Source organism: Diadema antillarum, unplaced genomic scaffold, assembly GCF_040938485.1.
Source record: "Diadema antillarum isolate AM-2024a unplaced genomic scaffold, OU_Dant_1.0 seq00000217_RagTag, whole genome shotgun sequence".
In the NCBI taxonomy this organism is placed as follows: Eukaryota; Metazoa; Echinodermata; class Echinoidea; order Diadematoida; family Diadematidae; genus Diadema; species Diadema antillarum.
In genome coordinates this window covers 1,209,562-1,345,033 of record NW_027271272.1, presented here as the reverse complement: position 1 = coordinate 1,345,033, position 135,472 = coordinate 1,209,562, and the positions used below count along the sequence as shown (strand labels likewise).

The following is a 135,472-nucleotide window of genomic DNA, read 5'->3' as shown; positions in this document are numbered from 1 at the left end:
ATAAAAATCCAAGCTCGAGATATTTTCCAATTTCCCAAGTCAGAAAATAGCGCGCTATTTCGAAACATTGGGCTGATGTGAAAACGCGTATTCACATCAGCCCGAACATTATCAAATAGCACGCTAGTTCGCATTAGCTATCCTGCTATTTCGGAAATTTCCTGAGTTGGACTCGAGAAATTTTCTTGATCAATTAGCGAGCTAATTTGTATTCACATTATCAAATAGTGCGCTATTTCGTGATCGGCTTAATTTCCCAAGTCAGAAAATAGCGCGCTATTTTGAAACATCGGGCTGATGTGAAAACGCTTACTGTGATTTGATACAAATTTCAAAAACATTCTTATTCCTCATCACAATTACTATAGATTCTGAAACACTGTACGTAGTATAACCAAGTATCCATGACTGACTACAGACTTCCTTTCTTTCCCTGCCTTTCTTTCTCTCATCTCTTATTGTCTGTCTACTTAGGATGGATGTGTGTGCGTATGTGTGTGCGTATGTGTGTGTGTGTGCCAACAAATTAAACCAATAAGGTATATCTTTGTTTTTGCTAACTGATGAATTATGCACACATGTTGTGTTATTTCAATTTGGACTAATCCTGCGTATGCATTGGTCCATGTCACAACAAGTGTCGGTGGATTGTATTTCACCTTTTTTGTTTGAGAGCTCCAGCTACAAGCACGTAATTGCTTCATAGTAGTCCTGGCATGTATTTCATTTCTTCGTGATGACTAAGTAAGCTGTATATTGTTTTATATTTTGCCGAAATGGATAGTTGTTCAAATGTATAAAAGTCTGAAAATCATCCGCAATTCTCCTTTACAGTGCTATTACACTTTGCAAGACCCTATGACATGATTACCGTTGTGGATTTGCCAATATAAGTCGTTGAGTTTTATTTACATATTTTTTGCTGAGTCATGTCGCGATAGCATGTCATTATTATTTCTATGATAAGTTTCTTGAACCTGTCCTAACTTACGACATCATGCCATTGCCTTTAGTGTTGCATTGCTGCAATGCAACAGGAACTGTGAGTCAATAATGTAGGACTACATGGGATTGTGTACTCAATAAACATGATTCAAGTGCATGATTTTAATAATGAATTAGTGTAATGCTCAAAGTCCGTATTTGAGTCTTACCAGTAGGAACTGTTATCCGCATATCCATATGTCTATTTACACAACAATTCAACGCTACTCAAATATTGTCCGTATGGTTCGAGTGATGGGAAAATATTGATCAAACAGAGTAAAACTATTACACCCGTGTCTTTTGAAGACAGGTCTGGGAAGAATAAATGCAGGCTTATCTGAAAATAAATGTTTCATTTCTACGCGAACCTACGAGCGTCTGTATAACAATACGATATATAGAGTTGAGGCCAGGGGCTTCTTGAAAGGTCTTGTGACCTTTCGGCCGTCGAAGTCTGTCTTCTTATGAGGTTACGCGACCTTTCTGAGACCACTGTATTAAGAACATAAATATGGATAACGACACAACATGTTTTGAAGTGGTAAGAATACCAGTCGTTGCGTCATTCCCCTCACATGATCCAATGTGAAGCGTAATGCCACATTATCAACATTGTGAAATCGGCAAAGATTAATTTCGTAAAAACAGTTCCAATCATTTTATGTTAACACAAATTATGTAAAAGTGATACGTATTGATAGTTTTAGTTGCAAATGTCGGGTTAATGTGTTGTGTTGTTATAGTGTTTATGTTATTTTGTGTTATGAGTCAGTTTCAATCGCACTTTGTGATAATATGTCTGTGGTGTACCTGTGATGTATTCAATGTTTATTTTGTTGTGATACCCAATGTACAAAGAATGTCCATAGTGGACAATAAAGAAATCAATCAATCAATCAATTAATCAATAAGAGTCACATTACGGTAAAAAAAAAAATAGATGTGATTCATTATGATTCATTAAGATAAATGAAACTGATATCATAAGCTTTAAGCATAGTTCTCTGTATACCTTGATAATGTATATGATATTATGTTAACACCCTGCTGGAAAGAATACAGTGTCCCAAGGTGTGAAATACAATGTGGAACATAGTGCTTGTGAACATGTCCAATCGAGTCATTTTGATTTTTATTTCAGGAAATTTGCGCAATTTCTATTCGCTTGATTTTGCTATTAACACTTTCCTGAAAATAGTCCAAATTATTTCCATTAATTTTTTTTTTTTTTTGGGGGGGGGTGGGGGGGGGGGGGGGTTGGGGGAGCTAGAAAAAATTCCAAGTATTGCACCAAAAGTTTGCACCAGATCGCTGAATTTCAGGTCTGAAAATGTAAACTCACCTTCGTGTGGGAGGAGAAATATCCCTTTTGTACAACCTCGTGTGCATGCCTTTTCTGTTTGATTGCTTAACAGACAACGTTCATGAAATTCATAACAATAATAATACAAGAAGTTTATTTAAATGCTACCACTTTATAGGCAAACTGTTCAATAATAATCCACTTCAAAATATCCTGCTACCTTAAACAAGTGGGGCCGTTTCAAGTCGATAAAAGACACAAAAAGATGAATCAAATTGCACCATTTACAACATCAAAATGCAAAAAGTTTTTCAGGATAGGTCCAGAAAAATGTATAGAATAACATACTAAAAGTCCTCATAAATCCTCTTTGAGCGTTTTCCGCAATCCAAGATGGCGTCCAAAATGGCCGCCATATCCAGAAATTCTTATAACTTTTCAACCAGAGAACCAAAATGCAAAATTTAAATGTCTAAATGTTTTTAAGCATGAAGAACTCAATAAAACACATATTAACAGATGTTGATGCACGCAAGTACCGTAATCCAAGATGGCGTCCAAAATGGCCGCCATATCCAGAATTCTTATAACTTTTCAATCAGAGAACCAAAATGCAAAATTTAAATGTCTAGATATATGTTTTGAAGGATGAAGAACTCAATAAAATACATATGAAGAGATGTTGAATCACGCAAGCACCGTAATCCAAGATGGCGTCCAAAATGGCCGCCATTTCCTGATTTTTAGATTTCAACTGTACACACTTGGAATGTCGAAATATACGTTTTGAGTCACAGGGAACCAAATGTAATACTTACTCGGAAATTTTGAAACACAAATGAAGCACGTAAACACTTTCAGAAATCCAAAATGGTGTCCAAAATGGCTGCCGTTTCCTGTTTTTCTCATAAGCCTGCAACTAGGTAACCGCGATGAGCACTTAAATGTATAAATATATATTTTGAGACATAAGGAACCCAACAAAATACTTATTCAGTGATCATGAAGCACGTAAGTACAAATAAACCACGTGAGTTCTTCGCAAAAACCAAATGTTGCCCAAAATGGCCGCCGTTTGTTGATCAAGAGACAAAGATATTCAACAAAATGTTCGAGATTCAAAAACTCAGAAGGTCCAGTGGAATCTTTCCCTTAAATGTGCACAACACGGGTAAAGGTTCGCTTGGATGCATCCCCCCCCCCCCTCCCCTTGTGGAAAGGGATGGCCTGTACTACAATCATTATTTTCCAAATATTCATCCTGAAGTATATGCACTTTGTCATTGAATTGCAATCATAAAAATGCAAAACGTCCCTGGCTCGGCCCCTTTCCATAGACTTTGTACACTTTTGAGATTAACAAATTTCCGAATACGTCATTAAAAAGTGTGCACTAGATCTTTCACTTACAAAATGCAAAAGTAAGGATAATCTGTCCTTCCTACAAAACCCTCCCACCGCTCACTTCCCCAATATAAATTAAATAACCCCTTTGATTAACAATTCCCAGATATTCTATCAAATGTGTGTAAATGATGTAATTAATTTCATTTCACTTCAAGTGTAAAAGCTCCCTGGGGTTGGAGGGGATGGGGATACTGAGACTATGAATTATCTACTCCTTGAGGATGGACAATCAAAGGTGCACTAGGCCGGTTAATGATCAAAGAAATGCAAAACTCCCTCCAGTCGAAAGGGATTTCCCCCCCCCCCCCCACATCCTCTACTAGCTCACTGCCTTGGATATACTAGTCTTTATTCTTTAGTCTACTTACAATTTTTTATGGTGCACAATTTTGATGACATACTAGAGGAAGAATTTGTTCTCAAAAACCGATAAGTCCATATTTGCAAAATGGAGATATTTGCGATTAAAGGTCAAGAAAAATAAGGAGATAATAAGAAAATTTTTGCTTCTTTTGACCATAACTTCAAAAATGTACCTCTATATGTAGTGACCAATATATCATTTAAAAGATATTATTTTGTACTTTATGACAGAGGCCGTACTTCAAAGTCTTCAAAAATGGACTTATCGGTTTTTGCGAACAAACTCTTCCTCTATAGTATGTCATCAACATTGTGCACCATAAAACCCGTAACCGGAAAAAAATCCATTTTGTGGGAGGGTGCATCACCCCATACACCTCCCCTGCATATTTCCATGAATACACTGTATATATTTTATATATATATATATATATATATATATATATATATATATATGTATATATTATATACGCTCAAAGAGGATTTATGAGGACTTTTAGTATGTTATTCTAGACATTTTTCTGGACCTATCCTGAAAAAAAAAATCAGCTTGTTACCAAAAATGTCCAGGTTTAAGCCTTTTTTGACCTAATGCTCTTGGATTTATAACCCATAACAGAACGAATATTGGGGGCAGCATCACCAAAAACCCAGGGGATTCTTCCCATTCATGCACCTGAGTACGAAAATTCAACAGAGCAACAAATGGAAACGTTGGCCGAGGAAAAGATACCACAATCCCTTGCAAACTGCGCGAATCGACAATGCATTATTATTTTGATTTCCGGTGCTTTCCTCTTTATCTATTACAGACGCAGCGAAGTGTCTGCACACGGCGCTCTTTACATTTTGTTCATTTTAATCCCGTGATTCATAAAAAAGAAGAAAAAACTGTCAAAAAGTGTGGCCATAAGAGTGTGTTCAAGTCAGAAACCTGAATTATGACTTCTGACCTTGCAAAAGATGGAACACGTATAAATATTATAACTGAGGGCAGCATTACTATAAAAAAAAAAAACAAATCAGGAGTCTATGTTTGATCATGCTCCTAAGTAGGGCTTTTATACAGAATACAAAATTTCAACGATATCCGTGAAACGCCACCGGTATAGGGCAAACAACGCACCCACCAAAGCATGACCTTTTTTTTAACTTTAAAAATAAGAAGGAACATTGTCATGGAAGCCCCAAGACGAGAAGGGGTCAACATTTCACCACGATTCAGGTCCACTTGATTTTTGATTGGAGAGGGGGGGGGGGGTGGGGAGAAATCCATGAAGAAATGTGGACAGAAATATAGCGTGGTGGCGGCCTTTGACGAGATAAAGGGTGGAAAACAGGCGATGACATTACCAAAGCAAAACTAGCACGCAGGTTACTCATGATAGATGCGTAACAATGGCACAAAATTAGAACGAAAATCCATCAAGAAATGTTGTCAGTACTATAGGGTTTACAGAGTGCAGACAACTAGAACCTCTGTGGTGTGGTAACAAAGACGGAACAAGAGGGGGCGCTACCACCTAAAGTTACAAGCGGCCAGATTATTAGATTAGACACACTTTCATATCGAATTTGAATGAAATCGGTCGTGAAATGCAACCATTATTGGCCACACCACGACCAAATATGACTATTGACCTTACGGAGGAACGCTTGCTCGTGGAGGGATGGGTGAAGGGGGAGGCAGTATCACCAAACATTAGAACGGTTCATATTTTGACAAGCACAAACCTCTGTACAAAGCCTGAACAAAATAAAAAAATGAGGCCGGCATTGTCAGTGGAAAACGGTATCTCAGGAGTGCCGTCATAGGTTCCATGATTATTTGCTCGATCCCTCCGACCACGAAATACGAACTAGCATCTGCACGCTAAGCTAGATATGAATTCTACCCGCAAACACATCTATTACCCGAACCCTATCCTCAAACCAAAGTAAACCTGATGCTGAAACCCTATCACAACCCTAACTGTAAACTCCAATGTCTTTGGAGAAAATAAGACCGGAGCGATTGTCACAGGAGCATGATGTTGTATCACCGCCTTGGTGATCTTTTCATTGTACATGGAGTAAATCATTATGCCATAGCAATGTAAGACAGGATTACATCAGACTATTCGCAAATGCAGACAAGAAGAATATCATAACAGAGCGATTAACAAAGAAACAACACGCGCGGAACAGATACTGAAACTCTTTCTGGTTTGCATGCCGTAACTGTTGATCAGAGCAATTTTGTAAACTCCTTGGCAGTTTTTGGTTCTCTATTACGAACAGCAATCCTGTGTGAAAACAGAAGGTCTCTAGCAGAGAGAGGAATAGATAATGCTAACAATCACCGAGGAAAAAGATCACGCATGCAAAATAACGCGAACCAACAATGCATTGTGATGAACAATGTCTCGTTAGGCTGATTTCAGGGCTTTTTTCCCCTTTATCTATCCAGACGCCGCGAAGCGTCTGCACCCCCTTTGCTATTATTATGCATTCATTCTAATCCATTCCAAAGGCGTTATCCGAACTGAAACTATTTTTTTTTCTTCTTTTCGCGACTGACTTTGGAGTGACTTCTTCATATTACGTAATCAGACTCCTTTTATTGATATCAAGGAATATCTTTTTTAAAGAGATAAGAAGGAGAAGGAGAAGGAGAAGAAAGGAAAATCGTAAAGTGCATGCGGAGAATAGGAGGGCTGATAATTCGGTAGAAAGACTGGCAAAATCCCCATTCATTGTTGTTCAGCAGTCAGGCGCTTCATTATACCACTGCAGCAAAACATTGTTATTGCCGCATTTTGCATATAGGATTTGTTGTATTCGCGTTCTACAGGGAAGGAATGTCACAACCTAATTTTGCAATTACGCACATGTGAGATATCATGAAATGGCTCAGGTATTATCATACAATGTACCAAAAAAAAAAAAAAAACAAGTCACACGCCTGTAGGGTTCGTCATTGCTAGGTTATTCACATGATATAACAGCGAATTGATACAGCAGTGATTTAATATGAATATCAATATTGATCGACACAGGTCTTTTCTGCCATGGTTTATTTTATGCAGGGTGAGAACATCATCGTCAGTTAGCAATGGTTAGTTGTATTTTGTGGTAATGACTATTATTATGACCACGGTTTCGTGTAAGAGACGATAAATTCCAGAATTTCAGAACTTTGTCTTTTATGACCTAATTTGAAGAAACTTCCACTATTCTGTGTTTCTTTCTTTTTCTTTTTCTTTTTCTACTTTTTTTGTCTTCTCTTTTCATACCTTTTACTTAAAATCAAATTAAGCTGGGAGTGAAGTTCCCTTTAAAGGTTTTATTGGAAATAAATATTAATTTGTGTTGATTCTTGATACCCTCGACATCACTTTTACGGTGAAACGAATATCTAGAAACACTATATATATATATATATATATATATATATATATATATATATATATATATATATAATATTTTTTTTTATAATTATTTTTCTTCCATATTTCTTCAGATTATACTTAGATACGCGCGAAAAAAAAAAAAACCCTTCCAAACCAAGATTCTGGTTGTGACATCATCTGTCAGTTATTGCTTAAGTACTGATATGTTTAACAAAAGACATTTGAATGCACCTCTCCCTCGACTCAGCACAACTTGCATGTTTCTGTGACATTAATGTGACTAACAAAAGATTTGGCGAGGGTACATTATGCAAGTTATGCTCCGTCTCGGAGAGGGTGCATTCCAATGTCTTTTGTTTCATTTCCTCAGGTATGTGTCCGTTCTATCTCCATGGTTCGAGGGTCGCGGACTCTGCAATATTTAATGTAGCCTTGTAAGTTTACTGCATATGTTGTTATTGTCACGATTATCAATATTTTTTGTAGCACTGGCGGATGGTTACGGGAGTAAAAGGAGTATTATACGGCTGATGCTTGGGCCCTGTTTCTTAACCCTATGTGTGATTTGAATGCCGATTAGCATAGAAAACCTTGCAGCTGTGTATACACACTGTCCAAAGTACCTGGCACAGACAGGGTTAAAGGTCATGACTGGTCATTGTATGGGGAGAAATGTGGAGCCTTTGTACGGAAGATTATAGGTGCTACCCAGAAAACAGCATTTTATACCTTTTGTTGTCTCGACTATTTTGACTTCGAGAATTTAAAAAGGCCAGACACGAGCGACTAACTAGATCTCGTATTTTTGCCTTCTCGAACCCGAGAAGTCTAGGAAACCAGCAATTTATTTCATCTGAAAAACGGGTGAAGGCCTGCATTTTAAATAAACTAATTCTGTGCAAAACGATCGGAAGTATAGAAGAAATCATTTAATTCCACATGCGTATTGGGTTGGCAGCGACTAACATCACTGCCAGGTGAAAACGTTCACCTACCTTCACCTTTCTCCCTACAGGTCCCATCGGACAATACTATATAATAATTTTTTTCTGAGTTTTTGTTTACCTGTCTGTTTGTTTGCTTGGTATGTTGCAGTTTGTTAGTTAGTTTGTCTGGTTACCGAGGTTACATTATGCATGGCTCATCACTAACAACTTTTATTTCGATTGCAAGGTCTAAGTTATGATACAAATATTTCTCGAATGTGAAAGGCGCGAGTCTTTTATCACCGAGGTTCCACTAATGTCACACAAAACATCTCCTGCAAAAATGAATTAGCGCCCTCTATTGGGAAGGACTACTGACTAACAAAAGACGGCACAGGCACCGTTTTGGGTGCTGAAGAGTGAATTAAAGTTGTGGACTTCCTTTAAACTTGGTAAAATCTACAACGGAACCGAACTTGTTCGGGGACTCTGCAAGATTTCTCTGTTTTCGGCATTTACATTATTATTCTTTATCTGCTGACATAATTTCAATAACCACATTTTATGAGAGTATACCCGTTATTGGACTACAGTGTTTATAGTTCTTTGTCTTTCTGAAAGTTGCACTAGTGTTTAAACACATTAACTCTTTCTTTGTAATTGAGTATATGAATATAAGAACGACCCAAGTCCATGGAAGACCATTTCGAGTAAACTAAAAAAAAATTCATATCTTTTTTGTTTGTCCAATGATATTCTATTTAACTGTGATGGGAAGGCAACATTGTATATACAAATTAGAACATATATAATTATGACAATTAACATTAACATTAATTGTGGGGAGGCCATTTTGTGTGATGGACTTGGGTCGTTCTATGATTCATATGGACTTGGGTCGTTCTTTGATTCATTACATGATATTCTGCTATAGAGATGAGAGAAGGACGAGAGAGGGAGCTATAATATGAATGTAAGAATGACCCAAGTCCTTCATTCTTACATTCATATAAGATTTAACTCATTTATTTCAGGTACTTCCGGGGGTAATTAGGATTTATCATTTATACACAAGATGAGTCCATGCATAAGCTACAATTTCCCATGTCAAACTGAATTTGGCCAAAAATTGGACTTGGGTCATTCTTATATTCATATACTCAATTTTGCAGTGGTTTCTAAAATAACAGTTTAGAAACTTCGGAACAAAGAAAATTATCAGGAACTCGATGAATTGTCCTTCTTCTAGCATGATTGCTGAAAGAGCACATGGCTGACCTCTTTCAGATGACGGGCGGAAATTATGGAAAACATACATGTCAGTAACAAGTCTAAGGAATGTGCACTTTTCTTTTTTTTTTGTTCTTCTTTTTTTAAAAATGAGTTTGTGGAATTCTCGCGGCATCTTCTTCATATCGTCACTAATTGCTGGGGTCTCTTTATAGCGATGACGGCACATGTATTTAACTAAAACGATCATGAGATTGTGTAGGCCTATGTTTCGTACTCTTAAGATGATATCCCTTTCAGAGGTAGCTTTATTGGAGGGAGAGCAGCACAGGATATAAAAATCTCTAGGAGAGCAGCAGAGAATAACTCAACCCAGATCGATGAACAGTCCCTGTCCTATACACCATGTGTGAGTTCAGGAAACGTGAAGTGGAGTAAGTAAAACTTCACACATTTACAGCTTTTGAAGAGATTAAAGGGGCTGTACAGTATAGTGGTGGAGGTGGGGATTCATGTTTTGAATATTCATATAAGTGAGATAATGAGAAACCTCTTATGAAATATGAAAGAGCATGTAATTTTAAGAAGGATTCAACGTTTATTTGATGAAAATTGGTTTTGAAATGGCTGAGATATCCAAAAAAGTGATGATAATAAAAGGCGACAGGCCACAACTTTATTAGGATCTCTTTGTTTCACCTTGTTTTTGGATATCTCAGCCATTTCGAAACCGATTTTCATCAAATAAACTTTTGATACCCTTTAGAATTGCATGCTCTTTGACATCTCATAGAGTGGTTTCTATCTCGCAAAACGTTAAAAGCTAAATCCTCACCTCGACCAGAACTGTACACACCCTTTCATTTTATATGATTTTCCCCAAACTTCTTCAATAATGTGTACTCCTAAAATTCCTTAATTGACTGAATCTGCGTGTATTATCAGGTCTTGAATTTATCAATTTAAGTGCTTACGTGAAGGGAGTACAGCCCTCTTCCATAAATAGCATATTGCGCCAGTAACTGAAACTGCTATTTGCGTCTCCGCCGGTCTACCTGTAGGGTGTATAGCCACTACAGGTAAACCTACTTGAGTAAATAGTGCGAAATCGGCACATGACGGGTTCAGTGTTCAAGTAGATCTAGGCGTGTGTAGTATACACTGTACTATAAAGCAACCGTGCACTCTTGCACGAAAAGTCTGAAATGCATTTCCTTTTTTGTGTGATAGAGCACGTGGGTTTGGATCGAACTCGTATACCATGTGACACACTAGCTCGAAATTACAGACTGACTACTAAGTAAACTATCGAGCAGACAACTAACACTACGACGTGAACTTTATAAGCCTATCTGTCGGCTAAATAAAACCGAATCATCCATGGACGAAATGATATTATGAATACAGTATACTTTCTTTCTTTCTTTTCTTTATTTATCTATCTATCTATCCATCCATCTATCTATCTACCTACCTACCTACGTATCTATTTTTGCTTACTAGTATGTGAATTTATGAAGTATTCCTACCAAAGAAATTCTATCATGGTTTCAGAAATATACTATACTCGAAAAAGAGTTACAGACCACCAAGGGTCTTTTTCTTTTGTGTACATTGTATAACTTTTTGTACGAGGTACATGCATTTTATTTCTGGAAATACCCCAATACAACAGTTACTGTCCTGGGGTCCGTTCCATGAAAGTCTTATGACAGACTTATTATTGCTCATAAGACAATAGATTTTACTTCTCTCTGAAAAGCCTCTCACAGGTACATTAATCTGAGCGACTGGTCATTTTGAGATATACATGTATGTGAAGACTTTTGTGTGATCACTGCACGAAACGGACCCCCGGCCTGAAGTCTGGTAGGTTTCAGTTGTTGCATACTGTCTCCTGCATCATAAGGACCCTACACTTCATGGAATGTGGCTTTTAGGGGTAACAGCTGACCACATGAAGTGGTACTTACGTTAAGAAAAAAAGTGGCCCTTAATTTTTGTTTATTTTTTATTTATAGTAGTGGAGGGCCTACATACTAGAATTTGGAACTACCAAGGCCTCGTATGAACTTGAAGAAACGAAACCTATCCTTCGGGGAGGCGATGGAATCAGTTTCTTTCAGCTTGAACTTGTACAGTATGTATAGTCATTTGATATAGATTTCTGTGTGTGGGTTTGAAATGGCATCCAATTACTTATTTTTCAAAAAAAAAACTCATGCGAATCATGTATTTAAAGATTAAGAGTATGCTTTGAATGGACGGGGGGGGGGGTGGCAGATGTCTTCAGTGTTTTCGTTTTTGTTTTCGTAACAATGTAGTGCATGTTGTATATTCTTTGTTTTGTTATAATTTGTACATATCCTGGTATTAATGTATAACGTTCTGCATGGCATTCATTGCTGTTCATGTACGTATGTGGTTTTCAGACCTACTGAATCAAGAACCACTGTCTAGAGCAGGTCCCGTGCTAAAATAAAACAAACCACTGAACTGAACTGAACTGAGAATTCAAGCTGACCTTGTCGTCAAATGGTCTCGTTTGTAGTAATTTACAGGGCACCATCACCACAGAAATGTTGAGTAGCATGGAACATCAATATTTATGACGGAAAGACTTAACTCGAAGGGAGGTCATTTTGCTGTCAAATCATGCAAAGTATTCTGTTCAGATACTGATGTGTGCTTTCATAAAGACAAAGTATAACAACTCAGCAAAAATCTATCAAGGGCCATCACATCAATGTTCATATCCTCAAGCCACATTGATAAATTGTTATAATATATATATATATATATATATATATATATATATATATATATATATATTATAACAATTCTTATTCTTATTATATTATAACAATTATTATCATTCTTATTCTTATTATAACAATTCTTATTCTTTATATATATATATATAAATATATATATATATATATATAAAGAAGAATGAGTCTCAAATACGCCATCTGTAGATCCAACAAGAAGGTTTTTATTCACAAAATTTTCAGCCTGCCCTATAAAGACCTATAAAGGCAGGCTGAAAATTTTGTGAATAAAAACCTTCTTGTTGGATATATTAATAATAACATTCAAAGTCCAACACGTGGAAAACTCCAAGATGTATATACATATATATATATATATATATATACATGTATATATATATATATACACATGTATATACAAATGTATATAAATATATAGAAAAGATGATGAAGTAGGGTGATAATGCATATCAGTCCAACAGTGCTATTTATTCAGACCAAATTTTCGACGAATACATACGTCTTCATCAGGGTCGACAGTGACAATTAATTGTCATTGTTAATTGTCATTGTCGACCCTGAGGAACATTTTCCATCAAAAAGTAATACACGTACCATCACTCATAAACACACTCATACACTACTTTGTAAAGCACACTTTCACCACTCCAACATAGATATTCAAGCTCTGCAAACTCTTGATAAGAGAGAGAGAGAGAAAAAAATGCGTCCACCAAACAGAATTTGAAGTTTAACATCACGCAATTTATTCCGTATCTCACATCAAGAACAGCCGCAAGTGACAAGAGTGAATTATCGCAACAAAGCAAGCATCATGCACAGGGACCACGGACACTTTTGTTGATTTGTTTTTACCTGTTTTCTCGCAGTGATCTTGATTCACTGTTGCATAATGACACAACAGTTGTGAGCACTGCTCTAAACTGTCATACACAAGGGTGGCTCCCATGAAACTGTTCCTACTCTCGCCAACAGAGGGAGTGAGAGCTGCAGCGATATACTCTTTACACATATTATGTATTACTAGTGTACCATGCATGGATAACTTGGGAACACCTAGGAGAAATTTGGCCGAGGTGCATGTGTAGCTTCATTGGTTGCTTTGTGAGGCTTTTCTTGTCCATAAGTACACTGCCCTCGAAACTGCTCAGACATAATGAACATGCCAACACCGTACATGAGACAGTGGCTCATGTGGCAAACCTAGTGTGTTATTTTAAGCATCCCCCTTAAAATCTCAACAGCTACAAGAGTCTATGAACACAGGAAACCATTCTATCAGTGTGTATGGGGGAGGGTAATATCTGTTACACAAGATAAAAATAACATTAGAAAGCAAAAGCATGCAGGAGTAAGGTAGTGATTTCATAACACAATTCCTTGAATATGTCACCGTACATAAGGTTTTGTATCTATTCTCTTGTCAAGTTTGGATGTAAAAGCTGGAACACAATTCAAAGAGGAGCGCAGCCAATCAAAATTCACTTGGGTGGATGCTGCAATTTGGGGGATGTCATACACTTGAAGCCTTAACGCCAGCAACTACAGTGTACAACAATCAAGGCACAAATGCTGTATCTTCATGCCCCCATTCCTTTCTTTTGGATCTCGAATGCTGCGAGAAGCTGCGGATCGGAAATATGTTGCAAACAGAAGCTACAAGAGACAAAAATTCAGTGCATTTACGGAGTGACATGCAGGTGTAAAGAAACACATTGAAGTGTACCGCTGTTTGCTCTGATGTAATATGACAAGCTTTTCAAGACAGGCAACATTCTCAGAGCACTGGCTGCTCCCTGGATGCCATCTGTAACCAACGGTCAAGTGGTCATTCCTGGGGGACATCTCCACAGCTCTTGATTCCTTCATGCTTGCACACCTCACTATGGGCATGAGCAACTGGTCAGCAGCAGCAGCATTGGCCAGCAAATTTTCTTCTTCTTTTTCTTCTTCCTCTTCTTTTGCTGGTGCACGCTGAAGGTGAGGTGGTTACACACTTGTCACTACAACATCATCAATTTTAATGCTTCACTGCATATGTATTAGTTTTTTTTTTGTACATGCGTGGGTGACACATCTTGGCAATGCTGCATGAGTATGACTAATGGGAGTTACATGAGAGTGGAGGAGGGTTTGTACAGATTAATGTGTTAGCATGTACACAGCGGCAGGAAACAAAGTAAGAAGTGAGAACCAAAGAAAATCTCATAGAATTCTAAATTATACTCTGATATTCTGCACTGAAAAACAAAACACAATTAAAGAAAAAAAAAATCAAACAATCAATATTTCACATGCTATCAAAATATAGAACTCTTGTGGCAGTGATATCACATTGTTTCAGAGTATGACAAAACTGCAACAGGTCTTCCGGCATCTCCTGGATCGGAAATATTGCCTCTTACCACCACTTGGTAGTTATCGAAAATCATACGATAATCACGACAATAACAACTCATTTTTCTTTTTCCACACTGAACTCCTAAAGCTTATCAGTCAAAGCACCATTGAGTGTTCTAACAATGCTTCCTGAAATCAGTTAATGCAGCAATTCGAATTTAAATCATTGCATCTAGATTTCAATTCAAGAATAGCTATCAATCATGTCTGACATTTATGTAAGAGATGTATTCTCTAATTACAAAACAAAATATAAACCAAAACAAAGATTTAAAAAGAAGAAAAATTCCAAGAATTCCATCTTGTATAAAGACTAGATCAAAGGGACACAAGACCAGATGTGACATACCATTAAATAATCGGTTACAATCAGTTTGAAATAAATTTATCGGAGGGCATTTTCTCGCCCACAAATGGTCCTGAAACGAAGGATAAACTTTTTGACTTTTTCCCCATTCGGCTATTGGTGGTAGGGACACTGAATTGATTACATGTACTTTGGGTAATGCAGAGCAGATGGGACTACTACATGTTTGTTCAGAACCTGCCTGACAATAACTATCAATGAGAACAATTCACCAACCTTTGGAATATTAACTATATCTGACTCTTCTCCCTTGTATTAAATATATTATGCCTTCCTCAAATGTGGGATAAAACTCTTTCTACAAATCACTGTTCCACAAATATTTTTTTTTCTCAATGTCACAGAGAGAAAGAGAAAGTGTGTGTGTGTGTGTGTGTGTGTGAGATAGACTGCAAGAGAGCACTTACTTTACCAACACCAACTAAAACAAATAACAGCAAATTTTTGAACACTCTACACCTGCCTGAAAATTATTCACATATGACCATTCTTTACAATCTCTTTAGCTGTCACTGCTACTCTGGCTACACTCTTTTGACATAATACTGATGAAAAGAACCATACAACAGCCCGCCCACATTTCTGAATCTCGCAATATCATCTTCTCACACTCAGCACGTATGTTTTTTAGACTGCGATACGTGTCCACAAGCTACAGACGGCCTTTTTAAACAAGACAATCCAACTTGTCATGGTGACTATGCATGCAGATGTGGCTGACTTACAGGTACGACTAATTCCTAGCTTTGGACAATCATTCTGCACTACCTCAACTTGTGCACTGAAACCATGACATGCACACACGGAGATGCAATTTTTATTGCCGACTCTTGTTTGCCTGTGTCCCTGCAATGAAACCGGGCTGGTGCTGTCTACTCCGTGCTGGTTTGTCATGATCTAACCAGTCAACCAGGGTTGTGTCAACATGGGAAGGAAACCTGCTGCCACAAATGACAGTTTTTGCATGCCAGCCACCAGGGCCAATAAACGACACCATCAAATCCGTCACTCGTAGGAACTCGGGTCAAAAGTATATCATTCCAGCAGTTGCTACACGTCTGTCTCATCTGCTTCCGCTGATCAATTGCTATGGAAGGTTTCTGGGAGTGACAACCATGGGGGAGACATACCCAGTCAGGCAAACTGCATTTGCTTCATATGTTTGCAAGTAGTCTTTCTTGACCAGGCACCAAATGCTATCTTAGTCTGCATGGATATACAGCCTAATTTCTGTGCCAGCAGTTTTGTCAATACAATGTCTGTATATCTAAATTTTCTCGCCCCATAAACTTCTGCTATTGAACTAGTCGACTAGCCTACTTACAAAATTGAAGTTTAGAGGTGGACATGCACATGCTGTGCCTTGCATGAGGTCTAGTAACGGATGTTACCTGTATCACGTGGCCAAGGGGCTTGCTATTTTGCTAATGAAGTAGGATCTTGTTTGACGCCTCTACAGGACTGCTTGACAGCCTTTTAGCGATGATTCCTCTTCAAATAAGTCTTTGTCGTCACTGTGAATAGGGCAATGCCTTGTTTTAATTCCGAAGGTTGCACACTCTATATGAATATATGACAGCACCACAACCATGATGCAACATTCAATTTTCAAAGAAGAAAACAAACCTACGACTGAACAATCAATTAAAAGAATATTATGGTGATAATTGAACTCGTATGTAAAATGCTATGCAATCCCCTCCTCAGCAATGAAAAAGTCGGGAACGAGTTGATCGGGAATCTTAGAGTCCGCCCGGCGGGAGGAGCGGTGCGGCAAGCTGGCGTTGCGAAACCAGGGATGTTGCAGGATCTCTTCGGCAGTCAGGCGCTCACTGGGGTCCACGCGCATCAGACTGTGAATTACCGACTTGGCCTGGGTGGACATGGAATCTGGGAGCTGGTACTGTCCCAGGCGGATCTTGGTGAAGAGGGCGGCGGGGTCCGAGTCGTGGAAGGGGTAGCGGCCCACCAGCATGGTGTAGAGGATCACCCCCAGGCTCCACACGTCCGCCGCCTTTCCCGAGTAGCTGCCATTGGTGAGGAGGATCTCAGGACTGACGTAGGCTGGGCAGCCATGCTTGTCACTCAGACTGTCGTTGTCAGGGGACTCCAGGATGTGGGCATCTTCGACACCTTCTAGAACTACCTCAGTCCTTCAAAGAGAGACAGAAAGAATGCAAGAGAAAGAGAAGAGGGACACATTCACATTTAAAATCAAAGCCAGATAAAGCAAGGGCTTACTTTGCAAAACAACAACACTTGTCAGGATCTACATGTAATTAGACCTTTTACCGTCAGTGGAAGCTCCAAAATATAAACAAAGGCCCATAACCTACACTGTGGCATTTCTTCTTCTTCTTCTTCTTTTTGCACTTCCGCATATAGAGCAGCTATCTCATAGCGGTCATATCCTCATCTTACACCTTTAAGGATGGCAAGAAGTACCGCAGATCACATGACAGGTTATTAGTCATGTGATTTGGATAACCCACTTTGCGTGGTGGTTACAAAGCCCCAGACGGGCGGATGACAGATAGCAACCCTGGGTTGAACTCTCACTCCAGCTTTCGAGCACTGGGCTGTGGAAAGCCATTGAGGGCTGCTGACAACGTGAGAGGAAGCGTTTCTAGGCAATGAGCAGTCATGTGGTTTCTTTAAGTGGCAAGTGCTGCTATAAAAAGGGGGAAACTTGACTGATTGAGCAGCAACTACACAGGCCCCTATCGCAGAAAACTGTTTTAGTTTCAAGACCGAAGAATGGTGCTGTGCACGCAAGCCACGATCAGATGTTCTCTTTGTTTATACTTTTTCAAGTTGTTCAAAACTCCTACAGAATCACTTCACACTTTGTATGTTAGGGTCTGTGATCTAACTATTTCTGACACCAAATTCATCATGGCAACCAATACAAATTCAACATGGCAATTAATACAAATTTATCATGGCGATCGATAATATATTACCAATTGTCAAATCAAAGCATAGTACCTTGCAAGCGTATGTTATGATGCAGTGAACATGCATGCATACTGTGGCAAAGAAATTACTGAAGACATACATTGTAGCAACATTTCCAATAAAAAAAAAAGGCACTATTGATAATTCATTTAGTGTATATCATGTAGGAATCCCATTCCTGTGAATGCGTCTAAGGTGAAACATCGGCCATTAAAGGTTAAACCCATCCCCTGCCATAATACTTTATTTCTTAATCAACCCATTTTAGTCTTAAACCAAAGTCTGTAGTTTGGTGCTACAGCTTGTTGCCATATCTTTGTATCGTAATTATTCATTATTCATTGAGTATTTGAAATGGCAGAATCAAGACTTTCATTAAACCTTTATCTTTCATCTGTGTTAATTTTAGTTGCAGAATTATCAAAATCCTCTTAATCACTAAATCAATTTATAAAAATCTTGAACATATCAGCACATTTAACAGGTTTAAAACTGAGGAAATATAAAGGTGTCTTTCTTTCCTTTCTTTACTGACTTTGTGCAGATTTAAGGGATTAACCAGTTTCATCTAATCTTTATGCAATACAAGATACAATTTGTCCATAATAAGATTCAGATTACTTGTTCAGGACAAGATGATAGAAGTAATATATGCAGCAAATTTAATACAGGAGTTGATGGGTTAAACTACAGTAAGAAAAGGCTTGGTGATGTTATCATTATGGGGGATATGGCTACGTGAGATTTCATTCAAAAGCTACGATTTACAGCTGGTTTTTCTCAGACTGGTCTTCTTAACATGGTCGGCACAAACTCCCACTAGGACAGAAAAGGGAGCAAACCCAGTGAAGACGAGTGACGAAAAAATTATATTTTGCAGAGGCCATGTCTCAAGTACATTCTACAAATATAGCAAACATAACAATCGGGGCGTTGGTACACTTTTAAGGATGGCAAGAACTGCCGCAGATCACATGACAGATTATAAGTCATGTGATCTTGACAACCCACTTGCGTGGTGGTTACAACGCTCCAGACGGGTGAACAAAAAGTCAAAATCAATCCCCTTCCAAATTGACAATGAAGAAAACACTGTATACAATGTACCTTTCTTCATTTTTGAAGACAAACTTCCGCAGCTTGAGGTCTCGAAGTACCACTCCGTGAGCATGGCAGTGAGCTACAGCCTCCACCATCTGGCGAAACAGGGGCGCGGCCTCCCGCTCTCGAAGCTTGCGCTTCCGGCGCACAAACGTGTGCATGTCCCCGTAGGTTGCAGGGAACATGACGTAGGCTTGAGTTTCTCCCAGCAGTACCTCCTCGACATTGCTGATGTGGGGGTGGGGTCCCAATTGGAAAGTTGGAGCAAATGTCTCACGGTACTGCTGTATCTGTGTTACCTGTGATGCAGAATGAATAAATGATCAATGTTTAATAGTGAACACTGACAGACATTTAAAAGGACATCAAATACACAGTGTACAGTACATACTGGACATGTATGTGCACATACTGTACTGTACACATTGTTCATTGTATAATACATGTATGTACAATGTATGAATATACTATGTACAGAGTCGTACATGTAGCCTTGAGTAACTTTTAAAATAATAGAACACAGTAGAAAAAACAACAACATTATCTGGTGAATATTGCCCCTTTCAAAATACTGTACAATATTGTACTTGCTGTCATCAAAATAACACTGAAACATGGCAGGGCATAACAAAACAAAGATACATGTACATATACTGTATGTACAGCTTGTATTTCTCTCTTTTGGCCAACTCCATAGGCAATCAACCAAAAGGCCCTACTCTTTGACAGCCAAGTCAATTACCATGGTGCTTGTCTGACAGTAAGTTCTAGTTGCCCAAAGAAAGAGGGCAAGTGGAGTTGTTAAAGACGATGCTCAGAATTTTTCACTTTTATAAACCTGCATAATTTTAGTGTCGATCGTGTGACTGCTAGTACAGAAGGTTTGACTTACAGGGCACTGTGCAATCAAGTGCAGACAGGACAAGTAACTGTAACATACTGGTACCGGTACTAGTACATGTACCACACATCTGCTACACATTGTACTATTGCCCTCGGTTTTTGCAAAGATGGAGTCATATCTGACCAATAGTCACTGTATAATATGACACATACTGTAGGATTGATTGGCTGCCTAATCAGCATTTCATACTGACTATCAATAGCATGGTTGAGTTGGCCAGCCAGATTAACCTCCTTGGACCGGTGATTCACCAAATATCAGTCGGAAGTGACACAGAGAACAACACTCACATGAGCAATGGCAAGTGGTCTACTGGCTTCCACCCCCAGCAATTGCGCAATATGCTCTTTACCACCCACAACCATTGGCACATGTGCATACACTGTGTGTACTGTACCACAAACCTTAGCACTTTCAGGAGCATCCCATCCCCCCCCCCCAAAAAAAAAAAAATAAATAAATAATAATAATAATAATTATAACAACAATCCTGTAACTTTGATGTCTACATTTGGTGCCAATGGGACTAGAAGAGATACAGTACATTCCTTCCACTTATACTGCACACGTGTGCCATTGATTGAAATTGTCAATTCCGTTCAGGTTATGTACAATACAATTGTACATGTCGTTTGTATGACAGTGTACAGTCGTGAGTAGAAGTTGGCTGAGGAGAGTTCTCTTCAGTTTGTCTCCCTCTGCAAATGAAATTTGTAAGATCACAACGGCTGATCTGTAATTTAACAAACATGTCGGAGAAAAGTAACCACAGGATTTGAACCTGTCATCTACTGCTTTCCGGGCAGCGACACTACCACTAGGCTATCCCTGGTTACCGGCAGTGACATGATGAACATGGAACAAATACTAAAGCTCCTGAATTCCGACATTGTTATGTTAAGTACATGTAGTCCAAAGCAGACAAAGCTTTTAGGAATACAGTAATGAAAGCAGCATGTGCAACATGCACGTATGTATAGACAGGGTATGCAAAAATGTCTATAAATACTTTTTGTACTCCATACAAAATTAGAAACTGATGGCCACAAGAAACTTGAAAATTTAGAGCAATTTATCTATTTATTTCATTTTTTGTTTTTGTAATGGTGACCGATCAAGGTCACCTTGGCTCATTACTTTTGCTACTGTTACAGTACCACACTACTGTGTGAGAGGTTCACAAACTTGCAGTGAACTAGATAACAGCGTATACTATGTACACTCTGTGTACACCGCAGATATTATGATATCATGGACATCATCTACCCATCTCAAGCTTTAGAAGAAAACAAACAGGAAATTGGCAGCCTCAGTAAAACCACCTACACACAATTCAAGGTGATGCTACAATTATCATTCTTTACTAGAAAGTACACTCATCAGTATCAGGCAGAAAAGCAGTGACTTCCGTTGCCTCAATGAGCAGCATCGGTCTACACGGTGAAGTTGCACGAGATGCAATAAATACTGACCACAATTTGCTGTATACTTGTGAGTGATGTACAAGTGTAGATGGTGGCTTCGTGTCTGTGTGAATACACTGTATGCTTGCAGTTGCAGGTTTTAGCATTGTACACTTGGGTATCTGTGAGCAAAGTTCAGCTGGGGTTGCTACGAGTCACAAAACCAGCTACTCTGGCAATATTTGACTTAGGCGGTGAACACGTACGTCACAAGTGAATGTGTCACTATGCACGTATACACTGAAATCATCAGATCTCGACAGATACAGAGAGAATGATTTAACAAGAAAGAATCCCTTCATACGATCACTTGTTTCATCATGGACTGTCTGATAACAGAATCATACACACAAATACACGTGTACATGGATTTTATCTCCTCACAACTTGAATAATGTTGAATTCTCATGGCTTCCACAAATCTGGTTGTGCCAAACAAATTTTATTCTGCTATCATTTATCATACACTTGGAAGATGGCCTCTCTATTAGAAAATTATCGCATGCAACTACACATGTACAACTGTATGCATACCTTTGATTGGAGCATCATCAACAAGGTAAAGAAATCCCACTGACCATTGTACAAACATGCACAAAATGTACTATTCAATGTTTTCAAATTTTGTACTCTGGAATTCTATGTCTAGATACAATTATGGCCTAACTTTAAACCTCTTACAATGTGTATTACCGTGGGCCAAATATTTGTGCACATAGTCCACGGCACTACTGAGTTGTGGTGTTCTGAAGCAGGCAAAACACAGTACTAAGCAATTTTTGATGGCTACGTGCAGTACACCAAGATACATTTTAGGAGCACTGCTTTCATTTTAAAACCTGCATTACCCTGCCAAATGTTATCTTCACAACTTCTCAAATACACGCAAAGTTGCCAACAGTTCTTAAAGCCTATAAGTCATATATATTGATATATTAATATGATCGAAAAAGAAAATACTCAAATTTGAATCGTTTTCCGTTTTCGTTTGTTTGTTTGGATGTGTGTGTTTTGTCTCTTCTTCTTTTTTTTTGGGGGGGGGGGGTGAAAGGGGCAGCGCTTTTGCAGTGAGAAGTACAATTTTGTACACAGAAAGGCAGAATCATAAACATTGATGTGCACATGCACTTGTACACGATGTATGTGTACAATGTGGTACACTGTATGTAATTACCATTCAGAGGCAATGGGGTGCCTATTTGTACTGGACATGGGGTGCGACTCACATATGAAACGGGTTGCTTCGTGAACACTAATAAAGCACAGCCTACGGAGAGATACTGATCAGTTCTGGTTCATGACAAGGCACGCATTGACTACAGATGTGTCTCACAATTGCCAGGGCTTGGCTGATAAATCACAAGTGAAACTATGTCACTGTGGACTTCCTCTTCCCGACACATCTTTTAATAGTAATAAACAAAAGGCAGACAAAGCAGGGGTCACTACAGTTGTCCCATTGTCTCACTCTGGCTGCAGTTGTACATGTTGTATGTGGTTGCTCAAAAAAACATACTGATCTGGGGGATGTTATGAAGTGTTTTGTTCAATTTTTTTTTTTCTGACAAACTGAAATAAGCTACTGAAATCGGATCCTTGCATATGATTACAACTGTGAGCTTAACATTTCAGAAAAAAATATCCAACAAAATACTTCATGAAATGCTGCCCCCCCCCCCCCCCCCCCCCCCCCCCCAAGGTTGTACAATTATTACAGTTTCGATAAACCCATCAAATCCTCAAGGGGAATTATGCTGCAAAAGTTATCATAAATAAATTTTGTCATCACTACATGGTCTCTGAATTTATCATAAGAACTGCTTAACTTCATTAAATTTGCGCAATAGGAGAGAGAGAAACAGGAACTTTCATCTTCACAAATATGTTGCCAATTTGAGAATTGGTTACTTTTCCAACAATGCAGAGGCTTTTGCCAAAATTTTTCTACTGAAATGAACAATTTTATCCTAAAGGGCTCACATGAAAGATATGTTTCATTTATAAGAACGATAGTGATGGAAAAAAGAAGGTACAAAGTGTACAGCACCATGCAAACAAATGTGGTTTTGAAGATTTTCTGAATTACAAAAAAAAAATAATAAATTTGTTGTATTCACAATGTGCATATTTACACATGTACAATGTACATGTACAATGTACATTTTGTAGCAAAATTAATTTGTTGTATTCACATTGAGCATGTGCACACTAATACATACAAACTTCGTGTAGTTGTAGCAAAATTAATAAATAATAATTCTGTGTAACTGATGAAAGTAGCTGTACATTTTGAACACTCCAGAGATACATACAGTACTACAATAATTGTATGTCCACTGCAATCGCACTGAAATGCTTATCTTTCATGAATAGTGCAATACCACTGTTTACAAAGTACAGTATGTACACTAGATTGTACAACTTCCAATTGTACTGCACATCAATATAAAACTAAAGACTTCTGATGATTTTATACATCTAGTGTTGGGGTTCAAATCTAGTGTCTCATACTGTATGTAACAATGAAACTGACCTTTCATTTCAGTTCACAACTTTACCAATGCACAGTGTCTGGTCAGGAAGCACTTCGATTACTGATTACTGTAGGTTTTACTTCTAGGTGCTTACTGTATGTCAGTGCTACTGATAACAATTTTCATCCCCACAAGTTTTGATATTTTTTATAGAATGACTCTCATACAAAGTAATCTAAAATAATCAAATCACATACAACTGTAAGGAAGTGTTGTAAGTTGTACAATGGACGTGTACAGTTGTAGGTGGTATCGAAAGAACAGTGCACAAAAGATCAATTACAGCATACCCTGGCTGTAACTTTAGACTGTAACAACTTCCTGCAGCATCAAAAGAAAAACAGTGAATGTTTTCCCAGGATGATCACCTGCTAAGGTGCAACAGTTCCACACACAATTGTAGTAAGTACAGCTGTATATCTGCATACTGTGTAATGAAAAGGTAGAAAGAAAAAAATATACATATTTTCTTTAACCGCAGGAAACTCCCGCTTTGATTCAGTTCCTGTTTGTTTCCAGCGTTTGTTTGGTATTCCACAGAAACATGATGCAACACCATGATCACCGACCTACGGTTTCCGAATACCGGTGCTTCAGATTCAAGTGTACTTTGAATATCGATGTGTACTCGTTCAAGTGTACCTGTTCACTCATGCATACAGCATCATAGTAGTTCCTGTGTGTGTGTGTGTGTGTGTGTGTGATGACACAACAGTTTGCACAGTGAGTTTGCATGGTCGTCGAACATTCAGCATTTAGTATTATGTATATACGTATGCATTGCCACCGTTTAAAGGGGGAGTTCCCAACGATTTTCATAATTTCACATTGTGTACATTGTAGTACATAAACAAACAGCTCCACATAGAGATCTGTGGAATTTATAGTAGCACTACAATGTAGATTGGAGAAACCAATACTATGCAAAACCCAAAACAAATTGCATTGAATGATGATGACGTACAATTGTAGGAGGCTCATGTATATCAGAAATGTTTTTCCATTACAATACACTATACAGCTTGCTTGAAATAACAAGTTTACCTGCAGGTGTAGAATTTATGCATGCTTTTTCCTTTTGTTCTACTTCCTTGAGCCCCCACTCATGCATACAATGTACGTACCTACACTTTTTGTACAGTGAGGCTTCACCATGTCATGAAATGATCATCCTTGTTCATTGTGATTTGTTTAATAAATCTTGAAAACCTTCATATTCCTCATCCCAATCATAATATAAATTCTGAAACTCTAGACCCAGTAGGCCTATAACCAATTTATAGCTAATCAAATCAAAAAGTCTGAAAATCATCCAGAGGTCTCCTTTAAATCACTCTACATTGTAGCAAAGGAACATCTCTTATAAACACATTGTATGTGTATTACCATTTGCAACGGAATTCTTCTTCGATTACAATGTAGTTGCTTGCTAACAAGTTAGCAAATGAGCATGCAATGTACAGTTGTACACACGTACCTGTGTACATCGTGTATGTATTGTACTGTATACACAGCCCTGTCACTGTACACAAGTGTAAGTCGCTAGCGCACGGTGTCTGGTCGGCTAATTGTACTACTGCTGTACAATATAGTGTACAGGTAGGCCTACAGGGTGTACTACTCGACTGTATTTCCCGCTGAAATGTGGAGAGCACCAGATACAAACTATATGCTGGATAAACAAACATTCATGCGATTGTGGTGATGTTGAGGTGCTACGATGAGTCAATGTACATTTACAGTACAGTACATTGGCACTGGTCTACAGTAAATACTACTGTACATCACACAACAATTGGTGTCCTGCCAAACCAGAGTCATACTCGCACACTGTACCACTTTCTACATCCTGGCTAACAATGATGAATTGATGATGCAACAATTCATAAACTGTAATGGGCAACTATGACAAGTGTCTACACAAATACGAAGTGCGCTCAGATTGGTGTATATACTGAACCCTTTGACAGATTATTACATACATGTACACATGTACAAAGGCGGATCCAGAGGGGTGCGTACCAGGCGCACGTCCCCTCTTTATTTTTTGTTTAATCAAAAGAAATAAAAAGAAAAAAATGGGGGCTGCTGGCACCCCCTCTAATTTATGTAAAGGTGCCTCCCCTTTATGGAATTTCTGGACCTGCCCCTGCTACATGTATCCTGTTGCTGAAAAAAAATGAACAATAGGACTAGAGTAGAAATAGCTGAAACCAGGTAGTATATAGTAGGGCATCTAGATTGGGGCCCCCTCTGCCCTAGATTGTATTCAATCAGTTCAATGAAAGAGAGAGATATTTAATCAACCAAGATTAAACCTGAGGGTAACCAGATGATGAGTGTTTGGACTATGAAAGAACATAGACGTCTCTTCTATAATGTAGACTTTCCAGAAATTCTAGGTCAATATAAAAATGAATAAACATGAACTCCCATGAAGTAGAGAGTCCATTATTAATTAAGTACAAAAATGTCATGACACAAAAACAAACAAATAACAAGGAAGCTGTTTAGTGTTGCTCAACAAGTCTGTCGGAACGCAAAACACTTACCTTACAGATGCACTCATGATGATTGAAAGTATTGATACTCTTGAATACTTTGGGGCCTACTTCCTCCAGAAGAACATGGTTTCCAATTCTTGATATCACATGCTCCTCTTGGGGGATAAAGTCGGGTGGGCTTGGGGATAACTGAGGTTGCGGGCTTAACGCCCCACTGCTGCTATTCAAATTGGATGATGAGTCCTGAAAAATTTGAACTTTACTCCGACCATGATGGATCGGAATAGGAGCAGTAGGCGAAAGGTTCATGTAGGATTGGTACAAAAGGTACGGCGTCCTTCAACTTTCTCCCTTTTGTTTAATCTCTCAGTTGAATATGCTGCGAACTTCTCTGGATATTTGTTAAGGGGTTTCGAACAAAAAGCAGCAGACAGGTCTTTTCCTTGCTACAATAGTAGCAAGAACACTCACTAGTCCCTAAATCTCTATTTCAGTTCTGATCACATGAAACTTTTGCAATTCCACAGCAAGCAAGGCAATGCAATTACAATGTCATAGTACACTAGACGCCTTTGTTTGTGGTTTAACTTGGTATGGGATGCGCAACAAGCGCGTAGAGAAATGCGTCTTTGTTATACAAAACTTTAAGGTTCAAATTGTCCTCGCAGCGCAGATCTTTGTCGTGCGATGAACCTTCGTCCTTACTTCCAACAGTTAGTCATAACACTTTTACAAAATGAAATATAAAATTCAATACTGCTTTGGTACATTCCCTGAGATTCTCAGAACGGTTAGGCGGTAAATCAAGACATAAAGAAATATTCCACCGTTAGATCACCACTAAGAAAACTGACAGCTAACAACGATAGAATTTCGTTCAGTTGCGATGCGTTGACTCCACACGTATACACACACACGTCACTCGATTTTTGTGGATAGAAATTGGTCCGGCCAAAAGTCCACCTTCAAAATCGCTGGAATGAAACTAGTTCTAGTCCAGCTAGAAAAATGTCAGGAACTCCCAAGTATAACTGCCCAGCTCTGTACTTTCTTCAAAAAATCGCGAGATAATAAACACTGGCATAATCATTTTACGCTAAGGTGACGCAATTACCAATCAATGAAGATTCTGGAGTTCGTTGGGTGGCCGTTGCGTTGTGGCAGTCGGTTGTGTCACCGCAAGATTGCAGTTGCACAATAACTACAAGTCCATGTGAAAGATGATGTTTGCAAAGCGTATTTTTTAACTTTTGGTTGAGCGATGATCACAAAAACTGACAGGCATATCCAGGGAGATTTCAATCAGGCACACAGCATGTTATTTGGTGCGATTGATGCCCTGTACAGCGTCAATCTCGCTCAGAGGCTACCGCAGTATTCCTTTCCTTTACACCAAGCCATCTTTGCAACGAATGGGGTAGTCTGAGATCCGTGCAGAACCGCGGCGACCGATCTATCGTGCGAATTACGTGTGGGCCGGGTTGGTGCGAGTGTGCGCGTGTTGCTTTTGTGCCCCACGACCACACCATCTCGCACTTATTGCTACGTAACTGCAAAGGGTCGGTGGCTAAGGCAGCGTCAGGATTCGCATACACACATACACACACTGGGCACACAAATACACACACATACACACAGTACATAATGCAGAATGCCCGATAGAATTACGATCATGACCGATTGCCACGATCGATTGTCACAAGGTGACTACTAGTAGTAAGGAATTCATTGAGTTGAGTTTGGAGTTTATTTGATTGCTTTGTTCTCTTTAGTTTTGCTCAACGTGAAGAACAAAAATAAGTTACAAAAACACATAAATACTATTTTTTACATGCTAGTTACGCATCTCGAGAATGATTCTACAGTGGGACACTCAAAACATTTTTTCCTGACTGAAGGGATCGTACCTAAAAAAAGGAAAAAAAAAAGAAAACTGCCTGCTATAGCTCAGCAACTCCATCTGAAATGCAAAACTCCTTAGTAAAATTTAAATAAAACAAAAAAATAAATACACTGTATAAAGAGATAGATGAGTAGATTGTAAAATGCACAATTTCGACCACTATTTGGTAGGGCCACGACCTATTAAGCCATGACATTCAGATCTAATTTCAATTTATTTTTGCAATTCAATTTATTGAAAACGAAACCAAACGTAGATATAGGGCTACATCCAGGATTACTTCTTTCTGCTCTAATGGAGACACACACACTCCACATGCATAGGCCTTGTCACATGTAATATTATAACCTGCATGGTAATATCAAAGATTTTAAAAAAAATCTGTTGTATTACAAATACATAATTCATATCAACTATCAATGCCATTATATAGATATGCTTGTCACAAACTATTGATAGTGAAATGAAATTATTCTGTTTTGCATCTTAGCTCTACTAGGAGTGAAGAAACCAATTCAAAAAGAATTGACCAAATTCTTTCACCGAATAAAAATACAATCATTCAACTGTATCACAAGAGGAAGCAATTGGTTCATATGTAAACAGATATCAGCTCTGTTTTTTTATTTAAATAAAAATCTTTGTTTTGTTACTGTTACAAGAGAAAATCTATATCAAGCGTTTATACTGTGCTTTCCTAGTTAATATCTCAATTCAAATTCAATTCAAATGAGATTTTATTTCCAATATCACATTTTTTTGTTGGTACAAGTTCTAGGGAAAAATACAATGTAAATCATACAACAATACTAGATATACACATATACAGGTGAATAATGATGTTCCAAATAATGATGTAGTGAAATTAGTAGTGAAACGAATTGTAGTGAAACGAATCAGGATTAGTTGAGTTGTGAACATCGTGTTGAAGGTCAATCGAAAAAAGATATATTTTAGGTTTTTTTAATATAGTTCTTATACATTTTGCAGTGTATAATGACTACTTGTATAAGGCTTATATTGTCAATGTGTATTTTTAAAAAAAATCTCATAACAGTTACGCTTGAAAGTTTTCACATACAGTCAAAATAAGGACAAGACGGGGGGTGTTTCATCAACGTTTGTCAGCGCTGACAAGTTGTCAAGGCTGACAATTTCAGCAAAATCCTTGGTTTTGATTGGCTGAGACGCTCTGGTCACTGACTGTTACTATGGTGATTCAAGTTGTCAGCGCTGACAAACGTTGATGAAACACTCCCCTGAAGCCAAGAGTTTGAGTCAGAGTTTCGATAATAAGTTACTCGGTGTTACCTTACTTTACAAATAAAATGCGCAATCGTGTTTTTTTTTTCATCTTTAGTCAATAATAGCCTACAACGATTTGCAACATATCGACTTCAGCAAAAGATGCAGCAGAATATACAAAAGTTTTGAAAATTAATGCTGTACATTTATTATTACGTAAAGTTTATCATCCTGTGTATAAAAATATTAAGTTGATTTTATTTGAATAAAGAAAAAAAAAGATACACGTGGTGGAACACAAGCTGAAAGGACAGATTGTATAGTTTAGGTCCCACATTCGTTAAAACGATGGCCAATCTTTTAAAATTTTCTAGTAATATGATCTTCACCAAAAATACATGAAGTTTTTGTGCTTAGATGATTGTAGTGCAGGGTCCAGGGGCTGCAACAGTTGTTGTAGACACGATATATCGATATTGATAATATTGGGATATCGTATGTCTATCGCAATCGGAATTGGTGTTTGTGTACGTGGTGGTGGCTTCGCGGCCGCGGATACGGCGTGCGATTGCGACATAAACTGAGATGACGCAACGCACACTGAATAGCATAGGCATGAGCTGTCACTACTTCATACCATATTTGGAAATCAGTTAGCTTTATAAGGAAGCAGCAATTGACGTGTACCATGTGACGTAGCCAGTTCCACCGATAGTCTTCCAATGAAAATCTTCCAACAAAGCGCTGGTTCCACGATTGCTCACGAAAACTATTCGCCGTCTCGCTATGTTCATGGTACTTCTTCGAACCTCTTTCAACTCTTTTCAAAGAAGTAAACTGACAGAACAATGGTATCAAGGCCTTGCGTGCTGACATCTTGACAGAGCTATTGGCCGACAATGCACGCATTGAAGGCCTGAAATGTCATATTGTCATCTCTGGTCTCGCAGCTATGACAGGGTATATAGTGGGGTGGCTTAGTGACAAATATACTGATAATCGTGACACGCCGGACAAAAGTGTCATTTTTTCCTCAGACATTGGTATATATATGAGGATCAAAATTAGGGGGTGCTCCAAGAAATCCGCTAACAGAAAAAATGAGAAAATGCCCTTAATTTGTACATAACAATAATGTCTGAATTCAAAGACTATACACAGGGCATTCGCCAGGTTTCTGTACAATGCAATGCAATGTACATGGTTGCTAGTCTTAAAATTCAGACCCATAATACGACATATTATGTGCATGTTTACAGTAATACACCATTTTTACTGGTTTTCCTATGGTAACAGGTGGTTAGTCTGTGTTGCAGACCTGAGGGAGGTGTGTTGGAATAGTCCAGTTTTCTTAAGCACCTTTTCATTGAATAATTTCATATAATTTCTTGTAAAGGATTTTTTTAGTACTGTCTACCTCCTGTAGAGAAATGGCAAAGAGTGACATGTGACTCTGGCTCAGATACTTTAAATCTTGGGCAATGACTGAGCCAGGTGTAGGACTATGTCACAGTTCATTTTTTCTCCCAGAACTACTAGTTTACCAGTAGAAGAGCTGCATATTCCATTGAGAACTTAAGGTTTTGGGTATTGCCCTACATATTTCCTAACAAATTTAACCCGTTTCCTCCAAGATTGTGTGAATTCCATAGGTTTAGCGCAGGGATTACCTGGTTCCCGTAAGCAATTTTTATAGTCCGCACCTCCCCTCTTTATATGTTTCTTATTTCTTATGGGGGTTATTCAAATGTTTAAAAAAGTTAAAAGTCTGCTTTCATAGATAAAGTTGAATTTAGACAATTTGAATATTTTTAAAGATATATTGATATTTGTAATTTCACTCATAAAGACTTAAAGCGGTTTGAATATTTTTGGTCTGATAGCTATGTATAGACATGTTATTAAAAAGTAAAAGCAATGTTTGATTGGTTCACATTATCCAAAGAGGGTGGGATGTAGTTGGCTGGTGAACAAAGTCTATGGGGAAGTTTAAAAAGTTGATAGAAATAAAACAAAATCGGCATAGAGCAGAATCTAAATCACAATATGATATGACAAAATTCCCGACCCCAAAGGCGGTTGATTCTATGATGCTTTATGTCAAAATACATTCCACCCAAAAATACATGTGATTGATAGGAGGAAAAAGTATAGCACATTAAAAACAATATAGTTCAACTAACCCCATTAGTCCAGCAGCATAATGAAATGATTGTTAAGTTTTATCGCCTTGTCAATTGAAGATGATGTTACATAATGACAATTATCAAAGTCAGGTAGATCTACTAGTATATCAAGAAACCAAAAAGAAGGGGTGGGGTGGGGAGAGAAGAATGAAGTAAGTTATTAGTATCTGTAGTTTTGGTTTTCAGTATATTCATTTTAATTTCCTTAATTTCCGTTAGGTCATCATGGATTGGAGCATTTGTGTACTAGTAATCTGCCAGGAACAAACACAAGAAAAACTTAAAGGTCCTATATATACACTTTTGGGAGAGTGACTTGAAAAAAATGTTCAGGATATCACATTTTATGCATAATATGTGTAGGTCTGGGGGCATTTCATGAAGCATTTTGTCCGACAAGTTGTCGGACAAATTTGCTCTCTGCCAATCAGATGCAAGGATTTCTGTAGTTTGTAACAGTTTGTCAGAAAAATATCTGACCAAACTGCTTCATGAAATGCCCCCCTGTTGTATCACAAGACATCCTACCATATACAGTTTTTGCAATCAAAGCAAACATATAAAGAGATATCAGTATTTTTCTCATTAAAGCATAAATGCGGACGGTTTAGTCTGGAAACATGTTATCATAGAAATATTGTTCACATTTTGTGTTATTAACAATACTTAACATTGATTATACAGATTCATTTTTTTTTTACAGAGGTTCTTTCTATCCGTAACTCACACTTAAGAATAATTTTCAAGCACTAATTTTGGGTTTTTGCCTTTAATTATCCACAAAAAGGAGGACTCAATGCATAAAAGGTGTATGCTTTATTTTTGGAAAATGTTGAGGAGATCAGGAAAATAATATATATTGATGTAGATTTTGGACCTGAAGGAGCAGTTGAAGCATTTTTAAGAAACAATGCCTTGTGGCATCGTTCTTATCATCAAAAATTAATAATGACAAACTCAAATGAAAATTGGAGGGGGGAAGAAAAGATGAACATAATGACATGAGACAGCTTGGTAAAGATTAAACGCTAAAATAGACAATGCAGCCTCTTTTCTCAGTTCATACTTATCCAGAGTGTGTGCTTTCTTTCCAGTACCGGTATTATTATTTAGATAGGTTAGGGGAATCCCTTTGAATTGTGTGATACATCATTTTAAAGCTTACAGTCTGCTCTTTCAGAATCTGTCCTTAAAGGACAAGTCCACCTTCATGCGCACGTGGATTCAGTGAATACAACAATATTAGTAGGACACATCACAGAAAGCTTGGAAAAAATCGTACAATCCGTTCAAAAGTTATGATTTTTTAAGGTATCTGCACAGTCGCGGCTGGATGAAAAGACTACCACAGTGTATGATGTCACATGCGCACATTCTAAGGAAAATGAAATGAGAATTTCACAAAACCATACTTTTTGAATAAAGTTCACATAGTTTCTTTGACTTGCTAGTGACGTATGTCAAGGGTAATATTATTCCCCCTGCCTTCTGAAAGAGAAGTCGAGTATCCTTTTGTAAGCGAAAATAATTTATGTTGAATTTTCTTTATTCATTCTTTATATCGTTGTACACATGTGATATTACAAGGTATAGTAGTCTTCTCATCCAGCCTCGACTGCATGAGCAGAAACTTCAAAAATTCATAACTTTAGAACGGATTGTCCAATTTTCCTCAAACTCTCACTGATGTGTTCTACTATCGTTGCTGCATTCACTCAACCCACATGCTATAAAGGTGACAAATCTTTGTCTGGCGACTTTTTTGTTGATCAATAATACCAACCCTGATGGAAATCTCTTCAAATTCATAAGTTCTGAAGTCTCCTTTAAGTTTAACCAAAATCTATATATGTAGTTGCCATGGCAACATACCACTTAACACTAATGAAAAGTATTTCAAACCTCTATACATCCCGTTGATCAGTTGTACCTATTCAAATGGAATCTCTTCCAAACTGGAAAATAGCCTCCTGTAACTAACTTCAATTAAAAACCCTAGTTTTGGGTTGCCATGGCAACGCACAAATCAACAATTATATTTGACCCCTGGTTTATACTCTTGGTACCTTCTATACAACGTTCATATCAAATTTTGTGAAAATTGAATCTTCCTACCTGGAGAAATAAACAAAAACATGATTTTTAGAAAAAGTTCATTGACCTTTGACCTTTGGAAATTTCACCCCAAATTCAATCAAAATATTTTACTTGTTCTCAATATTCTTCCTGCCAAGTTTTATCCAGATTGGATATTCCTGACCTGAGAAATAGCCAAAAAACCTATTTCACAAATAAAGGTCATTGACCTTTGACCTCTAACCTCCTTCCCAGCATCAATTTTCTTGGAGCACCCTATTTTTTGAGAAGGTACATCATGAAGTACCTTTGGTGAAAAAATCATGCTTTTGTCCGCCGTGTCACGATAATTTCACTAAGCCACCCCACTAATATGTCTAGTGCGATATAGTAAACATCGTAAAGTTATGTCAAAATCCAGCAAGAAGTTGTCGGTATTAACCAGGCGCTCGGATATTTGAAGGAGTATATATCTCTAAAGTTTTGGCTGGTTTATTGGTAATAAGTGATAAGAGAGAGAAAAAAACCCGGAAAGCACATAAAATGGCCGTATAATATAAGACAGATAATAAGCAAACATGATTACGTAAGAAAGCCAAAGTTTCGCATTAAATTTGTGTGTATTATTAATACAGTTGTTTCATTGATTATGTATTTCATTTGGGGGAAATGAACAAAGTGGAAATACACTTAACTAAACTCAATCAAGACAGCCTACACTCTTCAGAATTAGGCCAGAGGAATTGAAATGTATTTAGGTTAAAACCTCATTCTTTTTCCATCACTTTGCTATCTCCCCCCCCCCCCCTCTCTCTCTCTCTCTCCCTCTCTCCCCCTCTAGTCTCAATTGAACAACGTCGGAACAAAATTTACATATCACAGATAAGATACGAAAAATAATTTAATGTCATTAAATATCATAAAACGTAACAACAGACCACCTTTCGGAAATTCATCATACTGACCAACTGGACTCGCAGAGCAATTACAAAGTTCAAAGGATATTCGCAGTGGGCATAATTATTCTACTATATGTGTGTGTTTAAGATATATAAATGTGAATACAGCAGTATCACACTATACGCACACACACACACATAAGGAAATTATATGAATACCACGTGATCATTGTATAATTTTCACATTGAAGAATTATTTTCTACGCCACGTACAATTTGTATTGTCATGGAGCTGATAATAACTCGAACCAAGATGGTTCAAGAGATGAAATTCCAACTGACTTTTTATTCAACAGCTTTCAAGTTCTATGGATGGACAAAAGATTTCCTTTAGGAACATTTTATGCCTTTGATGATCGGGGTTCGCGAATGCCACTTTCTATAATTTCTGAGCAATCTTAAGATTTATTTGAACGCTAATTAATGTCAGCTATATTTTACTTGCTTATCTGTTGAATGCGACATTTCACCTCATGATTAGTAAGCAAAATAAATCGCGTCCAGAAAATTAATGAGTAAAAGCGAAAATCTTATTTAGCTGTACATTGTGAAATTATTTTAAACTGTATATATACCTTCACTTGAAAGCCGATTTTATCATTTTTCTGATCACTTCCAACAAATGAAACTGAAGTTTTATGATCTTCAAGTATAGTTCTCTATAGACTTTATTTTGTTCTATATGGCTGTGTGAAGTTATTCTATTTTGCCTATAGCAAACAAAATATGCTGTAAAAGAATTGCAATGAAATATCTAGTTGATGGTTGTCATATGGTACTGTATAGATGTCTCAATAAATGGGAAAATGAAAAAATTATGATGATGATAATAATAGCAGTAATAATAATGATAATAATAATGACAAAAATAATGATGTCAAAATAATGATAATATAATATTATGATATAGGCCTAATGATAAGATTATTTAGTTGGTACATGGTTGTCCCATTATCTTGCATTGCTCAAAATTAAAACATTTCCAGGAAAAATGGTAACAAGAAAAGAATTCGGGACATTGTCATAATGATTTGATTATTATGAGTTAAATGGAGACTGAATGTTGCTCGGATGCAATACATATTATTGTTGCTATATGACAGGATTCTTGTTCATGAATGCACCTGTGCAAATTCCGTATGTGTGTATAAACTTTCGTTTGTGATCTTCCTTGAAAGAATACAGGCATCTTAAGCATATATTGACAAAAACAAAATGGCTATTTCTTATCATGACAACAGCCCCTTTTTAACGTGTAACCCTCATTGCATTCTGTGTTTATGCATGTGTTTACATCCTCCATCACAAAAAAAAAGTCTCATGGATGAAAAATGAATGGTTGTTGTTGTTGTTGTTGTTGTTGTTGTTGTTGTTGTTTCTACACGTGATGAAATGATAAAGTTGTATGGGATTTCAAGGTCCTGCAAGTTTTTGGGAAACAACAATATCTCTTGGGGGAAAAGTATCACTGTATCACTGATAACAATTACACAGTGTATTATGCAAATTCGCCGTCACAGCTTATCTCCACTGATATGGTTTGTGCCTAAATTTACATCACAAAAATTGTTCTCTTTCAAAACACGATCAAAATACAACCCCTCAATTTTATAAATCAAGTCGTCATTGCCAAATCATAACTATCCCTTAGAACAGGATATAAATATTGCTTGATAAACAAGAAAACTTATGGAAATTATTTTGTGTGTGTGTCCAAGAGAACACGAGACCTGAAAAGCCACAACACGTCATTGCCTTGTCCTATTTGCTTTGTTGCACGTGTCCCCGATATCATCACTGATAAAATCTCTGATAAAACACGTAAAATCAAGAAATCAAATTATTTTCTTGCATTTTTTTTTTCTTTTGTATATATTCTACTGCAACTCTTGGTGAGCCTATACATCCCTTTTCATGTTACTTTTATTGAGTATTATAGTTTATTATAGTCAAATGGAAAATGGTGGGTGTTTTTACTTTCCTTAATAACAGTGCAATTTTTCTTATCCGCATCTGAAGTATTTTTATTCCGAATATCGGGAGTAAAGGGAAATTGATACAAATAAAAACACCGAACACCACATGGTGACCTGTACTTTATCGAAAGAAGAAGAAATGCGAGGTGCATGAAGCTACATGAATGAAATGCGATGCACATATCAGTTATACGGATGTAATCATTTCGACAGACTTAGAATGTTATTACAGAAAACCATTTCCTTTCAAGCATAAATATTATTATCCAAGGATTTTTGCGTATCTCGTGATTTGGGTGATGCAAGCCCTGAGAGCTGTTGAATAGACCTACACCATGACACACACGCATGCAACGCACACACACACACGCACACACCAACACACACACACACACACACACACACACACACACACACACACACACACACACACACACATACAAACATGCACAAACAAGGAACAGACCATCACTTATTCCAAAGGACAGACGCTGCATAAGACTTTTGTTTTTCATTATATATATATATATATATATATATATATATATATATATATATAATTATATACACATATACATACATATCAAAATATTACACCGTGGTGTCACCACGTAACTGACGCCACGAAACCACTCCGCACCGGCCGCATTCACATTGCGCAGCAGTTGCGCCATTAGGGTCGTCACGTGAAAGCGAATGGCGTTAATCCAACGTTGCGGCTTGTGTAAGCAATAACCTATGCGGGTTGGCCTGATCAACCTCCTTGGCCTGATATTGGGCAAAAGGTTGCAAATTGCGCAACACCAGTAATCCGAGTGAATCGGCTTATCTGGCGATCAATGTCCGCGATTTATGTCACGTCATCATGGCCCGATTATGTAGACTACCAGTAACTATCCAATCACAATTTGAGTACAGACTTGTGGAAGTCATAATATCGGGCCTAATCATTTTACATTATAAATGGCGCCGAGGTCAAAAACTAATCGTTAGTGTACTAAACACTGACAATGGATCCGAGTTTTGGGACATCCACGACGATTTAACAGAATCCCTGTGCTCTTAATAGAAAGGAAATACGCCCGGTTTAATTCGTTATTTGACGGAGTCATTTTACACATTAAAAAAAAAAAAATAATAAAAATGAAGAAGACATTCGAAATCCTTCAAATCATGTTCATGGGAATGGAAAGAAATCCCAGCAATGTATTTCGTATTGTGAATACACGGTCGAAGTTGATACTATCATAATCATAATCCTCCGCAAAATGTTCCACAAAATAATAACAATAGCTATACAGATTGCATAAAGAATTTCTTTTGTGGAATGGGGAAGGAAACTCATTTAGACTTAATCGTATCATACGCGTATATATACTGAAACATTACAAAATCGTTCAACACTGATCCATAAATCACACACACCGAAGAAATAACAAGGGGAAAGTGCATGATTTTGTAACGTATTGAAAGGCTGCACATTCATAACAGGCTCTTACACATTATTACGAATTATAATGATTTCTGCGTTGGTATAATGATGAACCCTTGCATAATCGCAAGTAACTTAAGAATTTTCTATTTTCGGAGTGAGAGATATATATACGAGATAAGCATAATTTATGTTGCTTTCTTGCCTTCCCCTCTCTTTTGGATCTGTAATTTGTAGAGTTTGATATTATAGGAGGTATAGCATTGCGAGTTAATCGGCTGATGGATTTTATAGAATTTACCTTCCCGTTTGCGGGCGGTTTAGTTCGCCAGTACAAATTTGAATTGCGTATACACATGTATTTTGTGCTAGGCGGAAGCTCAGTATGGTGGATATGACGCATATCTACATAGGGCAATCATAAGTTCGTGGAATCAAGTCCTACCGAGGTATAGTGTTCATGATTTGTTACGGTTGTCGTTATTATTATTTTTGTTATCATTATTGTTATTACTACTACTACTACTGCTGCTGCTACTACTACACTACTACTATCATTATTATGATCATTATCATTGTTGTTGTTATTGTTCTTGTTTTTGTCTTAGCATTATTTATTATTAGGAGGGGCTGAGGGCAAATGGGGTAGTGGGGGGGGGGGGGGAGGGGGCGGGGAAGGGTCAAGAACAATGTACACCCTCCCCTGTGCGATGTAAGGTATAATCATAAGTTTTGCACTGTGTGATGTGTGAAAGTTACCGGTATATAATTTTTAAATGTTTCTAAAACATGAGAACAAAATGTTTTCTCGATATGAAAAAGTACATGACATGGAAATAGGTCTACATAGGGCCTACTTTTGGATTCTGACAATGTCTGAGGACAAATTTTACACTGACATTCTTGTTATCATACACACACACACACACACACACACACACACACACACACAAACACACAACATTCTACACATCTGCCACGGATATCTCACAGATCGAACTTCGAGTTGTTGCGTTTTTAATGAATTTTATACATAAAATGTACATGTTCACATAGTAAAATATCAAATTAACTGTATCAGATAAAACACCTTCTTTGTCAACCCCACTCAGCAGTCTCAACGTACTATTTTCATAATCATCTATTTGTCTAGATTTTTTTTTTTCTTTCTAACAGGATTAGCGACTTATAAATACGAATGCATCAACTTAACATGTGGTTCAGAATCAAAATAGTTGGGCTGTTAATGTTACTATAAAGGAAGCATGTAAAAACGATGTTTGCTCAACTGAAGTCTGATAATGTTGGCATCATACTCTTCATTGCAATTCGAAAAGACGAATATTGTGACAAAGATGCAAGTAATTACATAATAACTACCACCATACCGAAGATAGATGAATTGGAAAATATACATCCACAATTAGACATAAATTGACGAAATGATAACATAAATCAACGAAAGAAATATAGCTAGTTCACAGTTAGCAATGGTGTTCAATGAGCTCTGAACAAAATGCTTTTTTTTTAAACACGGGTTGGTCTTTTAATCAGGAGAACATGCATGATTGAAAACAGCCAGGCAGAACATGGTAATCTACTTGAAGTAAGTGCTCTATGAATGGCCCTGGGTACTTCGGTTGAAATGAATACACTTTCACCTCATATGCACCTAAAAAGCTAATTCGTTTGATATTTATAACATACACGTAGTTTTCATGAAGACTTAGCCAGTTTTTCAAATAGTTCAGTTGTTAAAAGTCAGGTTCAAGAAAAGTTTGCACTGACCTTTATCCGCACATGCACAGAATATAATTGTGAACTGGCTAATTGTAAACTGGAATCGTTTGACAGCTGTAATGTGACTATGGTCATGCATGTACATAAAATTGCAATGTGGAAAAAACATCCTTGACGGGTGAACTGAATTCCACCAACAAGTACGCAGTTCTCTTTCGGATGAACATTTCTAAAGACTTCTGACTAATGAAACGGTAACATAAATGCTTAAAATGATGACGCGATGGGCAGTTTTACCCAAATAACGGAAATGTTTGGCTTTGTTTGGAGCAGAAACGAAATTGAATAAAGGAAGAATGCTGCATAATCTAAAATATGAAAACAGTGACAAAGAGAAATGGAAAGGTAAAACAGATATATGCATCATAAAATATTCAAGTAACTATATACACTCTGAAAGATTAATTTGAATATAGAAATCGTTTCAAAGGGGGAGGTACAAGATTTCTGCTCAAATTTTAGTTAGATTCCATTCAAATATCGCAGAATCTATAGACAGACATGAAAAGAATCCATTTTTTTTTCATTGTAAACAGAAGCCTTGTAATTCTCCTTCTAAAATGATTCCTCTTCAAAACTGCTTTTACAGCGTACAATGTCTCCGCATCCGCCCTAAAAACAAAACGAAACGAAACGGAAAATCATTTCTTTGTTTTTGTTCCTGCTGATGATATCGGAATGTCGTCAATTTCATGAGCAATCATTTGCGATAGTGTATTTGCCAATTATTAAACGAATCGTATTTTCCATGATTTTCAAGCTGCCATATACTTTACGTTCGCATAAGACTCGATTTGCAATACAAGTAGGTAGCACTTGGTCAAAGTTTAGTTTGGTACAATTGTAGTACAGATTTCGTGCGACGAACACATTTACATTTACATTTACATTTATCCAATTTCATCAACCCTTTCACTTTTTTTTCATCAACCCTTTCACTTTTTTTCATCGATTTTCTTTTGTAACTTGTTCAGTGCTTGTCATTTATTGTGTAACATTGTATAATTATGTTTGCATTTTCGCCGTGTGTATGTACGTTTTGTTATTCGATGTAAAACACGGCCTTCCTGAAAAACAGCTGTCCAGCTGAAAGCAGGCTTTTATTTCCGTGTATACTAGTAAATAAAATAAACTCAACTCAACTCAAACTTCAGCCACTTTAGTATCCTTCGTTTCGGTCAAGGTTGTAGAACAGTCTTCACATGGTTAACTGATGTTAAAACTTAAATATTGTTCGGAGATACATTTGTGTACACTATTCAATTACAGTGCCGGCATAACCATGATGGAATAAGCAAAAGTTATTCATAATTCTTAGGATGAAGGTTACTTCCAAGAGGTATATTTATAATCATGGTAACATTATTTTCTTTGACAATGTGTTCTGCTAAGATAACCAGCTGACTGGGCAGAACCTCCTCATTTTGGTGAATGTCAGCATGGTAACACGTCCCCTTTTTTCCGGCGGCATGCACCTTTTGCCGCTAATGAACAACTTTCCCCGTACTGTTACGAGAAGATGCGATTGTCGATATGCACTAATGTAAGTCATGTTGCATTTCTTATATTATGGCATGCATTATGTTAATTACAATGTCCCCCCTTCATTACGTTGACAATAATTAGCATCATCTACTCTTTCCATAATCAGCTACCATGGCTATCTTAACAAATCCATCCAAAATGTGATTTCACGAGCAGCAGTTGCGAACTTCGTCGCCACAACAACATGCAAATACCAGCAATATAATTATGACGCTGGTCCTTGTGCCCGACAGCATATTTGCTCAGTTAGAAAAAAAAAAATCAATCAATCAATAAGAAAATATACAAAAAAGGGATCGTTCAGGTAGATTCTAGTACCATCAGCACAGGTCTTTCAGATCATATTGCACTTCCTTCGTCAAACATTTCAAACCAATTAAATACTACTAGTACACTAAGTTGTATAAATTTTGACATTTATGTTATCATGCAGGTATAGCCTATGCATAACACTTTCGCAGTTATTCCTTTATAAGAACTGTATCGCGTTGAATGACGCGAAAAGAACCTACAACAAGCGCGCACATCACTTTATACGATATCATTGGTAGATTCAGTAAAAATTTACTGTTCGTACACAAACAGTAATTTTCAAACTACGGTCAATCTCGCGCCTAAAGTCGACCGAGCATGAGTTAAGAAATTGGCAAAAGCGAAGAAAAAAATTTACCCCGGATGGATGTAAACATGACTATTGAGATGATCTATTCTGTAAGTCGAAATTCAAGTAAGTCGAAGGATTTTCTCACGCTTCTTTGAACTAGACAAAAACGATTTTGACTGTACACCTTGACTATCACATACCTTCAAAAGCAACACGCCTACTATGTTCGGGGAAAGAGCAAGGTAGCGTATAGGTGGAGCAAACGTTCGACTAATTCATTTATTTTTGTTTCACCCTCTCTCAAGAACATCATCCTTGAGTGTCGCCGAGATTATACATGAGCCATACAATCGCCGGTGATACTAAAAGACTTGGACAACCTCGCCTAAGTCGATGTCACAACAAGTCGATCTATAAACTAAATAAGTCGAAGAACACCTTTACGCCGAAGGCATATAAACATGACGATTGTGTTCATCTAATCTGTAAGTCGAGATGCACGCAACATGTCGAAGAATTTCAACAGTTCACTTGGGATTCGACTTAGGCGAGGCTGATGTATTACAATATACACTGTGAACTAAGACACATTTTGATACGTTTTCCTTACGGTACTGTCTTTGGGTGTCAAGTTTAAAATATTGCAACAAACACTACCGAAGCTGACTTTTATGACCAAGCAGGAATTCGCAACACAGTCACGCCTCTCTACAGACCTCCCTAGAACCCACAAAACTGAATTTCAAACTGGCTTGGCTCTGATATCCTTAAAGTAACAACGTAATCAAGCCTATGGAAGATGCAAATAATCTTTAACCATATCATACCTACATTACAAGAAAGCTCCTATTTCAGAACAAGTACTTTTAAATGACAAAACCGACACCTTTATTATCGTAATCATAACCAATGCACATGTAATTGTTTTTACAATGGGACTTTACCACTGAAAGAGAACCTCGACCCGATGCACGGTCACTCCCTGTGGACACGTCAACTGCTCACAGAACCGCATACATTTGGAAAGGCATTCGATTCCACTCGACGAACTCAAGAAGATGAACGTGACGCTTGGCGTGACGTCACAATAAGAACGCCGTTCTAGATCTCAGCACGACGGACGGGCGAAGTTCAAGATGGATGCGTGCTGGAGAACGATGTGGCCCATGCGCAGAGCTGCAGTAATGACCATCCGCATAGTCAACGTGCGAATTGGAACGTTTTCATACTCAAAAAGTACCTTCGTCCTTACATAAAAAAGAAAAGATACAAAACTGACCAGCAAAACTGATCCATACGATGTGCAGTAACATCTATTATAGGCCTACTATATTGACATATCCTCTATTGCCTATAAAAATTTAAATTTCTGTCTAATTCTACGTCAGGCACTGTATCGTGAACAACCTGAAGAAGGTTTGATTTGATGTTTTGTTTTTGATTGATTTTTTTTTTCATCCAAAACATCAGTCGTTGAGTTGGATTACTCAGTATGCTCGTAGTGGCTCGTTATAGCAACATTTTCATGATTCTAACGCTAAAACATTTAAAAAGTAGGTAACTACAGCTCTACGTGCGACACTCTTTGATGTTTTTTTTAATGCAACCTCTTGCCTCCTTCAAAACTAAAGAGACACCGTTCTACCCTAGCAAAGAATCAGTAGCTATGCACATTCATGCAAAAAAAGATGATAATGTAAATCCTTAAATGTGCATTCATAATTAACATTTCATATAAAAAAAAAATGTGGGGACAACGTGCGTTATAAGGCCTTTCCGAGATCTATCTTCTTTTGTATTGCCCTCGCTGAATGGTAGATCATCGAATCAATGAGTCCCGCCACTGCAGAGATGAAAAAAATATATGATATACATTTGTATATAGGTAGAAGCTTTCATGTGCTTTTATATGTCATGATAACAACAAAGAATTAATACTAGAAATTCAAACAGAATGATTAAGAAACGCAAAACGAACATCCGAAACAATTCACGAAAACTGAATCAAAGGAAAGAAAAAGTAATTCAAGATTACTATGATCATTTAATTTTCTATATCGTTAGTTGGCGTCACGTAATTTCATTACATATAGAATTATTTTTGACCCATTTCATGAGATGATTTCAATTAATTTCACGCAGGACCAAAGCAAAGAAACAGAGCAGAATAGTTTTATCCAATCAAAATAAAGATTGATATAGATATTAAATTATATATATATATATATATATATATATATATATATACATTAAAGGGCTCTTACGAAACAGTGACAACGCCCACATCTACGTGATTATTACGCAAATTAAACATGGTGATGATAATCATCTCATAAATTAATCTCCAACAGGTTTGCAATACAAATCATACTATTACGCATTATTCTTTTGGTCAATGATATAGAACACAAGATCCTTTCTGTAGAGGTATAACATTGCACTGTCATTCAATACTATCGAAAATATCCACGCAAAGGTGTTATTTTTTTCAGTCAGAATTCATGTGATATTGGGAAATGAAGTGGAAACTTATGTGCCAGCGAATCAGGCTCTTGTGCAACCAATTTATCTTCTTATATACTTTGCATTTGTGACTGTGGTATATATCAGTACTGTTTTTTAACACAAAACATGTGAAACCTTTAAATTTTGCAACTTTTCCCCATTTCAGTTTAATTTCAAAGCATCATATTTCTGTTTGCCTGATTTGTTTGATCTTTCTGCGTCACTACAACCATGAATAACATATGCTAGATACGTAGCCTTTTATACACTAAACGTCAGAAATAGGAGAGATGGACGGATTGAAATTTGAAATGAGAGAGCTCAAATGACAAATTAACTCTTTCATTACCACCGCCGACTCATCTACGTGCAATATTGATGACATTTTGAGCTTGAGGTCTTAAGAGGGTTTAGGGGTATACGCACACACACACTAACACACATGCAACAAATAATTTACCTGTAAAAACTCCTCCGATTATTGCGCATACACCAGTTAAGAAATGCATGAAAGATCTGCAATGATACAAGGAAAGCTTGGATAAGAGGGCGTCCAGATCCATAGTAAATGCATGTATAACCACGTAATTACGAAGCCAACTCTTAAGGTATAATCGCAAGATTAAGTAAAGAGATCATAAAATATCTATTTCGAGGTAAACTGTGCTTTGAGTATTTATTATGTATTTACTATGTGCACGCATATGAATTACATAAATTATCACTATTATATAGGTCCCTATTTACATAGGGTAAAGATGTAAATCTTTGCTGAATAGCAACCAGTCATACGCAGTGTACAAGCGTCAATGTACAAAATCATCATTTCTGCCAGCTACTTCGATGAAACTGTTCAATGATAACAAAAACAACAGTGAGGCGTGTGGGTTTGTTTGGGACTGTATATGTGGACTCCTTATCACGCATCTGAATTCCAATGACAAAATGGCATCACATGTCAAAATTGGCACAACCTCTGTTTTGCGAAGTTTCCGAAAACATTGCCCTCGCGAGAACGACATAAAGCCAAAGCATTACAACTATAGCTCAGGCAATATAATACCATCATAAATATGGAGCCTATACTCTAACGTAAATATGATATTTGTGATTGACAGCCGAACAGATAAACAACAACAATAATAATAATAATAACAATAATAATGATAATAATAATAATAATGATAATAATAATAAATACGATGACGACATGAGGTAGCTTGTTTTCGGCAACTGCACATTACAAATAAAAATCCACATAACGATTACTGGTACTTCTTCATGCACCGTGCGTCACAATTTCACGACATCCCAACTACAAATACAATGTATATAATTAAACGACAGGCAACGTTGCACTCACCTTTGTTTTTCTGTAAATCTGACCATCAACGGTGACAGCTCGTAGAGCACGAAAATTCCCGGCAGCCCGTGTTCGCCGGCCGAGAAGGTTGTTGTCACTTGCTTCTCGTGTCTCGTCACTGAATATTGGTTGGTTCGTGTCACCGTCTTATCGAGCTTGGTATATGTAGTCGGAACAATTTTGACAAAATATTGAAACATCGACGATCCTGAAGGAATAAAAGAAAATAAGAGAAATAAAATAGATAACGTGACAAATAATTATGACAATGCAGGAGAGACTGCAGGCTAAAAGACTGTGGTGTGAATTTGAAAAATGAGCGGCCTTGTTTCCATGTTTGTATACGTAACGTCTGAACCAGATCAGATTATTGTTGGCGAGACAAGACGTCTCTCTTTTTCATGGGTCCGTTGATCGTTTTGTTGTTTGATGAGGAGTGGTGTTATTTGTTTGTTTGTTCACTATTTCTTGATGTAGGAAAACGTATTGAGGGCCGGCATGCGAAGCGGCATTATGATGTGATGTCCGATGCATGTATTCAAACATACTCTCTCCCCCCCCCCCCCCCCCTCTCTCTCTCTCAAAAAAAAAAAAAAAAAGAAGAAGAAGAAAAGAATGAAAACGTTCACTCACGAAGGGGTGAATTTCAGAAAAGAGTGCATTTTAGTAGAGTGAAATCGTAGTGAATTTGGAGTAAAAATACGTTGGTTTGTTGGGGGTTTTTTTCTCATTTATTTTGGAGTGACCGCAGGGATCACTCAAAAACCTTTGAGTGATCCCTTGAGGTCTGCACTCCAAAATTGGTGAAAATAAAAATTTTTACTCAAAATTCATTCCAATTTCACTCTAAACTCACTCTATGGAGTCCACTCCTTCAAAAGTGAACATTTTCACTCTTTTGTTTTGTTTTGTTTGTTTGTTTGTTTGTTTTTAGAGAGAGAGAGAGTAGGCCTGTATATAATAACTTTTTTCTTAGACGAAGTGACTGACGTCAATAAGCTGGGAGGGGAAAATAATCTGATAAATACGTGAAGCTCCACTTCGGTTCAATTTGTCGAAGCATCATCGAGGTGATTTTATTCCGCAGTACTTGCCGGCAGGGAGGTGGGAAGAGATCTAGTCTCTTTCTATCTCTCTGTTGTCAGTGAGCCGTAGATTGTTAAAGTGAAACAAACTGCATTCAATCATACGTACGGACAAAGAGAATGCAGAGTTTCTTCGCTACGGTGAATTTCTGTGCGAGAAATCGTGGTCACATGCAGCGCCGACCAGCGTACTCCTCAATATTGAATATCGCTACATTGCTTATTTTCTATAAGAGTGATCACTGACAGGTCATAATATTGACGGCGGTACTGTAGTAGAACGAATTGGTGCTGATGCCAACAGACTTAAAGGGAAGGTGTAGTATTAGTTGAGGTGAAGATTCAGCCCTTACCTTTCCGTGCAAGGTACAGTACTAAGAAACCACTTTATAAAATGTTCCACACCATATGATTTTAAGAGGAATTCCAAGTTCATTTGATGAAAATCGGTTTTAAAGGGTGTGTACAGTTCTGGTCGAGGTGAAGATTTATAGCTTTTAACGTTTTGCGAGATATTCAGAAACCACTCTATGAGATGTCAAAGAGCATGCAGTTCTAAGGGGTATCAAAAAAGTTTATTCGATGAAAATCGGTTTTGAAATGGCTGAGATATCCAAAAACAAGGTGAAACAAAGAGATCCTAATAAAGTTGTGGCATGTCGCCTTTTATTATTAGCACTTTTTTTTTATATCTCAGCCATTTGAAAACCAATTTTCATCAAAACACGTTGAATCCTTCTTAAAACTACATACTCTTTCATATTTCATAAGAGGCTTTTCATTATCTCACTTAGGAATGTTCAAAACATGAATCCCTACCTCAACCAGTACTGTACAGTCCCTTTAAAATGACTGAGACACCTAAAAACAATGTAAAACAAAGCGATTCTAATAAAAGGTGGGTCCCACCTTTTAGTAGGATTGCTTTGTTTTGGGTAACTGTCATTTCAAAACCAACTTTCATCAAATAAACTTTGAATTCCTCTTAAAATTTTATGCTCTTTCATATTTCATAAGAGATTTTTCATTATCTCAAAAAATCATCATCAAAAAACGTTGGAAACCTGCAGCCCCATCTCAACCGAAACTGTACCATCCCTAAATCCACTGACATTCCTTGGGAGTTTCTACTAATTACTGAAATAACTCGTTCACGGTTAAAAAAAAACAAACAAACAAACAAACAAACAAATCAAAAAACAAAACAAAAACAAAAACAAAGAACTGAAGAGGAAGAAGGGAAGGATGAAGCAAAGAAGATGACGATGACCCGATGGCTGAAGAAAGGGAAGGCAAGAAGCAAGAGTTGATCGATAGACTGTCTTTAGCGTATAATCGATTTAAGTATAAATCGATCGCATGTGCTTTCACATGCGGATTCGTCGGACGAAATAAGAGCCGCAATCCGCACACAGGAGTAACTCCTAAAGACCTACTCCTAAAGACCTCTCAAGCGGTAAAATATCACCAGAGCTGTTGCTGAAGATATGAAGGTGTAAGTTACTGGACAACGTCTACCTAAAGCAATTCCTCAAATTCGCTTTCTCAGAGGGATCAGAGACCAAACACACCAGCCATTCACTCCCACCAGCGAATACCAAGGTGTGGGACTACAATAAAGGTAAACCAGCAAGCGCACGTCACGCACGTAGCTGCTGGGCAGCATGCAGCGATATAGCGCGTGCTTCTGCCTGTCGCGTAGCTATGGATTGTAGCTTGGCAACTTTTGCCTTGACAAAGTACCTGGTACTCAGTAATCTTGTTGGGCAAGTTTTGCGGCGTAAATACCACAATTTTCTGCAATATACGTTAAAAATAGCTACTCCAAGTCCAAGAACATCTTACGTATTCTTTTTAATTCTATTTTTAGATCTGTTCTGTTATTATTATTATTTTTTTTTTTATAGCAAATCCGGAGTGATGAACAGGCGTGAATTTGAGTCCTGACTTTTATCGTTCTGGAAAAGTGAAGTAACATTAGAAATGGAAGCATTCAACATGTTCAAGCAGTTGATTAAATCGACTGCCAGAGATGAGATGTCTAAAGGTCTAGAACTTTAGTGTATTTATACATGTAGTGTCCCAACCTGCAGACGCGGTGCAAAACGCAACACAGCTCAGCGACAGATACAAAACATAAATGGCCAGCTACAATGTAATATGTCAAGAGCTGTATTTACAACTCGATAGTTGATGGATGATTAAAATTCTCAGTGCCAGAAATGCTGTTTAAAGCCATATTGTGAGGTCAGTTAATCTTTGTCAGAGACAAAGTGGTGGTCAATGGTAATTGACAATCAGCAAAACAACAAACAAACTTCTGATTTTTGTCCCCCCCCCCCAACAGGTTTCTGATTTGTTGGTGTCTGACACGTGACCATCCACCAAGATGCCTGTTTCCATGCAACCCACCGGAGGCCCCAGCTGCTTCGACCGAGTCAAGATGGGATTCATGATTGGCTTCGCCGTGGGCATGGGATCTGGAGCCCTGTTTGGTGGCTTCTCAGCTCTTCGGTGAGCATTATCCACAAAGCAATTATTAAGAGAACTACAGTGGACTCCCGTTATAACGAAGTCTACGGGACCAGCAGTTAAATTTCATTATATCGACATTCCCTATAAAACCAAACAAATAAACAATAAATAACATAGAGCAAATAATGATGCAGCGTGAATTTTTACTTCATTGTAACCGGAATTTCGTTATAACTGTGTTCGTTATAACAGGAGTGCACTGTAGAACCATTACCGTACACAATTTGTTGTTTGCACATTGACATACAATACAAGTAGATACTAAGCTCCACACTTCATTAATCAATGGTCAATACTGTATAAATGGGACCATTCTAATTGCAAAAGTATTGTCAAACAGAGAGTAGCAATGTTTGAGCTTTCCATTCATATTGCAATGGAAAATCACATAGCTTGATACAATACATTGTACTTCTGTACACATTGATACATATTGTTTGTGCAGTTGGGATGCCGGAAGTCTGCAGCAAGCAATCTCAGCCACAAGTATGACATGGCAATCGACAGGATGCTAGCTGCACATTTAGTGTCTGGCCATGTGAAGGAATTGAGCCATCTGAGTGTAAATCAATCATTAGTGAATTTTGGGAATATAGATTTGATGTTTGTCTGGATTTGTGCAAGGTCGTATCTTAATATCAGTTGTAGAATTTCCCTTTTCCATATTTTTAAAAAATTCAGAATTATACAGATGTCAAGAGTAACAATTGGCATGTGTACATCTGAGAATGCTGAGTGCAGTAGCCTTTCTTCTTTACAAGCCTTCCAATCTGTGCAAAAATGATTCATAGGGAAATCCTGTTAGTAATGGCTTAAAAGCAATGACAATTTCCTTGTTATACAAGCAACTCCATTATAACAAAGTTCCTCGGGACTAGCCAAACAATAATGTTGTATACAAAGATAATGCATGTATGACGATTTTTGGACCTGCATTTTTACTTTCTTCTGACAAGAGTTTTGATATGACCATGTTCATTATGATGGTAGTGCACTGTATCAGGTTTCTTACCATATCAGGTACAAAAACAAATGTAAAAATACATGTATGGGACCTCCAACACCTTGTTGTATTAGGGTTTTATTATACAGTGCGCGCCCGTTATAATGAACACGGTTATAACAAAATTCCAGTTACAACGGAGTAAAAATTCAGGCCGCAACATTATCCACTCTATGTATTTTTATTGTTTCTTCGTTCATTTATAATGAAAGAAAACTGCCGTTCCCGAGGACTTCGTTATAACGGGAGTCCACTGTAGAACTGTATCTGACCTCATGAGAATGAGGTTTCTCTGTACTTTAAAAGAATGCTGGCTAAGAAAACAGTTACTTTGCATTGCTTTTCTCTCTTTTTATTTTTTTGTCCAAAAATATCCAGATATGGACTGAGGGGAAGAGAGCTGATGAACACAGTTGGCAAGAGTATGGTGCAAGGAGGGGGAACCTTTGGACTTTTTATGTCGATAGGAACCGGTATTCGGTGCTAAGAGGTTGTAGTCTTCACCTCATGCAACATCTGTGTAATGTTGCACATGCTTCATCGACGCCGTGTCTTAGAGATGATGACATGTTCCATCAGTGACCTTGCCTTGATGACGTCCTCAAGTTGGTTCTGAACGTGACGTGTCAACGACATTGTCCATGCTAACGTTAGAAATTGGGGTATATTCACATGATTCACAGAATCAGAGAGGATCCGGTACCCATCTCGCAAAGCCAGGCTGTGCCGACATAGAATGACTGATGTCCAATCGCAAAATCTGCAGCCTAGTGATTTAGTGCCCTCTGCAGCACTGTTTAAGTGAACAATTATGTTGCAGATTCTGAAAGAATCAATGTTTCCTAAATAAGTTCTGCTATGAAAGCTGACTTCTCTCTTTTTTTTTTCCAACACTTTATAGTCTGACATCATTTGTTGGGAGGACGTAAACTTGACAGAAAAATAATGTATAGAAGATGTATTTTGGGAACTTTCCAAGGGAAAACTTAAAAAGGAGATGAATAGTCTTTCTTGAAGGAATCAACATTTAAATTTCTACTGCACTTGTGTGACATGAGTGTCCTCCCAGGATAAGAAGTCTAATTGACAAGATATCTATTATACATTGAAGTTGAAATGTCTAACTGCAATCAGATGTGTGTTTGTTTGTTTTTGTCAATGATTGCATTTATTTGTGTCTTCAAAAAGAACATTTTTACATATATTTCATGTAAAGAATACTTCGACATACTTATTCTTACTTTGAAAATGGTTTAACACATTGTCCTTCAAATGATACACTGAATTTGTTGTGGCTCTAGAAATCATATCATTTCCAGTATTGGACTGTATAGCACTGCTGAGAGATGTTATATATACAGCATGTATGAGCTGAATTTCTTTCCTGAACAAAAAGTTGTTGAAAGGAGTATTGTCTGCAAATTATCATTATCAGAGCCACCTAGCCATCACTGGTTGAACATTTTGAAACAGAAGAGACATGTCTAAGAAATAATAAGAAATAGCATGGAATGAGAAAGAAAATTCATGTAAGGCTATTTGCCATGTACGAAAGGAAATACATGTATGATACAGTGTAATGGAAGTGTGATGTAAGCATGTACAATGTTTATTGGAAACATTTTCTGCAAGGATGATCAGTTAAAGGACAAATTAAGAAGAAAAAAAACACCTGTTCATGTTAATTAATTTGCACCAATCAAAATATTGTCTAAAGTGACTAATTTTCACAAACAGTTAATTTGAGCATACATGCTGGAGACAAGAAAACAAAAACTAGAACAGATTGCTTCCGAAACATCAACAAACCAGTTAGCTGTTTGTGTATGCATGTGTGTGTGTGTGTGTGTGTGTGCGTTGATGTGTGTGTGTTTGAGCCTATAAACAACTGCATTAATGACTTTAACCCTTCTATCTCAACTTGCAAAGATTTAAATATTGATGAGCTTTGAAGACCCATGTTACATGTACTAATAAAAGCCTTTGCATATTTGTATGAAAAAGATGGTGAAAATACACCATATGACATCAATAGATGGAATTATTTTAGTCTCTGTACAAATGTACTTAAAAGTGCTTGAAGGACATTAACTAAATTTGAATTGCTTTTGTGAATTCTGGGTAATGCTGATGACTAATCCCTGACTTTGATTATTTTTTGTTTGCAGAAAGCCTTAAGTCAATCTGTTTCTTCAGCCTTTAACAGTTGTATCTACTGCTCCTCTTTTAACATTTCTCTTCCTTTTTCTCCATATTTTTTTTTTTTTTTTTGTGGTGATATACAGTCTAGCAAGCATGTATGTTGAGTAATCTGTCCACTGAATGACTGGAGATATACAGGGAAAACAAGACTATTCTTCATGCAGGTCCTTTCTTTAACTTTGGATGAGATTCATACATTGTATTTTGTAAAGCATGCAAACTTCTCTTGTCATGAAGAATATAGGGAACAAATTAAAATACAAAGAAATTGCAACCTTTTCTCAGTATGTATTGCTCTTCTTGTATGGGTATCGTCAAACTCATCACAGTGACAGAGTCTAGTTCAAATTGTGCACTCTAGCAGGTGCCAAAATAACAAACCATAAGCCTCCTTGAATATCACAATGAAAATCAATACAGTCAACCTCCCATACCTTAACATCAGATTGGCAGAATTATCTCAAAGTCCCAAAATTTCCTAGTGTCTTTCTTCTTTAAGATATGTGTGAGTCCTAGTAATTTACTTTTTTTTTGTTTGGTTACCTTGATGTGGAATTGTTGGATCCAAAATATTTTTCATGTTGTTTCCTTCCCAGGCATTACCCGGTACTCACAGCTAAATTCCAACATAGCTCAGTTATTCCCAGACAAACAATTTATACAATGTACCAAGATTAAGTAGGTGTGGGTGGCAAATCCTGGCACTGCGTGACAAATCTTTTCACACTTAATTGCAAGTTTGGCAAGGTCAGAACGAACTTGCTTCTAACGTGATTTGGTGTATGTAAGAAAAATACCCCTACCCCTACACACGTTTACAGTACGCCAACACACTGCACTTTTTGCTCATGAAGCACTTTTGGCAGCATGATAAATGTGTGAGCAAATGTAAACGTGACCAAGGGGCTCCTTGATCCGACATGACACGCACACATGCAGACACAGTTCAGCATGCTTATCCTCCATCTCCCCCATTTTGATTTCTTCTTGTTTAAGGAATTTAAGTCTTTCACGAGAAAATTTCCATTCCATTCAATTTATTCACATTCTAATTTATTTACAACTAAGACAAACATGCAAACAATCAGCATTATAAAATGGGTTCAAGAATGTAGCCAATAGGAAGCGCTGAAATGAGACACACCTCCTTCCTTTACTTCAGTACAACTGCACTGCCTGTAATCCTATGGTAGATTGCCGATCGTCTGTGCGCGCGGCGGCTCCTTTGATGAATTGCATGCATACGCGTACGCGCTGTCAATCCTGTAAACAACTTCTAGTTCGGGCTGCCGGCCGGCCGGCCTGTCTTCCCTTGTGCATAACATATGTGGCGTACGTACGTATACTGTACTATACGTACACTTTGTACAGTACAGTAGACCAAGCGTTATGGGACCGGACGCGTACATGGAGTCACTTTGAAGAGCAAATCCAACGATTTAGCAGGTTAATTCTCACGCCGTTTTCAGAGTATGTTGTCTAGTAGGCCTATACGAGGAGTCTATATCAAGTCTTTAAGGTAAAGGGTGCATATTCTATGTAAAATAAGTAAGTTTTCATGCGGGTGTCCGGAAACCCAACCCCCCATTATACTTATACTGTATGTGCGGGACTTCCGCGAGTGCGACGTGCGTAAAAGTTTGGGACGAACATCTTCGGACGTCTTGACCCACAAAGGTACGTGAAAAACGCTGAAAAATGATGTTAGTTTTCGAATTTTCGACCCATTTTATAAAACAAATGATGCACAGGATTATTTCGTGGCGTTAGTGTAGGCGTAGCTCACTCTCGGGTATTTACAATGTAGTGCAACATGCACTCGGCTTCGCCTCGTGCGTGTTTCACAATTGTAAATACCCTCGAGTGCACTACGCCTACACTAACGCACTCTATCCTGTGCATCATTTGTATATTAATCAACCATTTTGAACATCAATCAACATTGGATAAGTCACAGATCCCGATGTTTGTCTTTTGAAAGTTGAACCATTTTCTTCGGTCCCGTCTGGCTCAAGGTAAGCGAGGTTGACTCTATTATGTGACATTGTTATACACTGTATTAGTTCATGGTCGCTAAATGGATGATATGGCAGAAGTAAGTTCCAATGATACAGGATTACACCATGCTCATAGCAGCATCTCTGACATTGTCATTCCCAAGTGGTTTGTCAAGTAATTAAGAGGTCAAACTCTGAAGCAAATGGAAATGTTAGTAAACTAGCTTGGCAGGATGCAGCAATATGCATTGGCACAGCACACACAACTTCACCATCACGTCAACTTGCGTCAACTTGCACCATGTGAAAAATGGATTGCGCAATGACTCTGCCTTCAATACTGCGATTACAGCACATTCTAGCCATGACAATGACTCACAGACACACTACCAAAACAAAATCATCATGCTTGAAACTTTGTTTTGGCAACGAGACACACACACACACCAAAAAAAAAAAAAAAAAAATGTACACTTCTAAAGTCAGTTGTTGGTATTTTGTGGCTCACTGTAATATAAGAGCTCTCACCCTCTGCTTTTGTGAACAAGGTCTGTGATTACAGGTATTGCATACAGGCGACACATGTTAATAACACAGTCCAGGACAGCCCTTTTTAATCTTTATATCAAAATGTTGGTACATTCATAGCTGAACAGTAAACTATATTAACCCTAATCAGGCTGGGCTTTTTTGGCTATGCTATATCTGGGGGGGGGGGGGGGGGGGGGGGGGGGCGCGGATTCCGCCCCCCCCCCCCTTCAGATCTCGCCTATGGAACGCATGATCGCGCCGAAAATCGGCACACGCGACGCCCGCGACGTATAATATCAAAATGTATGGTTGCTTTCTCCGAAAAATTTTTCTTATATTTTATATAAATTAATTATTGTAATTTATGCATAAAATAAGTTTTGGGCTCTAAATCACTTATTAATGCTCTAATCAAGCTAATTTCTTTTTAAAAATGTTTCTTGTACAGTTGTGTATCATTCTCCTGAGACATAGGATAAAAAAAAATCTGTATCGAAATTAATTTCTTATGTATTTGATTGTTTTTTGAATTTCTTATGTATTTCTTTGTTTTTCGACCTTTTGTTTTTGTTTGTTTTTTGGCCAAAATTTGTCAGACATTTTTCGAAGCTTTATTATGCTAAAATAAATTAATTTCGTCCATTCTAAGTCAAGATATGAATTTTTATGTGAATTAATTGAAAAAACACAATTTGCATTGGATTTGTACACAAAATCACGTTTTGGAGCAATTTTGGGGTTGACGAATTTTTTTCGAACGGGCGTCGCGTCAAAACGGTACGCGCGGGCGCAACAATTTTGGTCTCAAAAGTTGCGCGATACTTCAAAGAAAAAAGTCATGAAACATCGCGGCGGGAGCTTATCGCGCTGCGAAGATATTGCGCGAAACGTCGAGGGGGGGTGGATTCCGCCCCCCCCCTCCCCAGCCTGATTAGGGTTAAGATATGTACAACGTAGATGATAATTGGGTACCTGAATTTCTACTTCATTGCAACAACAATTTTTTTTTTTTTTTATAACTGAGCTTGTTATAACGGAAGTGTACTGTACCATTAATCTTTTTTTTTTTTTGAAGGAAGAACCCATCATGTTAAGAGGGGTGGGGGAGGGGGGTGAACATGCACCCATCGGGAAGGAAGGGGACAGATACTTACCCTTGGTGTCTATAACTTTTGTCCTGTCCAATGGGTTCTCCATCCCTGGATACTCCATGCCAAATGACAGCGTTTTGATGTGATGGGTCATGTTGAACTAATGGCAAAGAGATGATGATAGAGAGAAATAACATGTGTGCATATTCAAGTATGATTTACAGACCACTAGTGAACTAAGGAACACATGTACAGAGCTGCAATCTGCCAGACTATCTCCTGTATCCCAGCACCTGACGTGGTACAGACATGTGTACTGGTTAACCATGTAGAGGAATTATCCAAAACACATAATACAGTGGAATCCTGTTATAACGAAGTCCTCGGGACCAGCAGTTTTCTTTCGTAATAACGAAATTTCGTTATAACCGAATGAATAAACAATAAAAATACATAGAGTTGATAATGTTGCGGCCCTAAATTTCATTTCGTTGTAACCGGAATTTCGTTATAACCGTGTTCGTTATAACGGGAGTGCACTGTAGCAAATACGTAACACTTTACCCATCCTCTGTATTGTCTTACAAATGGATCTAACTGTAGTCATTTCACAGACATAACTGGTTTCCCTGCACAAGGCAATGCTCTTGATATTCAATGCAGCTACACATGTAATGCTTTTGCATGCTGGGATAAATTCATTCATTTGCATGGAACTGGACTTATGCAGACAGAGCATAGCAAACTGATACTTTCTCCATTCTCTGTATTGTCTCATACGCAAATCTAACTCTACTCATCGCACGAGCAAACAAAGCTGTATTCCATCGGGTAGACTGCATTAGTAAAGAACAGGGTGGATGACATGCAGGTTGCAATCTTCCAGTCCTGTATGTGACTGCAGCCATCCTGACCAAACCCTGCATCATATCGTGGAAGACTGTCACCTGCAGAAGTTTCCAGGAGGGGTTGAAGAACTTGCTCAAGCGAGTGATACTGCCCTGAACTGGATCCACAGCTTGGAATACTGTATGTGCCATATATTTAGCGGGTCTAATTTTTTTTTTTTTTTTTTTTTTTTTTTTTTTTTGCAAATTGGGACTTCCCAACGATTTTGCGAGTGGTTAAATTCGCGATTGTGGAGTACAGTATTGAATGGAGAAATGTATGCATGCATGTCAGGATCAGAGTCAATATTCCTGCGTGTCTTTAAATTTGCGAAAAGCACCTGACTCTGACACAAAATTCGCAAAAAATAAAAACCTTGCAAAATATTTGTACATGCATAGTAACCTATGAGGCTATTTACGATAACCCCACCTACCCTGTTGTACTGCATCATATGACAGAAGAAGATAATGATGATGAGCGAGATGGGGGAAAGTATTTTACAAGAGCTAAATCCCCCTTAGTGCATAGGTCTACTCTTCTGACTTCTTCCCCTGCCAATCTCTTGATTGATCGCTTCAGTTTCTTTCTTCTACCTACTCTCACAATGCTTGCACAATACATTGTACTTTCTTCTTCTTCTTTTAAAAAACAAACAAACAAACAAACAAACAAACAAAAACAATCTTTCAGATTTGACACAGGACATCAGCACCTCCAATACTGGTGAGCCAATGGAGTAAAATGGGCCTGAGCTTTCGATCACAAAATATCATCTCCTCCTCAATTACCAATTGTATTATTTTTCATACTTCCATTTACCCACTAACCCAAAATTTACTAATTCCCCCTAGAGTGAAAAATTACATGCATTATTCCTGTGTTAGAAGGGTAAATCTAATGAAATTCTCATCTGCTTACCAACACATATACCATATTTTCCCTTCTCTGAACTGCAGATTTTGCATCTCATATACTGATCTATTTGCCATTTTCACTGATGGAGATACATGCATATTGTGAAACACAAGGGAAGTTTAATCTGTTTTATTCATGTAGCAAACAATCTGATATTTGTTGCAACACACATCCTGTACAGTGCCCCCAGCCTGTGGTTATCAGGAACTAGTCATAAAGTGTATAACAAGCTGTTTCATCACTTTAAAGGGATTGTATAGTTTTGGTTGAGATCTAATTTCAGGTTTCTAGAACATTTTTTGGTGAAATAATGAGAAACTTCCTATGATTATGAAATATGAAAGAGCATGTAATTCCATGAGGAATTCAACGTTTATTTGATGACAATTGGTTTTGAAATGGCTGAGATAGCCAAAACAGAGCGATTCTAGTAAAGTGTGGGACTAACACTTTATTACGATTGCTTTGTTTTACTTTGTTTTCGGACGTTTCAGTCATTCCAAACCCGATTTTTATCAAATAAACTTCGAATTCCTCTTAAAATGGTATGCAGCCTCTGTACTATTTCATAAGTGTTTTCTTGGTATCTTGCAAAGACTTTTTCTCAAAAACCAATTCTCATCTCCACCAAAACTGTACCATCACTTTAACAGGGCATTACATCAGATAATGTTTGACTGACTTCACGACTTGAACCTCTGAGACTCACCTTTCCACCTGCATAAGGCTGTAAATCGTGAACATGCACATGATGCTGCTGGAAACTTTTACCAGGCGCAAAGTGGAAATTGCCAGCAACCTGCATGAGAAAATACCGTAAACACAAATAAAGCATGAGACACAGCATTGAGAAATTTTCTCCGCTACGTGAGGGAGAGATCACAGTGCATAAATCATCCCTTGCTGGAAAAATAAGAAAAATGAAAGGATAAAGGAAAAGCTGGCATAATTTACCTACCAAAATGGATAACAGCTAGCAGTCTACATAATATGTATACATGTGTATCCCTTCAATGATATGTACAAATGTGACTGGAGGTCATTGACCATGGCCTTTGACCTCACACAATAACCTAAAAACCTTGGCAAAAGTGAATCATTTCCAAGTTTATCTCCGTCTTATTTTGTAATTTACATTCCCATCAGATTTTAAAGTTTCAAGAAGTTATGGTTTGAAAATGAGATTTTTAACAATAGTTGACCTTTGACCTATGGCATTTTTGTGTTTTGTTTTAGTTTGGGTTTTTTCCCACACAATTTCATTGAAATAAGAGTTCACTTAATAGTACTGCTTCTTACTGCATGAGATTGCCAAGGATTATTCACACTTTAAAGTATAACGGATAGATAATATAAGAACTTTTAGCCAAGAGTTCATTGACCTTTGAACTTTTTACCAATATCTCATCAACACAATTTTCTCTCATTATCATTATTAAATTAGAATACTAGAATAACAACAAGAACAAAGTACCAATCACAAATTCCCCATAAAATCATGTTGACAAGACCTGGAGTATATAAATGGCAGATTGATGGATAAATGGAAATGAGTGGACAACAGAAATATGCACAGTCTTCCTCTAGCACCCGTCATGAACGGAAGGATGAAAATAAATAAATATTTATACAATTACAACAAAGAAGTGTATTTAATAAAACAACATCGTATGAAAGAAAAATATACTATCTTGAAGCATAATACGTTCGGCATGGTTCCATCAGTCCTAAATGTATTATAAAGCATAGAAAGTATACTAATCATGCTGTGCAGAACATGGTTACCATGGCAACAGAACAGTTACATCTTGACAGTATCATAAATTTCAATGTTGAGATGTCAGCCATCAGATTTGAGAATAAAGCAACAAATTTTAATGAACCAGATATCACTCCCCCTTCGGTAAGATTGAGCAACAGAGTGTCATAACTGTGAGGCGAGAAGTCTGTACAGTGCATATTTCCCATACATTTGTCTTGCGTTGAGTTTGCAATATTATCTATAAAAACTACTAAATCTATGACAAATAAAGCTAAAATCATGACAACATCATAGTTCTTGATCAAGATCCAGTCAAATGCCATGTGCATTGAACAAAAACATGCCAGATTGCCAAGCTCCTTTCTGTAGATGGGCTCTGTGGACCTGGCATGTGCGTATTGATATGCTAATTAACTTATGAATATTATATGCATACATGCATATGCATGAGGAAACCTGCATTACATAGCGTTGTGTAATCCCACTATTTTCTTAATTGCATTGTGTAGATTTGTGACTTCAGATTAATGTCACTTATAATCTAAAAATAATTGTTTTGTCATTCTAATGTTAGGTTAGACCCTTCCAATCAATAAAGAATACCAAAGATGACTAAAACAAAATGACTACTGCTGTATTTTTTGTAACCGCGGATAGAATTTTAGTGATAAATATTGAATGTCACATTTTAATCCTCACACTTATTGAGTAATATCTTTAGATTTCTTTTGAGTTTCTCAAGCAGGGTAAGTTTCTGAAGTCAGAAACAGCACCCACATTAAAATGATAAAGACAGAATTAGATAAGAGCAGAGCAAGAGATTACAATGGCATGAAATGATTATAAAATGATCATGAAATGCTATAGGCATTCAATGCATGGAGCGCAGACAAGACCTTTCATGTGCATTCTAATTCTAGACCAGTGGCTTTCTACCTTTTGTGTTTCCTGTTGTTTTGTTTCGCTCGTTTTTTGTTTTATTTTGTTTTTTAAGCCACAGCATTTCAGAGAAATGAGTGTTCATTTATTAGCAATGCTTCTTGCTGCACGAGGTTGCCATGGATTATTCCCACTTTAAAGTATAACGGATAGAAAAGAGAACTTTTAGCCAAAAGTTCATTGACCTTTGAAATTTTTACCAAAATCTCATCACCACAATCTCATTATCATCTCACTTATTACACCTTGGCTGAGTATTGAATTAGAATAACAAGAACAAAATACCAATTACAAAATTCCCCCTAAAATCATGTTAACAAGGCCTGTAGTTAATACATGTAAATGGTGGATGGATGGATTTATAAATGGAAATAAGTGGACAACCAAAATATGCACCGTCTTTCTCTAGCACCTGTCATGGACGGAAGGATGAAAATGAATAAATATGCATTCACAACAAAGAAGTGTAATTATTATAACAGCATCATATGAAAGAAATATAACACTTTAACCCTAACTAGGCCGGGGGGGGGGGGGCCTCTGAGGCCCCCCCTCGACGTTTCGCGCAATGTATCGCTATCGCAAGAAGCTATCGCCGCGACGTTTCATGACTTTCTTCTTTCGAGTCTCCCGCATCTTTTGACACCAAATTTGCGATGCCCGGGCGCGCGGTTCCGAAGTTGCGCATAAATATGCACGTGCATGTCAGACCCAAAATTGCTCAAAAACATGAATTTGTGTACAATTTCTATGCAAACTGTGTTTACAGGCAAATTTCATAAAAGCATGATTATTTTTGGGATTTTATTGATTAAAATCAATTAATAACATATTTTCTTGTTCGGAACAATGTCGCAGACAAATTTCATTGAAAAAACAATAAAAAACAAAGTCGAAAAAACAAGGAAATACATAAGAAATTCAAAAAACAATAAAATACTTTGGAAATTTTTTCTGATTGTGCAATTTTTTTCTCTTACATTTGCTAAGGACACTAAAAAGAATATTTACAGAAAAATGTGCCTGTTTTCAGCTTTATTCAGTGATTTATACCAAATTGTCTGATTTCATGCATCATTATGCCTAAATTAGCATAATTTAGTGTAAATGATAATTTTTGAAAAAATTAACTTCATGGTACTTTAGATGACATCATAGGCAATGTGTGTTCCAATTTTCGTCGCGATCGCGCGGTCGACGGCCGAGATCTGGATAGCCCGGCCTAGTTAGGGTTAAGAAATGAATAAATATGCATTCACAACAAAGAAGTGTACTTATTATAACAGCATCATATGAAAGAAATATAACACTTTCTTCAAGCATAATAGGTTCAGCATAGTTCCATCAGTCCTCCAAGCATTATAAATCATTCAGAGAGTAAACTAGTCATGCCTTGTAAAATATGGTTACCATGGCAACAGAACAGTTACACATTGACAATATCATGAATTTCAACATAAATATAAGTTTGCCCTCAGATTAAAAAACAGAGCAACACATTTTGATGAATCAGATATCAATTCCCCTTCGGTAAGAATAAGCAATAGAGTGTCATAATTGCAAGGCGAGTAGTCCGTACTGTGCATATTTCCCACATATTTGTCTCTCGTTGAGTTAGCAATTCTATTTATTAGAAAAAAAGAAATGCCAAATTTATGACAAAGAATGCTAAAATCATTATAACATCACAGTTCTTGATCGAGATCCAGCCCAATGTGGTGTGCACTGAACAAAACCATGCCAGATTGCCCAGCTCCTTTCTAGATAGGCTCCTTGGCCTTTCCATGAATGTGAGCATTGATATGCTTATTAGCTCATGAATATGCACGCTGTACTAGTATATGCATGAGGAAACCTAAAGTCCCATGATTTTACTATTTTCTTAATTGCATTGTGTATATTTGTGAAGATTAATGCCACTTATAATCTAAAAATAATTTTTTAGCCATTCTTATGTTAGGTTAGACCCATGCAATCAATAAAGAATACCAAAGATGACTAAAACAAAATGATTACTGCTGTATGTTTTGTAACCGCGGATAGAATTTTAGTGATAAATATAGGCTGTCACATTTGCAATCTTACAGTTATTGAGTAATATCTTTAGATTTCTTTTGAGTTTCTCAAGCAGGGTGAATCTCTGAAGTCAGAGACAACATCCACATTGTAATGGCAAAGACAGAATTTGACAACAAGGCAAAGCCAGACTTTCTTGCACCACGGGATTACTGCTAACACGCAATATATGTGAATTGCCAATGGTGTTCAACGCACCATAGCGCAGACAAGACCCATCGTATGTATTTTGATGCTAAACCAGTGGCAAACAGTGGTGGTTCTTATCTTTATATCACGCAGTGGGTACTGCATAATTATTCATTTGGTACAATTCTGTCAAGTTCTGGTTATTTTGTTCTCCTTTTTTTTTTTTTTTTTTTTGCAACTGACAAATTGCCCTTAACATGAAAAAAAGCAATGAAATGATCAGCGTTTTAGTTGTAGCCATAACAAACTAAAACATTGATTAATTCAGTGTTTTGGGTTTTTGGTTCTTTATTTGTTTTTGTTTTTTTAGTTGATGTAGGACAATTTGTCAATCAGTTCAAGGGTAGAATTTCACCAATTTCAATAATTATGCAGTATCTGCTGCATGCTATAAGGATAAGAACCAGCACTGACTGTCCGACAAAAGCTCAGTGATCTAATTGATAAGACGCCTGTCCGGTGATTAGGAGGTCCTAGGTTTGAATCCTGCTCGAGTATGTATGCCTGTGATTTCTTTTTGTAATGACTATTGCTAAGACACTGATCAATAAAGAGCTTATTAACATCGATTGGGATATAGGGCAATGTGTCAATTAGTTGCAAAAAGGTTTGCTTATTGTGACATCGGAGTTGTGCAATGGAACAAAATCCATGAATCGATCATAAGTTTAACATAGGAGTCAATGGAAATTGATGACGTTAGTTGGGGACTCAAAACAGTCACGGCACAAAGCATTTACGCATGAATCTGGCGTGAGTCTGGCCAGAGTCTGGCGTGAATGTCGCGCTAGACAGCCTAGCACGAGTCTAGCACAACCTCGAGAGGTTGTGCTGTGTTCACGCCAAACGAAGGGACTCTCAACGGTCTCGGCGTGAACAAGGCGTGGACATACAAGACATACTTCCGGTGACCTGTGCTGTTTGTGTCGGAGTGCGCATATACGCACACCAGAAACTGCCACCTCTCTGGTGGAGAAATGCTCTCCTACTGGTTTCCATAGAAACGCATGCCGACCTCACTCTAGATGATGAACAAAGAAATAATACTAGTAGTAGTAGTGGTAGTAAAAGTAATAATAATAATAATAATAATAATAATTATAATGATGATGATGATGATGATGATGATGACGATGACGATGATGATAATAATAATAATAATAATAATGATGATGATGAAGATGACGATGACGATGATAATTATGATGATAATAATGATAATAATGGTAATAACATAATACGGAAATAACTAGCCTATAAATCAATCAGACATAGCGGTCCTGATGTCTGGAATGCGCTACCTCAGCATGTTCGTAATTTACAAAAAATAGTTACTTTCAAAAGGTATTATCAGCTTCATGCTGAACTCCTGGGTACTATTAACTATTAATCTTGCTGTGATCATATATTTCCCCTGAAATCCACATTTGAATGGGATTTATGAGAAATTTAATCAGTATAATTTGCTTATAATGACTTGACACTTTAAACTTTTTTTTGTTCTCTCTTGTCAATGTCCGACGGGACAAATAGGCACCACACATGCATTTCTTCTGTCCCCCCTCATGTTCCTCTCTTTGTAAATACCCCCCCCCCAACTCATCATTTAAACTATTTGCAAGCATATAGATTGTGTGCATGGGGGTTGCAACGATTTTCAAGCTTTAAGCTTATGTTGCAATTCCTTTGCGTGTTCGTTACCTTGAATGATGTAGCTCTCTTAGAGTTGTATACTATTTCTGTAACTGCTTCTTATCAATGTATACTTATCGTATATATTCTGTCTTGGCTATATGAGATGTACTTGCATACATTTTGTATGCACTCCTATTTTGTGAACACGCATGAAATCTTGAATTAATAAAAAAATAAATAAATAAAACAGTAATAATAATGATAATAATAATGATAATAATAATAATAATAAAAATAATGATAACAATAATAACAGTAATGCAAAAGTAATACCTTGTTGACCTCCAGGTATCCATACACCTCACACCCTTCCTCCTTCTGAAGTTGGATCTTCTGGGCGAAGCCCTCCCTCTTGCACTGCTCGATGCTCTCTGGATTGCTGAAGGCCCACCCCTTCCGCCTGTACGCCTCCTGTACCTCATCGCAGGTGTTGCAGCATCTGGAATGTGACAGGTGTACTGTAGTCATGGGCTGATACTGCCGATGGTATTTGTAATATATAGCAGATAACCACCTATCTCTCATTACGCAAGTGATGAATAATATATACAGTGTACTCTCATTATAATGAAGTCCTCAGGCCCAGCAGTTTTCTTTCATTATACAACCTGTATCGAAATTTTGTTATAACCAAACAAATAAACAATAAAAACATTGAGCAGATAATGCTGTAGCCTGAATTTTTACCTCATTGTAACCAGAATTTTGTTATAACTGTGTTTGTTATGACGAGAGTACACTGTAACAGATATTTCACTGGCTCAAAGGTGAATTCACTCAAGAGGTATACTGGGCAAGAATGAAACTTGGTGGAGGGGAGGGAGGGGGGACATTTTATGAGAAATCCAGGTGTCGGAAGGATGTACTCTCAGGTAAAAGTGTGCAGCGCTCTTCTGTTTTTATTTCAATGTGGGGGATTTATCAGGATTACTGACAAGTAACTCAATAACTCTGGAGCCATCTTCCTAGTCAAGCTCTGCTTATGAAGATGGTCCCAAGCATTTCCAATTCTATATGATATTGTGCATACATGTATATTTTTTACACCCAATTTGAACTGTTCCTTAATGTACTATTTACAATCAATTTGACATTGATTTATATTTTTCCACATACATTTTCTTTATACAATTGTGTTCCACAATCTGTATAAATTCGTTGGAACAATTCATATGATTTATGACATAGCATCAAATTTTGTTATACATTGTAATGAAAACGGAATACAGAAATAAACTGAACTGAACTGAACTGAACTTTCAAATTAACATCTTTTAAGGCACAGTATATTTACATACTATTACTAAATATATCTATACTATTACCCCCAGTATTTACCCCGGTATCACTGAGGACCAGTCGAGGACGAGCTAAATAACAAAGCACCAACCTCTACCACTGTCATCCTCTCTCTACCATCCTCCCCTTCCCTCTTCCCCTCCAATGCAATCCCCCCCCCCCTTCCCCCCCCCCCCCCCCCACACCAATCCCTCCTTTCCATATGCCACAATTTTGCTCCTTCAAGCTCATTTTCAAAAGTATTGATTCGTGGCTCTCACTTCAATCCCGGGGTCTCAGCGCCGTAACAACTCTCGCACCGGTCTGGATCCAGATCTGGCTTGGTCACAACTTCTTCCTTCTGTTTCTCCTAAATACAAGATTGTTACAAAATGTATGCTCAACAAATGGCAGTGCATTAAAAGGACATTTCAATTCATAAATAATGGGAACTTTAACAAAATTGCAATTTCTTTGACATACTTCCTTTTTCCACCTTCCACCTCCCCCTTCACATTTGCATCCCCCCATCCGATGTTAAGATTATTGTTTGTATGAAGCTAGAAATAAGAACTTTATTTCATTCACATGTAGGTTAATGGACACTTTGAGGTGTTTGCCCATTGCATGCAAAAGTTAGATCAAACCAAGAGCTCTGAGTACAAGTTTTATAGGCTTGTTCTACATTTGCCCAAGATTTACACCACTAACTATAGGTCACACTCAATTCAGACTTATTCAAGGCAAGGATTTACCTAAACCCTCCTTTCTTTCATTTTCCTGAAACCCCTACAGGGTCTAGGTGTAGGCACCAACTTGAATTAACTTGGATCAAACACAAAACAGAGAGGTTCAGCAGACCTGGCCACTTAAAATCTAAGGGTTTTTCTTTGCGTGTTTTTTTTTTTTTTTTTTTTTTTTTTAAACAGTATTATCATCTTCAGCTGTTACCTCCTCTGTATTCTTCCCAATATCTTCCTTCTCTCCTTCACTTATCGCCTTCCCCGCCTTGTCCAGTCTCTTCTTGAACATGTTGTGATCCACATCCAGCTGCTGCTCTCCTGATATGTCCATCGCGTCGATACTCAGGTCTGAAACATTCCAGTGGATCAGAGAACAGGAGCAAATTGAAAAGAAGGGGTTGGGGGTAGGGGGTAAGATCTCTTGAAGAGAGGTTCCTTGTAGAATTAAATGACAACTCATTGTGTGACAATAATCAAAACACCCATCACTCATGGAATTATTGAGTATTGGCGTATATTTGTTGTTCATAAAGTGCAAGCATATCACAACAAACTTCAAAATTCTGATTATTCAGATGAACTATTGGTCCCAAAGTTGTAACCTTTTTATGTGAGCATTCATTTCCTATGTAATTTTGATGAAACTTCTGGTACTCTGTTCACCCAAATATTCTGTACTTGTTTGGGTAAACTTGAGCATGGTTTGAAAATAAGGTCATTTATTATCAGTAACATTGCTTAACTTACAGGCACATGGCATTTTCGGGAAAACAATCTCCATGTTGATTCTTAACTTCTCTCCTCTCGTTGCATCCACATACAGCTCCGGAATAACCTAAGGAAATAAAAAGTAGACATCACAGTCGACTTGATTGTGTTTTTTTTTTCTTTATGTCAACTTATTCTGATGGGAAGATGCAGCATGCAAAGTTCAGGGTTAGGTTGTTCCAAAAATCTCACCACTGAGTTAAAGTTTGACAACATATAAGGAGAACTGATAAAGTCATTCCACAAAACTTTCCACTATAATGCAAAGTTCAACTAATGACCTGCACAGCCACAAAGAACACATTTTTGTTGTATTGTGGTTGTTATTCTTAGTTTGTGGATGGATGAATTGCTTTTGGTCTCTTTATTTTACACTGACAGAATCAATGCATAGTATACACACTACACCAGCCATTTTAGATTGCGACAACTGTCAGCATTACTGCAGATCCGAGGCTGGTCTAAGTGTGTAGACGGGAGCCTGTTTGAGATAGACCTCAAAGGCAAGACAGTCATCTTCAGTAATGGGGGACAGCTACATACACGTCATGGTGAAATAGGTTTCACATTATGGTGTTGCTGCATTGTTATAAGTATCTCTAATGGGCAAGTTTACCTTGATATACATGCGCATAGAGTGAATGTCAGCAATATCAGAAGAACACATCAGTGAAAACACGAGGAAAATCAGACAATCTGCTCAATGGTTGTGACTTTTAAAGTTTCTGCGCAGTCACTTCTGAATTAGAAGACTACCGCAGTTTATGATGTTACATGCTTACAACAATATTTAGTAAGGAAAACATAAAGAGAATTTCACAGTTTTTTTTTAAAAAGGATCCATTCCCTCGACTTGTTATTGATGTATATTTAGGGTACTGATATTCCCCCTACCTTCTGTAAGAGGCAAGTCAAGTGCTCTCTTATTATGTGAGAAAAATGAAAATATGTTTAATTTTCTTCGTTCTGTTCTACGCACGTGATACCACAAGATGTAGTCGTCTTTTCATCCAGCGATGGCGGCACTGAAACTTCAAAAATTCATAACTTATGAACGGATTGTCCGATTTTCCTCAAAATTTTCACTGACCTAGTGATAGGTTCTACAAAAATTGCTGCATTGTCTCAATCCTTAATATAATGTATATTAAGGTGAGCTTGTCCTTTAAAAATAAAGTGCCTTGCCCATAGGCCATGGGAACAACTGTTGCTGCACGGAGAATTGAGCCAGGGACCTAAGGATTGATGGTTTGCGGTCTTAATAGCCAATGAGCCACAACAATTCCTTGGGCCATTAGTCACGACAGTAAGACACAAATTTATCTTTTCAGATGTATACACCTCAGGCAACTTTACAACATTTCACCAGATCATTTTAGCATTCGGCATAAATTTCACAGAGTGAAAAACTTGTCAGACATAATACCTCACCTCTTTCGTCAAGTAGAAATTCAGTTCTGACACAAATAGTGTTACCATGAGAATGCTGCTGACTATAGTCACTGTGGAAGAGAAAATTTTGGAAACATGGGCAACTCAGTCACTATATTACTAACAGAGGTGTCACAGATCTTGTTTACACACTCTAGCTTAACAACATATTGTACACGCATGACATTATTATGGTGCAAAATGAATGAATGACTTGCCTTGCAAGACACAGATGCATAAAGGAATTTGACAGGTCTTGGATGGTACATAGTAAACGTTCCAGTCAATACCTGAGAAGTGTGTAGACGTCAGCAATGCCAAGTCTCACTAACTTATGGCGAGACTCACACATCACATTTCAGACATTTTCAAGTTCTCAAGTTGATCTGAAAAACTTCGTCCAGGAGGGGAAAAAATGCATGATAATATAGTAAACAGATCTACTCAGGATTAATACTCAGGATTTACTCAGGATCCCATCCAGACATCGCTGTGCAGCATCGTCGTCCAGAGATGGTACTGCTACTGTGTGATGTGGCTAGGGTATACTTAAGAATCAGACCCTGACGATTTTGTGCTTACAACCCTGTAAAATTTTCAAAATGTGTACCTTTCTGAGTGACTCAGTTCCTTAAAACTTTGTTTGGAAAATTGTTAGGTTCTACATAAGGTTTAGAGAGATAAAATGAATCTTATTTACTTAAGACAAGAAAGAGTCTTCAAGTAAATGCAAAAATACTCCCTAATATAACGCATCTAATTGCACCTTATCATGCTTATATGATGAGAAGAAACAATGATTGAAGCACCCTATTATAGCTATTTTGGTTGCTGTTTTATTGATCTTGATCTTGATGGTGTACGTTGATCAGCCCTGGTAGAGCAACACTCAACTTATTATACCCACAACTTATTATACCCACAAGAATGTGAAGCTTTACATGTATATATACTGTGTAACTTATTTCTCCTCTATCATCTATATGGGTGCATTCGAGCACTCTCCTAAAGCGAACTGTACCGTACCATACCCGTGCCAGAGGAGCGCTTGAATGCTCCTAAAGTGTACCGTATCATACTGCACCAAGCCAAAAGTGGACCACTTCCCAATGTGCTCCAAAAGGGTACCAAAAGCATACCAAAAGTTTGCATGTGAGAATGCATGTATAACGTATACTGTAACAGTGGATATTTTTGCGCGACTAATTTTTCGCGCTTGGCCGGGCAAGCAGAGTTTCGCGCGTTTCTAATTCCGCGAAATCAAGACATCACGCACAGGAACATATGGCAAGCAAAAATATTCGCGTGCTTTTATTTTCGCGCTAGTTTCTGGTTGCGCGAAATGCGCGAAAATTTCAACACCGCGAAAATTTTCACTTTTACAGTACGTCATAATACAAAGAGCCTATTCTCTTTGTTCGGGACATCTGTAACTAAAGTAGGTTCAAGCGCGCAAGGTGATGACCCTCTTGCAACAAAATGCGCGACCTCTTCAAAAATTCATGAGGTACACTTTCTCAACAGAGTGCTTGAATGCTCCAAACCTGGCACAGTTCAGTACGGTACGTTTTCGTTCCATTTGCTTTGGTTCTCCTTAGAGTGATCAAACACACCCTATTAATACGGCTTGACAAATTTGACACTCGTGACAGCTGGCCAACTAGACAGAAAAATCAGTCTGTTTATCCGAGTTTTTTATCCTTTTTTGTTTTTTGTTTTTTACATTTACACGTAGGAGGGGATTCCGTGATGCCAGACCTGCACATAATCTCTCAAAATATCCGCGACGAAAGGATACACTCTTTCGGTCGACAGGCCAACTGAAATATGATGATCATGACTGAACTTGAATTTTACCGATAGTAATCACTCTGTTAAGAACAAAGAAAATGGGTGAAAACAATATCAAAAAAGAATCCTGTTTGTCACTAGCTGTTCAGCGCATACTTTGTATAGTCTCCTTTGAATATTTCACACAAGTGCTAGATTTTTTTACTGAATTAGGCCTACCCATGTCAAAGTTCCAAAAGAATCGAGAGGGACAAACGGCACGTTACAGACGGTCCCACATATTCACATTCCTGTCAGGGAGGGAATAGCTGCCTTATTGTAACTCATTTAATCCTCTCATAATGGCCTAAATACTGTATTCAGTTTAAAGGTAAAATAAATTAGAGGACATACCTGCTGCTCCTCCGAATGTCTTCACTCTGAAATCTTCTAGAGTTTTAGGATAGGCATCAAACTGCCTTAAACGGGTCCAAATATCTTGAGTAGCCATCTCCACTAGCTAGCTCTGTTGCATTTTACCACTCAAGTAAGTTCCGTGAACAATAATCGAATGCGATTGCATCGACGTAGTACGTACACACACCATCTGTGGTACACACCACACAACCACGCACACTCCCAAGCCCTCTTCAAGAGTGACACGATATCACTACACTGTCTTGACAGAAAACGTTGAGGGAGACATCCTAAAATGTACAGCTAGTTCCCCAAGAGTAGACTCGGATTTTTCATGAAGAGTTTTGATGGCAAAAGTAGTTGAAACTTGTTATTATCATTATTGTTTTTTAAGAACGGAACAGTTGGGAATTCATGGGTGTTTCATTTTATGCGGGTTTTTTCTTTTTCATCAGGCAAGAAGCGGTTGTGTGTGTGTATGTGGGGGGGGGGGGGGGGTGGCTGCAGCCCCACCCCACCTCGTTCGCAGCCTTTGTATGAGGATCAGGAGGGCATTTCATGAAGATTTTTGTCAGATATAGAGTATATTATATGTATTTTTTTTCTGACAAACTGGTACAAGCTACTGAAATCCTTGCATCTGATTGGCTTAAAGCAAATTGTCCGACAAATGTCTCGGACAAAACGCTTCATGAAATCCCCTCAGATATCTCACATTCAAAAATTAATGTTGCATCTGTTGCGAAAAAAAAAAAAAAACCATGTCCTCATAATATCACTCCTGTATAACAGTAATTCCAATGAAACATCACATTCAGAAAAAAAAGAGAAAAATCAATGCCAAGGGGAAGAAGAGTAGCTTATGTTACTCTGCTGAGAGAGGTGATAGTCTTATGAGCAAGAGCAAATTAGTAGCATATCATATTTTAGACCTGTTCAGATTTAAAACATTGTAACTTGTATATGGCACTCGACATATCGGACTATTTATAGGAAGCTTAAAAAAAAGAAAGCAAGAAGAAAAGGTTGATTCAATTATTATCATTATTGTTATTATAGTTTGGCGTTAATAATTTCCCCCCCCCCCTAAAAAAAGGTTGCTATCATTTTGTTTCTTTGTTTGTCTTTTGGTTCGATTTTTATCTCTTCTTCATGCGTCGTCAGATCCCATGTACAATGTGAAGGCTACATTGTTTATGATTATTATAAAGCACCGCAGGCGCAACCTTTTCAAAAGTTGGGGGGGGGGGCACTTCCGGGTTTCATGAGTTAACAAAAAAAAAAAGGGGGGGAGCTTCAGCGCAACTTCTGGTGCCACTTCCTGGTTTCTTAAAACCAGGTCGTCAGCGCAAAAACAAAGGCCTTACCGGGGTCAAATGTTTTATTCTATTTTTTTTTTTACTGCCACTTCCGGGGTTTAAAAAAAAAATGGGGGGAGGTATTCCTATGTTCGGGTGCAAAAAAGTTGGGGGATTCAAACCCCCCCCCCCCCCCTCCCCACCACCACCCGGTCGTTCCGCCGGCCTTGTAAAGGTACACATTAATTTGTGACTCCCGGTGTAACTATTATGTCTGTTTACGTTGAGGAAAGCTATCATTCAGGATGATTTTGTTACTGATGTTTCGAAACTATACAGTTAGCTAGAGAATTCCTAAGATATAGACAAGTGACAGACAAGTGTAAAACGTTCATCAGCCTTACACTCTGACATGCCGAACTCTACACTGCAAAAAGTCCGGTGTTAAATAGTGAACACCGAGCTGGTGTTAAATTTTCGGTGCTCATTTATGGTGTTAAATTAACACCTCCTGGTGTAATTTCCAAATTTCAAACTGTTTTTTGAAGAGTTTCTTAGTGACTGCACTTCTTGTTGATTTTTAATTTAAACAAGACGATCAAGAATTTTACATTAAAATACTAGATTTTTTTAAAAATGTGAAAATAAATTTACACCACAGTAACACCAGCTGGTGTGGTCTTATTGAAGCTGGAAGGGTGTTAAACCATTGATATTAACACCAACAAATATCAAATGAACACCATGTGGTGTCATTTTTTAGCTAACACCAGTACAGTGTCAAAATAACACCAGGTACAGTGTCAAATTAACACCACGAAGTGTCAGGTGAACACTTTTCAACACCATCACAGTGCATTTTCAACACCTGTGGGTGTGGTCCTTTATTGAAGTTTGACCGGTGTTAGATTTAACACCCGTGGTGTTAAATCTAACACAGATGTTTTTACAGTGTATAATCGTCTGTCAGAGATATAAAGCCCATTAAAGGAAACCAAAACCCAAAGAGAAATGTGGATTGAGTGAAAGCAACATTACGTAGAACACATCGGTGAAAGTTTGAGGAAAAAGTGACGATCGACGCAAAAGTTATGAATGTTTAAAGTTTTGGTGTATATGGAACCAATATAGGCAAGGAGACTACTTGAGTTTATGACGTCATGTGTGATAACAATGTAAAGAAAATGATAAATAAAATAAGATTCAACATGCTTTCACTTTTCTAGCGTAATGAAAGAGCACTTGACTAACCGCTTTCAGAAAGCATGGGGAACTTATTTATTACCCTTAACATATATTATGTCAGCATCAAGTTGATGGAATTTGTATTTTGCATGAAAAAAGAATTTTTGTGGAATTCTCTTTATACTTTCTTTATGTTGTCCACACATGACGTCATGAACTCTAGCAGTCTCCTTATCAGGTGGTTTCAACACCAAAAAAAAAAAAAATGCATAACTTTTGCATCGATTGTCCGATTTTCCTCAAACTTTCACTGATGTGTTCAAGTTCAAGTTCAAGTTTACGTTCATATTTATTCGTTTTTTCCACAATATATAATACAAACATAAATCTCACTTTCTTAAGTGACAAAATCAATGCATACAATTGTACAGAGAAAACAACAATAATAGGAAAAAAACTACTAATGTTGCTGCTTTCTATCACTCAATCCACATTTCTCATTGGGTTTTGGTTTCATCATGCTAATTTTGACTTAACACGTCTGTCGTCATGACATTGTTAACCAATGGTTAAAGGAGAATGAATCCCAAATATTACGATGATTTGAAAGGAATGTAGCGATATCAGTCGACGTTATAGCGCATATCAGCGAAATTTGAGAAGAATGGGATCGCTGCATAAGAAGACTCCAACACTTGACGGAATGATGGAAAACAATTTTTTAACAAATAAAGAAAAATCGATACATTTTCATAATTCTTAGCATTATCAAAAAACGTGTGACATCACCTCTTCAAGAAAACATGGGGTATACTTTTAATTAAAATTATATCAGTACCAAGTCGAGGGGATGTTTATTTTTTATCTTTTTAAACATGAATTTTGCTGAATGTTCTTTCTGTTTTCTTTAAATCCTTGTATACATAATTTTTGTGTGACGCCACGAACTGGCAGGCAAGCTTCTCATACAGCGATGGTTGTGCCGAAACTTTAACAATGCATAACTTTTCACCGGATTTTCCGATTTTCTCAAACTTTTATACCGAAGTGTTCTATACCATCGCTGTATTCACTCACAATTATATTGATATTGGGTTTCATTTCCCTTTGGATTTTGGCTCCTACGTATCATGATCAAAATTACCGCAAAACTTGTAGTCCAAGTTAATTTCCTTCCTTTTATCACAATGGACCCATATACTGCAAATTTCATTGAATTTGATCATTAATGTTTCCGGCGATATTGTTATAGACTAACTGACAAACCAACAAGGAAACAACAAATATCCGTAATATTAGCCTCTTTGATGAAAGGTATTTCAGACAACCTTCGGAAAAACGAGTTAACTTTATTTCATTTTCGGATTAACGAACCTTATTTAGGAATAACGAACCTCGGAATAACGCCACAACCCAATAAGCCCTACTCCATTTTCGCGGAATGAACAGAAGTAGATAGAAATGGTCAAAATTATCAAATCTGCACAAAATTTCTTAGAAGGAGAAATGCCAGTTTTAAGAGAGGAAGCTTGACCTTTAATCATCGAAAGAATATTTCTATATCTGTCGGATAATTTGCAATGTAATAGCTAATTAAAAGCTAATTACTGGCAGCAACATTAGGAGAGTGGCATAACGATTCAATGCGAGCGAGCGAAGCGAGCGAGCTTGAAAATTTTGACATTTTACAGTCCCAAAACTCCCGTTTGCAGCTATATTTATCTTTCGCTTTGGAAATTAAGGGGTGGGGGCATCGGGCGCAACTACTGGCAGTTACTGTCAGCAACATTAGGAGAATGGCATAGCGATTCAATGCGAGCGAGCGAAGCGAGCGAGCTTGAAAAATTTGACATTCTAGAGTCCAACAACTGCCGTCGTAGCCATGTTTTTCGCTTTAGAAATTAAGGGGGAGGCGCACCGGGCTCAATGCGAGCGAGCGAAGCGAGCGAGCTTGAAAATTTTGACATTTTACAGTCCAAAAGCTGCCGTTTGTAGCCATATTTTTTCCCTTTTATTCATATATATAAATTCTATTTTCTTTGCTTATTCATTTATTGTTATTATTATTATTATTTTTTTGGGGGGGCAAAAATGCGTTTTGCCCCCCCCCCCACTTTTTGGATTGGGGGAGGGGGGCGGCCGCCCCCCCCCCCCCCTGCCCCCCCCCCCCCCCCCCCCCACTTCCGGCGCCTATGATCTACATTATATCCTACGAATTATCAATAATTGATATTAAACGTTATAATAAAAAGTCAAAAGATAGTAGAACATCTAAACCATATTTTTTAGTCGCTTCTGAATTACGCCTCCAGAATGGAGCAGCATAAACGGAAACATTATGCTGATATGCACGCTATAAACTGCAATCAAAATATAGAGGAATGCAACAGAACAGAATAGGTAGAATAGAATAGAGAATAGAATAGAATACTAGTAGAATAGAATAGAATAGAATAGAATAGAATAGAATAGAATAGAATAGAATTCAATTTGATAGAATACTAGTAGAATATACAGAAGAAATTCGAAAATGATAAAGAATATATATAGCTCAATCGTATACAACGTAAAAAAATAAGGAGAAAGAAACAGGTGAAATGTGAAAATGTTCACTCTTGAAAGAGTGAATAACAGAAAAGAGTGAATTCAGACTGAAAAAGGAGTGAATTTTGAGTGAAAATGTTCATTTTCACTCATTTTGGAGTGACCTCAGGGATCACTCGAAGATTTTGGAGTGATCCCTGAGGTCACTCCAAAACTAGTGAAAATGAACATTTTAACCCAAAATTCACTCCAATTTCACTCTAAATTCACTCCTTTCAAAATTCGCTGTTTCAAGAGTGTACATTTTCACTCGATTTTTTTTTTTATGTGATACGGTTGAGTATACTCAACCGTATTTTCATCCAGATCATATTCATATACGAGTGTTTAGCGTGTGCATTTTTTGTCTTGTGTCTCAATGTTGTATTGGTCTATATATAGGGCTCTAGAGGTTATCACTATAGGACACTGGGACCAAGATATAACAAAACATAGACCATTATTGCACTCGCACCATCGCATACTAGTACTATGCTATACTTCCTTGTGCAATTATGCTGTCGGAACCCCCTCGTAAGTTCATTATTACATAGTAAACTATTGCAAAAGAAGGGCGCGGTGAGTACGAAGTTGCACAATGAATCCGCCGCTGTATTCAAGACACAGGGGCTGGTTTACAATTGGCACAGTGGACAGAACTCCTCAGGCAACTATAGGCCTATTAGATAGGTAAACAAACTTTATATGGCTGAATGACGATGTATAATTTGTGCGATTTCTCGACATTCGACCTTTCAAAGAAAAAAACAAACACTTTATAGTTCACTGGAATCAGTGACTTACGACACAAATCATTCTAACAGGTGTATAAGAATGTAATAGATGAATAATATGGTAGCTATTCAATCATAAAGATAGAGATAGATAGATAGATAGATAGATAGATAAAGATATAGATAGATAGATAGATAGATAGATAGATAGATAGATAGAGATATAGATAGATAGATAGAGAGATGGTGTATACATATCATAGAGAGAGAGAGAGACAGACAGACAGACAGACAGAGAGGAACGGAACGATCAAGTCTAGAGGATGATAGAGGGAGAGGGGGAGAGAAAAAAAAAGGATGGGGGGGGGGCGGGACCCAAGAATACACCCCCCCCCCCCATCCTTTTTTTCCTCTCTCTCTCTCTCCCTCTATCACCCTCTAAACTTGATCGTTCTTTTTCGAACAAGTGCAGGTTCTTCACAAACTTAATTGACGTCATTGAAGAACATTTCTAAGAATTTCTCCGAGGTGTCCCATCATGTATGCAAAATCCAGGAAGTTTGGCAGTTGTCACTGTAGGCGTTTTCACATCAGCCCGATGTTTCGAAATAGCGCGCTTTTTTCTGACTTGGGAAATTACAAAAATATCTCGAGCTTGGATTTTTATCGGGCTTATGTGAAAACGTGCCTCTGAGTTGTTTGTTCTTTCAATTTGCTTCAGGTGCGATTTTCGTTCTTTACTGCTTCATATCTCAACTTCACAAACTTTCTTTGAAGACATTTTGCGTGATATTTTTGTCCTTTCGATTAAGACGGGAGACTTTTTAATGTTTAATGACAGGTTTGGACACTGTGAATTACTTTTCTCTGTTTTTATAATAAAATATTTGCAAATAAGTCCCCCGTTCAAGCTTGTACGATACGCTATTATTCCTTTCGCTATTATAATCGCATCGCAGTTATGCCGAGCCTGCTGACGTTGCAAGTCACGTGACAGGGAAGCCGCGATAGGCTTTTTCGTAAAGGCACATGTACTTGTTGGGAAATCCTCCATTGTTATTGGGATCGGCCGATATAATTTGCCTTGTTTTTTAGGGACGATTTTGTTGCCGAAAGGAACTAAATACTGTCTTGTGACAAAAGACAATAACCAGTGAACATTTGGACTTTCATTAGAGGATATATTTTGGCAGAATCGGGAGTCAATAGTGGATTTACAAGGCAATGTCTGCAGCGGCAGGAGTTGAACAGGTTCGTTTCACCGTCTGTTTCTGTATCGCGAAATTATGCATTGATGTGTACGTTCATGACATGCACACTCGCCGGCCATGTACACCGTACCCCTATGTGCCATAGGGTTTACGTGGTGGAGCGAGCTTGTGCAGTGCTGTGTGTATGTGTGTGTGTGTGTGGATGAATTCCCCGTAATGCAGGCTTCGTCGTGTTGACATGCCCGTATGTAACAAAATGCGTAAATGATAGCCGTGCAATGTACAATGTTCAAGAGTTATTTTAGGCTGATATGAACGCCTTGATTCCATACTTCTGGTCAGTTTCGATGCCATAAGCATATCCAGCATATGCAAAGAATATTTTTGTTACATTTACCAATTGTTTGTGGCACATAAGCAAGCGGATCGTGTCCATGGACCTCTCCTAGTGCATGGTTTCTCATTCACAAATGAAGTGTGTGGAGGCTTGAGTGTGTGTGGAAGGATAAGGACGTGGCTGAACTAAAACTAGAAATCTACATGAACTAGACTTCTACACACTGTTGTTGTACCACTTGTAGACTACTGTCAAATTGTCCAATATTTTCCTCCCCGTTTGTGTCTTTGGTTATTAAATGGACCGTATAAAGGCCTTACATGTATGATATATTGAAAGTATTGACAGTGTACAATGGTTCCATTCATTGAAACAACACTCAACACTAATCACTTGATCACAGTCTAGACTCTAGTAAAAAGTAGTCTGCACTCTTCTTGTAAGTTAGCTGTCACGATCACTCAATTCCATGATAGTGCCATTGCCCATCCCCCATGTACATGTATGGTAACCCTACTACAATGTACATATCGACCGCCCTTATTGAAACCGACCGCGTAGTATTGGCGCACAGAACGCTTTTATTACGCGCTTCACTGCGCGCAAAGCACATAAAAATGGATTGGCTTTGACTGTTGATGAGGATGGTGTGGGAAAACGCGAAAATTCACTGTTCATTAATGGTTTTAATCAAGGACAAAATTTCGAATGAATATTTTCATCGAATCGTAATGTAATGTCTATGAAAGTTTCTAAAAAGCTTCATACAACACGGTGTTCAATACAACTCGGTTTGCGTGCATTGTCAATGCAAAAACAGCGGTCGATCTCAATAAGGAGCGTTACCGCGGGGAGCTGAAACGAGGCCACGCAAGTTCGACGGCGATATTTGTGCACTGAAACTTCAAATCGAAAAAGGAACAACGGCATCTGTTAAAGCTGGATTTTCTCGATCACGTAGGTCAAGTTTTTTACGAGAATTTCAGTGTTAAATATTTTTATCAAGCAAATAAACATTAGGCGGTCGATGAGTAGTAGGTCCAAACTTACTGATGTAAGTTTTACTGTATTCTGTAGTGTCACTCTCTCAGACTTCTACTGTAATAGCACAAAAAAAAAAAAAAAAAAAAATCTGGCTCCAATGCACATTTAATTTGTACGTGAATGCTGCTCCAGTTTTTGCCAGAAGCTTGGAAACAATATTGTCAATATTATTACAATGTAAGATGTACTTCGTAAATATTAGTTGTGATTTTGTCTAATGTAGCTCCATCATTCACAATGTCATTGATTATGATAGGTCTAACGTTACAATTACAATTGTAGTACAAATGTAATTTGTAGCACATTTCAAGTGACATGCTGTACATGGTGTACACAAACAAGGCACCAGACCAGGACCCAGATGTTATATCATCATGGTAGAAACTTTTTGCGTTTAAACGAACCTCGAAAAATCAAATGCAAGTTTCCCAAATCGCCACAACTCTACGTTTAATCACAAGGCGAGTTTCTAGCAACATGGCCCTGGTGTAGTAGAAACTTTCTACCATTAAAGTCTCTTTTGACATACAGTTGAACCTCTCGTACCCGGACAAGTCGGGACCGGGGCTCATCCGGATAAGGGATTTGGCCGGATACAGGAGACTCAATGCTTTAAACATGTATACATACACATGTACTGATGTAGCCCATTGTAGTACCACATGTAGTAATGTGTATACTGCAACCTTTTCATTGTTACATTTGGGGATGTTTGGGGATGTTAAAATGTCTGAAGGTAAGCAATTTGGAAGGAAATTTGATGTAATGTATGTTAATCATGTTGGAAGTAATGTGTAATTCATGTGTGTTTGTGTAGGAGTTTTCAAGGAGTTGGGAATCCCCCTTTCCTCCCGTAATTATAAAAAAAAAATCACGGCGAGATTGCGTCCGTATAATAGAGAGATCCGGATAAAGGGAGGCCGGATAAGAGAGGTTCAACTGTACTACACTTGTACAAAGTTGTAGACCGTCTATCTCAAAATGTTGGAATTAACATTTTCAGTGATAGACTTTATTCCTACAGACACCAGAGGCACAAAAGCCCTACAGTGTACTACATGTACAGTGTATGTCATTACTAGGATCTGATAGTGTACATGTACATATGTATGTATCTGTCTTCCTTCATTTAAACATCAGTGGCCATGTGTCTACCTAAACTAGAAAAAAAAATCTGTATGTAATTAAAACATGCACAAATAAGAGAACCCCCCCCCCCCAAAAAAAAAAAGAAAAAAAAGAGGGAGGGCGAGGGGTAAAGGCAAATGAGAAAAAACACTACCTTACTGTATACAAAGTAGACTCTCTACAAGTGAGTAATGTTAGGACAATGTTTAAAACATTTGAGGCCATATTTGCTATGTACAGTGTATTCTTCAAGCAAGCTATGTTTATTTTTGTTTTTTAATTTGTACATGGAGTACAGTGTACAAACTGTATTGACTAAAATGGGCAGTTGCTGAATAGGTGTTCATTAGAAGTAAAAGGTATTGTAGGCCTGCCTTGCTCATTCATTCACAGTGTCCAGGTGTGTTAATTGTTAGTATCTAATGTCTTTTCAAACACAATGTGTGATATGCATTTTATGTATTTATCATGCAATCAAAATTTAGAATCCATTAATTACAATTTAACACTTTCTTTGCAAATCAAGGGTTGTTATCATTAATGTGTTCATCTCAGATTTTTGTCTGTTCAATGGTTACATTTTCTTTATTCCATTGTAGTCTTTGTGCACATGTTTAATCAAAGATTCCTCATTCTTTTTATAGTAGGGATACTTGGAACATTAAACTCATCCAGCTGGTGAACAGGCTTTGATGAGAAACCAACATACAAACTGTACATAGTAGAAGTACAGTAGAAGTAGCCATTCACCTGTACATGGTGCATACATTGTACATGTACATGTACAAACCCATGGGTGAAGGTTACAGTGTAGATAGTGCAATTGCCTGCCAACCCATACACGACTTACATGTACATTGTATGAGGCAAAATGGCAAATGTGTATTCAGGACCCTTAATTCATTTTTTTCGTTTTAACTATACTACATTGTATGTACATATATAATATGCGTCATTTTGAAATCTGTGGTCCATTACAATCTATGCATATTTTGAGTCATGTTGTGAGAACTGTATTTGTGTGTGTGTGAGTGTGTGTGTGTGTGTGTGTTCATAATAAGCTACAATAAGAATATGTGACCATGCTGAGAGAGGGAAAAACACTAATGAAGTATCCTACATGTACAAGTACACTGTACATATTATATAGATTATTGCAACTTTGGTGCGTGGTGCACTGCTTAATTCTAACTTGTTAAGGTATCAGCTTTCAAGCAACCAGAGAACCAAATGAATTTGTACAAAGAAAGTGTAAATTGTACTAACGGTAGGCCTGTCTTCATCAGCCCAAAGTTTCAAAATAGCGCGCTATTTTGTGGTTAGGAAACTAGCCCGATGTCAAAATAGCGTGCTACATGTATTTGATCAGGAAAATTTCCCCCAAAATCTTGGGCTAGTTCGTGAACTAGCACGCTATTTGGGGTACATGTACATCTCCATCAGCCCGAAATTTTCTCGATCCCATCATACTGTGCGCACTTCCGGTTAGCCAGCTGGCTGGGGAAAGCACACATACTGTACATGTGAAAATACACATGGTGTATTTTGTTTTTTGTTTTTTTTTAATTCAAGGATCACATGTGCGTACTACTGTTGTTGACATCTTTTGCCAGTCTGACCGCACCTATTCTCAGCGTTAGGATTTCTCTTTGGGTATTTTCCTTTTTTACAAGTTTAGATTTTCTTGATTGCAAATCACTGAATCCAAAAAAGCTTTTACACTGTTGATGAGTTCATGTTTTTTGATAAGCTTTAAAAAAGTAACATGTTGCATGCTAAATGAATTTCCTTGCAAGCAGGATGCACCTTATCTCATTTCTTTTCTTTCATAAAAGCCACAGCCCTCAGTGACTTTTGATATTGTGGAAGAATCAGTGAATTTAGTGTAGTGAACTCTGCTAGTGCACTTTTGTATAAAACTCTATTGGGATGTTGTCTGTGAAATGACTTACAACCAATGTGTGTGTGTATGTGTGTGTGCTTGTTTTTTTGCTTGTGTCTGGTTTTTTTTTTTCCAGTCTTACCAGCATCCATAACTGTTTTGCCATGACAGAATACAAAGTACATACAGTCACATCTGTCAGAAATTAAAAAAAAAGTTGCTATATAAAAATGGATACTGGTTGCATGCAATGTACATTTACAGCCGTACATGTATCACATGGAAGTTGCCCATTATACTGTAAACAGTTCAGAAACCTGACAGAATTTGCTATTGAAAAACAAACAAACTTTATCGTGAAAAATTAGACTCCAGTATTAAACATTTTCTTCTTGACTGTTTTTATTCCCTTTACAGAAGCCACGAAGTCAGAGGAGCCAAGGTAAGCTGTTGATATTGATGCTAATGTGTGCTTGTGCCACCAAGCATTTAAATGATGGCCCAAAAAAATTATTTCCAATGTGATTGTGCAGTAATACATTATTTCTGTGAATTCATCATTCTTTAGTTTTTGTGTCTGAAAGCAGACATGAATCACTTTGCTCTATTAGAAAAACAAAAACAAAAACAAACAAACAAACAAACAAACATATTTCTCAAATTATGTTTGGCCAGTTGGGTCTGAAGACATATTCACTAATTTGTAAGAACTGTGTTATTGAATGTGGAAAGTCATAAACTTTCAGTAAAATATGTTACAGAAGCAATCTGACAATAAAGATTTTTGGTTGTAAAGAAAAAAACAACGACCATGTCTTTCTGTTAGAGTCATTCTAAATCTTGTACAGCTGGGTCTTCAAATGTACATTGTACAGGTATACAAGTTGTACTGTGTACATGTATTCTTTCATGTTTCATCGTTTCAGCAGAACATTAAGTGTACTAGTCCTTTCCCAAAATGTTTCACATTAAAGTTGCTGTTTAAAAAAAGAAAAAAAAGATGTTAGTCAGAGGGGTTGTTCATTAAGTCAGAGGGGTTGTTCATAATGAATACATGTACTTGTGTGATGGTGTAGGCATTTCATTTTTCGGCAAGTACCAGGGGTATTACAGACAGCTTGAAGTTTAACAGTATGGCTTGACAAATTCATGTACAATTGTACGTCAAATGTATGCAGGCTAATGGTTTCATGATTTAGCAAATGATGGAAAGAATGTATTCATAACTGATAAGGATAGGAGAAAAAAAGTTGTGGAGAAGTTACATGTAGTGTTACCAGTGTATAGGTCAAGACATTTTGTTTTTGCATGTAGACTTTCTTTGTTGCTGTTACTCTCTGTGAATAAGATAACTGTAAATTATTTTACATTAATTTTTTTTTTCATTAATTTTCATGAAATGAAATTATTATGAACACCAAGTAAAGAAGAAAGAACAAGCCTGGGATTTAGTTCGGTCTTTTTCACGCGGTGTACAGATCGAGCATACGGTCTTATTCACGGAGCACAACAGCAATAAAGAATGTCTGTGTATTAAACTACAACAGTACAATCTCTTCAAACCACAAACCCCCTCCATTACCTTTACCAAGGAGGTTATGTTTTTGTTGGCATTGGTTTCTTTGTCTTTTTTAAAATAACTAAAAAACTTGTGAATGGATTTGGATGAAACTTACAGAAAAAAAAATTTGATAATGGCACAAGGAACAGATGATAAAATTTTGGTAGTAATTCAGGAATTTTAACGAAGTTTTGAAGGATTATTTCATCTTTTGGCAAATAGGGTCAATGAACTGGGGAAGCTGCACATATTTGAGGTTTGCGTACAAGCTGTACACATTGTTTGCGCTATTAGAAGCGCGTGCTCTGCTCCTGGCGCTGCGCAGCATCCAGGAAGCTGATGAGGTATTAAGGCTTCTTATCATTGGGAAATACAGTAGGGCAATTATCAGCATGCGTATGGGTGGAAAAGAGCTGCTTGGCGAAGGTCTGTGCTCTTCGAGTGCTTTTCTACATGTAATACTGTAGTATGTAACATCTTCTCTCTCAGCAAGTAGTATGTACAGTAGTGTGTACAGTACTAGCATGGTATTGTATGTAACATAAAACATCCCTTTTTTCCAATCAAGTGCAGTAAAGGTACTCTTCTTTTGTAATACTTCTTGTAGTATCACATGAGAGAGTTGATTTCTTTTTGTTGGCTACTCAATTGAACAAATGGCCACTTACCTGGTACATACATGTAGTACATTGTATCTGCTTGTCCTTCAGTTGATTATGGGCTTTCATGATATTGGCAAAATAATAGTTTGTGCATTAAATTTTATTTGACTGTGTAGGATTAAAAGTGACATCAAAAGTAGCATATTGTGATGTTAATGGTTCGTTTAATTTCATGATTCCGAGATCAGAACTGCATGCATGACATGTTATTCTGTCAAATTACAACATTATGTCCCTATGCTGTGAAACCTTCTGAAGCCAAAATTACAGTACATTGTAGATAACCCGCTCTGAAAGGACACACTTTGTCTAGTACCGTACACCAACAGAATATGCCACATGCAGTTCTGTCTTTTTTGGCCCAAAACGTGACTGGCCTCCGCTGCAAGTGATAGATGATGAATTATTTCCTGCAAGCGTGCAACCTCTGTGTGAATGCGCATGGCAACAAAATGTATCACTTACACATGTAGTAGACTGTCAGCGAGCAGCTACAAATATTGCGGCGACTCTGCCGAATGAAGACGCATTCAAACCTTCAAGCAACATAAAGACACATTAATTAACATGTTTTCATATAGTTTTTCAATTCCTATCATAGATACACTTGTACAATGTATGCTAAAGATAATGAATGATACCAATCTGATGTACACAATTGTGCTATTTTGACAAGTAACCAGCATGCTGCACTACTCATATATGTACAAATGTACCGCTATGACTGCCAAATCTGTAGAGTGCAAATGATAATATCAGTCGGTCATCAACGTGGAGGTACAGAAGCTACATGTTACGCATGTGAATCTTCCTTGGCCTCTTTGTGGAAGTACAGAGTACACATGTGGTATCTCACTCGGTATTGCCGACCTGTTGGGATTTTTTAGGACAGGTGAATGGACGCTTGCACTATGCACATTGACTGTACACTGTGCAGTGTACATGTAATACATTGTTGTATTATCGTGCACATGCATGTGTGCAATGCAAGTACACGCTGTACTGTACTAGCATTGCAAACACATACATGCACACACAAGTTCCGTATGCTGAACATGCAGTAGATATGTAGAGTTTGTTTGCAAGATTTATTGTTATTTATTAATTAATTTTTTTTTTTTTTTTTTTTTTGGGGGGGGGGTGATTTGTGAATGGACACTCTACACAAGACATGTACAGTACAGTTGTACCTGATGCACACACACAACATACACAATACAAGAACACATACATACAACACGTACATTTGTACACACAATTTCTGTACGTACAGTAGTTTGCTTGCAAGAAGAGATATTGACTTAAAATGTTTTTATTTGCTTATTCCAGAGTATGAAAGAAAGTTTATGATCACACAACTGTCATTATGATGTTCATTTGTTAATTTTTCCTTCTCCCATACCTGTGTTTTTTCCCAGTTCAAAATGGACCCATGAACCCAAAAGAAAATGTCGGTGATGGAGACTTTGAGCGTTACATGCAATCCAGCCAGCCGGCCCACCAGGTACATGTAAGCCAAACTCCCGTAAGAACCAACTTTTCTTGTTTCTCCACAATACCTTCATGCCATTTTTTATGCTGCATTATGCTTGTATATCTGCTTGCTATTATTAAAGGGATGGTATAGTTTTGGTTGAGATGGGGTTAAATAAAGTCCTGATAAAAGGTGGGTCCCACCTTTTATTAGGACCTCTTTGTTTTAGGATGCCTCAGCCATTTCAAAACCAATTTTCATCACATAAACTTTCAATTCCACTTAAAATTGTAAGCTCTTTAATATTTCATAAGTGATTTCTAAAATTTTATCTCACAAAAAAGTTGGAAACCTACCACTCCATCTCAACCAAAACTATACCATCCCTTTAAATACAAGGCTTCTGTTATTCATACCTGAAAGTCTTATTTGCTGTGTGATAGAACTGTACATGTAATGTACAATTGTACACTGTAGTCAACTGTAGTCAAGCATGTTAACATTCAAATTCGGTTTAGTTTCATTAATTAAGTGGTAGTTTCACATGTTTGCATGCATTTCAACAATAGTTCATGAGCTTTATCAGTTACTTTGTTATGCTAAACCACAAAAGATTAATTGAGTTTACATTTTAACACATTTGTGCATTTTAACTGTTTCCGTCCTCAAAGTTATGCTCCCCCCCCCCCCCAACCTGACCAATGATATTAACTCTTATCAGTAGGGGATATTTATGGAACAGTTGGGTCAGTTTCAGTTTTGTTTCCACTCATTTGGACAAAGTATGATTTTCTCAATAACAGCTACAGTTGTATCACCGAATAATAGAGATTCTCATTACAATGTATCCTCACATACACTGTACATATTACAGCTGTAACTAATTCGGTGCAAAAAAAAAAAAAAAAAGGTTTATTGATACTCGGTATCTACATTATCTGTCATGATTATAATTTCAGAGTACATTTATAACCTATTTTGAACATGTACTTTGTTAACAAATGATAGATCATATACAGTCAAAACATGTATACCACTCATTACCAGGCATCTTATGTACATTAAATTGGGGTTGCTTTGTGTCCATGTTGCTGTGAATTAGGCACTCCACATTCTTTTTTTTTTTCTTTGACAGACCCTGTCTCAAATTCAGTGCAAATGTATTAAAAACTTGCACAAAAAAAAAGAGGGAAAAGAAAATTTTGCAAATCTACAGATGAATATACAGTGTAATATGAAAATTAACTTTGTGTGTACTCCTGCCTGGGTCCTTGGTTGTTTAACTCTAGCATTAACATTGGCAATCCCTTTGTGTACAGTGTCGCTGGGACTTTGAGGCAGTGGAACTCAAGAGTCTTATACTGTAAATGCCTAACCCTCCATGTCCTTGCTGAAATACAGTGCCTGCAGGTGTGACTTCGATGTTTTTGAAAGCAAGCCTTTCGAATTGACCAAGGGCTTTTGCATTATGGCATGCGTCAGTCATAGGCCATGGCTCTCCATGTTATACGGTTATACAGCTAATCAGATTTAATACAGTGAAAGTTTCTCAGAAAAAAAAAATCTGTAGACTCATTATTTTTAGGTCCATAAATGTATTCAAACGTATGCGTCCTGCCTGCAACCACTACCCCTCCCAAAAAATCATTAAACCACCCAGAACTGTGTATGTACAATGTAACTATGTACTATATAGAATGGTTTGATTGCAAAACGAGCTCACTCCATTCTTGTTCATTTGAGACATTTGAGAATAAAGCTACTAAAAACAAGGGAAATAGTAAAAAAAAAGATATATATATATATATATACACTTGGTAATTCTATCCTTCTATGAAGAGTGCTCGATATCCTCAAAGGAAGAGCTTTAGACAGAAGTATTGCAACAAGTTCACATTGCCTGATGATAGCCCCTAAATGAAGGTGGCATGAAACTCCGAGTAGCAATAAAATGCGGATGTACCTGATGTCAACCGAGTGAACTTGTTGCAATACTTCTATATATATATATATGTCACCGACGGGACAAATAGGCGTCCACTCGGTATTTAAGTAAATACAAAAGAAATATAAATATCAAAGTGGGAGAGCAATTTTCTAAATCTGTTGTTCATATAAGAAGACTGGGGGAGAAAGAACGACGCATTATTAGCAATTCTTTTAAATTGAATAATGAATTTATTTATTCATTTATTTTTTAGATCTGAATAACAATTACAAAACAATACATTTTTTTTTGGAATACAAGAATACAAAGAATGAAATTAAAATTTAAACCTAAAACAACGCAACACTGTGTTCAAGGTAGAGAGCTAAACCATGTCCATCGTGATCCAGGCTATGCACTTCGAGGAAATAAGAAGATGAAGTAAAAAAGAAGAAGTAGAAGACGAAGAAGAAAAAGAGGGAGAAGAAGATAGCGATGAAGTGAAATAATACTTTCACTTATTTTAACAAAAGAAATCAATACTAATATGGATGACATTGATTATTACAATGAAACACATTATGGTACAACTGGTATTACTTCTACGAATACATTCATACGAAAATTATTATTGACCTGCAAAACCTCTCACATCAAGTGACAAACTATTGGCGACCTACGCAAAACAAGGATACAAATATTCATAAAGACATATTGGCTATAAGCCTCGCCAACGTAGTATTGTATTAAAAATATTTACAGTTTACAAAGACCTGCAAAACCTCTCACATCAAGTTACAAACTATTGGCGACCTACGCAAAACAAGGATACAAATATTCAAAAAGACATATTGGCTATAAGCCTCGCCAACGTAGTATTGTATTAAAAATATTTACAATTTACAAAGGTTATAATTACCGTTAAAACAGGAGACAGACAACAAAGTCCTGACAAACTCCGTGATGGCGAGAGTATGCCTCAGCCACCTGCAAAACATATCCATTTCATCATTACTCACTGTCAAGTATATGACATGTAAATAATGCAAAGTAAACAGAAGGAATTTCATTACACAGCATATGCTAATTAGATCATTGTTAACATAATAATAACAGTATTGTTGACGTCATAATGGCCATTATTTCGTCATATTCCCATCCAGGGTAGCAAGCAGGGGTACGCGCGTGCACCTACAAGGATGCGCGCATCAAGAAAGCGCTACCCCGCGCGTGCCCCAAAAGTAATCCACATAGCGCATTTGAACACCGGCACACCGCACACGAAAATGGCAAAATCCACAAATTTCTTATTCTTTATGTTAGATAAATCTATATTTACAACAATTCAATCCTTCGCATTGACAATGCAACATCAAATAAATCATATCATCAGAGAGGCAGGAAAGATTTGAACAAGATGCACTTACTCAAAGAATGTCAACGAAATTCTTTATCTTAAATTAAATGACACACATTTAGCCTTGTAAATGAATAATCTATTACGGCGAGAATTCGACAAAGTGTAATCTACCAATATTCAATGACTCTCCTTTACTTCAGCATCCGAGTGCCTAATAAATTTCAATGAAATTACTTCAAATAACTGTAAATAATCAATATTTGCATACATTGTCACACAATGAATAAAATGATATTTACTTAACATTTGTTCAAACTTACCGATATTAACTGGTGTTAAATGTGGATAAATTATCCACAAAACAAGCGAGAGTGCGGGGTGTCCGGTAACGTTGGACTCGGATCAGCTCAGTGGATGAAAGTGTTCTTTTGTTATGATTTCTTCTATGACAACAACAAACAATTGCGCATGCGCATTAACAAAAATACACAGAAATAAGCAGTAGTAAAGGGGGCACACGTGTTGAAATATTTTGTATCATAACATATATATATATATATATTCCTTGTTATGAGTATAGTGAGGTTTGCTTTGAGGAGGTTTTATTTTACTCAATGATGGACATTCAATAAGAATATATATTTCAAAAAATGGTGCTTAACCCATTTTATCAAACTCATCATTATCAGCATGTGAGTATGCATGCATGTGGCAAGCACAGTTGTGTTTGCTCCTTTGCCTGGTTTGTATCATCCTACTTTCACCTTCTCGTAAAAATCTTGTTTCCACAAATGTGCCACCATTTGTATAAAAATCCTCTGAACTAGTCCAAAATGTACTCCTCCATTTCTGTAAGTAGAGATTGGCATCATATTTAATAACAACAACAACAACAACAACAAAAATCCTACAGGTGCAAAAACATTGAACAAAAATCATCATGAATCATGCAGCAGTGTACAGTGGACTCCCGTTATAACGAAGTCCTCGGGACCGGCAATTTTCTTTCTTTATATATTGAAATTTTGTTATAACCCAACAAATAAACGATAAAAAACGTAGAGCAGAAAATGTTGCGGTCCGAATTTTTGCTTTGTTATAACCGGAATTTTGTTATAACGGTGTTCATTATACCGGGAGTGCACTGTTCATTATCATTATCTAGCATAAATGTGGTACGTGTATGTTCTTTTATGATTTTACACATTTTTACTTGCAAAATACATCCAGATACAAACTACTGAGAGTGCTATTTAAAAATATTAATATTTTGCTTGATCTGAAGATCTAGAAGATAGCCTTCAGCATTTGAAGTGGTGATGCTAAGTACTGTAGATTCACAATTTTAAGGCCTTTTTTTTTGGGGGGGGGGGGGGGTGCCATACCAGGGCAGAAGATGTACATGTATAAGCATGATGCTATTCCTATACCACATTTCCTCTGTGAATCAAAATTTCCCTGAAATTGGAAAGCGGGACCTTCCCTTGTATGCAACATTGAGCATTGTACATTGTACATACCTAAACAGAACACAGCCTTTGGCGATAATTTGATAATGTGAGAAAGTATCCTCTTGTTTTTACCCCCTCCCCCCCCCCCATACATTGTACAACTACTTCTCATCAGCAGCAGTAGCATGAATCATGTTTACGTGCCCCTGCGTTACGACGCCCACGCATATGTATGATGCTCCCCGAGCTCTTATCCCTGTGCCTTGTGTGCTACTCGTGGTATCTTCTACACTTGTCTGTTCGCTAATTGCACAAACATCATGGGCAGGGGCCCCACTTGGCTGCACCTGTATGGCACACTGCTATTAATATCACAATGGACTCATTGCAACCGGTGGTGGGTGTGTATAGGGAAGGCACGACTTCTGTGCTAATTCAGCCTAATTTTTGTCAGCCATTTTTCTTTTTTCAGTGCCCCTGCAAATTCACAGGTTGTTTAAAAGCATAATCCTTCATGCATGCGTACATGCATGTACTGTACTATTATGTACAGTACAATGTGTACTCCTTGTGTTGACTGCAGTGACTTTACACTGTAACATGTACAATGTACGTACACTGTACGTTGTACTACACTAAGTGTGGTATGTACAACATGGCTCTTGAAATCAAGCATTGTTTTCTGTTGTGCTGTATCCTCCCTCTCAAACAAGATGGATCTTTTATTTTGCCTTCGTCGCAACCTCTTGTGGATTTAACTATGAAGCATTTTTTTTTTCATCATTCTTGGGATTTCTGTAACAATGATATTTTGCCCAACTAAATTTTCGCTTTTAGCAGGGTAAGAAAGAAGAGTTTTGCGTGTTTTTAATTCTGCGGAATCAAGACCTCAACTACTGGAGCATATGGCAGGCAAAAATATTTGTGTGCTTTTATTTTTGCGCTAGTTTCTGGTCGTGCGAAATGTGCAAAAAGTTCAACGCCACAAAAATTTTCACTTTTACAGTAAATACTAAATATTACTTTTGTTTAGTGAAAATTCATACATTTTAAAAGAAGGATGACTTTAATAGCCAAGGGAGAAAGTTCCCAAATGATAATAGATAGAACTGCAACTATTTGTATGAGCACCGTTAGACACCTATAGAAAGTTTGAACAGTTTGCGCTAATAACAAGATTGATAATGTGCCGTGTGGAAATTAATACAGGGAAAGTACACCACTGTATGTGGGCATTTCCACGGTAAAGGGGTGCATTTCAGAGATGTCGGGTTATTTTCTTCTGTTTCCAATGTGCATTATACCCCCCCCCCCCCCCAATACAACATGATCTGTGAGTCAGCTTCACCCCAGTATGGCCTCATTACAAGCAATCTATTAGAATTTAAAAATTGTTGGGCACGTAATGTACATTTGGCATGTAGTGTACGATACTAACACTGGATGGTCGAATACTGAATATGCATTGAAAATTTTTTCTTCAACTGAATGACCTGATATTGTTTACACTGCACATATGAGATTGCTTTTCTACCTCTTCATCTGCTTGTAGTGTGCACACATTGTAGTTAAAGCTGTTGGGCTTGAGCCAAATTCCTCAGTTGTTTCGTAAGAAAACTATTTCCTCCTCTCATGATATGTTATGAAAGAAAACCAACAATAAAAAATAGTACTCAAGTTGAGTGTTGCAGAGAAGGTAGGTTCAAGATCAACCCATTGAGGACGAGTCCTGGGTATACTCAGGCAAGTGTCTGTGGAAAATGCGTGTTGTAGCAAAATCAGCCAGTCCTCAATGGGTTAAGGGACCGTGTCATCATTTAATGCATACTGATACACATTGTCATCCTTCTTTCTACACACATACATACACACACACACACACACACACATACACACACACACACACACACATACACTGTACAATTACATGATAATATCTTAGTTTCTTTCAAAGACATTTTGAATGCCTTCTTTGTAGGAAAAGAGCACATTGTGTTCAAGCCTATTCTCTCTCTTTATTTACTCTGCGTGCACAGTGTAGACCTATTTGGTTTTAAAACACACATTATAACTTTAAATGTTGGCCATATAGAACTGAAAGTGGGGGTATTCAAAACAAAAAGTAATGATGATTCAGTGAGTTATGCAGTGAGTCAGATGCATTGCTTCATGCACAATGTACATGGTATACATGTCAATGCATAAATCAACTATTGTTTTAATAGGCATATTGACGCCTTTCAGTTGTGGCTGAAATAGACATTAACATGATAATAACAGCACCCAAACTGAACAGGTATATACTTTCCTGTATACAGCCTGTACATGTACCTCTTTGTGTAAACTGTTGTGCATGTACAAATGTACAGTGTACAGTGTACTCAGCATATTTGTACACTGTACAAATAGGTACTTTGCAAGTCACTGTACACTGGGCTTCATTTTATACATTTACTGTGTGCACAGAACATTATTATACGTGCACCATTCCCTGTGTACAAATCAATGCTGCATGTACAATGTGTACATGTACAGTGTAGCATTTTTTTTTTTTCCACTGAAGATGGCTGTTACAACACTTCCAGTACATTTTGCAAACATGTTTTACTGAAGCAGTAATGAGAACAAAGTCCACTCAGCACGTAATGTCATCCACTATCTGTGGTTTACAATGGATTCAAGTGAACCTTTGTGTTACAAAATTTTAGTTCTTTGTAGTGTCGGCCCAAAGTATTTTTCCACATGTATTTGCCAGGATCGTTTCGGAGGAAATTGTTGATTTTGAAGTGTTGCAATCATTATTTTTATGCCTGTGCCATGATGTGTGGGTGGTGGCATTATTTTTTCATTTATTTCTTTATTCTTGTAGTTTTTAGCCATTGCTCACGCTTCAGCAACATAAATGCATATCCAGAGGGGGAAGAAAATGATAGAAATGAAAGAAAACAATAAGGACTACATTGCCTGTCTGTCAGATATTACATGTATAATGTTTAAGCTCCTTACAACAAATTTTTAGAAATCTTGTTGTAGAGCCACCTTGCAGCTAGGGAAACTAACCAAACAAACAAGAAACAGATGGCATTGTTTCGCAATTTTCTTCAATAGATATGTGTAACACAAGATTGTGCAGAGATGTCTATCTAGACATTGCGTAAAGACTAATTATGATTATCGTCAGACAATGAAAAATGTGTTTCAGATGGTCAGATTTTTACTCTATGATGCAATGTTGGACTTACCATATTTGCTATACAAGTAGCTTTCAGAATTTCCTATTATCAGATCATTTTAAAACAATCACACATACATATTCTACATGCCTTATTCGTTTCCTCTGTTTTTGTCTTTTTCTGCCACTGTACCAGAATGGCGGTACTGTATGTAGAAAAGAAAGGATGCTACATCCTTTTGGGGTTGTCACATAGTATTCAATGTAGGAGGAACTGTCTGAGTAAATGAATAACTAAAAGATTATCACTGAAGTTCTGAAAAGGCTTAATTGTTGCATGCAAATCACAAACATTCTCAGGGTGAAAACCCTCAAAGTAAGGTTTGACCTAGAGCAGCAATTCAGTTGTGTGTCAGGAACTTGTTTCCCAGACTCGAGTCCCAAGCAGCTTTTCCTTTCTCAGATATATTGTCCATTCCTGCCCCCCCCCCCCTCCAACTGATGTGTCCAGAGGAAGTAATTGTACAGATATCATGAATAAGACTGTTTTACAATGTAGCAGGAAATCAATGTGAACTCATGATAATGTCTAATGTTTCATCTTAACAGTGTAACCTCAAGTTTGTATGTTGTTCTTTTTTTTTTCCAGCAGGGATATTCATCGGCGCCCAGTATGGGAGCACCAGATTCCTACATGCCAACACCGTACTACCAGTCACCTTACTCCTTCGCTTCTTACTCTATTCCTGGAACCGAGACTACATGGTCAACAGGGGGCGACACCTTCAACGGATTCAACTACAACAGCTACGAGTCTAGCTATGCACCAGACTATGGGTACAACCAGCCGGGGACCACCCCTCCTTACCTTAATCAGTCCTTCAACTTTTTCCCCGCCAATGCAGACTTTATGCCGGGGACCTGGGCGCCTAACTCTGCCCCGGCCCAACCGCAGGGGACAGCACGCACCCAGCCCCAAGCCCAGGCCCAGCAGGCATCTTACTATGACTACCAGCGATACCCTCCCGGGCCGAACTCCGTAGCAGGGCAGCGGAGTTACGGCCAGGGTTTGAACGGACTTGATGGACAGGATGGGAAGGCCCATGGCATGAAGGCCATGGAGCTGGGAATGTCGGGCCTGAACATCGGTGCACCCATGGACAAGACTGCCATGAATGTTGCCGGCCGCGAGATGATCAAGCAGGACGTGATGCCTCCAAAACCTCAGGGGCCTAGCTTCTCTCAGGCTGTGGCAGGAGCAGGCGGAGCACCGCAGCCACCTCCGCAGAACGCAGCAGTGCCAAAGCAAACGTCCTGGGCGGCCATTGTGAGTAAGCCGGCAAAACCGCAGCCGAAGAAAACGCCTAAGACTGGATCCCATGCCCCAGTACCCACTCAGCTTCCATCAATGAAGCCAACCATGACTATTGGAACTTGGAACAATGGCGACAAGGCCAGCACGCCTCCCAAACCAGCTGGTACTGCCACCACCATGCCCTCGCCCCCTCACACTCAGACCCCACCCACCCAGCCCGCTGCCATTCCTCCTCAGCAGCATGCCCAGCTGCCGCCCCAGCAGCCCCCCATGCACCCTCCACAGCAACAGCAGGTCCCTGTCCACCCCCAACCGCAAGTGCAACATGTCCAGCCGCAGCCAGTTGCCAAGATCGAGACCACTGTCTCGCAGCCCCCTCCCTCCACGGCGCAGGCAGTGACCCAGCAGAAGCCAGTGCTGCCCACGAACGACGTACCGCGGAGGGGCCCTCAGGCTGTTGTGCAACCGCAACCCCAGCAGCCGAGGGCCTGGGACTCGAACGGGCAGAACCGCGGGTACGCGCAGCGATCAAGTAACCAAAGCAGTACGGCTAGTTTGGCGCCAATCAGCTCCGTGTCGAGCCAGAAGGGTGATGTGGATCATCCAGTTCTTGAGAAGCTGCGCTCAATCAATGACTATAACCCCACTGACTTTACCCTAGACATCAAGAACTCACGCATCTTCATCATCAAGAGCTACTCGGAGGACGACATCCATCGTTCCATAAAGTATGGCATCTGGTGCAGCACCGAACACGGCAACAAGCGTTTGGACTCTGCTTTCCGAGAGCGCCAAAATAAGGGCCCCGTGTATCTAATCTACAGCGTGAACGGCAGCGGACACTTCTGCGGCGTCGCAGAGATGCTGTCCGAAGTGGACTATGCCACCAACACTGGTGTGTGGGCCCAGGACAAGTGGAAAGGTCGCTTTGATGTGCGATGGGTGTATGTGAAGGACGTGCCGAACAACCAGCTGCGGCACATAAGGCTGGAGAACAATGATAACAAGCCAGTGACCAACTCTCGCGACACGCAAGAAGTGTTATTGGACAAAGCCAAGCTGGTGATGAAGATAATACACGGCTATAAGCACACCACCTCCATCTTCGACGACTTCAGCCACTACGAAAAGCGGCAGGAAGAGGACTCTCACCGCAGGGTAGGTCTTTGCATGCAACTTTCTCAGAATGTTGACATGAATTCTGATTGTAAAGGGAGAAAATTGCTATGTTTTGGGGGGATTTAGTTTTGTTTTGTTTTCCCTTTCATTTGTTTTTGCATTACTTGGTTTCTCTTTGAAAAGTGAATGCATTGGTAACATTTAACATTTAACATTTTCGAGGGAATTTATTTTGATATGTTAACACCTATCAATCAAAAGTGTCACAATTTCAGTTTTCTGTGTATATCTTCAGCTTTCACACCGCAGATTCAAACTCTAATAAATGCAAATATGAAACTCACTGCTTTGCTCGTAGGCTCACAGATTATACATGTATTGATGTTGTTTTGATGACAGAAGCTTCAGGCCAACTATATCATCATCCGACTTCCTAGACAGTATAATTATGCTCCAATTGTTTTTTCCTCCCAAGTGTACAAAATGGTTATGTTTTATGTGGAGATGAAACTAAAAGTCTCTTTATTTTGTTCTGAAATCTTTACATATCAAAGAGAGTTATTCACCATGGAGGTCCTATGCATAAGACTGTCGGACACTCTACCATTCAGACTATAGTAATAATGCCTTATCAACAAGGCACTTCAATACCCACTCCTTCAGAAGGGACTTAATGGACAAGTTCACCGTAGTATGTGGACTGAGTGAATGCAGCAATATTAGTAGAACACATCAGTGAAGGTTTGAGGAAAATTGGACAATTAGACAAAAGTTATGAATATTCAAAGTTTCCGTCCAGTCATTGCTGGATGAGAAAACTGCAAGAGCTTGTGATGTCACATGCGTAGAACAATAAAAGAAAATGTGTTAGAATTCCACAAGATTTTATTTTTTGTTAAAGTACACATTTCCTTGAGTTGTTACTGACATATGATAGGTAATATGTGACCGTGCACCTCAAAACGAACATAAAGTTGCACACACTGATTTTACGTGAGGACTGAAAATAAGTGAAATGGGTCAACCTAGCCGAACTTGACTTTTTCATATTTTCTGAAATAGCGGGTCTTCTTTTACATATGCTAAAACTTGGTATCATAAAACGGGCAGGAAAGTGTGTTTTTTAAGCAGTTTATCTCGAACATTTTTGGTAGAATAGTGTGATTAGGTGTGTCTTTAGAATCCCTTTTTCATTTCTGAAAAACCTTGTCCACACTCTTCACTTTCAACTCTAATAACTTTTGAAAGGATAGTGCTACTACTTTGAAAGGATAGTGCTACTACTTAGAAAGTTGGCATTGATTATGGACAGAATGTGTTAATGAGGCATGCTTAATTTCAGTTTAATTTGATAATCCCTTCATTGTTGTTACTCTGGTGGTTAACTTCCTGTTTTTTGTCCCATTCATCGCACAGTCAGCACGGTTTGGTAAAGATTAAGCGCTTGAATAGACACTGTACTTCAGAGCCTCTTTTCTCAATTCACACTTTTCCTGAGTTTGTGCTTTTTTCCAATATTTAGATAGGTTAGGAGAGTCCATTTGATTTGAGTTATACATCATTTTAAAGCTTAAAGTCTGCTCTTTCAGAATATGCTCTTTACTAAAAATTCATGTCTGGCGACTTTTTGTTTGTTTTGAGATGCAGGGTCACATATTATTTCCCTTACCTTCTGAAAGAGGCAAGTCAAAAGCTCTTATCATGCTAAGAAAATGAAAATATCTTGAATTTTCTTTATATCGTGCTACGCATTTGACATCACAAACTATGGTAGTTTTCTCATCCAACGTTTGTAGCGCTGAAACGTCACAGATTCATAATGTTTGAACAGATTGCCAGATTTACCTCAAACTTTCACTGATGTGTAAAGAACTGCTATTATTACTGCATTCACTCAGTCCACATGTATACTGAGGTAAACTTGTCTTTTAACCCTAACCAGGCCGGGCTTTTTTGGGTGTTCTGTGGCCGGGGAGGGGTTGATTTAACCCCCCCCCCCCCCCCTGAGATCTCGGCCGTCGATCGCGCAATCGCCATGAAATTTGGCACGTGCATTACCTGTGGCGTAATCTACCAAGCTATACATAAAGAAATGGAAATTTTCGTCATAATAATTAATTATGCTAATATATGCATAAAATCATACATTTTGCTCTAAATCAGAAATTAAAGCTCCTAGAATCCTAATTTTGTGAAAACATTCTTTGTAGCATTCCTAACAATGTACTTGAGAAAAAAATTTGGTATCAAAATCAATTTCTTATGTATTTTCTTGTTTTATGAATTTCTTATGTATTTCCTTGTTTTTTCGACCTTTTGTTTTATCATTTTTTTTCGCAAAATTTATGACAGAACCTATTTCAAGCATAATTATGCTAAAATTAATTAGTTTTAGCCTAAAAAAGTGAAAATAATCATATCTTTATGAATAAGAAGAGAAAACTCCATTTGCATAGACTTTATACACAAAATCACGTTTTTTAGCCATTTTCGGTCTGACAGGCATGTATAAAACGTTATGCAGCGTCGTAATGGTATGCGCGATTTTCACGAAAATGGTGTCAAAAGATGCGCGAGACTTGAAAGTAAAAAGTCTGCGAACGGCGCGGTCAAAAAATTTCGCGCGGCGGAGTAGTCGCAAAAAATGTCGAGGGGGGGGTTGATTCAACCCCCGGCCTTTTTAGGGTTAAAGCTGTCAGTCTTGTAGTTGCTTGCTGTAGATATGTCCAGTTTGGATGCTGGTTTTTTTTTTTTTTTTTTAATGGTAATGTAAATTGTAGCCATAGCTTGGGGGGAGGGGGAGGGTGCTCAACATGTCTAAAAATTGTCAATTTATTCACTGATGTAGCAGTGCACCTGATTCATTGAATAACCCATTGAATCTTTTCTTATTTTGGGAGTTCCCCCCCCCCCCCCCCTTCCTGTTATGGCCGACACAGGTTACAGTATTTTACAACCAAATCAGGCAGTTACTTTTAATTCCTATCTCACTGGCCACTTGAAATAATACCCAAACTGGAGGTCAACTAAAAATCAGTGCTTATGATAAGGCAAGCATATGGTCCCAATCAGTATACATACAGTGTATGAGAATACATTTAGTCTTAAAAAAAAAGAAGCTCTATTTGTGCACAGTCTCCCCCTCCCCTTCTTCCCCCCTTCTTCCCCCCCCCCCCCCCACACCACAAGGTGAGGGGAAATGGCTTCAGAACTCACACCAAATAAAAGCAAAAGTGAAACAAAGTCTCCTGTGTCTCACTGCCATTACCAAAAGGTTGTAGGCTAATTTGTTCTGTAAACCCCAGATGACTTTTCTAATCTATCAACTGCATGTATGCCTTGCAGTACAGTACCATGTGACACATACATTGTGATAATTTGTCAATCATAGGATTGTTCCATTACGATAGGGGAAATCCCCTTGTTATACATGTAGTTGACACAGATTCTGTGGACACCCTCTGCCCCCAAACTTGTGTTATAAATCTCAGTGATGCTGTTGGCAATGTCCTTGAAATTATGATGCTGTCCCTCAGACCATCTCTCCCTCCCCCATCAAATATGAATGTATACACATTTAAAGAAGGGGTGGTTTGCTTTAAACCTACAGTAAATGAGTGACTCTTAAGATATTGCTAGTGTCAAACAGTAATTTGTACACGTTTGTAGGTCTGACTTCTGATTGGATGGCATCCATACCATTTAAAGACCCCATTGCGTGGGGATTCACAAGTGGCCTGATTTATTCGCTGGCTTCTTCCGAAAACCACGAATAGCACCCATCGGCGAATATGTGTGGGAAAGCGTATCCCCGTCGGTATCGGTCGACTCTAGTCAAGCTTCTTTGGCTGTGTGTGTATACTTGATACATGGAGATCAGTGGTAAAGCTGTACACAATTCGTTACGGGGATTCTCGAATATATCCAAGCTGGCTCAGCCTTGCCACTCCATGGCATCCCCACGTTTTACCAGGGGGGCATTTCATGAAGCGTTTTGTCCGACAGACTTGTCAGACAAATTTGCTCTCAGCCAATCAGATGCAAGGATAACAGTAGCTTATAGCAGTTTGTCAGAAAAAATATCTGACAAAATGCTTCATGAAATGCCCCTCAGGGGGGCATTTCATGAAGGAACTTGTCGGATAAGATGTCCGACAAGTCAATTATATCCGACAACTTCAGAGAAATCAGCCAATCAGACTAAAGAATTTCTCAAAACTTGTCGGATAAAAGAGACTTGTCAGATATTTTATCCGACAAATTCCTTCATGAAATGGTCCCCTGGTCTTTAATACAACAGCGAGTTCCAAAAGAGATACAATTGTATGCCACTGTTCTTGTCACACCAATGTGATAGTGATATTTCTCTGTGGTTCAGCATTAACAGCAGCCAAGTGGCTAACAGATATTGGAAATTGTGGTGGTGGGTGTTAGCTAAGGATCCTAGATCAATCAGTTATTTCCTCTTCATGTAGAAGGAAACTCAGAACTTGGCATAGCTGACATAAACAGGAAAGGTTAAATATATAGCCAAAGTTTTGACGCAGCTCTACATCAACAGAACTGTTCAAACAGCCAAGTTCTGTCAGGCTCGATATCATGAAAAAGTGAAAACAAAACAAAACAAAAACAAAACAAAACAAACAAATCAGAAAATAAAACAAAACCGTCCAGAGAATATTGCAAAAAATATGACAGGATGATATTCATATACTGCAAAAGTGGGTATTTTTGCATGACTAATTTTTCACGCTCGGCCGGGTAAGATGAGTTTTGCATGTTTTCAATTCTGCGGAATCAAGACATTAACTACTGGAGCATACAGAGAGCAAAAATATTTGTCTGCCCTTATTTTCGCGCTAGTTTCTGGTTGCGCGATATATGGAAAATTTTAGCACCGCGAAAATTTCCACTTTTACAGTGTATGATATACATTTGTGCAGCAGTGTATACTAACTTACAGTTTACATAATTATGTATGTCCTAAACAAAATGCTTAATGCACGACAGTATTAGCATAAATCATTAAGCCAGAAATTCTTTGTTTTTCTCTCCCCCTTGAGGTATTTGAAAGTGTGCATCAAGAACCAAAAGAAAAGTTGGAAACATACTGATTTGATCAAGAATTCAAGAGAAATTTTAAATCAACATTTATGCATGGTCGAACATTTTCTCAACATGAATGCAAATCATGAATTGAAATGAAAAAAAAAAAAAATGCACTCCAAGTGAGAAGGGGGTGCATTTTATCATATTTCACAGCCTTGGCACTGATATGTAGTGCCTCAGCATTTGAGTTGTCGAAATGGGTCGTGCTGCTTTGTAACAACACATGCCAGGTGCTTCTAACAGCATCAGCAAATTGGCTGTGCCAGTAATTTGACAGCAGTTGCTGATATCATGCACTCCCATTATAACGGATCATGGTTATCACATAATTCCGGTTAAAAGGAAGTAAAAATTCAGGCCCCAACATTATCCGTTCCAAATTTGTTATTGTTTATTTATTCGATTATAACTAAATTTTGATATAACGAAGGAAAACTGCTGGTCCGCAGGATTTCGTTATATCGGGAGTCGACTGTGTATATGACATTGCAATTTGCTGAAAGTTTCCTGGCAATAGAGAGGATGTTGTATATTAAGATGATGCTTGCACAGAACAGGTGTATTTGTAATACTGGCATAATTATGCTCTATAAGTGATACCCATTGAATTCAAGACAAACTGTGTATGGGAATGGTCTGTGGCCATTTTTTTTACATGCACAGATGGTGTGTTTCTGTAACGTGTAGATGAAAAGCAATGTACAACACAATGCCCAAGATACTTTTATAGAGCATCTTCATGTAGGTGTGTGAAATGAGTAACAAGAGAAAGGGACAACTAATATAATAGTGGATTTTTTTATATTTTTATTATTCTTTTGCGCAAATAATTTTTTTTTGTGCTGGGCCGGGTATAAATTTTGCATTTTCCTTTTTCTTTATTCCGTGGAGTCTATACATTCTATTGTGGTACATACAGCAAGAAAAAAAAAATTGTGTGCTTTAATCTTTGCGCTAGTTCTGGTGACACAAAATGCTCGAAAATTTCCACTTTTACAGTATTTCAATCAGTATCTATTGTAATACCAGTAATCATGAAGATTTGTTACAAAGACAGCTTGTAAAAAGTGCATAATATGGCTACACTAGAACAGTATGGTTTTACTGGAATGTAATGGCTGTTGCCACATTTTGATCAGCAGACAATTTTTACACTAGTGGTAACTACGCGTATGAATTTATGTGTTTTTAAGTCTGTTTAAACTAAGTAGGATGGGTAAAGACTTTTTTGCTGCATAGAGGAACTGTAGAGTGCACAGACGGTTTTCCTCTATTTTGTATTTATGTGGAGTTCTTTTGTTACATTGTTTGGTACATCGAATTGAATTGAATTGAATTGAATTGAATTGAATTGAATTGAATTGAATTGAATTGAATTGAATTGAATTGAATTGAATTGAATTGAATTGAATTGAATTGAATTGAATTGAATTGAATTGAATTGAATTGAATTGAACTGAATTGAATTGAACTGAATTGAATTGAATTGAATTGAATTTACATTCTCCTCTTCTTTTGTCTTGTCTTCCAGGGTGGCAGCGGAGGAGGGGGTCGCCGCGGGGGACACCGAAACTAGGCCATGTGCACCGAGGAGTCCTTGCGATGACCGCGGATAGTTTCATGCAAGAGATTTTGCCATGGAACACTTCAAGCATTTAAAAACCAACCGTTCATCTAGAGATTTAGACATCTACTTCTGTTACGGCTTCAAAGGAAAAAAAAAAGAAATTAAGAAGAAAAAATGTGCATCGGAGGCATGACAAGAGGATACGTGGAATGTTGTGTCAAATGGCCTAAATATTAAAGAAAAAGTAATGAAAAAATTTAAAGAAGATGTATATTTGCTGTGGGGTAGACAGTTAGCTCATTTAGCTGCATTGATCGTGGAAGTAAAACTGACGAGGCTGTCTGTTTCGAGGAGCGGTCCGGGATTCGTCAGCCATGTTTCCAGCTCGGTCGTGGATTCGTAAAGCAGCGTTTAGTGTTTAATGGGACCAGGTGAGGCATTGTGAGAAATTTGATGGAAATTCCACCCCCAGAGACTTAAATAACAAAGGATGTGATGAGCGTGAGAGGAAATTTGCGACTGGAGTAGGGAGCTCAAAAAGCAGGAGAGAGTGATGGAAAGATGAAGAAGAAGAAGAAGAAGAAAAAAGAAGAACTGTCAGAGACAGCTTTTTCCAATTTTAACAAGTCTTGAGAAATCCAGCGTTGCAAAAAAAAAAAAACTTAGTTAACTCTGTGCAGTGGCGCTCCGAATGCCCCTTCGGATATCCAGGCATTTGCTAGAAATGTGTATTATTGTAATGGTCATCATGGCTGCTTCACTACGAAAGACACTAATTATTACTTTTTTTCCTGCTCTTTTTTTTTTTTTCATATTTTTCTTCATGTGAAAGTCGTCCCCAAATCGTGGTTAGTCAGCGTCGCTGTTTGTGATGTCGGCTCCTATATTCCACCTGAAAAAAGAAAATGAAAAAAAAAAATACTGTGGTGTCACTTGTGCCGTACTGAGGACGAGTACAAAACACAACGACAATTCATGATGGACCATTTGTACGTGAATGGGAGACTCGCAACGACAAAGACCAACCGTACTTGGATTTTTGAACTTCTACGAATTCCAGCGAATACTTTTTTTTCCTCCTATTCCTGCGAGGTGTCGCCAAGTGGTTGTGTGCAAGATTTAGATGACAGACTGCATATGTGACTGCAAAGAAACTAATAGAAAAAAAAAATGCCCACAGCAGAAACATACCTCATTCTGACATAAAGAACCCGCAAGTTTTTGTTGTATACGTTTTGTGTTCACAAACTGTGCATCTTGGTTGTCGCCATTTCTTCCTATTTGTTTTCCATGTCGTCCAGGTCATTTTTTTTTTTTCCATCTGCGTCCTGTCATTTTCCGATGGATCGTAGCGGCCAGATGTCCGGGGAGAATCAGAGCTTGTCACGATTTTTGTATTAATATTCAAATTTACTTGATGATCACCAGACACTCTCACATTCTGGCGAGTGGGGTTGAGTTCGGAGGAAGGCGTTGAGCCATTACTATTGTATCAAACGACTTTTGGCAGTATCGGGCTACTTTTGACACCGGTCAGTTGTTTCGTTTTCGTTATAGAGCTGCAGCTTTACAAGTAAAGATTATCTTTAAAGTCTTCTGAGAAGTGGGGGCCCTGAAACCAATTTAATGCAGATTCTCAAATGTTCTGTACACCCATAAATGTTGGGGGTTTTTTTCCGTCTTTGTAATTTCTGAAGAGGCAAGAACACAAGCCAAATTTCATGGGTTGTGCAGAAACCAAAAACATCAACTCTCCAGTGTCGTACTCGTTGACAGTTTCACATTTAGGCTTCAAGTTGCAGGTATCACTTTAAGATATCTCAGATTTCAGAAGATCTTTATTTCTAATCATGTCTTTTTTCCATTGCATGTTGGGAGTTTAATAGAAAAATGTACTACAGCACCTTGACAGACACTGACACATGTTGTTATCGAGTGTTACAAAAAAACGACCCACAACTATTAAATGAGAAAGCAAACAATGATATGCATGCCATTGCCTTTTTAGTCTAGTCTCCGAGCTCTAATGATGTAGCTACCACTTTGCCCCAATTGTAAATGCATCTTTCTTGAATTGTTGTTATTTACATTTTATAATTTTTCATTGGCTTAGGAATTGGTATCAAAACAGGATGTTGCATCCAGCCTTGTGGGTTGCTACTTCATAGAGAGAGTTTTCTTCCCTGCTTTGCAGGGGAAGTACCTCTGTGAAGTGACATCGCCACTTCACCCCAAAACTTTCTTCCACAACAGCCTGCTTTGGGGTTTGGTTTTATTTTGTATTGTTTTGTTTTGCTCTTTTTTTTTTCCTTTTTTCCCCTTTTTTTTTTTGAGGGGAGGGGGGGTCTTTTTTGTGTTGTTGTTTTGTTTTTGGTTTGTTTTTACACAGAAGTTGTCATATTGCTCAGTAGTGTAATGTACATCTGGGTGCTGCACAAGGGGTTATGTTCCATGGGTTTGTGGTCACTAGACTAGCAGCTGAAAACATCCTGTCTTGTACCTAAAAAAAAGAACCAAACAAACATGTGCTTAGTCTCATTGACCAGTCTGCAGTTTATTTATTTTTTCTTTTATTCTCCCTGATATTTGCACTTGCTTTGGTGTCATTCTAATGAAGAGGCTATGTGAAAACTAGAGACAGGTCAAGCTATGTCAAGTTGTGTTCCTTATTTGTTTCTTGTGATGTGATAATGTTCATTGGGATTAACACAAGATTTCCTCTACATCATGTTTCCTATGGAACCACTTGATCAGAGCTAGGGGTTTTTTTCCCCCATTTTTTCCCCTTCTAAGTTATTTATTTTTGTCAAAGACTTCAAGAGATCCAGTAATATGACACTAGAAGGGCTGTGTAAATCATGATCTGGCAACTTCAAAGATTTCTCTTGCTTATAAGTTGTCCCTCATTTATTGTGTGTCTCAATCTACGCCAGAATGTTGCCGCAACAAGATAAAACCTCATCACATCCCAGATGTTGGCAAAAGTTTATATCAAGCATTTGTCATATCTTGTACTTACATCCATTACATAGGGGAACGGGGGTGACTGTGTGTCACGTTATTTTTTGCAGAATCTGGTTGAGAACTTCCGTGACAACTGCAGACGTAAGATCCAGATGTAAGGTACACACCGTATCTGTGGCCTGCCGTTGTTACTCTACGATGAATTGCAATTTACAATTTATATTGTGTAATTGAGGATGTCATGCTACAGATGATGATAGTTATGAGCAAGATGACAGGCACTTCAATAAAAATGCGTGTGTGTTGTGTATAATGTGTTCTTTCTCTTCGTCGATGAAATTGGATTTCACTTAATGTTATGTTACAGTTTCGTGTGAAGGAAATTGGCTGGACTGGTATCTACTAAAAAAGTTTATGAATTACACACACAGGACCTTGATTGCTCAGAGGTGTTTAAAAAAAAACCAAACAACTGGAGATATCTTTGAATTTGTAACCATTTGTGCATGAAAATTATTTGCAAGGCAACAATTACAGTTTTCCATTCCTTCTGCATGAGAATAACTCTTTGGGGGTAGGGGTGCTGTTATCTATTTTGGGTTCCCCTCCTATAAGTTAAAAATGGGGATATAATTGCAGGTGATTTCTAATCTAAGCAATAAATTGGCATCTGAGACATTTGAATGCAGAGAAGCTTCTCGATTTTGAAGCCATCAATTGAGATTGGCAGCCATCCTTTGCCAAGCATTCAGAGTAACACTAAATTCAAACTTGAGATGGTGCTTGGTTTTCAGATAAGAATCATGAAATGACATATTACCATTTTAACAGTAGGAAATTGAACATATCCATGGAAGTGTCCCACAATGGCCCATGATCTATATAAGTTCATGTTGTTGTTGTTTTTTGTTAACCCTTACACTACCCAGCACCACTACCATCTCAAAGTTCCATAGTGCTGCATGTAACACACAAATTGTCAATGGGAATTACAGAGTTAATGGTTTGAGTCAAATCTTGTGCAACCAACACTTGTTATAAGTCTCTTGTCATCAGATCTGTGCTGATGAGGGTTGGGTTCTTCTGATTTTGTTTGTTTGTTTGTTTTTAGTCAGTAAGTCTTGTGTCAATGGCTGGCTGCCTTTTCGTTAGAGCACAATCCAAAGCCTTGCAAACATTTGTGTGTTTTTTTCATTCCTAGGACTTATTTCAAATACGAGTATTGTATTATTTATTATTATTATTATTTTTTTAATGAAAGGGGCAAAATCATCTCAGAATACTTAACATGAAGGAATGGAATACTTGTCATGTTGTAGTTTGATCAAATTATCATGCGTTGATATACCTACAATGATACTGGACAGAATCCTCAACTATTTTTTTTTTCTTCCCTGAATCATTTTGCAGAAAAGCTTTGGAAGGATTATCATGTCTCCCAAAACTGCAGTGAATCTGACAATGGCTTTTCTTGGAAACATACAGTTAATTTAAGAAAAACAAAACAAAACACAATAAATATATCTCTGAGAAAATGTTTTGTGAAATTTCTGTTCGTGTGTGTTCTCTCTTTTTTTTTTTAATCTCAGATTCCAGGAAATTGTGGGAATAAGATTGATGATTGTTCCTGACCATATCAAAACTGTACTGGCACCCTCAACAACTGACTTTAAACTTTACTGATTAACAGCAACTACAATACATTGGACTGACTCACTTCGTTCAATTTGTGGCCATGATAAATTAAAAAAAAATGAAAGTGTGATGGTGTTTTTAAATTTGATCTTGGTACTTTTATTTATATCTCTGTCTGATCAATTATGAGTGATTAAATGTATTTCATAACAAAAAAAAGTAAGTGGTCGTAGTTTCACTATAATTATTATGTTAACTGTTTTAGAGGAAAAGCGAAATTTCAAAGTTGCAAAGAGAAAAAAAAATTGTCTTTTACTGTTTCTGCGATTTTCTTATTCATGTACTCTCCATTCTTAGGGCGTCTTTGCACTGAAGGGTCTATGAAACCACACATAGTAGCATTTTAGTATTTTCATTATGTGTAACGGCATTGCTCGATAGATTTATTATATTCACACTGCATGTCTGTCACTCTTGTCGGCCCATTGTTTTTATAATTTGTCACAAGTTAATAATGAGAAGAAGAAGAAAAAAAATCTGGCCATTTTAACTATAGAACTTGATATTTGTGATATTGACTAAAGTCTTTGTGTTTTACATTGTTGTAGTCTTGTTTCAGACTGTAACCTGTATAAACCATAATTGTGAATCCGATTCTCGAAAGAGGAAGACTTACTTTACGTGAGAAGAGATACAGTCACGTGTACTGTACTAAATCTAGCTTTTAATCTCGAAGTTGGCAACCATTTTGTGATTTTTGTATCCAGTGTTGCATAGGCTCTGAAGGTTGGGACAATTAAAACTACAAAAAAAAAAAGAAGAAACTACACTAAATGTGATAAACAGATTGATTAGAAATGAATAAACCACATTGAAATCAGAATGTAATTGTGGAAGTGTGCATGGTTTTCTTTTTGTATGTGATTGTGGTGCCTCACTGATTGCGAGAGATGGAGGCAGGTGTCATTCAATTTGCATAATGTATGTTATTTCTGGATCCAGAAACATCTTTAACCCTAAAAGGGCCGGGGGGGAGGGCCCCCCCCCCCCTCGACGTTTCGCGCTATAATTCTGTAACGCGAGAAGGCCTCGTCGCGAGGCTTCTTGACTTTGTTTGTTCAAGTCTCGCGCAACTTTTGAGACCAAATTTGCGACGTCCGCGCATACTTTTGCGAAGCCACGCCCATTTTTGTAACGGAATGTCACCCCAAAACGGGCAAAATTTTGTGATTTTGTGTACATTTCCTATGGAAAACAGTGCTCTGTCATGAAAGTCATAAAAACCTGATTATTTTTACAATTAATCACTTTCATTGATTAGTTTTGTGCTAATTATGGTAGAAAAGTGGTCAGTGACAATTTCCAATGAAAAACAAAGAAAAAACAAAAGTTGAAAAACAAGGAAATACATAAGAAATTCTAAAACAATAAAATACATAAGAATTGAAATGAATTTTGGAAGTTTTTGTGATGTACAATTGTTGAATATGCTAAAACAGATTTACAGATTAAAAAATTAGACTCTCAATGCTCTTAATTAGGCTAATATGATCTTGAGCTTAATTTGCATAATTAATTAATTAAGATTAGAAATTGATTGTGTCAAAAAATTTATGACACAATCTTGTAGATTATGACGCAGGTCTCACGCATGCAAAATTTCATCGCTATCGCACCACCGAAGCCCGGCCCCTTTAGGGTTAAAGGACAAGTTCACCATGATATACAAATGTATGTGTGGATTGAGTGAATGCGGCAATATCAGTAGAACACGTCACACCAGTGAAAGTTTGAGGAATATTGGAGAATTTTGTCAAAAGTAATGAAATTTTGATTCTTGTAGTCACTGCTGGATGAGAAGACTACTACGATTTATGATGTCACATGCATAGAACAATCATAAGGAATGTATAAAGGGGATTCCACAAATTTCGTTTTTTGAAAAAAAAAAAATGCTTTCCCCCAACTTGTTATTGATGCATGACTTTTTCCTTAAAACTTTAACTGATGTTCTAGTGATATTGCTTCATTCTCTCTACCCACACAAACGTGAACTTAGTCACAATGTCTTTTTGTTTCTGTGCCCTCTGCCTCAAGGTTGCTCAAGGGGTTTTACTTACAATTGTCTATCCCAGATGTTATCAAGATTTACACAGACACTTCAGTGGATTCTGTTGGTGCACCTGGCCAAGATACAGTGTACAGCTGTACTGTAAAACCAGAAAAATTCGCATGCATTTTGATTTCATAAATTTTGTGAGAGCCAATATTTGCGAAATCAAAATGCATGCAAAAGTTTTTGTCTACACTATATGATTAGGATGTAGTGAATGTCAGTGGCAATTTGCAAAAATTTTATGCCCCATCTTGCTTTACAGTATTGCACATGAGGTGTAGATTTGCTCATTTTTGATTTGGGGCAAAATCCCTGAAGATCAAAGGTCATTAAACTTTGACTTTCAAAGATAAAGCTGAGAAAGGTCAGTAGTGGGTAATATGATTTGGTAGGAAAGGTGGAAATACCAGGTAGATGGTTATTTCACTGACATGGTGGTAAGGATGCTGAACAAGGTCATAGGTCACTGTACTTTAATAAGGGTCGATGTTACCGTAATGTGAGGGATAACACTGCTTTATTTTTAACAGAAATATAGGAGTACCACAGGTGAATGTCAGTTTTCCACCCGTAATTTCAGTTCAGCCTGTGGAGTCAGAAGTTATTAGGGTACTGTGGCTGGTGAATTCCAAACTGACTGTCGATTGGCTCTTGGAATTGATATACCAACAATGTGCAGGCTCTGATACTATAAAGTACATTACGGACTTTGCAATGAGTTGTGAGAAAGTTTGAAGTGTGTGGAGATGTTACTCCGGACCTCAATCAAGAGAGAGGCCCAATAAACCTTATTCAGTGGCAGACCCAGATGAGGGTGCACCAAGCGCTCACCCCCTCTTTATTTTTTGTTAAAACAAAAAAAATAAGCACTTTTTTTTTTGGGGGGGGGGGGAGTGCGCCCCCTTTAATTTTGTAAAGGTGCCTCCCCTTTACAGAATTCCTGGATGCGCACCTGTTATTACATATTCGGATTAATGAATTTTCGGAGTAACAATCACCACCTGTTGACACAAGGGCCCATATACAATAGCAGCTGAGACTAATAAGGTGGAAACTCCTTTTATTGATGGGAATGGCATAACCCTGAACTCCGGTACAAGAATATAGGCAGGTGACATCTGTTTTCCCTTAACCTATCCACTTTACTTCCTGCAACCACTTGGTCTTTTAACAATAACTTTGATATAAATAGATATAAGTGAATTAATGAATATTTTTTTTTTTAAATTAGTGTCATTGATTTAAAATACATAAATATCACTAAAGTAATTAATTTTTGTTTGAGATAATTGCTCACTAGGTAGAGCTTCAATGAGATCGAGACACAACAACAAATGAAGAGTTTGTTTGCAAAAACCAATAAGTCCATTTTTGAAGATTTTGAAGTACGGTTTCTGTCATAAAGTACAAAACAGTACCTTTTAAATGATATATTGGTCACTACATATAAAGGTACATTTTTGAAGTTATGGTCAAAAGAAGCAAAAATGTTCTTATTATTCTCTTTATTTTTCTTGACCTTTAATCGCAAATATCTCCATTTGGCAAATATGGACTTATCGGTTTTTGCGAACAAACTCTTCAAATGGAACCTCACCATGTCTCTATAGTTTAATGGTTAGCAGCAGAAGATACCAGTGACAAGTTTAAATCAATGCAGTTGCCCATCTCAACTGAGATCAAAGTTGGATGCATATCATAATTAATTTGTATACTGTGTATGTGTGTGTGTGTGTGTGTGTGTATGCATGTGTTTGTGTGTGTGTGTTTGTGTGTGTGTGTGTGTGTGTATGCATGTGTTTGTGTGTGTGTGTGTGTTTGTGTGTGTGTATATGTGTGAGTTTGTAGGGGGCACTTTCTCCCCCATCCCTCCCTCTCTCTGGCTCTCTCTCTCTGAGGTTTGACCCATATTAATCAAAACTTGAAGAGTTTGTTCACAAAAACCGATAAGTCCATTTTTGAAGATTTTGAAGTATGGTCTCTGTCTTCGTTAAAGTACAAAATAATACCTTTTAAATGATATATTGGTCACTGCATATAAAGGTACATTTTTGAAGTTATGGTCAAAAAGAAGCAACAATTTTCTTATCATTCTCTTTATATTTCTTGACCTTTAATCGCAAATATCTCCATTTGGCAAATATGGACTTATCAGTTTTTGCGAACAAACTCTTCATTTGTATACTGTGTATGTATGTGTGTGTGTGTGTGTGTATGTGTGTTTGTAGGGAGCACTTTCTCCCTCCATCCCTCCCTCTCTCTGGCTCTCTCTCTGAGGTTTGACCCATATTAATGAAAACTTCCTCTCGAGTTGAATACTTTTTTTTTTTTTAGCTCAAACAGTCAAGTTCATAATACATCGTATTGACTCCCTCTCTTGTGTATTCTTATAGAAATATGTCCAGGGAGCTACTCTCTTTTCTTACTAGTCTTTGTAAGAGAATAATATGAGGCAATCATGGTACCTAGAATAAAATATCTATTTGAAATGAATTGAATCTTGGGATGTGGCTCTCTGAATGGTATTGATGCAAATTCAAGCAAGTTGGTTTTGGTTATAATAAAATATAATATATTGGCTCTGGCAGCGCTTGTCATTTTGCAACACTTCTTGTCAAAAAATAATACCACCGTAAAATAATTTGAAGAAGCACACTGACCTCCTAACATCCAGGACAAAATGTGATTTAAACATCAGCAGAAAGATGGAAAACACTATTTTTGAGGGTCGCTCGGTCAAAACATGGAGGTACCTCCTTGGTCAAAATGACCCCAAAAAGCTATGGTGTCTTCAAGGGGACACTTCAAAAAAGTGTCTTTATCACTGTATACACCTTTAAAGTAATAGAAACAACAACAAAAAATGAAAGAAGAATAACACATAACACAATAGAATTGGAAGAGAAGATGATAGGATGATGCAAGGAAAAGCAATGAAGGATGGAAAGAGGATAGAAGGGGGAGGGAAGAATGTGAAAATATGACAAGATAGAATAAAAGATAATGAGAGACTAAAATGAAAAGGACAATTCTGTGCAGACGTTCTGTTTATCTCACTTAGATCTACAAAATGAAAACAAAATAAAAACTTCTCAGTAAATGATGAGGAAGTATCTTTTGCCATTTTGAATGATTTTGCAAGAAATCTGCATGATTCATGTATTACAATATTCAATCTCTATAGAAATTCCTGAGTACCCCAACTATCCCCATGGAATCGGATTAAGAATCACAATCATATAAGAATGACGAAGAAATGATGGAAGGACAAAGATGAACAGCAAGGAAAGAAAGAGGAAGAACTACAGCAACACACAGATTGGACACTAATCACTGGACAATTAATACAAATATGTATATATATATATATATATATATATGAAGTGTTTGTTTGCAAAAATCGATAAGTCCTTTTTTGAAGATTTTGAAGTACGGTCTCTGTCATAAAGTACGAAATAATACCTTTCAAATGATATATTGGTCACTACATATAAAGGTAGATTTTTGAAGTTGGTCAAAAGAAGCAAAAATTTTCTTATTATTCTCTTTATTTTTCTTGACCTTTAATCGCAAATATCTCCATTTGACAAATATGGACTTATCGGTTTTTGCAAACAAACTCTTCATAAATATATATATATATATATATATATATATATATATATATATATATATATATATGTATATATATTTGTGGTTTAGAATGCTGCTCGATGTGAAATTTATACCAACGGAAGACGATGCACAGGTAGCTTATGGCACAAAGACGAGAGAAACATTACAGTAATTTGTTGCTGGTGATTTACCAATGCATGACTATATGATGTACAAAAAGAAAAAAAAAAATCGCGCCGCGACCCAACTGTTTAGCATTAGCCTTTGGGCTGGATCCGAACCGACGATCTCCTGATTTCCGGACGGACAGGGACCATGACTGAGCTTCCGACTGCCAAAGATTGCAATGTGGACGAGCAGTGTTTGCAAAATCCTGAGAAGGAAACACGTGTCACATGTCATACACATGTCATGTAAATATACATGTTATATCTGTTCATTGTTACTCATGTTTTGTATTCATACAATGTTAAACCTTTTATGCCCAGTTGGGGCCAAAAGGTGTGTTTTACGATAAAGTTCAAAGTTGATACAAAAATGACCTCGAGAGGGCAGCAAACAAACTAGCAGATCGCCGATATCACAATCGAAGTAAATGCATTAGCAAGCAGCGCATGCTCAACACACATGAAGCTCACCAACCGAGTGCCTATTTACATCTTTAATATTATTGGTAGCTTTACAAGTCTCTTATATATTCGCGACCAGTTGGAACTCGGAGACGAGTAGAGCCGGGGTGATTTTCTGTGGACAGTATCAGAATGACTCGTTGCTGACAATCAGCAAAGATTTCTGATTAGTCGATGCAGGTCGATGTGCTACAACAGTACAAGTGTGCAGTGGTGGCAGTTGTGTTTCGTTGGCGAAGAAGAGTGAGCGTCGACGAGCATGGACACCGAAACTCGTATTATCAACCTCCAGCTCACAGCAGGGCAAGTCTACGTCTGGTTACCAGAAGGTATAAGTTTTTGTCATTTTCTTTGAGAGTGACTGCATACTGTGCATTTGAAAAGAAAGAATGCCTCTGTCTATTTGCGTGACATATCAAGAAAATGTTGATGATGTTTCGAGAAAGCTCGCGCCAGTTCATCGGACTAATCCCTTGCATTGCACCCGCAACCTTCGGCCTCGGGGCTGTCAGGGGCCAGGGTCACAGAACTACACAGAATTACAGAACACGTTGGCCCGTTGCGTTGCGCGTTGCACTTGAGCGAGGCATCTTGCATCATGTATTGCGCAACCATGCCACCAATTGAATTAAATCTAGCTTGAATTTTTTTTTTTCGGTACCTTACTACAAAATTGTCATTAGACATGCATAATAACCTCGAATATATAAGTTCATGTTAACCTTGAGCTCAGTGGCAAGATTCCAGGTCTAACAATACTAACTGAACAACAGTGAAAAAAGTCAGCAGGCCAGGGCATGGCAGGGGTTAACAAACAGAAGAAGTGCTTTTAAAAAGCTGGACCGCAAATGCATTAATTGTTAATCTGATCTCCTTTCCAGTTAATGTTTTCTAGTCACTGTCATCAGTCCACTTGGTGGATGGTTACTTGTCCAGTTCTAAAGAAGGCAAGGCGAGGCAGACAGGCTGCCAGCTGCACATCAGAGATCAGACTCGAGAGTTGAAAAATATTGGGGATGTTATTATTAGGGAGGCAGGATCCGCCATAATCATTGATCTTCCCAGTGCCATCATGTTATGCAATCACATTTCAAGCAGGAACAAAAACAGGGAAAACAGACAGCTGATTATTTCTTCTTTTTTTAATCCATTTATTGGCATATCATTCATGGATAGGGCTTTGACTCCTTGGCTGTAGACTTGTTCATATTTGGAATTTGCTTTTCAGTGAAGTTTATTTTTACAGGGTTCTTCATTATGTAGGCCCTAATTTAGAAATTAATGTTCCAAATCCTATTATCTTGATCTGAGCAGTGATTATGCAACACGAGTGTTAATTGATTTGAAATCATGATCTATCTGATCTCGCTGGTTCTCACTTAACTTCTTCTCTTTCTATTCAAATTAACTTTTATATTAATTTTAGTTGTTGATGCATCTTGCTGACAATACAACATAACAAAATACAATTTGGCGCAGTTTAATGCGCCGCAATATAAAACAGGCGTGTCTACCTCACAATCCAATATTACAATAACTATTATTTTTTCTTTTGCCAACATTTTGAAATGAAGATGCTTGAAATAGAGACTCTAGCCTAAATGCTTATCACTTCTTCACCCTTCACAATTAGTTTTCATTTAGATCACGAGAGGGAGTTGAAAAGAAGTGACTTTCTGAAAAAGTATCAATATTTCTATGTATGATCTCCAGTTTCAGGAACACCCTGGTAAGATGAGGAAGAGAAAGATATGTGAAGAAGACAGTCAGATTCTGTACTGAGCCTTGTTCCAGTAGTCTGTTGTAACTATTTCATGTTTGATATATGTCTATCATTATCATCTGTCAATTTTATGATTATCATTTGTGGTATTAATATCATTGTTGCCATTACTGTACTTCTTGTTGATATTATTATGAAATCATCATCATGATGATAAGGAGGTTATGAGTATTATTATTGTTGTTGTTGTTATTATTATCCTTCTGTTTTAATAAGCCATTGCTTGTAAACTCTCCTTTGTTTTACGATACCCCAATCCTTCCATCCAGATGTTAAAGTGCTTCGTCAGCAGCACCATATTGTTGGCTCTATGGTGGGCTCCATCCCGGGGGCGCCGAGACAGAATGTCCAGCTCGGCTTACCACTGCAGCTCATGCCAGAGGAGGTCGCTGTACTTCTGAAATATGGTGAGCCTCGGTCACGGCGTGCCAGGCAGAAAGGAAATGATTGAAGAGTCACGCAGGCACTTACATTTGTACAAGTTTTGTATTGATGTCATCAAGATCTCTTTTAATAGTTCGTGCAAAAAAAAAAATGGTTGTAGAGATTATTGAATGAATTGCTTATAGGCAGAGACTTCAATCCAAAGCATACCAATCTTTTTGTGATGGGAGGTTTTTCTGCCTGAACCTGACAGTAAATGGGACACTCATTGTGCAAACATGGGCTCAATATTGTGTGCCCATGAGCGCAAAGTGCAACTTCCCTCACTGTTGGGCAGAGACTCCAACTCTCCCGCTTTCGACGGGAGATCTCCCGCCTTTTTGCAATATCTCCCGTTCTCCCGCTTGAGATGCAATTTCTCCCGCCCTGGCTCTGTGTCTCCCGCTTGAAATGATATCTTACCTAGTATCATCGTATCATGGACGTATGTCAAAAAATAAGTGTGAGATAGCACGAGAGAGCATCTGGAACCCTAAAGCTTCCTGGACCCAGGCCGCAAGGGACTTCGCGCTCGTGATGTGCGCTTCGCGCACATAAATTTGGAGTCTCCCATTTGCAAGGGGTTTCAGGCGGGAGAATCTCCAGATCAGAAGGTGCTTCGGGTTGGAGTCTCTGGTTGGGGTCCAGGGCCCACTGAAGGATCCTGGAATTAAGCTGTAGGGTTGTAGATGCTTTCTGGCACTATTTTAGCCTTAAAATTTTGAAACATATAATGTGACAAAAGCAGTTTTGGGTGGGAGAATGCTAAATCTTTAGCTGAGATTATGAATATTAAATGGGAGACAATGCTGCAAGAGGGGAAGAAATTCAAATTCGAGTGCGAGAGTGGGAGATTTTGAAAAAACAACCTCTATGCGGGAGAGAAAGAGTCTCTGCACAGGTCTGCAGCGAGAGAGAAAAAAAAAAATGTTTGCTAGTTGGGGCCTGTTTCATTCAGAGGTTTGCCATCAATACAAATTTGCAATTCGCAATTCTTTACACTTTGTAATACCATGGTTTCAAATTGGCAACAGCCAATGATTTGCAAGTATTTGGGCTATGACTATGGGAGCTGTTATTATTTCAACTTGCCAGAATTACACTCTTCTTCATGAAACAGGTGAAATATTGCATACCAAAGCAGTCTTTGTGCAGTTTTACACAAGCACATTATACAGTTTTTGCTCTGATGTCGCCATAAAGTAGGAGCCATCAAGATTTCGTAGGAATGGCCTTTATGTACACATGTATTATTGTATTGTAACATTAAGAGTGATCGCCAGGATCGCACCATAGCCTTCTGTGTTGTTGTTGATAGTTTTGCTTAAAAAGTAAAACAAACTGGCAGATGAAAAGATGGAATTGAATAGGTGCTCATTTTCATTACACAACATCGATATCTTTAGATTTTAAAAATCAAAGAAAGCACCTCTGTTGCTGCCCTGCAGTGGAATATGTTGCATCTTCTCATTTTTGCTTCCTAAAGCTCATCGAATGTGCATGCCTATGGTGGGGACTATCTTCCTGAAAAGGAATCACTTTCACTTGTTTTCTTGATGCTGCAGGTGTTGCCCGTCTTGTCACCGTGTCGATGGTCAAGCCCAGCAGGGATCAAGTGAAGGAATTCAAAAGGAGGAGAATGGAATCTGTTCGAGATCAGGTAGTCAGATTGGTACCTCACCCCACAGTCGAATTGGCTGACAATGAACGCATGTAAATGTAATCAAACAGAACATTCCGACGATGATATCTCCTCTCATCTCTTGTAGTGGTTTGTGTGTAGTTACATTGTAACAGGCCTCTTTTTTAAAAGTTTGTAATGAACAGCTCTGACCCCTCCACCCAAAGGTCATAATTGATGAGTTGTTACAACTCTAGAGTAGTTTATTGCAATGGTATGTCATCATTCCATTCCAGTTCAGAAATAGAACAGAAGTTTTGTGAATATTTATAGCTATGAGATGTGTTACCTTTGAGGCGATTATAGCTTTTTCTCATTTAATTTTCATATTCAATATTCATATTTAGGTCATGACTGGTTCAATATTACCGCTGTGAGAAAACATGTGACATTTTAAAGTTGTGTAGCATTTGCTTGGAGTTTGACAAATCTTCCACTGTATGAATGAAGTGTTCATTTTTTGAGTCATAAATTAATTAAAAAGATAAACTCTCAATTCCTATTCCAGGGACTGCTATTACAGTATGCCTCAGATATGGGATAAACTGCTGTAGAAGAAATGTTGTCATATATATTTTTTGTCCTCTCTGGATGGTTTCTTATAATCATCCAAAGGTTTCTGAAGTACAAATATCTTTTATGCTGTCCCTTCTTAAACTAGAATGGGTTATACTGTAAAGCAAGAAATCTTCACGGCATGATTTTTTTTTTTTTTGCAAATTGGAGCTGACAGCCTTTTTTACGGCATGAAATTTTCGTGAATTGTCACTGGCCTCCAATGCATTATAGTGTAGACAAGAACATTTACATGCATTTTATCCACGCAAATTTGTGAAATTAAAATGTACATGAACTTTTCTTGTTTTACAATATATCATTTCCATTATAGTGTAATGTCTTTCGTCTGTGAGAAATATCCTATTTAAGTAGTCATTCTGTACATGCTAGAATCGCTTTCAACCTTGTTAAGACTAGTCTGGACTATACTCAGGCAGGTGTCTAAGGGAAATGCATGTATAACAATATCGGCTCATCGTCGGTGGATTAAGATGGCTGTCTGCATGTCTTTGGTCAATTGGTATCTCATAGCATGAACCTCTGATTTGTTTTACCCTGCTTTTCCCTATTCTTTCCCCCACCTCTGAAACTGGTAGAAGCTGATATGGCGACAGAACCAGGTCGCACGGAAGCACGAACTCCGGGAAGTCATCCGGGAAGGAAGGATGAGGAAGGAGGAGCGGAGGAAGGAGAAGTTATGTCAGCGAGAGACATCGGACGAGAATGCCAGGAGAGATGGCGAGGTGGTGGAAAGGACGGAAGAAGGACCGGCATCCCAAAGCCAATGCGACAAAGAATGTGACCCGGTAGTCCACGCCGAGGGGGTAACGGAAGCGAGGACAGAGCAGAGTGGTAGGCATCGAGGGGACCAGCAGGTGCCTGACAGCTTCAGGGAAGAAGGGGAGGAGGATGGTAATAATGTTTGGACACCGGTGTGTGTAGAGGGTGCGGAAAAGGAGGATGATTGCACAAATGGGGGGAACATGGGACGGGAGGATGTACGATTGCAAAGAGGATGCAAGGACGGAGAAAATGGCCTTGAGCCAAGCAGACACGAGGACAGACTGCAGATGTGTGAGGGAGAGAGTAATGGCACTGCAAGCAAGGAGAGGGTTTCTGTGGAGAGGCAGGAACTTCAGAGAAAAGAGCAAGTAACAGGCAAAGATATTAATACCACAGCAAGGTGTGGAGAAGAAGATGGAAGACTGTGTGGGGAGATGGTAGGCCGAAGAGAACCATCTAGTTCTACCAGAGCGGATGAGTTTGCCATACCAGAGGCACTCCCTCATCCCCACCACGCCCGCGACAACCATTCAAGTCAACGGGAGGAGGAGGAGGAGGAGGAGGAGGAGGAGGAGGAAGAGGAGGATGGGGTGGAGAATCAAGGGGCATCTCCTGCTGTACTACTAGGGCATGGAAAGAGTGACAGGGTCGGATTGGAACAGATGGAGGAGGAGAAGGAAGAGGTGGAAGAAGAGGAGGAGGAGGGGGAAGAAGAAGCTATCAACATCGATGATATCAAAGATGGTGGCTGCTCCATTCAACTCTTCACTGGTCAGTTTGTATGGGACATCCCCTCTGTTTCCCCAACTTGAGCATGACTTTTTGACTGTCATTACCTTAGAGAGAGGTCTGGTCTCTTGTTATCTTTTTAACATTTACCTCTCCTGAAATAAATTGATTAAAAAAAAGAGATGGTGAAGGTCAAATTTAGACAAGGCTTTGGAATTTAAAACATATCATGAGCATGCATTCAATGATGTCTCAGTCAGTCAGTTAGGATAACTGTTGTCATTGTGGAGATCACATTTTAACTTTGAAGAGTAAATTGAGTGTACACACAGTGACAGTAAGATGTTAGTTTGATTATCAATTTTAGCTCTTGACATGACTTTCTTTGAATATTTGGGTAATATTGCAAGAATCTAGGCATAACAACCAATATTTTTTCTCTGGTTTACCGTGCAAGGCATAACAAGTGCCCATTCATTGTGCTCGTGCAAAATTTAGCTTGAGTCACCCCAGGGGCAAGTTTTTGCAAACTGTGAGCAATTTTTCAGGATAGATAGAGAGAGGGGGACGTGCAGTTCTTTAACCACCATGAGATAAGTCAATGCCATACATAGAGCATAGTTTACTGCCATTAGAAATAAGGCGAGTCTCAATTCTCCCTAATTGAGACCTCCCGACAATGTTGTGAGTGGTTAAATACTTGGATGTAAAGTACAGTAATAAATGGAGAAATGTATGCATGCCAGTGACAATCGTGTCGGGTTCAGAATTGGTATTTTCGCATGTTGTAAAATTTGCGAATAGCTACTGACTCGCTAAAGTCAGTAAGATAAAAGCCTGGCAAAATATATGGCGGATACTGTAATTGCTGGTCACGCTTTGATGCCCCTACTCCTCTGTTTTGTTTATTTCTTTTTAATTATATATTTTGTTTATTTCTTTTAATTATATATTTTGTGTTGTCAGCTGAACCCCCTGGCAGTGATTTTGTCTTTGAGGCGCCATCGTGGATGTGGCGATTCCCGTCCAACGAGAGGGAGGAGCTGCGATTCCAGATCTTTCTCCACTTCTGGCAGATGGGGTACTACTTGACGTCCGGTACCAAGTTTGGGGGCGACTTCCTGGCATACCCTGGTGAGGAGTTTTGTCTGTTCGTTAATATTGTACAAGTCAAAATTTTCACAAACAGATATTTTTCGCAAATTGCTACCTGTCGTTCATTTTTGTATGTTGTTAATTTTGTAACTTTGTAAGGTTCTAGTAATTGTTTCTTACCTTTCACAAAAAAAAAGAAATCAGAGATTGAGTAACAAGTGACAATACTAATACTGATTTTTTTTTTTCTTGGTGATTCTCCAAATATAAACTAGTACTGTGTTCTAGATTTGAAGTACTTTGTATTAGTATGTTGTTTTGCCCAAGATTTTGTTACATGATGGCCCACGCAGCGTGCTAGACTTCAAGTACTGTATACGCCATATATTTCGCGAGCCTAAATTTTCGCAAATAGGGAGTTCCCAACGATTTCGCGAGTGGTTATATTCGCGATTGTGGAGTCCTGTACTGAAGGGAGAATTAAGTGTACACGCTGTCACATTCACATTGGGATCAGAATCAATATTTTTGCATGTCTTTACTTTCGTGAATAGCACCTGACTCGCGAAATTCACGAAAACAAAAAACCTCGCGAAATATTCGGCGTATACAGTAGTTTAGTTGCTTGCTCTCCAGCACTGGCATGCTTTGATTTTTTTAATGATATATTTTGTATGTTATTGTATTTGCATGTTTATATATTTCTGCAGTTCAGAGGCAATACACAAAATTCGCAAAGATAAAACCAGTGCGAAAATTACAGCTAGTACAGTAGTTAGTTTGACTTTTTGTATTGTTTTTTGTTTGTTTGCTTTTGTTTTTGTAAATAAATTCTAAATGAAGCAAGTAGTTAGACTAGGATGGAGTCAAAGCAGAATCGTCATCAGAGGCAAAATGACAAACAGGCAGGGACAGCAAACACATTTAAGGACTACGCACAACAAGCACAGTCAGGGGAGGGCTAGGGACACAAAACGAAGAAAATAAATGGGGCGGGTTGGAGGTCAGGGGCAAGGAGCCCAACAGGTAAAGGGAGGGGGATTAAAGCAGGAGGGGGGACAGACAAAAGGCAGAGGAGGGTCAGTGATGATCCCGAGGACCATGGGGGGCAACCTTTGAAGGATAAGGATGAAAAGGGAGGCAACATTAAACAAGATAAGGAACAGCAGAGGGATAAAGAAAGGAAAGAGTGACTAACAACAGCAAGAACAATATATTTTATATACACTTTGATATGTTTGATAACTTGCATTTGTTGGTTGATTCTTACTTTCATTTTGTTGCCTCTTCTTGGTGCACCAGGTTTCGGCTCGCTGCTAGCTCAGCCCCCCCCCCCCCCCCCCCCCCCCCCCCCGCACACTCTTGCTGTTGCTATTTCACTTTTGTACAGATAACATGAGTTCAGTTAAGCAACAAGTATTCATGCTTTCATGCTCATACAGTGGTCTTTTTCTCCATTACCAATTCACCGTAGGTGATCCGTTGTTGTTCCATTCGTACTTCATCGTGGTGTGCTTGCCCCACCACAAGAAGATGTCCCCCCTGGAACTCATCAGCCACGGCCGGCTGGGAACGTTCGTCAAGAAGACGGTAGTACTCTGCTCCATGGACAGCGCGAAGCGGGTCGTGTGCACATCACTGCAGTGGTCGGGCATCAGCTAGCCCAAAAGCACACACCAGTGTGTGTATGTGTGTAAACATGGAATACTGTGATATATAGTGGTTGTAACTCAGGACTCTTAAACAAGAATCCCTATGTTCAAATCCTGCCTGTCGCATACATCCTTGGACAAACTTTTCCGACCCACCTTGTCCCTCTTGACCCGAGTGAATGAATGGGTACGTGGCATCGCTTGGCTAATGGTGATGATTGTACAATTGTATGCTAGTAACAAGGCCATCAGAGGGGACATTAGCATGGCCGAAGAGTGAAATGATTATTGCAGCACAATGCATGTTATGTGTGAAGCCACACTATGAATGAAGGGCCCTTTTCATTGGAGAGCTGTAGCTTCAGTGGCTGTGATACAGATTAGCAAAAGTGCAATATTTCCTGCAAAAAATTGTTTTGCTTTTTCTCATTTACAGTCTGATATTGCCTTGAAACTTTAAATGCAAAACTCTAATGATCTGAGCATGAGAAATATATGTGTGGTGTTCTTTTTTATTTTATCATTATTCTCTATTTTCTTTATTATTTATTTATTTTTCAACAAAAGTACTGAAGGACACTGGTAACATGTGCCGTAGACCCGCACCCAGTCCCAGTGGCCTACAGCAAATGCATGTATGCAATGCTCAAAACAGGAGACTGGGCACTATTCTGGTTGGCTGCTTGCAGACGTGGATGATGCATGTAGATACTATGGTTAGGGCGAAAACCGACAAACTCTCTCACATTATTGATAGATAACGAATCAATGTAAGCACATTTAGTGCTGGACATCATTGATTTATTAGTTATTTACATTAGCATCGCTTAGCGATCAGCAACGTGAGATGTTGCAAAAACATAGTGACAGAATATTGTCCACTTTTTCTGTTCATTGTACTTGCACATGTACTATGTGTATGCTACAAAGTTTACTATTATGAGGAGCATTTTAGCAGAAAGGATGAGATCATTTAACTTGATTAATGTTATGTGTATAATTTTGGTATATAATTTAAGATAATTTGTGGAATTGTGTTGCAGCACTATTTGTCAATTACAGCAAGCGCAATTGTGTTCAATGGCATTCAAATACTCCAATGTGACTCTGTGGAATGTAATGATGCTGGGTCTCATTCAGTAGAACTTACGATCAGCAAAATGGTCTATGGTTTGTATTTGCTGTGTGTGGTTTTTTGTTGTTGTTGTTGTTGTGGTGGGGAACCACCACTGCACGCAAGTGTTGAAGAGTAACCTGTGAAATATGGGTAGTCTTCTACTTGTTTGTGCATATATTTGTCAATTTTTGTTTTCTTTTGTTTTGTTTTGGTTTTTTTTGGGGGGGAGTAATTGCTAGTAATGATATGCTCACAAATTCTTGAGTAACTCAGGGCAGTTTTCTTCTGAGTGCCAGCGTAGTAACATTTATATAAGTACCAAAAATCATTTGTTTGTGGAAAAATGAGCAAAGAAAAAGAGAGTCCATTGGGATTTGAACCCGAGACCTCCGGATGCTAGCCCAGTGCTCTACCAACTGAGCTATAGAAAGCCCTAGTACAGTCTGTTCATCCCAGAAATCCTTAATTCTCAATTATTTAGTCTGCAAGCTGTTGTTCAGCCTCTGTTGGAAGACCTTACCCGATAGGACAAATGTTATTGCTTAGATATGCTGATATCTACCCCACATCATCTCCCTACCCCCAAGGACTTGATTAGTACAAGGGAACTCCGTCATAAGGAGCTTGCTTACAATAAGGAACCACTTTTAAGGGGGTGGATTTAGCGGTCCCGAGTTTTCTTGACTGGATGGTCTCATTTTTAGTATACTGGTATTAACAATGATATACAAGATGTAACAAGGTTAAATGGGTGGTCCTGGTCACCTCGTTAAAATGGAGTTTCCCTGTACAGTGTAATGAGCTCTTTAATTTAACTCTTAATGTGCCGGGGGGGGGTGCTCTATTGAAATCGGCTGGCCTTTGTCCGCGCGCAATTCCTATGCTAGCGTGGGGGACGATTAGTGACGTTTACCAAAACAAAAGGATGGAAGACTTGACTGACGAACGAAAGCTGACCCTCCTAAGGGACAAAATCAAAGCAGCTTCCCGCAGGACAGCATCCAAGCGGAACAATGCGAGTGGAACCGCATAGACAATACATGCTGATTCAATAGCATACACACGCATGGTTTACCAATGAGACTTTTGGTCCATACATATCTCGCTGAGGGTGCGCTCACTGCGGATTTTCCTGACGTGAAAAAAAATACATCTAGCTGAAAAATCATGTATTTACTCAAAATTTTCCCATGTAAGCATGGTAATATTTTTAGTGGAAACGATGGTTATACTAATCAGCTACCAGTACATATCATTGGCAGTTTCTTAGTGTAACACATTACGGTACCACAAGAACTTAAATGATCAATGCTTTTCTCGCCCTTCTTAGTCGCCGATCGGCGACCATGGCACGTCAGGACTAAGGTCGCCGTTCGGCGACCATGGCACGTTAAGAGTTAACTATTTCTTCTGCATATATTTCATGATGTGACGCTTCCACATTTGTCTTCACTGATGCTACCATGTCAGGCAATTACCTTGTTTTTTCTTCATAATTCTTTTCAGATGTTTGCTCACATGCATGTGTTTCAGTGATTTCATTACCAATTTTACTTCAGACTGAACACATCGCCAAGAAAAAGATGAAAAATCAGCATGTACAGTTCGATCGAAAGCTGTACAGATTTGGACGGGGTTGATCATGACATTCCATGCCATTCACCATGTTGCCAAAGCAATTTACTCAGTATTATCATCATCAGATGCTATTTTGAAAGACAGACAGAAAGACAAAAACAAGCAAACAGACAACCAAAGAAGAAAACAAGCAGGACACTCTCACTTGATAGGTGCTGCAATTTATAAAAGTTCTTTCCTTGGTTAATTCAAAGTTGGCATCATCTTTCAATAATGATGATTTAATGTGGAATCATCATCTTCACAATTGGTATTATGATAGTCAGTTCTGTATGAACAAACTTTATTACTATGCTCCGGTTTAAAAAGATATGATTTTGTTTTTATCTCTCAAGCATCATGCAGAAGGTTTGCAAATGCAAGTGTTCATGTGTTAACCCTCTCCCGAAGTAATTGTCTCTCTAAGATTATTTTCACTCTGTTCTGCCATATTGTTTTTGTTGGTCAAATTGTGGACAGAGAAAGACAGCGTTTGATCTCCGTAATGATATCATGACTGGTGCACACATAGGGAATGCTGCTGTTAGATAGCAACATAACCCCCTTCCACTGTTACGGAAAAGGTTCTATACAGCACATAACCCTCCTTCCACTGATGAGGGAAACGTTCAATACAGCACAGACTTGTTCTAGCCATGTAGCAGGGTTGTCCCTGCATATATTTATTTGATTAAATGCAGTTTACACTGATTTTTTTTTTTCTCTGCAACAAAAGAAAAGCTGCCAAAATCATCATTCAATAGTGGTGGGTCTTTGAAATAAAATGGATTCAAAAGGAGTCTGAGCTTTTGATCATAGCAGAATCTTCATCATGGGCAATATGACAAGCATACAGGGTAGGCAGACATGTTGTGGACACAACAGGAAGTATATGGGGGGGGGGGGGGGGACTGGGGACACAGAACAAAGAAAACAAAAGGGGTAGTTAGGTGTGAAAAGATGCATGGGGGGGGGGGGATTATAGCCAAACAGGTAAGTGATGGGGAGGGCAGTGGGATAAAGGTGATTCATAGACAAAGGGAAAGAGCAGACTGCTTTAGCAAATCAAAACTCTCCTAACCTATCTAAATATTGGTCAGGAGTATGAACTGAGGAGGCTCTGAGTACAGATGATCCCAAACCGTGGGCTGTGCGATCATAAACCACCAGAGTAACAACAATGAAGGGATTACAGACTGAAATTAAGCATGCCTGAACTTTCAAAGCAGTATAAATAGATAAGTTGAAAGTGAGAGACAAGACTAAAGACACATCAAACTACCAAAAATGTTCGAGATAAACTGAAAAAAACAACACACATAATGGAAGACCCGCTAGAAAATATGAAAAAGTCAGTTCGGCTAAAAAGTCCTCACGTTGAAATAACAAATAGAGTGACAACATCAAACAAGAGGAACAACACACAGGGTAGAGAGGGGGGTTCAAGCAGAAAGCCCTAAAACTGATGTAGAAACGTGGCAAAAAAATATAAGATGTGCCAGAAGAAGGGTAGAAGGATAAAGAAGAAGAGGAAAGGAGAAGATTTTAAAAAGGAGAAGAAGAAAAGGAAAGGAAGAAAAGAAAAGTAAGAAACCACAAATGGAATAAAATTTTATTATCATTTTAGTTGGGGGGGGGGGGGCATTTTATTCAAACTGTACTGTGGCTTCTGATACTAAGTAGATGTTCAGAATTCCACTGATGCTTGCTTTGTTTGAGTGGATGACAAGTTTTGTGTGTCACAAGTTTTGTGTGTCACAATAGAGCCAAGAAATGTGATTGATGTGCCACCAGCAGTTATGTCACTTGCCAGTATTTTTTCCTCTTTTTTTTTGTTGCTATTTTATTAAAGTATTTGTCACTTGAGAATTGCAATTTGCATAACATTCTGTTGATAGTGTGTTTTGTTCTGTTGTGCTTCCAGTACATTCGTACATGTGTAAACTTTGCATGGCTCATGGTTGTGAGTGAATGATGTGACGACATGATATGATCAGAAATTATTATTTCTTTGCTTAGTGTATGCTTCAAGATGGAACAACAGTGTCAAGAGTTGAAATTCCCTTGTGATGTGAACTAAGTATGCTACCATTGAATACTTTTTAAACCACCTTGACATCACTGGAACTACAAATCTTGGAAGATATACACTGTAGTGTTACTGTGAATCGATATCATTATTAAATTACTGCTACAATAATTTTAATATTTATTGTCTATTATGTATTAAGTGTTCTTTGGTGACATATTTCAGGCAATGTATCTGAATGTGAACTTCCATTCAGCAGAGACAGATGGGGAAAAAATACCATGTTTGCTGTGGAATGGGAGGGGGGGGGGGTGGGGGAGCAGCTTTCCATCCAAATTGATGAATGATTTAAGAGAGATGAAACTCCAGACATGTGCAGACCCTTTTTGAATGCAATTTTTTTTCCTCCTTCTCCTCCTCCTTCTTCTTCTTCTCCTTCTTCTTCTTTTCCTCCTAAAATTCTTCATGTTTTTTTAATCTTCTTCTTCTTCCATAATTCGTTTTATTCTTTTTCATGTTTTTGTTTTTCAGTCCATCATCCCACCCCCTCAACAGAGTTACTGATATATTTGTTATGGGTCCCCAAAATTTCCCCCTGTAGTCTGAGATGATTACCAGTTTAAATTTGTTATTTCCTTTAGTTACCTATACTGAGTACATGTAGGTGTACTAAGTATTATTGATCCGGAAAGCAGTAGATGGCAGGTTCGAGTCCCATTGTTCTTTTTCCGACATGTTTGTTAAATTATAGATCAGCAGTTGCGATCTTACAAATTTCATTTGTAGAGGGAGAGAAATTGATGAAAAGTTCACACCTCAACTTTCACCCCTCTGATTACAGTAAATTATATTGATCCCCCCCCCCCTTTTTTTTTTCCTATATAAGTGTTTCCGGAGCAGATCGGTTGTAGCTCCATGGAACCGTTTCAGGGGAGTTAATTGAATGTAATTGCACCCGTCCGCTGCGACTGGAACGACACATTCATGTCTGTTTCCGTCCAGGCTCTCATCTAGGCTGGCTGGGGCACCTCGGGAGACACGCCCACAACATACATTGCGTAATCTCAACACCAATTTGCTGCAGCGAGATCGCCGAGAGAGCCCGCGTGAAGCTGGCTACGGCGCAGGGCGGGCCCATACGGGGTACACCTGCACCGCGGCCGGTGAATGCTGTGCTTGGCTGGCTAGCGGTTCAACAAGTTCAAATACGCTTCTTTCTGCGCTTCGTTCTGTGGAAAAGTGTAAGTGAATTTTCTCTTGTCGTGTAAATATGTTGCAAAAGTATGCCGATCTCCCAGTGCCCTGATTTTCATTGAAACATATTGATCTAGAACTACTGTTTTTGAGGATTAGAGAATTTGTGGAATAGGGGAGGTGCCATAAACCGTGGGAATCGCGTTTGTCCCACTCGTAGTTCTTCGTGTTGCGTTTTATTAGTTGCGCTGTCCAGACGCGATTTGATCTTTTGAATAAGTACAGTCCACCAGACATGACATCTGATGTATTTTTGTGCTGTTTAGCGGGTCTGGTGTGGTGTATGCACAGTGCTATATAAAACTAGAGAAGCACTCTAAGAGCGCAGACCTCCGCCAAGTATTAAGTAGCTACTTTCCACCTTTTAAAATACTTTTAAATATTCTGACCAGAACAAGACCTAAAAGAAATATCAAAATTAAACAGTTCAAAGATCACAAAACTCAGAATATTCTTGAAAGACAAGTGATAGACCACAATAAAGGGTTTAAAGTTCATCATTGTAACACAGAGCAATATTCATTTTTTGTGAGCACCCCCCTCGCTAACCCCGTCGCGGGGCGCTGTAACACAGTACGGTACGTATTTGTCCGTATGGGGTCGCTGCTGCGGTTACCCCCTCGCTTGGAATCACCTCCCAGCAACAGTGATCAACAGCCCATCTCCAGAAGTCTTCAGAAGCAAGATAGAAAAAAGCCACCTTCGTTACGATTAATTTAATTCGCGCCCTCTCTCCCCGCTGCACTATACCACACGGTCCGGCAGCGTATTGATCCAGATCCAGATCCAGAGACCGATGATCTTGCTATTCCAGGCATATAATATAGGCATAGGGTCTATGTCTAGCTAGACTTTCTAGAGATTTTTGCAGGGCTGCCAACACTGGAAACTACAAATGTAGTTGAGAGTGAGACTCCCATAGGCCAATGCTATAATTTAGGAGTCAAAATGAGTGAGATCAATAGAAATGTATGCAAATGAAATAAAGTTTTAGAGTGAGAAAGGACCAAAATGCGTGAGTCTCGTGCTCAATGCGTGAGAGTTGGCAGCCCTGTTTTTGGTAAGAGTTCCTTTTGTACCCAGCCATACGTATGGATGCTGAAAAATCGCCTGCTCTCCCAATATAGAAGCCTTTGGTATGTCATAAACCATCAGCTGTGTGGCGCGCCTCGCCCTAGCAGAAACTAGAGCATGCACTTAAGTGTGCGTATGAAAACCTAAAAAATGCGCAGCTTGAACTCCAAAGTTCATGACATTGACCCTTCCTGCCAAAATATCGAAAATCCTTCATAAAATCCATAAAAATTTCTGGATCACTACCAAAATCTAATCATCTCTTACTTGTGTCATTCTCAACCTTTCCTGCAAGTTTCATCTAAATCTGCACTCAGGCTCAGGTTTTGGAGTTATTTTGCACACGGACAAACAAACAAACTAACGAACTAACTAACTAGAGAAGCACTGAGTGAGCGCAGACCTCCGCCAAGCATGCAGCTCATTACCACCACTGATCTTGTTCTTCCATAGTTCAGTGATTTCCACCTATACATACTTGTAGCATCGTGTGCTAAAAGTCGCCCAATAGAAGCCTTTGTTACGTCATAAACCCTCAGCTGCACGGCGCGCCTCGCCCTAGCAGAAACTAGAGCAAGCACTTTAGTGCGCGCATGCAAACCTCAATACGCGCAGCCTGAACTCCCAAGTTCATTGACCCTACCTGCCAAAATGTCAAAAATCCTTCATAAATTCCCCAAAAATTCTTGGATCACTACCAAAATTTAATCATCTGTTTTTTGTATCATTCTAAACCTTTCCTGCAAGTTTCATCCAAATCCGATAACTACTTTTTGAGTTATTTTGCACACGGACAAACAAACACACAAACCAACGGTAACGAAAACATAACCTCCTCCCTTGGCGGAAGTAACAAACAAACCAACGGTAATGAAAACATAACCTCCTCCCTTGGTGGAGGTAATAACTACAGGATAAATGAAGCGCAGCTATAATAATAATTAAAAAAAACCAGTGTTCCCCTTCTATCAGCAGTCAGAGCTGGAGGAGTGGAGCCTCACTGAAGTTTCTTCTGTAACTACGATCAGCCCTGTAAGGGAACGGTGGATTTACGATGACTCCAGTGCTAGGCATAAGTGATGTCTATGTTTGTAAGCTGGTGGAAAATGCAATACATCATTTATCAATTTGAGCTGAGCTTGGCGTTCTTGAAGAGATGACCTCTGATCCTGATGGCCACTGCTCGCCGACATCTCGAGCTTGCTTTTTTTTATTAGATTGTTTTTTGTTTCTAGTTTAATTTCTGCTCAGTAGCTTTTCAAGAGCGGTGTTATTCCTGTCACAACATATGGAGATATGTAGACAGTAAAAGATTACAGCATGCCATGCATGCTTGCATCAGAGTTGCATATGGCACTGTCTAATTTACTTGAAATTACTTAGTTTGTTTAGATCTAAAATTTTACTGCTTCTGTTCTTCTACAACTAGCTTCTTCTTCTCTCCTCCTCCTCCTCCTCCTCCTTCTTCTTTTCTTCTTCTTCATCTTCTCTTCTCTTTTTGGAAGTTTTCTTCTTTTAGTAAAGCAAGGCCCCCACTATGTCCATGAAGTGTAAATGGCATGCTTGGTCTTGTGTAAGTATATAAAGCGATGTATATATGGCTGTACTTTGTTCTGATACGTAACATTAACAAATGTGTGGGAGGAGACTGCAGGTCCATTTCATTGAGTAATTTACATCCCTGAAACTCAAACCTTTCAGTGGATAATCTCTATCAAAAGTAGGAACAACATCGTCATGTGAGAATGATGGCATAAAGCAAGCAGTCCATAATTTGACCACCAGCCATATGCAGAAACGTATTTATGCTTTTGAGCGTGGTCAAATTTTGGCATGGAAGGTCAGAGCTTGATGCAGGTTTCCCTAGTTTGGAGACATCAATGGCCAACAGAGGAAATAAGCATAATGCCGCAGCCTATAATGTGACCACAACGCCGTCCAAAACTCGACCGCCAGCTACATGTAAAAACCTCTACTTTTTGCGCACGGTGGAACCTTGGCACGGGAGGTCGAACCTTGTTGTGGGTGCTGATACAGTAGAAACTGTAAAAGTTTGAGACACAATGGAATTTGTGCTCCAGAGACAAGAACAGCCAGGTCTACTTGTATCTGATATCTCTAACACTTGTAGTAAAGTTGAAAATTGTCACAGTTTTTGTTTCCTTGTTTGTTAGCTTAATCTTAGCTTGCAAGTGCTTATAATGGGCATTACACAAGAGAGGTAACTCTTCTTGAGAATAAGTTTAACTTACCTGTAGCAAGGAGGTTCGAGAAATGGAGTCACAACAGTCTTATTCGCTTTGATCCCATGCTCGAAGCTGCCATTCAAAAATATTTGAAGTATGTGTCAAACTGGATCTGACGCTCAGATGCGAAGACAATTGACTCATGTCTCATTGCATAATCACCAGCCACTTTCCGAGGAAGATATGTCTTTGTGATGGTAATTACTTTTTGCTATCCCTTCTAGTTTACAAACGATGGGCGGTAGACAATGGTAAAGGCACGGGGGTGCGCCAATAGAAATTGCTCAAATATTGCTGAAATAGATATCAAAATTACTCGACTGTACGTGTCTGTGCGCTAATCTGAAAATAAAGAACTTTACTTGAAGATGATACCATATTAGTTTCATTTGGCGGAAATAAGGAGAAAAGTTATAAAACCGGCTTTCCATGAGGGTAGAATTTCAAACACTTTCTCAAAATACAGCTCAGATTTACACTTTTGCGCATATTTTCGAACGGAATTGACTTTTGTGTTATATATGCTTTATCATTAGATGAAATTTCATTGCATTTGATATATAAACGAGCAGCATATACCCGACACTATGTTAGCGTTAAAAATGAATCTACAGATTGCTCAGAAAGATGGCGGCTTCAAGCATCAAACATCAAAGGCACAAATGCACCTGTGGAATTCTTTTGTCCATCCATAGAAAACGGACGGCTGATTGAATAATTATAATCGGTCGTAACCCCATCTCTCGAACCTCCTTGCCTGTAGTATGAGTCAAAACAAAGTGCATCAAAGTGACTGCCATACTCTCTGTCTATTTCTCTCCATCTGTTTCAAATGGCTAAAATGATTGCTGGCAAAGCAAGAACATTAGATACTATTGAAATGCACCACTGACATGCATTTTGGTATTATGTAGCAGACTGTTGGAATCATAAAAGTAAATTCTGTAAGAGTTGTAGAAATGAGTACAGATATAAAAGAACAACAGTAAGCTACTAAATTAAATAGTGTTTAAAAAAAGACAGAAAGAGACTGCAGAAGAAGAGACAGAGGGAGAAAAGCAAACATGAATATTATAAATACATGGAAAATTTTACAATGAAAACTGTATGGGACTGGCTGTGATCTCTACGGAAGTGTCTAGACAATTCATCAGAAGGCTTCAGAAATGTAAACAATACCAAAGAGATGATGTGATCAAAAAAAGACAGAGTTAAAGGGGAGGAACATGTGAGTACTCAGTAGAGAAGAGATGAGATGATGGGATTATACAATGAATTTTCAATGCAATTTGAGAATTGCAATTAAATGTTTTAATGTATCTTGATTTGCTTTTTCGAAAAAGTGATGGGTCGGTATATGACCAAAAAGGACAACTATTTTGTTGAGAGTTTCATCTCTTAATGCTTTAAAAAAAAAATACAGAGGACATTCAATTTCAAAATACCTACATTACAGAAATGGTCATGTGTAGCCATACAGATACAATGTCACGTAATAGCTATCTAACATAAGTTTTGAAGTCTTGTTAAGTTTTTAGTTTTCCTATGTTTACTAAAACTTGAAAGTCTCTGTGAATGGACAAGACTGAAGATCGATTACTTTGGTGTCCAAATTACTCTTTACTGTGGCCTAGTTAACCTGTTGAGGACGAGTCCCGAGTATATTCGGGCAAGCGTCTATGGGAAATGCGTGTCGTAGCAAAATCAAACCGTCCTCAACGGGTTAATGCCATGTGTTGTCTGTTTGTGTGTGTGTGTGTGTGTGTCTCTCTCTCTCTCTCTCTCTCTTTCTCTCTGTCCATGTCTACTTATGTACTCTGTTTGTGTGTGTGTTTGTGTCTATATGTTTGTGTGTCTGTATATTTGTGTAAATATTACTTCGATTGTGCACGAACCAGTGAGCCATGGTATACACTGTAGGCCCTACATGACTGAATCAACAAACCCCGGGACTATTGTTGTATCTACAGCATAGACCTGTATACACTTGACCTTGCTTCTTTCTACTCAATATGTCTCTGTGCACTACTTCATAGGACTAAGTACTTTATCAAGAGCTTGCTTATTCAAGAATTATATTCTGTCTTTGCACTTTGTACAAAAAAAAAAGAAGACACCTGACACTCAGTTTGATTAGTGATATCTATAGAGTTTGCACATTGTCCCCTATCAAATATGAACAGCGGGTGTCCTGCAAGTTGCATTGTAATTATCATTGAATGACAGCCAGTTTTTGAGAAAAGGTTGTGACGAGACTGCTTCACTTGTTTGAGCTTTTCAGGGACGCGTGTATTATATCCAAGCAAAGTCTTTGCATTTAGTTGTAACCGCTCCAAGTCATTCTGTTTGAACAACTTTTAGTGGTAAGTGCAATTTTCTTTTTTCTTTTCAAAGAGAGAGTGCATGATTTTTGCAGGAAATGCTGGGACAAGTGGTTGAATGAGCCGTTGAAATGCTGCCCGAGGCATCCACATGTTTCATAGTGAACATCACATGACTAGCTGATTGGCTTAGCTCACCATGGAATAGTATACAAATAGTAAATGGTCACAATGTGCAATGGTATGTATGAGATTTCACCAACCATGAAATCTTGTTGAAATCTTGCCAACCTTTGTCAATATGGAGAAGTTCATAGCTCAGGAGCAGTATGGATAGTGGATAAGAATCTTGACTTCAAAAAGGAGCTACCAAGTTAATTAAATGTGTCCTACCAAGTGTTTACATGCACATTCATTGATAAGATGTCCTTACCTACAATGTCCCTTTGAACCATCGTGCAAAAATTGATACCAGGTACCTGGCAATGC

At 38.1% G+C, this 135,472-nt stretch overlaps 5 protein-coding genes across 5 annotated transcripts; 3 read left to right on the top strand and 2 right to left on the bottom strand.

Moving 5' to 3' along the window:
• Window positions 1–16,488: 16,488 nt before the first annotated feature.
• Window positions 16,489–28,043, bottom strand: LOC139729111 (tribbles homolog 2-like). The gene is made up of 3 exons (XM_071640037.1): window positions 26,680–28,043; window positions 19,233–19,525; window positions 16,489–17,320 (listed from the first exon to the last, which is right to left on the bottom strand). Exons 1-3 carry the CDS (start codon window positions 26,938–26,940, stop codon window positions 16,855–16,857), a joined length of 1,020 nt encoding a protein of 339 aa, XP_071496138.1. The 5' UTR covers window positions 26,941–28,043; the 3' UTR covers window positions 16,489–16,854.
• A 16,050-nt stretch (window positions 28,044–44,093) lies between these two features.
• LOC139729046 (endoplasmic reticulum-Golgi intermediate compartment protein 3-like) lies at window positions 44,094–71,656 on the bottom strand. The gene is made up of 11 exons (XM_071639971.1): window positions 71,541–71,656; window positions 69,357–69,427; window positions 67,905–67,992; window positions 67,366–67,505; window positions 66,696–66,784; window positions 65,410–65,575; window positions 59,185–59,274; window positions 56,733–56,829; window positions 46,226–46,433; window positions 45,323–45,378; window positions 44,094–44,200 (listed from the first exon to the last, which is right to left on the bottom strand). Exons 1-11 carry the CDS (start codon window positions 71,635–71,637, stop codon window positions 44,121–44,123), a joined length of 1,182 nt encoding a protein of 393 aa, XP_071496072.1. The 5' UTR covers window positions 71,638–71,656; the 3' UTR covers window positions 44,094–44,120.
• Window positions 48,689–53,308, top strand: LOC139729045 (reactive oxygen species modulator 1-like). Its single transcript, XM_071639970.1, has 3 exons — window positions 48,689–48,931; window positions 49,658–49,824; window positions 51,227–53,308. The coding sequence occupies exons 2-3, from the start codon at window positions 49,700–49,702 to the stop codon at window positions 51,333–51,335; spliced, it is 234 nt and encodes a 77-aa protein (XP_071496071.1). The 5' UTR covers window positions 48,689–48,931; window positions 49,658–49,699; the 3' UTR covers window positions 51,336–53,308.
• A 6,720-nt stretch (window positions 71,657–78,376) lies between the features above and the next one.
• Window positions 78,377–109,072, top strand: LOC139729110 (YTH domain-containing family protein 1-like). Its single transcript, XM_071640036.1, has 5 exons — window positions 78,377–78,594; window positions 83,363–83,387; window positions 86,587–86,672; window positions 95,205–97,025; window positions 103,627–109,072. The coding sequence occupies exons 1-5, from the start codon at window positions 78,568–78,570 to the stop codon at window positions 103,669–103,671; spliced, it is 2,004 nt and encodes a 667-aa protein (XP_071496137.1). The 5' UTR covers window positions 78,377–78,567; the 3' UTR covers window positions 103,672–109,072.
• A 5,751-nt stretch (window positions 109,073–114,823) lies between these two features.
• On the top strand, window positions 114,824–123,596 carry LOC139729078 (tRNA-splicing endonuclease subunit Sen34-like). The gene is made up of 7 exons (XM_071640001.1): window positions 114,824–114,950; window positions 116,674–116,811; window positions 118,393–118,487; window positions 119,663–120,383; window positions 120,543–120,620; window positions 121,545–121,712; window positions 123,148–123,596. The coding sequence occupies exons 1-7, from the start codon at window positions 114,881–114,883 to the stop codon at window positions 123,333–123,335; spliced, it is 1,458 nt and encodes a 485-aa protein (XP_071496102.1). The 5' UTR covers window positions 114,824–114,880; the 3' UTR covers window positions 123,336–123,596.
• The last annotated feature ends 11,876 nt before the right edge of the window (window positions 123,597–135,472 follow it).

Bases quoted from the DNA above. Each gene is read 5' to 3' on its own strand.
- LOC139729111 (XM_071640037.1), bottom strand. From the start codon at position 26,940: ATGAACCTTTCGCCTACTGCTCCTATTCCGATCCATCATGGTCGGAGT. The intron at 19,526-26,679 runs GTAAGTGTTTTG...TCTGCATCACAG, and splicing joins ATCATGAGTGCATCTGTAAG to GTAACACAGATACAGCAGTA. The intron at 17,321-19,232 runs GTACATTGTATA...CTCTCTTTGAAG, and splicing joins GTCTTCAAAAATGAAGAAAG to GACTGAGGTAGTTCTAGAAG.
- LOC139729045 (XM_071639970.1), top strand. From the start codon at position 49,700: ATGCCTGTTTCCATGCAACCCACCGGAGGCCCCAGCTGCTTCGACCGA. The intron at 49,825-51,226 runs GTGAGCATTATC...AAAAATATCCAG, and splicing joins GGTGGCTTCTCAGCTCTTCG to ATATGGACTGAGGGGAAGAG.
- LOC139729046 (XM_071639971.1), bottom strand. From the start codon at position 71,637: ATGGCTACTCAAGATATTTGGACCCGTTTAAGGCAGTTTGATGCCTAT. The intron at 69,428-71,540 runs GTATGTCCTCTA...TCTCTTCCACAG, and splicing joins GACATTCGGAGGAGCAGCAG to TGACTATAGTCAGCAGCATT. The intron at 65,576-66,695 runs GTGAGAGCCACG...GTCACATTCCAG, and splicing joins GCTGAGACCCCGGGATTGAA to ATGCTGCAACACCTGCGATG.
- LOC139729110 (XM_071640036.1), top strand. From the start codon at position 78,568: ATGTCTGCAGCGGCAGGAGTTGAACAG. The intron at 78,595-83,362 runs GTTCGTTTCACC...TTCCCTTTACAG, and splicing joins CAGCGGCAGGAGTTGAACAG to AAGCCACGAAGTCAGAGGAG. The intron at 97,026-103,626 runs GTAGGTCTTTGC...CTTGTCTTCCAG, and splicing joins AAGAGGACTCTCACCGCAGG to GGTGGCAGCGGAGGAGGGGG.
- LOC139729078 (XM_071640001.1), top strand. From the start codon at position 114,881: ATGGACACCGAAACTCGTATTATCAACCTCCAGCTCACAGCAGGGCAA. The intron at 116,812-118,392 runs GTGAGCCTCGGT...TTGATGCTGCAG, and splicing joins CGCTGTACTTCTGAAATATG to GTGTTGCCCGTCTTGTCACC. The intron at 120,621-121,544 runs GTCAGTTTGTAT...TTGTGTTGTCAG, and splicing joins CTCCATTCAACTCTTCACTG to CTGAACCCCCTGGCAGTGAT.